Genomic DNA, 144179 nt, shown 5'->3' on the forward strand with positions numbered 1-144179 from the left:
AATAATGAAGCCATTTACCAGAAAATCCCCCAGAGGTTAATCGGCTCTGGGAGGAACCCATTAGGAGACCCTCCTTTGAAGGCAGAGATGGAGATGTTTGAGTTGATGTTGAAAAATTTGCATAGGCCATTTGAAGATAATTTCTTTTTCAGAGTCCCTGTTGATTACAAATGAGACATCAATTTCTGGACCAGACTTTTGATGATGGATTGTTTGGAGGGTGTAACAGAGGAGGCTTTGGTATTGTTTTGAGGTGCCTGGCCTTGAAGCTGCTGTAGCTGCAAGGCTAATTGGCAGACTTTGATTTTGATCTTGTGTCTTTAAACTGTCATTAACATTTTTCAATAAGTTTTTTAATAAAGCCATTTTGGAATTTTTGAGACTTTTGGAAGTTCCTGTGTATCAATAAAAATAGGTATCCCATTCTGCTTGTGTGATACCTAATTTCAAGTGCACTTAAATGAATGATATTGTCTAAAAGGTTTCTCACAATGGCTATTGTAATTCTTGATTGTATAAGAATTTTGTCATCTTTGTATAGAGCTACAGCTTTTGGAATTACAGTTCTCAGACAGAAAATAGGCAGGTTTGCCAGAAGGTGGCACTTCACTCTTTGAATTTTAAGGATCTCATTTATTATTATTATTATTGTTATTATTGATTGATCGATTTTAGCTAAGCCTTTGGGTCTCTCAAAGCCAAACTAATACATAAAAGGGACGTGCTGCTAGATTGAAAATGGTATGATGTAACCTCACTGCATGAAAATTTTCTTGAGGTTGGTGGTGACATACTGTTTGCAGTATTGTTTGTATTCTTCTCATGATAATGGATTCTGCAGTAATGACCTCTTTTTAACTTACAATATTGGTAATTTGTGTCTTTTTCTGTTGGTTTATCTGGCTAGAGCTTTATCAAATTTATTGATCTTTCAGTTTCATTGATCTTCCTCTATTTTCCCATGTTTATTTCCATTGATTTCTGTTCTAATTTTTATTATTTCTTTTAGTCTGCTTGCTTTAGACTTAAAATGCTTTTTTTTTTTAAGTTTAGATTATTGACTTTAGATTTTTCCTGTTTTCAGTTATATATATTTAATGTCATAGTTTTTCCTCTAAGCACTGCTTTCTCTGTATTGTGCAAGGTTTGTTATGTTCTAATTTAATTTTAACTCAGTTCAAAATGTTTTTTTTTTTTTTTCAAAAAACTTAAAATTTATTTATTGACACGTGTTATTTAGAATTTTGAAGTTTGATATCCAGCTATCTTTTTGTTATTGATTTATGTTTAATTTCATAATGATTTGGCAACACACAATATGATTTGTCAAATGGGAAACACATCTGGACTTAGGTAAGGGGACATTTTATTTGAAAGTATTGGAAAAGACCCTGATGCTGGGAAAGATTGAGGGCAGAAGAAGAAGGGGACAACAGAGGATGAGATGATTGGATGGCATCACCGACTCAATGGACATGGGTTTGGGTAAACTCCAGGAGTTGGTGATGGACAGGGAGGCCTGGCATGCTGCAGTTCATGGGGTCGCAGAGTCAGACATGCTTGAGTGACTGAACTGAACGGAACTGATTATTGTAAAAAAGGAAAACCAAGAGAAATGTAATAGGGATAATGGGATAACTGCAGTAGGATGATTCAGACTGAAATATGTAAAAGTTTCAAAGGTCAGGTAGGAAATTCTCCTATATAGTGAGTCAGTAAACAAGGCTAGAAAGAGTCCCATGTGAGGAAGTGGTATGACCAAGGATGTAAGATCAGAGAGAGGTCAGCTGCTTAGGAGTCATTAGGAATGTCTTGTATGCTGGCTCAGCTTGACAGTAGATCAAAGTTTAGGAGCCTGGTGAGTGGAGAAAAACAACCAAATTGTGGTTAAGAAGCATTTTGTTCAGATTGATCGGTGGATATAATAGGTCCAGGTAATTATGTGGCAAAGATGAAAATTTGAAGGGTCATTTTCTGGCTTTGTCATAAATAAATAAAAGGGACAAGGGGCATCCATCAATCTTATCTGAGTCATACGGGTAATGCTATTTTTTATAATAAGGGATATTTCCAATAAGCTATTTCCCGCAAGAGAAAATGACAGAAGTAGTGGGGGGATTTATTAATTGTCACTATTTTCTGATAGCACAGGGCTTAGAAGAATTCAGCCTTGTCAACTTCTACTCTTTTAATTTGGTCAAGTGTGTATATCTTATGGCCCACAAGATGGTCTGTCTTGCAGAAAACCCCATGTAAGCTTCAGACAAATGTGCTTTAAGTTGTCATCGTGTGGAGCATTCTATAAATTTCTATTAGATTAACCTGACTGATAGTGTTATTCAAATCAACTAAATTCTTATTAATTCACTGAGTGTTAATTTGTCAGTTATGTGTAGAGGGGTCTCCAACTGTAATAGTAGTTTTTTTAATTTGTATTTTCAGTTTTACCCATTTTTGTCCCACACATTTTATACTGTCATGTGCATATAACTCAACTGTTACATCTTCTTAAAGAATTGACTCCTACATCTTCATGTAATGTCTTCTTTGTCTTTGAAAATTTTTCCTTTTCCTGAAGCTAGCTTTGTGTGAATTTAATATATATTTCCAGATCTCTTTTCATAAGCATTAGCATGGTGTATGTTCCTCTGTCTCTTACTTATATCTTGTTTGTGCCTTTATATTTGAAATATTATAGAAAATATTTATTAGTGTCTTTATCTTTTCTAAAAATTGCTATATTTTATTGATGTATGTAGATATTAACATATGAAAGGATTTAAAATACATTTTGATTAATATCTACCATGTTTTAAAATCTTTTCTAATCATTGCAGTTATTTATTTTCTCTTGTCTTTCTTCTTTGGATTTAAATGAACCTTTATTTGATCTCCTTTTTTGTCCACTCTTAGGATATCAATTATACATTTAAAAAATAGTGGTTATCTTTGAGTGTGAAATCTACATTTATAACTAATCTAAGTCTACATTTCAATAATACTAAACCACTTTATGTTTAGCCCAGATCCTTGTAGCAGAATATACCTAACACCTTCCTCCTGTCCTTTGTCATCCATTAAAAATAAGGGAAATAAAATGTTCTATTTTACCTTCATTTTTTCCTTCTCCATTGTTCTTTCTTTCCCTATGTAGATTCAAGTTTCTGACCTGGATTATATTTCTTTTCCCTAAAGAATTTCTTTTAACATTTTTGCAAGTAGGTCTGTTGGTTATTTCTGTTTTTTGTTTTTTTTTTTAATGTCTTAGAGATTATTTTTCCTTCCCTTTCATAGGGTGATTTCTCTGCATTCAGGTTCTATAAGCAGTAATATTTTGCTGCCACATTATTCTGACTCATTACCTGGCATTAGCCAAACTACTAAGTCTATTCAAGACTTTTCATAGCAAAAAAAGAATTCAGAGGTTTCTCAAAACCACATTCAGATTTCACAATTTGTTATAAAGATTCATAGTACTTACTGAAACACTATTTTTATGCATGCATTCATTACAGAGAAAGGGTACAAATTAGAATGTGCCAAAAAAAAAAGAAAAAGAAATGGAAAGGGAAGAGATTACAAAAGGACCAAACACGGAGTTTCTGGTCATCCTCTTCCATGGAGTCATGGACAGCATTATTTACCTCTAGACATACAATGGGACTACATACACAGATTATTGCCAACCAGGGAAGCTCATCCAGTCTTTGAGGTTCAGAGTTTTTACTGAATTTTCTGTACAAAGCCATGGTTAATTGGTTGATTTGCCATGTGATTGAACTCAGTCTCCCCAACTATAGAAACGACTATACATACCTGGGGAATCTACCTTGAGCTACCTCCTGTCACTATCAGGTGTGATCCATAAATGAGAGACACCCATATCAGTGGGGAAATTCTAAGGGTTTAGAGATTACCTCCCAGGAGCTGGGACCAAGGATAAACCTTTCCTTTTTGGTTGAGACCAAATTCTTCACAACAAAAAGTCTTCACAGGCTTCTCAATTTGGTTAATTTGATTATTGACAAATAAGTGTAGAGTATAGAAAGATGAATGTATCTGCTTAATAAGCTAGTTAACTAGTAATAACTTTCAACTTGGAAATCCTATTTTTCAGCTATATTTCCAAACAGTGGCACAGGGAAATAGTGAAAAAGCAGAAGACAGCACTCTCTGGGTGGAGGAGAATATAGTTGTGGTTTGAATTGCTGAGGGGAAATTTCTAGAGAGCATATAGAGCAAAAAAATACCTCAAAATCTACACTATTATTTCTATTAGTTCCATACATGTTCAGTGCTCCAAAAACTATTTCAGAATACTTGTTTGTGAAGCTAGAGATCTAATAAGAGATTACAGAACCCTCATGGTGACTGAGAGACAAAACTGGACTTTGAGCTCAACCAACATGAAGTGTACAAAGTGACAGCAATGTATCTTTAGTTTAGGCACTAAAATGACATGTCTGGGATATAAATTCTCTATTAGTCTGTGTTCTCCAAATAAACAGGACTGGTAGGATAGATAATAAGTATTAAGAGATTTAATGTAAGAAATTGGCTCATGTGATTATGCAGGGTAAGATGTCTCAGCATCTACAGTCAGTAAGTTGTAAATCCAGAGGAGACTTCAGTTTAGTTACAGTCTGAATCAAACACCTGAGATACAGGAAAACAAATGATATAAAATTTCAGTCTAAGTCAGAGGCCAGGAGAATACAGACACCCAGGTTGAAGACACACAGAGAGAAAGAATCCTTGTTTAATCAGCCTGTAATATTCAGGCCTTCTGTAGATTGGTTGAGACTCATTCACATAGGAGAAAGCACTCTGCTTCACCCAATATGCTGATGCAAATATTGATCTTATCCAGAAACATCCTGAAGGACACACCCAGAAATGATGTTTAACCAAATCCAGATACCCCAGTTCAGTTCAGTCGCTCAGTCGTGTCCGACTCTCTGCAACCCCATAAATTGCAGCACGCCAGGCCTTCCTGTCCATCACCAACTCCAGGAGTTCACTGAAACTCACGTCCATCGAGCTGGTGATGCCATCCAGCCATCTCATCCTCTGTCATCCCTTCTCCTCCTGCCCCTAATCCTTCCTAGCATCAGAGTCTTTTCCAATGAGTCAACTCTTCCCATGAGGTGGTGAAAGGATTGGAGTTTCAGCTTTAGCATCAGTCCTTCCAATGAAAACCCAGGGCTGATCTCCTTTAGAATGGACTGGTTGGATCTCCTTGCAGTCCAAGGGGCTCTCAAGAGTCTTCTCCAACACCACAGTTCAAAAGCATCAATTCTTCGGTGCTCAGCTTTCTTCACAGTCCAACTCTCACATCCATACATGACCACTGGAAAAACCATAGCCTTGACTAGACGGACCTTTGTTGGCAAAGTAATGTTTCTGCTTTTGAATATGCTATCTAGGTTGGTCATAACTTTGCTTCCAAGGAGTAAGCGTCTTTTAATTTCATGGCTGCAGTCACCATCTGCAGTGATTTTGGAGCCCAGAAAAATAAAGGCAGCCACTGTTTCCACTGTTTCCCCATCTATTTGCCATGAAGTGATGGGACCAGATGCCATGATCTTCGTTTTTTGAATGTTGAGCTTTAAGCCAACTTTTTCACTCTCCTCTTTCACTTTCATCAAGAGGCTTTTTAGTTCCTCTTCACTTTCTGCCATAACGGTGGTGTTATCTGCACATCTGAGGTTATTAATATTTCTCCCATCAATCTTGATTCCAGCTTGTGCTTCTTCCAGCCCAGTGTTTCTCATGATGTACTCTGCATATAAGTTAAATAAGCAGGGTGACAATATACAGCTTTGGCATACTCCTTTCCCAATTTGGAACCAGTCTGTTTTTCCATGTCCAGTTCTAACTGTTTCTTCCTTACCTGCATATAGGTTCCTCAAGAGGCAGGTCAGGTGGTCTGGTATTCCTATCTCTTTCAGAATTTTCCACAGTTTATTGTGATCCATACAGTCAAAGGCTTTGGCATAGTCAATAAAGCAGAAATAGATGTTTTTCTGGAACTCTCTTCCTTTCCCCATGATCCAGCGGATGTTGGCAATTCGATCTCTGGTTCCTCTGCCTACTTTGGATGGAGGTTCATGATATTGTACAGGAGACAGGGATCAAGACCATCCCCATGGAAAAGAAATGCAAAAAAGCAAAATGGCTGTCTGGGGAGGCCTTACAAATAGCTGTGAAAAGAAGAGAAGTGAAAAGCAAAGGAGAAAAGGAAAGATATAAGCATCTGAATGCAGAGTTTCAAAGAATAGCAAGGAGAGATAAGAAAGGTTTCCTCAGTGATCAATGCAAAGAAATAGAGGAAAACAAAAGAATGAGAAAGACTAGGGATCTCTTCAAGAAAATTAGAGATACCAAGGGAATATTTCATGCAAAGATGGGCTCGATAAAGGACAGAAATGGTATGGACCTAACAGAAGCAGAAGATATTAATAAGAGATGGCAAGAATACACAGAAGAACTGTACAAAAAAGGTCTTCATGACCAAGATAATCACGATGGTGTGGTCACTACCTTAGAGCCAGTAATCCTGGAATGTGAAGTCAAGTGGGCCTTAGAAAGCATCACTATGAACAAAGCTAGTGGAGGTGATGGAATTTCAGTTGAGCTATTTCAAATTCTGGAAGATGATGCTGTGAAAGTGCTGCACTCAATATGCCAGCAAATTTGGAAAACTCAGCAGTGGCCACAGGACTGGAAAAGGTCAGTTTTCATTCCAATCCCAGAGAAAGGCCATGCCAAAGAATGCTCAAACTACCACACAATTGCACTCATCTCACATGCTAGTAAATTAATGCTCAAAATTCTCCCAGCCAGGCTTCAGCAATATGTGAACCATGAACTTCCAGATGTTCAAGCTGGTTTTAGAAAAGGCAGATGAACCAGAGATACCCCAAGGCTTAATCAAATTGACACATAGATTAACCAACACAGGAAGCATATTTCAGGAACAAGGACTGCATCCTGTGCATGAGGGCAAAACTAAAATAGACCTACATTAACCAAGACTAACACCACTTGAGAACCCCATGAACAGTATGAAAAGGCAGAAAGATATGACATTGAAAGATGAACTCCCCAGATTGGTAGGTGCCCAATATGCTACTGGAGATCGGTGAATACTGGGAAGAAAGACCCTGATGCTGTGAATGATTGAAGGCAGGATGAGAAGGCAATGATGAAGGATGAGATGGTTGGATAATATCACCAACCTGATGGGCATGAGTTTGAGCAAGCTCCCACTGTTGGTGATGGACAGGGAACCCTGCCATGCTGCAGTCCATGGGGTCACAAAGAGTTCGACACAACTGAGCAACTGAACTGAACGCCACCAAAACTTGACAGTGTCAAGGTAATCTATAAGCAACTTCCCTACTTGCTAAAGAACAAGTTTTATGGTAATGTGATGTAATTTAAAAAAGAAAAACTACAATGATCATCTACAAAAGCCAAGATACAATAACAACCTAATGTGAAAAAAAGGTAGATCTGACCTTAGTATAAAAACACTCAGCAATAAAAGCATACTCAGACATCATCAAAGTCAACAGCATAATTATGATTAATATTTTAAAAAGATAAAGAAAATATTAGAGGTAAAAATGTAGAATTTTAACACAATTTGAATCTTTAAAATATAAAATGAGCATTGTATATCTGAAGGGCAGTTTTACCAATTAATTAGATGAACAACACTCAGAATAAAACAGAAAACCAAATTTGAGACACTCAAGGCAGAGAACAGAGTACAAGAGAAAAAGAATAGCAGGGGGAGGAAAAAACACTGAAGGAGACAGGCAGTATCTGGTCAAAATATCTAATATGTGAGAAATTTTAGTACCACAAGAGGATGGAGAGAAGTGATCAGAAGGAATATTCGAAGTAATGGTGACGGAGCATTTCCAAGCTGAAGAGACTCAACGAGCTAGCTAAATGCCTTCAGTGCACAATAAGAAGAAACATTGGAAGAACTGCTTGGGCTGTCTACTAAATTGTAATAAATTACAACATATTGCTGTTTTGAGCCATCAGGTATTGGGTAACTTATTACACAACAAGCTGCCATTAGAAATAGATAAATAATCAAACTGATGTTGGCACCAAGGAGTTACGTGAAGCTGAAAGGGTGGTGAGGGCACAATTAAGGAATAAAAAAATTGCAACCGGAGACTGAAAAATCTAATGAGTATTCTGCAGTGGCAGAACCAAATTGCCTGGTAATTTGAAATATAGAGTTTATCCTGATGAAGTTGTGAATCTGATTAAGATGATTTCCAGGTAGAATATGGAAAACACCCACTGTTTTTTTCTTTTGTTTTGTTTTTTGTTTTTCATTTACTTGCATGTGGTAAAATATGGAAAGATTTGAACCAAGAAAGGCAGGAGTCTTGGTCAGGCAACTAGATCCCACGTGCTGCAACTAACGGTCTAACCAATGGCAGTGAAGATCCCATGTGTTGCACCTAAGACCATATGGAACCAAATTTTTAAAAGAGAAAATGTGTTTTGTCAACAAGCAGAATTTGGAAAATATGTTGAGAGACTAGAGCATGATCTGCTGTAAAATCAAGCTATCCTAATGCCCAAGTTCTGGAGCCAGAAAAATATTCAGGGCTTCCCTGGTGACTCAGACAGTAAAGAATCTACCTGCAGTATAGGAGACCTGGGTTCGATCCCTGGGTCAGGAAGACCCCCTGGAGGAAGTCATGGCCACCCACTCCAGTATTCTTGCCTGGAGAATCCCATGGACAGAGGAGCCTGGCAGGCTATAGTCCATGGGGTCACAAAGAGTCAGACACAACTGAGTGACTAACACACTTAACAGGGCATAATCTGCTGTAAAATCAAGCTATTCTAATTCCCTGGCTCTCAAGCTAGCAAAAGATTCAAGTATTAAAACACATTAAAGTTCAGGTCAAATTAAGGTTATGGTTGTAACACGTTTGTTAATATCTCATAAAAATTTAAGATGATGCCTAGGACCCTCTCTCAGTTAGACACAAATGATTTCAAGACTCATAAGGGCATTTTGTAACAATCTGACACTCCACCCAAAGCAGCCAGTCTGTGCTGAGAAGAATTATAAATGTGACTTTACTATTTCATGCCAGTCAGAATAGATGGTAACAATAACCTGGTGTACGAGACAGCAAAAGAGACACTGATGTATAGAACAGTCTTATGGACTCTGTGGAAGAGGGAGAGGGTGGGAAGATTTGGGAGAATGGCATTGAAACATGTAAAATATCATGTAAGAAACGAGTTGCCAGTCCAGGTTCGATGCACGATACTGGATGCTTGGGGCTAGTGCAGTGGGACGACCCAGAGGGATGGTATGGGGAGGGAGGAGGGAGGAGGGTTCAGGATGGGGAACACATGTATACCTGTGGTGGATTCATTTTGATATTTGGCAAAACTAATACAATTATGTAAAGTTTAAAAATAAAATAAAATTAGGAAAAAAAAAAAAACAAAAGTCTACAAGCAATAAATGCTGGAGAGGGTGTGGAGAAAAGGGAACCCTCTTACACTGTTGGTGGGAATGCAAACTAGTACAGCCACTATGGAGAACAGTGTGGAGATTCCTTAAAAAACTGGAAATAGAACTGCCTTATGACCCAGAAATCCCACTACTGGGCATACACACCGAGGAAACCAGAATTGAAAGAGACACGTGTACCCCAATGTTCATCGCAGCACTGTTTATAATAGCCGGGACATGGAAGCAACCTAGATGCCCATCAGCGGATGAATGGATAAGAAAGCTGTGGTACATATACACAATGGAGTATTACTCAGCCATTAAAAATAATACATTTGAATCAGTTCTGATGAGGTGGATGAAACTGGAGCCTATTATACAGAGTGAAGTAAGCCAGAAAGAAAAACACCAATACAGTATACTAACACATATATATGGAATTTAGAAAGATGGTAATGATAACCCTGTAAGCGAGACAGCAAAAGAGACACAGATGTATAGAACAGTCTTTTGGACTCTGTGGAAGAGGGAGAGGGTGGTATGATTTGGGAGAATGGCATTAAAACATGTATAATATCATATAAGAAACGAATCACCAGTCCAGGTTCGATGCAGGATACAGGATGCTTGGGGCTGGTGCACTGTGATGACCCAGAGGGATGGTACAGAGAGGGAGGTGGGAGGGGGGTTCAGGATGGGGAGCAGGTGTACATCTGTGGCAGATTCATGTTGATGTATGGCAGAACCAATACAATATTGTAAAGTAATTAGCCTCCAATTAAAATAAGTAAATTTATATTAAAAAATAAATAAGTGTGACTTTAAGGGTCATGCAGTAAATAGTCACATTTCTAAGAAAAACACATCTTATTAAGAGACTTGAATCAGGTTTAACTTAAAGATTTCCTATTTTCTATAGACAGGAAGCAGTCTTAGTTAGATTTTCAAATGCAAACCTGGGTCATTTTTCATGATATAGGAAAGACGTTTCCAAGGTGGAATTGAGAGCAGAGAAAAAAATTGTTACTAAACCACACTCAGAGAACAGAATTGAACCCAATGACAGGATAGTTGTTACACCCAGAATGAGAGGTCTGGTGGCATTTGACTGATTGGATTCCAGGGCTGCTTATTAATATCATCCAGTGGGTGTTGTATGCTTTCTTTTCTTCTCATCATGCAAATGACTATGGGGAAGAAAGAGGGATATACATTATTTTTCTACTATGTTTTTTAAGACTAGGAATCAAGATGAACCATTAAGACTAGGAGTCAAGATGAGCCATTAAGAGGGTCTTATCTATATTCCATGCAGTGCTTAGCTGTTCAGTTGTGTCTGATTCTTTGTGACCCTTTAGACTATGGCTCCTGAGTTTCCCCTGCCCATGGGAATTTTTAGGCAAGAATAGTGGAATGGGTTGCCATTTTTATCCTCCAGGGGATCTTCCCAACCCATGGATCAAACCCATGAGTCTCCTGAAATGCAAGAAGATTCTTTACCCACTGAACCATCAGAGAAGCTCAGTGCAAATCATAAGATCCTAGCTTTGAGCCAGACACCATAATGAATAAAGTCTTGTGTGAGTCTTGGTAAAATTTGAATGAATTTTACATGTAAATTAAAAATTGTGATCAAAGAGGAGACAGTAATAAACATAAATACAGCCACTTTCCTGGTGGCTCAGATGGTAAAGAATCTGCCTGCAATGCAGGAGACCTAGGTTTAATCCCTGGGTCAGGAAGATCCCTTGGAGAAGGAAATGGCAATCCATTCCAGAATTCTTGCCTGGAAAATTCCATGAACACAGGACCCTGGTGGACAACAGTCCATGGGGTCACAAAAAGTCGGACAGGACTGAATAGACTGAGTACTTACTTTGCAGAATCCCCTTACCCACCATCAAGGTGGAGAGTCTATTTTTCCTCTCCTTAAATGTGGTTAGGTCTTGTGCATGCTTTTCCCCTGTTGAATGCACAGATACGGGTTTGTATGACTTGATTCTAAACATCAAAAAACTTGAAAGCTTTTGCTATTGAAACCCTGAGATCATTATTCTGTGAAGAAACCCTAGATGACAGACCGCTTGAAGAGACAGCCCAGTCTTTTCAAACACACAGCCATAGCTGTATGGCCACAAATATGTGAGTGAGGTATAATACATCAATCAGTCCTAACTAAGCCTCCAGCTGAAGACAGCTGTTAGGAAATTTGAATAGTCCTAAATATACTAAAGAAATAGAATTTTAAATGTTCCCCAAAGAAAACTGTAGGTGAAGGTATCTTCAGTGTTGAAGATGTTGAAAATGTTCTGACAAACATTTAAAGATGTATTTTCAATGCTACATACATTCTTTTGGATGTAAAGGAGAAAGGACTTCCATATTTATTTCATGTGCCCAGCATTTTCTAGCTTCCAAAAACAAAGAATGATATTAAAAGAAAAATAAAATTTATGTCACTGTGCCTCATTAACATAGTCACAAAAGTGACATACAATGCTGTCACATTGATTGCAGCAGTAAATAAACTAGCAATACCTCAAAGACCAATACACTTATGCAAAAATACAAGCTTGTTTTCACATTTAAAAGTCAATCAAAATAATTCAACGTGTCATTTCAGTTCAGTTCAGTTGCTCAGTCATGTCCGACTCTTTGCAACCCCATGAATCACAGCACACCAGGCCTCCCTGTCCATCACCAACTCCTGGAGTTCACTCAAACTCATGTCCATGAAGTTGGTGATGCCATACAGCCATCTCATCCTCTGTCGTCCCCTTCTCCTCCTGCCCCCAATCCCTCCCAGCATCAGAGACTTTTCCTTTTTTTTTTTTAAATATAAACAACAACTTTATTTTTCTGCTTCTCCTGAATTGGCAAGCCGACTTTTTAAAAATTTATTTTTAATTGAAGGATAATGGCTTTACAACATGACTTTTGTTTCTGCTATACATCAATATGAATTAGCCATAGGTATACACATGTCTCCTCCCTCTTGAACCTCCCTCCCTCCTCCTGCCCCTCTAGGTTGTTACAGGAGGCCCAGTTTGAGCTCCCTAAGTCATACAGCAAATGTCCATTGGCTATCTATCTGTTTGGTAGCGCATATGCTTTCATGCCCCTATCTCTATTCGTCGTACCCTCTCCTTCCTCCCCACCCCCAACCCCACGCCCATAAGTCTATTCTCTATGTCTGCATCTCTGCTCCTGACCTGCAAATAGGTTCATCAGTACCATCACAACTACTTTTTTTTTTCTTTTAAATTTTATTTTATTTTTAAACTTTACATAATTGTATTAGTTTTGCCAAATATCAAAATGAATCCGCCACAGGCATACATGTGTTCCCCATCCTGAACCCTCCTCCCTCCTCCCTCCCCACACCATCCCTCTGGGTCGTCCCAGTGCACCAGCCCCAAGCATCCAGTATCGCGCATCGAACCTGGATTGGCAACTCATTTCTTACATGATATTCTACATGTTTCAATGTCACTCTCCCAAATCTTCCCACCCTCTCCCTCTCCCACAGAGTCCATAAGACTGTTCTATACATCAGTGTCTCTTTTGCTATCTCGTACACCAGGTTATTGTTACCATCTTTCTAAATTCCATATATATGCGTTAGTATACTGTATTTATGTTTTTCCTTCTGGCTTACTTCACTCTGTATAATAGGCTCCAGTTTCATCCACCTCATTAGAACTGATTCAAATGTATTCTTTTTAATGGCTGAGTAATACTCCATTGTGTATATGTACCACTGCTTTCTTATCCATTCATCTGCTGATGGACATCTAGGTTGCTTCCATGTCCTGGCTATTATAAATAGTGCTGCGATGAACATTGGGGTACACGTGTCTCTTTCCCTTCTGGTTTCCTCAGTGTGTATGCCCAGCAGTGGGATTGCTGGATCATAAGGCAGTTCTATTTCCAGTTTTTTAAGGAATCTCCACACTGTTCTCCATAGTGGCTGTACTAGTTTGCATTCCCACCAACAGTGTAAGAGGGTTCCCTTTTCTCCACACCCTCTCCAGCATTTATTATTTGTAGACTTTTGGATCGCAGCCATTCTGACTGGTGTGAAATGGTACCTCATAGTGGTTTTGATTTGCATTTCTCTGATAATGAGTGATGTTGAGCATCTTTTCATGTGTTTGTTAGCCATCTGTATGTCTTCTTTGGAGAAATGTCTATTTAGTTCTTTGGCCCATTTTTTGATTGGGTCATTTATTTTTCTGGAGTTGAGCTGTAGGAGTTGCTTGTATATTTTTGAGATTAGTTGTTTGTCAGCTGCTTCATTTGCAATTATTTTCTCCCATTCTGAAGGCTTTTCCAATGAGTCAACTCTTCGCATGAGGTGGCCAAAGTATTGGAGTTTCCTTCCAATGAACACCCAGGACTGATCTCCTTTAGAATGGACTGGTTGGATCTCTTTGCAGTCCAAGGGACTCTCAAGAGTCTTCTCCAACACCACAGTTCAAAAACATCAATTCTTCAGTGCTCAGCTTTCTTCACAGTCCAACTCTCACATACATATATGACCACTGGAAAAACCATAGCCTTGACTAGACGGACCTCTGTTGGCAAAGTAATATCTCTGCTTTTCAATATACTATCTAGGTTGGTCATAACTTTCCTTCCAAGGAGTAAGTGTCTTTTAATTTCATGGCTGCAATCACCATCTGCCGTGATTTTGGAGCCCCCAAAAATAAAGTCTGACACTGTTTCCACTGTTTCCCCATCTATTTCCCATGAAGTGATGTGACCAGATGCCATGATCTTAGTTTTCTGAATGTTGAGCTTTAAGCCAACTTTTTCACTCTCCTCTTTCACTTTCATCAAGAGGCTTTTTAGTTCCTATTCACTTTCTGCCATAAGAGTGGCTTCATCTGCATATCTGAGGTTATTGATATTTCTCCCAGCAATCTTGATTCTAGCTTGTGCTTCTTCTAGCCTAGCGTTTCTCATGATGTACTCTGCATATAAGTTAAATAAGCAGGGTGACAATATACAGCCTTGACGAACTCCTTTTCCTATTTGGAACCAGTCTGTTGTTCCATGTCCAGTTCTAACTGTTGCTTTCTGACCTGCATACAGATTTCTCAAGAGGCAGGTCAGGTGGTCTGGTATTCCTATCTCTTTCAAAATTTTCCACAGTTTATTGTGATCCACACAGTCAAAGGTTTTGGCATAGTCAATAAAGCAGAAATAGATGTTTTTCTGGAACTCTCTTGCTTTTTCCATTATCCAGCAGATGTTGGCATTTGATCTCTGGTTCCTCAGCCTTTTCTAAAAACAGCTTGAATATCTGGAAGTTCATGGTTCACGTATTGCTGAAGCCTGGCTTGGAGAATTTTTAGCATTACTTTACTAGCGTGTGAGATGAGTGCAATTCAATGTGTAATATACTAAAAATAACTGTATAACCATGTTAATTGATGAAGAAAATCATTTAAAAATTCTACACATTTTCATGTTTAAAAACCCAACCATTTTTAAAAATAGAATAGAATGGAGTTTCTTCAACCAAAAAAAATGTTTATCTGTGCAAGTCCTACAACCCAACTCCTTCTTAATGATGAGAAAGTGTAATTATCTCCCTTAGTGCAAAAGAAAGACAAAAATGTCTCCTCTCTTCATTTCTATTCAACAGTTTTCAAAAGGATCCAGGTAATACAATAACTCAAAAAAAAAAAAAAAAAAGGCATATGTGTTTGAGAGAAATACTCACAGATGAAACAAACACATTTGTAGAAATCCTAAGAAGTCAACAAAATATCTATTAAAACTAGCATTTGTAACAAGGTTATATAATCTGTGGTCTATTTTTTTGGCTGCACCATGGGGCATGAGAGATCTTCGTTCCTCAACTTGTAATCAACTTGTACCCCTTACAGTGGGAGCATGGAGTCTTAACCATGGCCTGGCAGGGATGTCCTGTGGTCTGTTTTTAAAAAGCAGCCTTATTTCTATATTCTGACATCAAAAATTGGAAAATGAGATTAAATACAGAAGAAAAAATTGATTATTTAACATCTGTTTGAAAATGTATTTAATCCACATGAGCAAAAAAAGAGCTACTACCTCTTTAGATTCTAAATAGAAGACCTAAACTCTTTTCTCTGAAAGGGAGAAGATTAACTCAATTGTCAACTATTTGATGAAATAACTTGTATTTGTAAATTACTGCATTAGTTCCTGAGAGGCACAAAACTTAATTGCTTGTAATTTCATGCCCTAGGGAACTTGCTTAAGTGAGCTAAGACACATGTAATGATCTATGACATGTAGGAAGTGGCATCATTGTGCCATTAATTTCCTGAGGCAGCGGAAGCTGTAGGGCTCTATGTAAGGTTATTGGTGGCCCTTGCTAAGAAGATTAAATCTTAGGGGTCACGATGGTGTGAGACCAGTTAATCAGAGCAGGCTGGAGGGAGAGTGGGGAGAAGTGGTGGAGCATTAGATGAGGTACATTCTATAAAACAAGTTAAGTTATTGTTAAGTTATAAGTTATTGTCCCACTAGGTAAAAGTTACTTGGTTTTATGAACCAGTTTGATTAAATGGCCACCTATAACCTTATTAAAAGACACTTGCTCCTTGGAAGAAAAAGTATAACAAACCTAGACAGCATATTAAAAAGCAGAGACATCACTTTGCCAACAAAGATCCACATAGTCAAATCTATGGGTTTTCTAATAGTCATGTACCTATGTGAGTTGGACCACAAGGAAGGCTGAGTGTCGAAGAATTGATACTTTTAAACTGTGGTGCTGGAAAAGAGTCTTGAGAGTCCCTTAGACATCAGGGAGATCAAACCAGTCAATCCTAAAGGAAATCAACCCTGACTATTCATTGGAAGGACTTATGCTGAAGCTAAAACTCCAGTACTTTGGCCACCTGATGTGAAGAGCCAACTCATTGGAAAAGACCCTGATGTTGGGAAAGGTTGAAGACAGGAGGAAAAGGGGATGACAGAAGGTAAGATGATTGAATGGCATCACCAACTCAGTGGACATGAGTTTGAGCAAACTCCAGGAGATAGTAAAGGGTAGGGAAGCCTGGAGTGCTACAGTCCATGAGGTTGCAAAGTCAGACACAACCGAGTGACTAAACAACAATAACAACATAATCTTATGTGATTTTGCTTTCTCAGCAAAATCTCTTTCTTTCTCTTCAGTGGTTTGTTCTTCTTTGTGAAGTTAAATTATCCTCCCTTGACTTAGTCTTAGATATTTGAACTTGATAGCTCAGCTACTTGAGGTAACTGATGATCTTTGTGGCCTATACTCGTGCTAAAATTTAATGTATATCCTCCCATTTCCATAAAAGAAAAAAAATGTTGTGAACAGGGAAAGCAAACTGGATGGATTATGTATCCAATTGAGGATATTTTATCAAAAGTAAGCACCCACTCTAATTTATCTACATTACCTGTTACTAACTTTAAAATAATTGGTGAGGTTTCTTGTACTGTCAAGCTATCTTTACATCTGATTTGTCCTTTTAAATGGCAAGATTGATATGTCTCTCACAGAAGAAATTATGCCCCACAATCATTCCTATTCTTTCTTGTATTCCTGAAGTAGTGAGAACTATATTTAGAAGGCAATTTAAAACACACACACACACACACACACACACACACACACACTTATCCTGAGAGTTAAGAAGTCCATTTTTACATTTAATTGATTAGACAAAAGAACAGAAAGGATGAAATAAATCCAGTGACTGCTTATTTAATGTCTAAAATAATTGCACTAACCAGGGAAAATATTACTCAGTTAACTCATTTTTCATCTTTAACAAATAATGGTGTGTAAATAATACCCATTTATTTAAACTATTACTGAAGGTAATCTTTAATTATACGAATGTTGGTTAATTTTGATAAACTTAAACCATAGTAATAAATTTTATAAATAATTTTAACAAACACAAATCACAGTAATCCATTGCTAATATTGAAATCAAGTATTATGTCAGAAATGAAAAAGTGAATTAAATGTAAGGGCTGGGGAAATACACGTGATGTATGCCTTGGAATTTGATAAACTTTTTTATTTTATTGAATCAAGGCAACATGCAAAACAACTACCTGTGCCTCTGAAACTGCATATAAAAGACAGAAAATGGTGACATGTTGATGATGAAGTACTGAACAGTCTCTCCTCAACTGCTGAGAATCATAACCTGAAAGAGAACCATGCACATCTTGCTATACTCCAGATTCTGGAAAAAGTGCCCGCATTTATAATAGCAAGGTGGTAAAGACTGGAATCAGAGATTTCAGTAAGGTCATAGTAAAACCAACTGCCAAATAAGAAGTCTTTCACAAACCAAGCATGATTAAGGAATCCATACAATATAAACTATGATATAAATTACACATATATAAGTATACAGAAAAAAAAAAGTTGGCATTTGTTGAAGAACAATTTAGTTCAGTTCAGTCACTCAGTCATGTCCAATTCTTTGTGACCCTATGAACCTCAACACACCAGGCCTCCCTGTCCATCACCAATTCCCAGAGTTCACTCAGACTCACGTCCATCGAGTCAGTGATGCCATCCAACCATTTCATCATCTGTCATCCCCTTCTCCTCCTGCCCCCAATCCCTCCCAGCATCAGGGTCTTTTCCAATGAGTCAGCTCTTTGCATGAGGTGGCCAAAGTATTGGAGTTTCAGCTTCAGCATCAGTTCTTCCAATGAACACCCAGGACTAATCTCCTTTAGGATGGACTGGTTGGATCTCTATGCAGTTCAAGAGACTCTCAAGAGTCTTCTTCAACACCACAGTTCAAAAGCATCAATTCTTCAGTGTTCAGCTTTCTTTACAGTCCAACTCTCACATCCGTACATGACCACTGGAAAAACCATAGCCTTAGCTAGATGGACCTTTGTTGGCAAAGTAATGTCTCTGCTTTTGAACATGCTACCTAGGTTGGTCATAACTTTCCTTCCATGGAGTAAGTGTCTTTTAATTTCATGGCTGCAATTACCATATTCAGTGATTTTGGAGCCCAAAAAAAGTAAAGTCAGCCACTGTTTCCACTGTTTCCCCATCTATTTGCCATGAAGTGATGGGACCAGATGCCATGATCTTTGTTTTCTGAATGTTGAGCTTTAAGCCAACTTTTTCACTCTCCTCTTTCACTTTCATGAAGAGGCTTTTTAGTTCCTCTTCACTTTCTGCCATAAGGGTGGTGTCATCTGCATATCTAAGGTTATTGATATTTCTCCCGGCAATCTTGATTCCAGCTTGTGCTTCTTCCAGCCTAGCGTTTCTCATGATGTACTCTTCATAGAAGTTAAATAAGCAGGGTAACAACATGTAGCCTTGACATACTCCTTTTCTTATTTGGAACCAGTCTGTTGTTCCATGTCCAGTTATAACTGTTGCTTCCTGACCTGCATACAAGTTTCTTAAAAGGTAGGTCAGGTGGTCTGGTATTCCCAACTCTTTCAGAATTTTCCACAGTTTATTGTGATCCACACAGTCAAAGGCTTTGGCATAGTCAATAAAGAAGAAAGAGATATTTTCCTGAAACTCTCTTGCTTTTTTGAAGATCCAGCAGACGTTGGCAATTTGATCTCTGATTCCTCTGCCTTTTCTAAAACCAGCTTGAAGTACAATTCAGGAAAAGAAATGAAGCCTCCTCAGTGAAAGAGAAAATATACTAATGAACATATAGAAAAATGGAGCAAATTTGTTCTTAAAATAAGAGGTATATGTGAAAAAATACTGAAAATAAAATTATAATTTAAATAAAATATATTTATTATAATAACTGCATATTTTAGCATGGAAGTAAAATAGTATGGTAGAGATTTCAAATCTTACTAAAAACTATGGTCATTGATATGTGTTGCAGAACACCTTGGGAGTTTAAAAATAAATTCTCACATTTTTGGTTGTTGAATTTTGACAGTGCTGACCATACAGTCCAGTTGGAAGAGAGAAGGTGTTTTCACAAATTGTTCTGTGACAACCAGATACTCATTTTATATGCATACACAACCTGCAAAACAGATCATAGACACAAATTTAAAACACCAAACTTTAAAACTCTTGGGCACAACATAGGAGTAAATCTTTGTGACCCAAAGTTAGGTAGTGGTTTCTTAGACAAGACCAAAAAGCCTAGGTGAAAATATTAAAAAAAAAAAAAATAGGTTTCATCAAATTTAAAGCTTTTGTGCTGCAAACAATTTCAACCTAGAGAATAGGAGAATATATATCCATATTTCTAAGAAGAGAAACATATCTGTAGTATGTAAAGAATACTTTCAAATAAATAGTAAAACAACTCAATTGAAAATGAGCAAAAAATTTGAATTATTTCACCCAAAGTTTATTTATACAAATGCTCAGTAAAAACTTATAAAAAGATCTCAACATTATTTGCTATTAAGGCAACGCAAAGCAAAAAAAAAAAAAAAAATGAAATACCACTTCGCACTCACATTTTTAAAAAAATTTTCCTATAATTTTTTAAAACAAGTATTGGTGTGTATGCAGGAAAACTGAAACCCTAATTCATTGCTGGTGGAAATGTAAAAAGATACAGCCACTTAGGAAGATACATTAAGCATAAATTAATCACATGAGTCAGCCTTTCCATTTCCTAGGAACATACTCAAGAGAAATGAGAATATGTCCACACAAAATCAAGAACATAAATATGTATATCAGCATTATTCATAGTAGTCTATATGTCAATCAACTGGTGAATGGGTAGGAAAATATATATTTATACAAGGAAATGTTATTTGGCAATAAAAAAAAAGAATGCTGGAACATGCTACAATATGAAAGAATCTTGAGCACAGTATGTAAAAGAAGGAAGACCACACAATATATTATTTACATGAAATTTAAACGCTAGATACATCTAAAGAGACAGTAGGTAGTTTAGTTGCTTAAGGTTAGTGGTTGTGATACAAAGTGAACTCTGGTGGACATGTGGTTTCATTTTTATGGAGATGTAAATGTTTTAGCATTAGGTCATGGTGATGGTTACAGAACTCTGCAAATATATTAAAAAACATTGAACTGTATTCTTTAAAGAAGTTAATTTTATATGTAAATTATAACTAGATAAACTTTAAAAATATGGTATACACAACTGGAGACAGATTTAGTGAATGGACAGTTAGGTCAGAGAAAATCACTTAGAATTAACTATAATGAGATAAAATTATGGAACAGAAGTTAATATACATGAAGCATAGTTTTTAAAAACCAATAATACACATAAGTATTGTCATAGTCAATGAATAAGTAAAAACTAAGATCAACTAATTAATATTTTAAGTGGTGAGAAATTTCCAAAATTGAAGAATGACATGAGATTTTAGCTCCAGTCTAAAAAATTATCAAATTCACATCCATATATAACCTGTGTGTGTGTGTTCAGTCACTCAGTAGTGTCAGACTCTGCAAACCCATGGACTGTGGCCAGTCTTATTTGTCTTGTCCATGGGATTGCCAGTCAAGATTACTGGAGTGTGTTGCCATGCCCCCTTCCAGGGGATCTTCCTGACCCAGGTATCAAACCCATAGCTCCTGCATTGGCAGGCAGACTTTAACAGTGAGACACCTAGAAAGTCTCACTATATAGCCTAGAAATATTTAAAGTAAATTCTTAAAATAACAGATAAAAATGGTAAAATCTCAGAAAACAATACAGACAAGTGAGCAGACCACTTTTCATTCTCCCCACTGCTAAAAAGATATAACAGAAAAAATAGAACAATATAAATCTGTATTGTTAAGAATATATACCTACTAGATAATTCCTTCCATGGAAAGTAATAGTCTGGGACGTTTTTATGTCTAATGTCTTTACCTGTAAGCATTTATTACAATGACCTGGCTTTTATATCAAAATTATGTTATGAATTATTTTTCAATTTGTTGTTCTGTTGCTAACTCGTTATCAACTCTTTGTGACCCCATAGACTGTAGTATGCTAGGTTTCCCTATCCTTCACTGTCTCCCAGAGTTTGCTCAAACTCATGTCCACTGAGTCAGTGATGCTGTCTAACAATCTCATCCTCTGCTGACCCCTTCTCCTTTTGCCTTCAAGCTTTCCCCGTGAGTCAGCTGTTGGAATCATGTAGTAGTAGCAGTAGTTAAGTCGCTACGTCGTGTCTGACTCTTGCGACCCCATGGACTGTAGCCTGCCAGGCTCTTCTGTCCATGGGATTCTCCAGGCAAGAATACCGGAGTGGGTTGCCATTTCCTTCTCCAGAGGATTCCTGGGTTCAACCCAGGAATCGAACCCAGGTCTCCTGCGTTGCAGGCAGATTCTTTACCGATTGAGCTATGAGGGAAGTGGCCTAAGTATTGTAGCTTCAGTTTCAGTATCAGACCATCCAAAGAATATTCAGGGTTGATTTCTTTAGAACTGACTGGCTTGATTTCCTTGCCATCCAAGGAACTCTCAAGAGTCTTCTCCAGCACCACAGTTAAAAAGCATAAATTCTTCCATGCTCAGCCTTCCTTATGGTCCAATTCTCACATCCATACATGACTACTGCAAAAACCATGCTTTGACTATATGAACCTGTATAGGCAAAGTGGTGTCTCTGCTTTTTAATATGCAGTCTGTTGTTCAGTTGTTAAGTCATGTCCAATTCTTTGCCCCCCACCCAGAGACTGCAGCAAGCAGGCTTCCCTGTCCTTTGCTATCTCCCAGAGTTTGCTCAAACTCATGTCCATGGAGGCAGTGATTCCATCCAACCATCTCATCTTCTGGCACCCCCTTTTCTTCCTGCCCTCAATGTTTCCCAGCATCAGGATCTTTTCCAATGAGTCAGCTCTCTGCATCAGGTGGCCATAAGAGCTTCAGTGCCAGCATCAGTCCTTCCAATTAATATTCAGGGTTGATTTCTTTTAGGATTGATTGGTTTGATCTCCTTGATGTCAGAGGGACTCTCAAGAGTCTTCTCCAGCACCACAATTCAAAAGAATCAATTATTTGGTGCTCAGTCTTCTTTATGGTTCACTTCTCACACCTGTACATGACTACTGCAGAAACCACAGCTTTGACTGTAGAGACTTCTGTAAGCAAGTGATGTCTCTGCTTTTTAACAGGCAGAACTGTTTAGGTTTATCATAGCTTCCCTTCCAAGAAGCAAGTGTCCTTTAATTTCATGACTGCAGTCACAGTCCACAGTAATTTTGGAGTACAAGAAAATAAAATCTGTCACTGCTTCCACTTTCCCCTCTTCTATTTGTCATGAATGATGGAACTGGATGCATGATATTAGTTTTTTGAATGTTGTTTTAAGCCAGCCTATTCACTCTCCTCTTTCACCATCAAGATGCTCTTTGGTTTTTCTTTACTTTCTGCCATCAGAGTGGTATCATCTGCATATCTGAGGTTGTTGATATTTTTCCTGGCAATCTTGATTCTAACTTGTGATTCATCCAGCCTGGCATTTCTCATGATGTATTCTGCATAAAATTACATACGCAGGGCAATGATATATAGCCTTGTCATACTCCTTTCCCAATTTTGAAGCAGTTTGTAGTTTCATATCTGGTTCTAACTGTTGTTTCTTGTCTTACATACAGGTTTCTCAGGAGATAGGTAAGGCAGTCTGGTATTCCCATCTCTTTAAGCATTTTCAACATTTTGTTCTGATCCAAATACTCAAAGGCTTTAGTGTAGTCAATGAAGCATAAGTAGATGTTTTCTTGAAATTCCCTTGCTTTCTCTATTACCATATAATATGAAAATAAAGAAAGTGAAGTCACTCAGTAATGTCCAACTTTTTGCGACCCCATGGACTGTAGCCTAGGAGGCTCCTTGGTCCTTGGGATTTTCCAGGCAATAGTACTGAAGTGGATTGTCATTTACTTCTCCAGGGGATCTTCCTAACCCAGGGATCAAACCCAGGTCTCTCACGTTGCAGGCAGATGCTTTACCTACCAAGCCACCAGGGAAGTTATGCAATATAGTACGCCACAATTTAGTGTCTTAAAACAATAAATATTTTTACAATCTCAGTTTCTGTGGGTCAGAAATTTAGGTAATGCTCAGCTTAATCTTTAGGCTTGCTATCCCCCACAAGTATGCAGTTTGGGTGTTGACTGTGAATGTACATATTTCAGGATTCAAGTAAGGGAAAATTTGCTTCCCAAATCAAACATATTATTGTTGGAAGAATTCAATTCTTCACTCTTTTCAGAAGCTAAATGTGGAAGGTGGATTCCATCACAGCAAGTGAGAGCAAAAGAGAAAGAGGATAACAGAAGTTCATCTTTTTATTATGATTATTTCATATAATTTATTCCTTCAAGTGAGTCAGTTTTCACATGCAAGGGGGAGATTATACAATGACATGAACAGGAAGTAGTGATCACTGAAAGGCATTTTAGAGGCTGCCTACCACTTGATCATTTGCTGTCTGCTTTCCTATTGTCTATCTACCTTCTCAGCCTATAAAGTAGCTGAGGCCATTCAGTTTCTAGTCTCATGTCCATGTAATTCCGAATTATCAAGTGGGAATATTGGATGATATTCCTGGGAGTGATGAGAACTTGACCACACTCTTGCTGTGTACACTCTCTTGTGCATCTTGTCTTCTAGTTGATGTTAGATGACGCTTAGTTTCATTTAATGAAACTAAGGAGATGAAGTGTCTCCTTAGTTTCATTTTGATCTGAATTTGAATTACTGTCAAGCGGAGCAGACCTTTATATCACATCAGGTTCCATTTCCTTTTTTCCCACTGCTTTTGGAATTCATTGTTTATTTATTCCTCAATATGTCACTTCCATAAAAACATACAATTTCAAATCTTAATTAAATTGGAAGTTTAAAAAATTTCTTCTTTTTCATGGAGAAAGATAATTTTTCATGATAAGGAATGCATAGAAATCAGAGATGCTTTTCTAAAATAAAAATTTTTTGAGCATTCCTGAAAAGAAAATTTGAGAAAAAAGAAAACAAACCAATAAATCAAAACTAACTTGAACCTTATATATTTGTCTTCATGGTGTATGGCTACATGACATTTCATTGCCAATTTCACATGTCTTCCTAAATATGCACACTTTTAAAATAAGTTATTAGGTATATGATTATTGAGAGGACCCTCCTGATCAGATGCATATGTGTCTCTTGTGTTCCTGTTTTCTTTGTGCTGGTTGTATATCTGCACACTACATCAAAACCACACTAGATTTTTAAGTCTTTTTATGAAATCTTAAAGTTACTTGTCTTACCCACACCAGCGCCCATCTGGAACTTAATTTATGCTTCCCTTTCTGTTGTAAATGAATTTTCTCCTTCTCCTGTCACTAACCATAGATCCACAGACCTTGTGAAACTAACTGCTACTAATAATTCATATCTTTTTTTTTTTTTGATTTTATTTTATTTTTTTTATTTTTATTTTTTTTTTACATGTGTTCCCCATCCTGAACCCTCCTCCCTCCTCCCTCCCCATAACATCCCTCTGGGTCATCTCAGTGCACCAGCCCCAAGCATCCAGCATCGTGCATTGAACCTGGACTGGCATCTCGTTTCATACATGACATTTCACATGTTTCAATGCCATTCTCCCAAATCTTCCCACCCTCTCCCTTTCCCACAGAGTCCATAAGACTGTTCTATACATCAGTGTCTCTTTTGCTGTCTTCCAATAATTCATATCTTAAATTAAATGTTTCCTTGCCAAGGAAATTACTCTTTGACATCCTTAGACCAGAAAATTACCTTTAATAATAAAAGCTAATAATATTATATACATATACATGTATATATATGTCCTTTTTGTTGAAGTAAGTTAATTTACAATATTGTATTAGTCTCACATGTACAGCAAAGTGATTAGTTATATATATATATATATATATCAGATTATTTTCCAGTATAGGTTATTGAAAGATACTGAATATAGTTCTCTGTGTTATACAGCAAATCCTTGTTGTTTGCCTATTTTATATATAGTATATTTTATCTATTAACCCCATACTCCTAATTTATCCCTCTCTCCAACATCTTATATTTTTGATAGCTCATCTGGTGGTCTCTAATTAAATTTCTGTAATTTTGTGATTTATTTTATCTACTTATTAACCTGTGCAGCCCTTGAAGACAAAAGATGTGCTTCTTCTTTTTTTCTTTCTCAATCATGGCAAACAGAGTGTTAGGTCAGTGTCTACAAAAAGTAGATTGTCCACAAGATTGGTGGAGTGTATGAATAAACAAATGGAGAAGATATAACTGAAATTTAGTAGAAATACATATAAATGTACACCTGTGTTATTGCCGTTCTGCAAAGGTGAGAGAGACCTCCACCCAAAATTTAATTTGAAGTTTGAGGCTGATGGAGCCACACACACAATAGGGTATGAATAATTTATTAGTTACATAAGGAAGTTTCCAAGGAGAGCTGGCATACTTCCCAAGCTGTCCTGAAATGACTTGAGAAAGAAAGGAGACTGGCTTGTGGTTAGAGTGTAGGACTGGGGGACAGGATTTTGTATCTGAGCAAGAGATTGTGTTCTTTGGTACTTAGGCTAGAGCCCAAACGGGCAGCATCCTGCTTTCTTATAAACTGAGCCAGATAATAAGCAAAAGGGGATGAAGGAAGGGTGAAGCATAAAAGCTGTCAGCAAACATCTAAAAAATAGGTTCTGTGTATTTACTAATTTATTTGTCACTGTGTTGTGTTCTTTTTATTCATTTAATCCTCATAACAAACTTAAATTGCCAATAATACTACTGTATTATACAGATGAATAAACAAGACAGGAAAGTCAATTCAATGGATCACACTTAATCTCAGCAGAACTAAAAGAAAAGGAAAGGTATATTTGATTCAAAAACCTATTATCTTAAACATAATTTAATCTTCTTTCTCCTGACCTGGATATTTTACCCTCTTCCTTATTTTTTTACGGGTTTCTCTCGTAGCTTAGTCAGTAAGGAATCTGCCTGTAGTGCAGGAATCCTGGAGAAGGAAATGGCAACCCACTTCAGTATTCTTTCCTGGAAAATCCCATAGACAGAGGAACCTGGTGGGCTACAGTCCATGGGGTCCCAAGAGTTGGACATGACTTAGCGGCTAAACCAACATAATTACATATCTGATGCCTTATTTTTCAAAGACATACATAAATATGAATATAGAAAAGAAAAGGTTACTAGGATTGGGTATGTTCATGCATAAATCACACTGAGATTGAAAAAGTCACATTAAGATAATTACACTTTTAATGACTTTTTCAATTTCAGTGTGATTTAGCTCCTGTATAATGTCTATAGGATATGTCAATCAAAAAAAATTTGTAAAATGATTTAAAGCTAATATACCCATGGTCCTATGACATTGGTGTTGGGATTTAGTATTTGTAATATATTTTTGATCTCTCACAAGTTACTTTTTCTTTTTATTATTCAAATACCATGTATACATGTCTACCAGCACATAACATATAGAAAAAATAATAATCCCTACCTTTACCCATCATTTCTATTTTTTTGCATAAGTTGTGGAATCAGAGATAACTGAATTTAAATGTTGGCTCTGTCATTTACAACTTGTGTTACAAAACCAATTTGAATAATGCTTCCTACCTGACATATTTTGAGGATTGAGAAAAAGTTTAAAAAAATACTTAGCAACTGTCAAAACCATATAATCAATAGTTCTCTTTCTTTTCTTTCTTTTTAAGCTTTCTCTTTAATTGTCTCCATTGAATTTTTAATTTCTTTATTTAGATTTCAGAGCTTTTTAAATAGATTAAAAACAATATATAAAAAATTATTCTGGCAACATATTTTTAGACAAAATCATATTATGTTGATACATTTGAATCAGTAAATATTATCAGACTAATAGCCTGTTAGTTATTATTTAGTTCTTTAACAATTTAAAATGCATCTTTATTGTATGGAAGATGAATTGTTTTAATTTTATTTTAATAACACCTCTAACAACTTATCTTTTGGTTTCTATTTGAATAACCTCTATAACAAGTGCATGAATTTAGATGCTGTGTAGTATTTATGGTGGGAAAGTTCATGACATCTGACATAAAAAGGATTTTGTCTAATGTTCCATAATAAACTCTTCCTAAATTTCTCCTTGCATGCATGCATACTGTCACTTCATTCGTGTCTGACTCTTTACGACCCCATGGACTATAGCCAGCCAAGCTCCTCTGCCCATGAGATTCTCCAATAAGAATACTGGAATGGGTTGCGATGCCCTCTTCCCAGGATCTCCCCACCTCGGGGATTGAACCCACATGTCTTAAGTCTCCTGCATTGGCAGACGGATTCTTTACCACTAGCACCACCAGGGAAGCCCCAAGTTTCACATGAAGCCCTAGGAAAAGAGTAATTATAACTTCAGCATTTCTAAAATTTACTGATAGCAACCACTAGGATTTAGAGAGGCATTTCAAGTACTTTGGGGCTTTCCTGATAGCTCAGAGGGTTAAAATTTGGCCTGCAATACAGGAGACCTGGGTTGGGAAGATACTCTGGAAGAGCACATGGCAATCCACTCCAGTAGTCCTGTCTGGACAATCCCATGAACAGAGGAGCTTGCCAGGTGATAGTCCATGAGGTTGAAAAGAGTCCAATGGGACTGAGCGAATAACACTTTCAATTAATTTGGGGGAGATTTCAATTAATGACAGTGAAGCTATACAGGATACAGGAACATAATGTTGAGTAATAACAAATTTACCTTCTGACACTGTGTAATAATACAGAATTCTCTCAACTTTTTTTTTTTTTTAACTAAGAGGTGCATGCTATGTACTACGAAGAATACCAAGCAGCCTCACTTTAAACACAGATCTTGCTTTTGGAGAAAATCAACTTTATCCCCATTACATCTATATGCCTCTTCTTCTTCTTCTTCTTCTTCTTTTTTAATCATTACTCTTCTCTGTTTATGTACTTCTGTTTCTCACTGGTCTAATTGATATTCTCAATATCATCAATTCTCAAATATCTCAAAGTGATCTTAAAATGTAAATTTGTTTACTGTTTCAACCACTTGAATAAATGATTATAATTTCCTATTTCCTTGAGTAAGAAACAACAAAAAAATGTCTTCAGTGGTATATTACTATCAAATGTGTGTGAATTTATTAATGACATTTTATTATATTGTTTCTATATGTTTTTAAATGCAATTACTTTATCAAGTCCTTCCCATGTGACAGGAACATTGCTAAACACTTTAATATTTTAATTGCATTATCTCACTGAACATCACAATAGCCAACGAAGTACATATTGTTATTATAGTTGCCATTATAAAGATGGTGGAATTAAAGCTTATAGAAGCTTTTAGAAGTTAAACAAATTGCCCAAAGATATATATACTCTTTAGCAATAAAGCAATAAAGTTGGTGTTCAAACCAACTGATGGATATAGAGATACATACAGACTGATTTCCTATATAGCCCTAGTATGAAATACTTGTTGAAAAAAGTGAAAATGACATATGTGTATAATTATGGTTAGTAGAGTTAGATAATTGCTCAGAATTATGGGTAGGTAATCAACAGAACAAACTTAAATACATGGGTAACTCTTTCAAGGTAGGATTTGCTGCCTTTTGAGTGGAATGAGCACTTTAATACAGATAATAATATCTGGAAATTAGAAATAAGTATAGAATGTTGACAAAATTTACCAAGCTAATGTGAATTTGTCTCTTAATGAAAGTGAGCTAATGTACCAGTGCCTATGCTGCATTCTATGGGCAGACGGTTTTGTTATAATCCATTATCAGCTCTACTAGTATTGGATTTCATAGTGCGATAAGAGCTTATCTCTTTTCACCTTGAGGAATATAGGCATCCTCACTTCAGGATAGTTTAAATGAGTCTGCACTAGCAAGTTCTGCCATCTGTATATCCCCCTCCCAGAAAAAATGAAAATTGTCTTAAAAAATAGTAATAACCAGCAGGCTGCACATCTGCACATGTAAGGAACTCAGAAGTCACTACCAGAAAATCACTACAAGTGAAAATCTGAACAGCTTGTTGGCTCCTTGAGACTGAGATTACAGGGAAAACCACTGCCCCCAAGACTGCAGAGACTGACAATTTGGAGAAACTAATGGGTGAATACAGGGAGCCCCAGTTTATTTGAACAGAGATTCACGAGCAGAAACCACCAGGAGAATAAGCCTTGTGTGAGGACAGCAAACCCTGAACTTGACTTGATGAATGGCTGGAGGCCCAGTGTGGACAACTTGGACAGCAAATGCTAGAGGGAGGCTGAGGCATGGGGTGGGGACCCTTAGTATTGTAATATTTATCTCCAGAACCTCAGCCACACTCCCACAGTATCACAGGGGAAAAAAAGAGAAAACATACCTTCAGGCTTCTGGTAGGGAGAGGGAAAAGAGGTAAGCATTTTGAAATACACGCGTGCCCTCTTCTTCTTCTTCTTCTTTTTTGTCCTGCTCTTAGCAAGACCTGTCTTATAAAAAGTTAACTTGAGTCTGAAATGGATGGAGTATTTTCAAACCTAACAGACCTGGGGAAGGGAAATAACCAACTTCAGGACCAGTCTAGCCATCCTGTCTCACCTAAAGGAAAGAGAAAAAAAAAAAGAGAGAGAGAGAGAGAGAAATTCTCATGAAATTCAGTCCAGAGGCACAAGCTTACTAAGAGTGAGACCTAATTAAAGATGATAGAACACTTCCCTTTCCCCTATACCTCACTACTACACCACCAAGACCTGTTTACAGCTCCTGCTGCTGCTGTTAAGTTTATAGCAGTTCCTTTACTCAATACATTATGTAGTCCTGTCAAAAATAAATAAATAAATAAAATGCCTACCAAAAAGCAAAAACACAATTTGAATAGAAAGAATAAACATCAGACCGGAAACTGTAGGGATGTTGGAAGTATTGAGTATTGATTATACCAAGAATATAAAGCAGCTATGATTAAAATACTAAAGCTGTGATTAAATACTTGATCTCTAAATGCTGAGGATGCTAAAGGATGAGGTGACAGCATTCAAGAACAGACAGGCAATGTAAGCAGACAGGTGGAAGTTCTAAGAACTAAAAAGAAATGCTAGATTTCCAAACTGTTGCAACAGAAATGAAGAATGTCTTGAATGCGCTTATTAGTGGACTGGACGTGGTTGAGGAAAGGATCTTTGAGGCAGTGAATATAATTGATAGAAACCTGGAAAAACGAAATGGAAAGAAACAGGCTGAAAAAAGCAAAACAATATTCAAGGACTGTGGGACAACTACAAAAGATATAACAGACGTGTAATGGGAGTAGCAGAAGAAAAAGAAGAGAGAGGAAATAAAAAAGGAACAGAAGAAATATTTGAAACAATAATGACTGAGAACTTACCCAAATTCATGTCAGACACCAAACAACATATCCAGCAAACTCAGAATATAACCCCTCTCCCAAAAAAGAACTCCACACCTAGGTATATCATTTTAAAACTACAGAAAAATCAAAGATAAAATATAATATAAAATATAAAAATCAAAGAAAAGATATTCTGAAAGAAGCCAGAGGAAAATAAAGCACCTTATCTGTAGAGGAAAAAAGATAAAATTATATCCAGCTTCTCAGAAACCATGCAAGCAAGAAGAGAGTAAAGTGAAATAGTGTTGGGAGAAAAAACTACTAACCTAGAAAATTCTGTTCCCAGTGAAATTATCCTAACAAATGAATAATAAATAATATTTCTTCTCGTAATGTTTCTCAGGAAGAAATATTCAGATAATTTTTTGCCAGTATACCCGCCTTTGTAAAAATGTCAAAATAAGTTCTTAAGGTAAAAAGGAAATAATAAAGGCAGAATAAAGTGAGTAAGAGCACGGAAGAAAGAATTATACCTTATAAATTATACCTCATTTGCTATATTTCGTAAGTTTAAAATTGTTTTGAAAGAAAAATTTTAAATGTCAAGTTTTTAATCCTTGTTTCTTTTTCTCAATCCAACCCTTCTCCCAGGGTGATCTCAACCAGTTTCATGGTAGAAAGTACACTGATACTTTTTAAAAATTTTATCTTTGGCACTGCCCTCATTCTGCTGGTATATTTAAATAAAAAATAGATATCTTAGGGTAAATAATCATAATAAACACTATTTTCAACTCTTAAATTTATCCTTCCACAATTATTTTCTTCTCAATAAATAGCACTGCTACATACCCAATAGTTCAATACTAAACACTTTGGTTCCTGCTGCCCTCATCACCCAGTTTACCCTGTTGCTACCACCTTGCAATGCTTCTCAACGTTCTTCCCCATTTCGACTCCTATTTCTCTAACTTTCCTCTGTCATCTCTGGGCTGTTTTAACACAGTAGCCTCTTGTCTCCTACTTTCGGTCTTGTTCACCTAAAATTATCTCCACACACAGCAATCACAAATCGTAGTTTGGATCATAGCCTTACCGCACTTGTATGCTTTTGAAGTGTAACATCCACGGGCAAGTTTCAATTCGGTCTAGCTCTTGCCCAGCTCTTCATCACGATTCCCTTTAATTCTCCCTTCCTTGCAGTCTACATCAGCTCTCCTAGCTTCCCTTCTGTTCTATTGTGCCAAATGCTGACTAAGTCTAATCCTTCATTTTAGGTAGCAACTCCCCATTCCTTAGTTAAAATTATCATGTCACAATAATTTATTTTACAGATTGTGACCCAACTAGAAATGATCTTATTTACTTTTTGACAGCTTATTTTTTGTTCATCTCTACCCACTCAAATTTGAAGACCCCTGGTAGCTCAGATGGTAAAGAATCTGCTTGCAGTGCAGCAGACCTGGGTTCAGTCCCTGGGTTGGGAAAATCTCCTGGAGAAGGGAATGGCAACCTACTCTAGTATTCTTGCCTGGAGATTCCATGGACAGAGGAGCCTGGCGGGCTACAGTCCATGGGATTGCAAAGAGTCAGACATGACTGAGTGACTAACACCCACTCAAATTAAGCTCCATGATGGCAACAAATTGTTTGCCACCTCTCCATTCAAAATAATTAACTAACTCCAAAATGATCGTAGGAAAATATAAATTAGGATGGATATATGAACCTGTATCACTCTGAAATTAATTCCAGCTTTCTCTTGTAATGTTTTTGTACATCAGTTGGTGAATTATTTAAATGACAGACACATTGTTACATTTCCTTGTGAAGAATGTGAGGCTATTATTGATATATACAGAAGAGAGAGAAAATGGAAATTAGCTGGTTGTCTAGTTGACTGACTCCAATTACCTGGCATAAGTCAGAACACAGCAAAGGGGTCCTGCCAAGAAAAGAGAGAAAGGCTCAGTCTTATCATTTCTTTGCAGGTGGCCATCATTCAGAGCTCACCGTGACTTTCTTGTGCATTCAGTGAAGATAGTTTCAGAGTAGTAGATATTGATGCACTGTAGAAAAAATTCATTGTTTTTGGTTAAAGAAAAAAAAATCAACCTTAAGCATTCAGTTGCAATCACAAGTAAATGTTATTGTCCTTTAATGTAAAAGAGAGAGAGAAAAAAAAAAAAACTCATCTGCCAAGAACAAGAGAAATATTATTACTAAGACTGGTAATAATAGTGGCAGACACATTTAAAGATATTTAACTTACACTTCTCTTTTTTAAGCACACTTTCTTTTGGATGCCAAGGACAGACTGCTTGAAACAGCAGACCCAAGTAAATACTTCAACACCTTCTGTCAGGGCAAGTGTAGCAACACAGAGCTGCCTTTCAGCTGCTATTTTGTAACTAGCCTCTTTCCTCAACAAACTATGCTGATTTGTAGCTTATGTTTTACCTTAGGAATATAGCACTTGAATACTCCTGGAACTGTTGTTTGCTGGGCTAGACAATATTTGTTCCTTAGTTTATTTCAAAACAAGTGCACCTACCGTTTTATTCCTGTTGAAAGGGAGATCACATTTTTTATTTTTCTATTTGTTGGAAAGCTCTCATAGCACTTTGTAATAAGTTAACTTCATTTATTCATTGTTAAAGTCGATCATTGAGTCACATATAAGCTATTTACTGATGTTCTCATACTCTCCCATTCTCTAAAGACGCCGAGAATAAAACTGTGAGTAAAGTTGTGTTACCCTCATGATGCATAGAGTTTAGTGTGGAGACACATTGATCAGATGATCACTGAAACTGAAATGCTTGGAAATGTTGAAGAGCACATAACTGCTGTAATTGACCTAGACAATTTTATCATGATGGCCATAGTTAGAAAAATTTATGCTGCCATAAAATGTACCAGTAGGGAATCAGGCTGAAGAATGAGGTTTATGATTGCTTCTAGTTTTTTAAATGCACCAAACAAGACTCTAATATTTTAATACAGTAAGAGGTAGACAATGTGTAGCTAAGAGGACATGGAATAAGGACAAATTCGTGGTTCTTGCCAGGTCATCACTGTTATGTCTTATAATGCAAAATCATAAGAAAATCAAACTACCTTAAGTGGCTCACTTTGCTTTTCATGTTTGCTTCATTGTATCTAGCATTATTTCATTCATTAATTTTACTGCAAGCCAGGAAATATTTCACCTTTGAGGATGTCATAAACAAGTAAAAGCTAATAGCCTCTGTCCTCAGAGATCTTACGGGTTATATCCGTATATATTAAAGGAGAAATTTTATATTTATACTAATACCTTACTTGTTCTTTTCCTTTAAAGGGAAGAAATAACAAATATCCATGCAAAAATTTAGGGAGGAGATGCTAAAGCTGAAACTCCAGTACTTTGGCCATGTCATGTGAAGAGCTGACTCATTAGAAAAGACTCTGATGCTGGGAGGGATTTGGTGCAGGAGGAGAAGGGGACGACAGAGGATAAGGTGACTGGATGGCATCACTGACTCGATGGACGTGAGTCTCAGTGAACTCCGGGAGTTGGTGTTGGACAGGGAGGCCTGGTGTGCTGCGATTCATGGGGTCACAAAGAGTCGGACACAACTGAGCGGCTGATCTGATCTGATCTCTATTATATTTTCTCATAAATTAGTTTTAAGTAAAGCAGAGCATAATACCCTATTTTATTTTGTTTCTCTTGTTCTTCCATTAAGTAACTTTAAAAGTCAAAAAAAAAAGGAGAATCTTGTAAAAATACATATCTTTTGATTAACCAAGTTAAATAATTTTATTGGCCAAATTAAAATTGATTTCAGAGGCATCCAAAATTGTAAACTGCTTTCTTTATTATTGGAGTTAATGATGAGGACATTGCTGCTGATACTACAAATATTTCTTCTATAAGTTTGTTAGGGAGTTTATAGGTTTTGGCAAGGAGCATTTATCTATTTTTAAAATAATTTTACTTATGTTTGGTTCTGCTGGATCTTTGTACTCTTCGTTGTGTTACACGGGCTTCTCATTGCAGTGGCTTCTCCTGGTGTGGATCATGGGCTGTAGGGTGTGCAGGCTTCGTAGTTGTGTCATATGAGCTCAACAGTTGCAGCCCCCAGCCCAGTGCACAGGCTCAGTTGCTGCAGGGCATGGGTCAGTTGCTCTACTGCATGTGGGATTTTCCCAGACCAGAGATTGAACTCCTGTGTGTCTCCTGCATTACAGGCAGGTTCTTTACTGCTGAACCACCAGAGAATCCCCCTGTTTACTTCTTTTTGACTGAAGAATAGTTTTTTTTTTTTTTTAATTTGGTTTTGTTGACTGGGTAGAAGGGAATGGTTATAGAGTAGTGAAAGACAGTGCCTAGACAGCCAAATTACTTCAATCTGGAAACAAATTGGGTAACAGATGTTATAGCCTCATATCCTACATTTCTATACATGCTTATATCCTCCATTTGACTATTTACAAAGACATTTTTTTTGTTTGACATTTTTCATCCAAAACAACAAAGCTATTACAATGCATATATGTGTCCACATTTTACAGATGAAAAACCTAAGACTGAGAGTTTCCTTTCCTTGCCCAAGTTCACAGTGCTTACAAATAACGGAGGTAATAAAAAAGCCGAGTTTTATGAATTCAAGTCTGAGGCTGTATGGATTAAGTCACTCTGCAAGATACGAAATCCAATGTGATCACTGCTAATTTAAATCTTTTAAAACTGTGACAATTATAGTAGAGATGGAAAAAGCTCTTAAGCCAATAAACCTTTTTGAAATGTATGCAGTACAAAGTGCTTATATTTGTTACTTTGGGGAAGATATGATTATGTCGATAAGTCTGAGGGAAATATAAAACGAAGTGAAAGGTCCCCTTCATAATTGTTATGATGTATGCACACTTATGTGGATTCAGATTTTCCACTTTCCTGTGGAGTTACTCATAAAAGCATTACAGTGTACTCTGAAAGATTACTTTTCAGTTTCTCTCTGTGATACCTGTGGTCATATAGTACTTAAATCCCTGCTGCTATTCTGAAAACTCGCATTTTCTGAGGTAGTTAGTAGATTATCCACTCCATGGAATGATTTGTGCCAACAGATAGATTGACACATACCTAATTTACTCTCAGCTACGTGAAACCTCTCATTTTCTTCAGCGTGCGCTTCAAATCAAGTGCGCTCTGACCATCTCGTCTGCTCATTACTTCTGAGTAAGTGTTGTGGTGGAACTTGCCATAGAAATGACAGTGGTGCTCTGACCTCGCTCAGATGGTAGTTCATGGAGTCCGTCAGTGAACTGGAATGTTTTCAGAGTTGGAAGTCTTGTTTCTGTTGATGTGTTTCAGCGTGGTGCCTCGGATACACAGCATTCACCAGTTCGCCGTTTTAGAGATGACTGCCTCTGAGGAGCAAAAGTAATGATTCAACTCCTCAGATGAAAGTTGGAAACCCACTTTAAATGAAGTAGATTGTGCATCTCTTGGTGATGTATTAAATAAGTCATCTAAAGTGAACCGAGAAAATATGCCCAATTGTGAACAACTAACTTCACTTTATGGTCTTCCGATGTGGCCCAGCAGTGAAGAACCTGTCTGCCAAAGCAGGAGACATGGGATCCATCCCTGGGTAGGGAAGATCCTCTAGAGGATGAAATGGCAACTCCACTATTCTTGCTGCAGAATCCAATAGACAGAGGAGCCTGGAGGGTTACAGTTCATAGTGTTTCAGAGTAGGACATGACTAAGCACGCAGGCACACACTTTCCTGTATAATAGGAATCGTATAGAAATCCTCTGAGCTTGAAGCAAGAAGCACTAAGGATGGTGTTACATGTAAAAATTGTAAAGATATTCTGTAAGGCATTAAGACAGCATTCGTCAAACTAGTTAAAATCTGGAGATTTAAAGTTATTTTCTCTTTTTATTTCTTGATATATTTAAATGTACCCTCCCTCCCTCCCTCCCTCCCTCTCTCTCTCTCTCTCTCACTCTGCACATTTGTAAACCAACAAGCATTATTAAATAACTTGAAGCTGTCTCTGCCACGTGATTTAGAACTTTATGGAAATCTTATTGTTACTGTTGTGGTTTCTGTGTTTTTCCCTTTAAACATATAAAACTGTTTATAAGTGATTGGGTTTTCTCTATCCCTTTTATCCATAATAATGAAAAAAATTTTTCTTTAAATCTTCATTTTCTTACTGATTGAATGAACTACTTTTCAAAATTCACCATGTGATTAAATTTGGAGTGGGAAGAAATTCTCAAATTGCCTGGAAGACTCTGTTATGGTAAATATAAAATGATATTTATAATAACTGTTGTAGAAACTGATATATTCTATCGAGTTTCATTCAGCATGTCATTCATTTCATTGTATGTCACCAATGACACTCAACATGTCATAATTGTACATAGGAAAAATAATTTTCTATTAGGCTTCTTTCTAAAATAACATAAGACCATATATTCCATATCATAGAACCAAGAAAGGCCTTAGACTTAAAATAGTCCTATTCCCTTTATTCTATGAGAAAGAAAATGAAAAAATAGACACTATTGCAACATTTGTTCGAGTCACATCTTATTAACAGGAAATGGAGTAAAAATAATTTTATATTTATTTTTCTATTGAAGTATAACTGATTTACAATGTTGAGTTACATTCTGCTGTACAGCAAAGTGGTTCAGTTTATATATATATAAATTATATATAGTGTATATATAGTTTATGATTGTTCAGTCACTTTGTTGTGTCTGACTTTATATATATATATAATTTATATGTTATATAAATTGTTTATATATGTATAATTATTTTAAAATATTTTTCCATTGTGGTTTATCACAGAATATTGACTCGAGCTCCCTACCTATACCTTGTTATCTGTTCTATATATAATAGTTTGCATCTGCTGAACCCAAACTCCCATTCCATCCCTCCCTCCACCTACTTAGCAACCACAAGTCTGTTTTCTATATCTGAGAGCCTGTTTCTGTTTTGAAGATAAAGTCATTTATGTCATATTTTATAATCCACATATAGCTGAAGTCTAATTATAATCTATTATATGGTGTTTGTCTTTCTCTTCCTGACTTCACCTAGTATGGTAATCTAGATCCATCCATGTTGCTGCAAATGACATTATTTTGTTCCTTTTTATGGCTGAGTAGTATTCCATTGTATATATGCACCACATCTTTATCCATTGATCTATTGATGGACATTTAGGTGGTTTCCATGTCTTGGCTATTGTGAATAGTGCTCCTATGAACATAGGGGTGCATATATCTTTTTGAATTATAGTTTTGTCCTGATATATGCCCAGGAGTGGAATTGCTGGATCATATGGCAACTCTATTTTTAGTTTTTTGAGGAACCTCCATACTGTTTTCCATAGTGGCTGCACCCGTTTATATTTACACCAACAATGCCAGAAAGTGCCCCTTTTCTCCACACCCTCTCCAGCATTTGTTATTTGTACAGTTTTTAATGATTGTCATCATGATCAGGGTCAGGCAGTGGCTCATTGTAGTTTTGACTTGGATTTCTCTAATAATTAGCAACAATGAGCATTTTTTCATGTGCCTATTGGCCATCTGTATGTCTTTTTTGGAGAGATGTCTATTTCATTCTGCCCCATTATTCAGTTGGTTTATTGTTATTGAGTTGTGTGAGCTGTTTGGTTATTTTTGAAATTAAGCTTTTGTTGCTCACGTTGTTTGCAAATGTTTTGTTTCAATCCTTATATTGTCTATTTTGTTTGTTTATTTGTTTGTTTATTATTTCCTTTGCTATGCAAAAGCTTATAAGTTTGATTTTGCCTCAGGAGGCTAACCTAAGAAAATATATTGGTATTATATATGTCAGAGATTGTTTTGCCTATTTTCTCTTTAGGAGTGTTATGATGTTATGTCTTATATTTGTCTTTAAGCCATTTTGAGTTTATTTGTGTGTGTGTGTGTGTTGTGAGAGTGCGTTCTAACTTCATTGACTTACATGTGACTGTCCAGTTTTCCCAACATCATTTGCTGAAGTGATTGGCTTTATGGAAGATTAATTGACCATAGGTGTATGGGTTTATTTCTATGCTCCTTATTCTGCTACATTGATCATGTTTGTTTCTGTGCCAATACCTCACTATTTTGATTATTGTAGCTTTGTAGTATTGTTTGAAATCAGTGTGGAGGGGTTATGCTTCCTGCTTTGCTTTTCGTTCATTTTGTCCTTTTTCTGGAAATTCTGCATCTTTTATTGTTTCATACAATTTTAGGATTGTTTGTTCTAGTTCAGTTAAAAAATGTAATGGGTGATTTGATAGGGACTACTTAAATCTATAGATTGCTTTGAGTAAATATAAATATTGACTTATTTTATATGCTTTTTCAACTCTTCCAAACAGTCCTATTTAGGGAAATTTATGAAAACTATGTGGAGAAGGCAATGGCAACCCACTCCAGTACTCTTGCCTGGAAAATCCCATGGATGGAGGAGCCTGGTAGGCTGCAGTCCATGGGGTCGCACAGAATCAGACACGACTGAGCAACTTCACTTTCACTTTTCACCTTCATGCATTGGAGACGGAAATGGCAACCCACTCCAGTGTTCTTGCCTGGAGAATCCCAGGGATGGAGGAGCCTGTTGGGCTGCCATCTGTGGGGTAGCACAGAGTCGGACACGACTGAAGCGACTTAGCAGCAGCAGCAGCATGAAAACTATGTAACCTAGTTGAAATAATTGTGAACACCAGAAGGCTTAGAGGTGCTGTTTTGCTCAGACTGAGAGTTTTTCAGTGGCTAGGTGTTATATGTGGCTATTTAATTCATTTTGCCTATATATTTAGTGAATATTAGTGAGAATGGACTTTTGGCCAGAGCATAAATTTCTGTAGCAAAGGAAATACAGGGAAAAGAAGCCATATTCCTAATACCAATTGATAAAACTAATTAAAAACTAAAGTATAGAGACCAAAAGCATATGTGTATCATTTCATCCCAATTTTTTTTTACTTCAGTTAATTTTCCCATAGTTCTTAAATGTCATCACTAAAGAAAATGAACGATGGTCTTACTAAATTTCTTTTACTATATCTCATTCGCCTATATCATTTAAAACTCAGTTTTCATCAACCAACCAACAAATAAATAATCTAAAATAAAAATCTACTTAGAGCTTTCTCCTTTTGGATAATGTCAATCTCTTATTTCTCGTTGTTATAAACAGATAATAAAATCTGCCTCTCAACTTTGCCATGATAATTAAATGGCTTATAACAAGAACTCAGGGTATCTCCCTCCCCTCTTCTCTTTGTTTCTCTCTCTCTCACCACTTCCACCTTCAAAGAGTTTTTTTTTTTTTTTACTTCAGAAAACATTTCACCTAATACAGCATACTTGGAGTGAGGTATTTTCATTAATTCCAATTATATACCAGAAATTGTAAATGTAATTCTTATTTATCTCTGGACTATGTGCAACACAAGCCTGTGTTGTTCTGTTTCTTCACCATATTCCTCTATCTGTCCTGCTTTGCTCTTCCCCACCAAAACCATCTGAGCACTGATTTTCAAGCCATCCCATTATACTTTCTGAAATGTAGTTTCCTTTACTGTAAATTTTTTGTAGTATGTAAACCATCAGAGATTTTAAGCATTCTGGTGGTTTTGTTGTAACCTGAAGTGAGAACTTATTCTTTCACATCTATCTAAATCCTTTGCATGTTAAAAGCATTACTAGATATTCCATCTCCTTGTGTAAAATGTGTCAATTACAAATGCCAGACAAAGCAGTCTGTATATATATTATCCTTGATTTGCCATTTGTCAATATCTTTGACATTTCCTCAAATTGTAGTTAATTTCATAATCCACTGATATTGGGTCATTCCTCCTCATTTCAAAAGTATTATGGCTTACAGTTCATTTTAACTCTAATACTAATCCATCTTAATTTTTTTGTCATTTCAATGTAGATGCATATAAAGGATTTTCCCTTTCCTTGAATCAACTTTTTGTCTCATTAATTATTTTCATCAGTGTAATTTCATGCTGGTGTTTCTCTCATCTTAAAACCAACCAACAAACAAATAAGCAACTAGCCAATGCCTCATTTTTCCCCCGCTTTGGCTATTCTTTTCAAAAGCAAAAGCAAAAGGATTATTTATAGCCTTTCTCCAGTTCTTCTTCTCTTTTATGATCTCTTTCCAAATCAAGATTCATACACTTCACCAGTTAATGTCATTGTTCTTACAAAGTTTGACAGTGATCTTCATTTTGCTAATCCCAGCAACCAGTTATCAGTTTTCATTTCAGCTAATGTATATCCTTCCTCCTTGATGTGTTTTGTCCTGTCTGGTTTCTAATCTCTCACATTTGTGCTTTTGCTCTCAGTGCTCTTCAGTCTCTATCAAGTCCTCTGCCTCTTCCTGCTCCATTAACATGAACACTTCAACCCTCCTCCACCCCAGTGGACACTCCTAGGTCTTAATTGTTGATTTTCTTCTTTATACCCTTGCCTTTTGTGATCCCACTTAGTCTGTGAGATTAAATATCATCTATATGCCAATAATTAACAATTTCCGCACAGGTATCTCACCCTAATACCAGACCTTTGCTTTAACTTGTACAGTGGACGGTTGACATTTTACACTTGATAGATATCTCAAAATCTATATTTCAAGGATAACTTAATCTGAGCCATCAAACATATATTTCCTCCTGCTCCCTACAAGCACATACACATACATCTCTCATTTTGATGGCAGCTTTTTTTTGGGGCAGATTATTGAGTTCATCACTGACATCTTGCTTTATTTCACATTCTGTATTTAATGTGGGCTTCTGTGGTGGCTCAGTGATAAAGAATCCATCTGCCAATGGAGGAGATGTGAGTTTCAATCCCTGGGTGGGGAAGATCCCCTGGAGAAGGAAATGGCAACCCACTCCAGTATTCTTGCTTGATAAATGCCATGGACAGAGGAGCCTGGTGGGCTATCATCCATAGGATCTCAAAAGAGTCAAAGACAGCTTAGCTACTAAACAACAACAACATCTAATGTACCAGAAAATCTGTCTCTATCTTCATATATTAGAATTTTGCCACATCTCAATTCCTATTCTCATCATCACATTTTCCACTTTGGTACTATAATTTGCAGACTTGAAGTTTAAAGGTTATATTAAAAAAGTTGTGTAGGGTAGCTCTGTGTATGTGTGTGTGTTTAATGGTGTCTTGACTCAGGTCTAAGGCCTTGATTAGAAACTGACCAGTTCCCTTTTTGAGTAGTAAGTGAAGGTCACAGTCCAACCACAATGCCTGGTTGGGTTCTCCCACTCTGGGCCACTATGCAGTTGCCTTCATTGCCATGGGGCCCAGTACCAGATAGCTGGGGACAGTTCTTTGTCCTGATTCTAGGGAAATTATTCAAATTAGGTAATCAACAGGGAGCCCAGGAAACAGCCAACTGTACCCCAGTTACCATAGAGAAGCTTCCCCCCAAACTCCAGCTTGTTATCTTCTCCCCACTATAGCCATCTCTGTAGCTCTGCTTGACATCCTTCTTTTGTTCAGAGGTGTAACCAAGAGTTCAGCTTTTCATCTATTCAGGTGACATATATTGTGTCCTACATCAAAGAATCTTTAAATCGCAAAAAGCACTTTGCCTTCTGAATTCTTCTTACCTTCTTCAAAATGGAGAAACTTACAGAACAGCAGATGAGAAAAGAAATTGGTTGGAGCATCCATTCCCTAGTTTCTTCTCTGGTGAAAGTGATTTTGGAGGGAGAGCAGTGATCAGTCCTGAAGAGAGATCTTAGTTCCCAGTCCAGGAATTAAACCAGGGTAACCTGGATGAAAATCAAGTGTCTTAGCCACTAGAATGCCAGGGGCTAGAGGCAAGAAGCAAAGTGGCCCTGGCTTTTGCCCCTGTTTGAAAGCAAGAATGTTTCAAGGAGGCAAAAATGGTAAAAACAGGTACAAAGTTTATTATTAGAGACACAGAACAATGCATGGGAGAGCACAGAGGAAAACAGTTTGTTTATCCAACTCAGAAGCAGGGCAGAGATGCACACCCAGAGAGAAAGGGTATAGGCATCCTCTCGAATGAAGGGGAGGGCAGTAAGTCAGGCACTAGGCAGACAAACACCCAGAGAGAAGTGTGAGCATCCTGAGTGATGAGGAGCACAGTGCAGAGGTGATGTCAATCACTTATATAGGATGGTCCTTCTGGACGTTGTTCAGTTCAGTCACTCAGTTGTGTCCGACTCTTTGTGACCCCATGGAACACAGCATGCCAGGCCTCCCTGTCCATCACCAACTCCTGGAGTCCACCCAACCTCATGTCCATTGAGTCGATGAAGCCATCTAACCACCTCATCCTCTGTCGTCCCCTTCTCCTCCCACCTTCAGTCTTTCCCAGCATCAGGGTCTTTTCAAATGAGTCACTTCTTTGCATCAGGTGGCCAAAGTATTGGAGTTTTAGCTTCAGCATCAGTCCTTCCAATGAACACTCAGGACTGATCTCCTTTAGGATGGACTGGTTGGATCTCCTTGCAGTCCAAGGGACTCTCAAGAGTCTTCTCCAATGCCACAGCTCAAAAGCATCAATTCTTCGGCACTCAGGATCTTCGTTTACCTTTGGCCAATTATCTTTCTTCTTTCTTTACATCTGTTTGGTCCATGGATCCTCCCCAAGATGAATGAGCAAATTTTTGCTAAGGTAGATCCCACCACAGAAGCCTATGGGTGTATGTCCACGTTTATTATGGGATGTGTTCCCTCTCTTTTTGACCCCCAAGAAGCCTTCCTGTGCATGTGCAGATAAAGAAGTCTTCCTTGACCTCAGAAGTGGACACCTTATCTCTTTGTTCTAGTAGAGCTCAGCTTTTACCACTAACTTTGTCCTTGGAGAATCTTGGGGAGAACGAAGCTTAAATTTTACTTCCCTTGATAAATACAGGGTGTCTGGCTTAGAGACCACCTGTCTTGTACCTCAGAAGTTCAAAAGTGATTATGTTTCTCTACCAAAGGGCACAGCTCATAAGGTGACTTTTTCTACAGCTAAAAGTTTCACCAAGTTCTGTTCACTACTCATTCTCCTGATCTTTTAGGTGTGTGGTAGGTGTTTTCTTCTTGATTCATCATGCCTTGTTTCTTTTTATTTTTTCCTTTAAACAAGGAAGCAATTTTGTAAAAGTTTTCTTTATTATATTACATTTAATTATTTATAAATTAATATTTATTACTTTAAGAGTGCGATTTGTTTCCTCCTTGGACCCTGACTGATACTATTACTGCCATGCAAAATTGAACCATTGTCATATGTGCCTGGATTATAGTCTCCCAACAGGCATTCTTGCTTCCGCCATTGTCCCTTTATAAGTTCTTCTCTGCAAAACAGCCATAGGTTCAAAAACATATCCTTTTATCTATTACTCCTCTGCTCAAAGCCTTCCAGCAGATCTCCATTCTGCTCAAAGTAAAAGCCAAATTTTAAAAAGTAACCTTAAATAAAATGGACCATATTATCACTCTGATATTAGCTCCTATTGTCCTTTCTCTTTACTTAACCCAGAAATACAATCCAGATTGATTCCTCAGTGGTATAAGCATCTTCTAATGCTGGGCTTCCCTGGTAGCTCAGTGGTAAAGAATCCCCTGATCCCTGATTAGGGAAGATCCCCTGGAGAAGGAAATGGCAAACTACTCCAGGGTTCTTGCCTGGGAAATCCCACAGACAGAAGAGCGCTGTGGACCACAATCCATGGGGTTGCAAAAGAGTCGGACAAGACTTAACAACTAAAACAAAAAACAACAAATCTTCTGACTCTAGACAATTTCAGTATTAATTATATAAATATTTAAGACAATAAAATTACCTTCAATAAGTTTTCCTTAAAGAATCAAAAAATATATGTGATTTCAATTATTTGTCATTTTTGTGATTAAGAGAATTTAAACTATTGGATAATAGTTCAGTCTTTTAATTCCATTTATGATATCATATTGTGCAACTGAATTATATGTGTTTAAAGTGATATTTTGCTGATATAATTATATAATTTTAGGTATATTTCTACAAATATATCCCTTCTGCATTCTCATGTTCATATAATTAAGAAATATCTTGTTAAAATTTTAATTTATTATAACCTATCAATTATATTTTTTAAAGTTATGATAAGTCATTAAAACAGAAACATATTTGTTAAGGAAATTATCTATAGCAACTTTCAGTGCACTTAAAGTAATTAACAGTATAAACCAATTCAATAAATAGATTGAACACTAATTCAAATACTCCTAAAAGGAGTTGCAAATATTTACTAGACTTATAAATAGAAAAATAATATTTAGAAACTGAGCTTAAAAGACTTAGGAAGGACATGGATTTTGAACATATATCCTGACTGAACTGATGGTACATTTATAAGACTCTAGTAACTTCTAAAAATTTTTTATTTGTACATAGAAACCGCCCTGAGGTTTCAGCTTTTGCTTGAATTGTATAAATCTACAAAGAGCAGTGCCCACCTTTAAGCAAAAGCAGACAATCTAAAAAAGTCACTTCCTTCCTTGATCCCATCAGAGAGGGAAGGGTGAGAGACAGGGGAAAGCTTCCACAGTCATGCAGGCATGGGGAGGGGAAAGAGAAGACATAGCAGGAGATGCACAAACCAGAATCATTCTTCTCATTTTCCCTGTGGAACAAAAGCCTTCGGCCATTGGAGAAAGGGAAGATTTAGTGTCACCTTATGGGGATAGGTGAAGGCTCATTAGATCTAAAGAAGGATAATAACTTCAAAAAAAAAGACCAATATAAGGGGCAACAAATACAAGTATTTCCTTCAATCGCTCTTCTGTTTTCCCCTGGAAATAAAAACATGCACACATGCTCCTTCTTAAAACCTGAACAAACAAAAAATATGTACTTTTTTTTTAAAGTGCTGCTCCTTTTCTCTTTTATCTCTGTGTGTATTTTCTTATTCTTCATCCACTCCTCAATTCGGTACAATCTGGCATCACTCCCCTAGCCCTCTATTGAGAACGCCAGTCCTAATTGCAGCAGCAGCCTCTGATTTGTCAGTCCTTAGCTTTTATACCCTACACTTTCTGTAGCACTTTGCTTTATGAAAATATGTCAACATTTCTATTTTTAAATGTCCAGTCCTTTAACTTCATTAATTGTACATTGTTTCTTGGTTTTCTGCTTATTCTATGAGAGGTTCACCTGCCTTCATTTGCAAGGGATTCTTTTCTTACACCTGTCCTTTCTCAGTTAAAATCTTATCTACTGTTCTCAGACCAACCCCTTTGTGATCTTTTTCTTGCATTAATGTCACTTCATGGGTACATTAATTCAAGACCCATCTTTCATGTTTCCTTGATTAGTGCATTAACTTTTTCAACCATTTTCTATTCAATACCTGTTATAAATGAAGCAGTGTGTTAGGCAGAGAAGGTAGAAAGATGAGTTAAGATATAGTTCCTTCTTCCACTAAGCTTATTGTTTATAGAAAGAAATGTTTTAATATAAAATAATACAGTTGCAATGATAGATATCTGTATAATAAATGCAAAAGGTTAGATTACTTCTTCAAAAAGGAAGAGCAATCACCATTGGTTTTTAAAAGGTGTTGATGATGGACTTGACTTGTAAATGATGAATATCTTTGGTTTCTGGGTGGTCTAACTGGGTAGGTACATTCTCTAACTGATCTTGCCTTCATTCTGAATATTCCTAACATCATTATCCACAAAGTAATAAGATATCTTTTCAAGAATTAAATTCTGATCATATCATTCCCCAGTTTACAATCTGTCAATGATGCCTATTGCTTTCTGAAAACATAACAGGAAGTGCAGTGACCACTTGGTTTGTCCCAGCCATCATCCCTTTCTACCCTTCCCCATTTCAGGATAATTTCACTACCCTGAAATGTGGCATGTTCTTTTTCCTAGTGACCAGAATGCTCTCCTCGGACTTTGTCACCTAACCAACTGCAATACATCCTTCAGATTACAGCTTTAATGTTGGTTCCTCAGAGAAGTCTTCTATAGCTCCTTAGGTAATGTCACCCCTGTTTATGCTCTCAGGAGCATAATGCATTTTCTCTTGAAAGAAATTGTGTCTACTACAATTCAGTACTTGTAGTGATGATTTTATTTTTCAGTCTTTTTTCCCCCATTCTATGTTCAACAAAGGCATAGGTGATTTAGCTCAACACACAACTTTCTATATGGTATGTACCAGACATTCGATAAATGCTAAATGAATCATGAAAGACCACAAATTACCAACACTTTAGGCCCACATTTCATGAGCCCTTTATATACTTTAGCTGGAATATTAATGAAACAGGCATTTTAGTAATAGTCTTCAAAAGAAATAAAATGATCCAAATAATTATATATGTACACAGAGCATAAGCACATGCACATTCACCAGCGTTTAGTTGAGTGATATGATATAGAAGGGAAACTTATCAACTTGAAACCATGGATCACATTTAATTCCAACTTATAGTCACTTTGCTAAAGAGAAAATACCTCAAGGGCAGGGTAAAAAGTAAAAAAAAAACAAGGATATGTAAATTTTTTGATATTAAAATTGGAGAAGTAAAATTAATTCACATTTATTGTGTTAGAATACATACAGACAGATGTAGTAAATTATTATATTGATAGGAAAAACATTAAAAGAGCTGTCTTAATTTTTACATTAGTTATGCTATTATTGGTTACCAATGGATCATAAAAATCAGAGAATGAGAAAATGAGATACCATTTATGTCATAAAACCAATGCCAATCAATTAATTAGGTCTTTACTGCTTGTTGAGAATACTTCTAAAAGGTGGAAATATGAATGTGAATTCAGTTAGAAATAAGTTTGTACTTGAAGTAATAATGATCCTCTGCCAAATATATGTGTACAGAAAAGTGCATACTATAGAGCAGAACAGAATTTTTATGACAGGTACAAAATTTGGAATCATATGCCCTGTTAATCCACTAGCTCCCTTACTTACTAACGATGTGACCTTTGCTGAATTAATCTCTCATGTTCTAGATTCCTTATCTACAAAATATAGATATTAAAATAACATTTCATATAGTTGATTTGCTCTCCTAATAAATTTACCAATGATAAGAACTTACTAAAACTCCTAACACATAGTAAGTACTAAAATGTTAGCTAGTATTATTGTTATCACTATCTATCCAGTATTGTATGCACTAAAATACAGTCTTTAATTATTCAGATTTCATGTAATACAATTGTTTTGTTATTTCACTCAATTTTTACAAACAGGCAAGAGAAGAGAAGAAAGGATATTTTTCAAGAATGGGCTGGTGTGAAGTTTGAATTACTAAAAGAAAGCTTATAGATTTTAGATTTTAGAACATAACATAGTAGAAAACCTAGATGACTTTGGGAATGGCAGTTACACTTTAGCTACAACACCAAGGATAGGCTCTATGAAAGAAAAAATTGATAAGCTGGCCATCATCAAAATGAAAAGTTTCTTCTCTGTGAAAGCTTATCTCAAGGAAATAAGAAAACAAGCCACAGACTCGGAGAACTACTTGCAATAACATACGAGAATAAGGACTCTAAAAACACAAAGAACTCTTAAAAAATATATACAAAATATACAGAAGCTCTTAAAACACAGTACGAATTTAAACAACCTGATTTTTAAAAATAAGCTAAAGTGCTTAAGAGACATTTTACCAAAGAAAATATACAGATAATTGAAAAGATGCTCCGCGTTGTCATCAGGAAAATGCAAATTAAACCAAGATATCACTACACACTGATAAGAAGGGAAACAACTTGTAACTATGATGACAACAAATTTTGGCAGAGATATGAAACAATAAGAATTCTTATTCATATTCGTAGGAATGCAAAATGGTACAGCTAGACTGAAAGATTGTTTCAAGATTTCTTACAAAGCTGAACATTCTTTCGACATATGATTCAGCAATTATGCTCCTGTAGTCTATGCAAAGTATTTTAAAACTTGTATGTATGAAAACCCGCACATGTATTTTGTAACAGTCTTATTCATAGTCACCATGACTTGGAAGCAACCATATTATATATTTCAGTAGGTGAATGGATACATAAACTTTGGTAAATCTAAACAATGGAATATTCAGTTCAGTTCAGTTGCTCAGTCGTGTCCGACTCTTTGTGACCCCATGAATTGCAGCACACCAGGCCTCCCTGTCCATCACCAACCCCTGAAGTTCACCCAGACTCATGTCCATCGAGTCAGTGATGCCATCCAGCCATCTCATCCTCTGTCATCCCCTTCTCCTCCTGCCCCCAATCCCTCCTAGCATCAGAGTCTCTTCCAATGAGTCAACTCTTCTCATGAGGTGGCCAAAGTACTGGAGTTTCAGCTTCAGCATCATTCCTTCCAAAGAAATCCCAGGGCTGACTCCTTTAGAATGGACTGGTTGGATCTCCTTGCAGTCCAAGGGACTCTCAAGAGTCTTCTCCAACACCACAGTTCAAAAGCATCAATTCTCCAGTGCTCAGCCTTCTTCACAGTCCAACTCTCACATCCATACATGACCACAGGAAAAACCATAGCCTTGACTAGATGGACCTTTGTTGACAACAAATGTCTCTGCTTTTAAATATGCTATCAAGGTTGGTCATAACTTTCCTTCCAAGGAGGAAGCGTCTTTTAATTTCATGGCTGCAGTCACCATCTGCAGTGATTTTGAGCCCAAAAAAATAAAGTCTGACATTGTTTCCACTGTTTCCCCATCTATTTCCCATGAAGTGATGGGGCCGGATGCCATGATCTTCGTTTTCTGAATGTTGAGGTTTAAGCCAACTTTTTCACTCTCCTCTTTCACTTTCATCAAGAGGCTTTTTAGTTCCTCTTCACTTTCTGCCATAAGGGTGGTGTTATCTGCGTATCTGAGGTTATTGATATTTCTCCCAGCAATCTTGATTCCAGCTTGTGTTTCTTCCAGTCCAGAGTTTATCAAGATGTACTCTGAATATAAGTTAAATAAGCAGGGTGACAATATACAGTCTTGATGTACTCCTTTTCCTATTTGAAACCAGTATGTTGTTCCATGTCCAGTTCTAACTCTTGCTTCCTGACCTGCATGCAGAATTTTGAAGAATTTTCCACAGTTTATTGTGATCCACACAGCCAAAGGCTTTGGCATAGTCAATAAAGCAGAAATAGATGTTTTCCTAGAACTCTCTTCTTTTTCCATGATCCAGCAGATGTTGGCAGTTTGATCTCTGGTTCCTCTGCCTTTTCTAAAACCAGCTTGAACATCAGGAAGTTCACAGTTCACATATTGCTGAAGCCTGGCTTGGAGAATTTTGAACATTACTTTACTAGCATGTGAGATGAGTGCAATCGTGCAGTAGTTTGAGCATTCTTTGGCATTGCCTTTCTTTGCAACTGGAATGGAAACTGACCTTTTCCAGTCCTGTGGCCACTGCTGGCATATTGTGTGCAGCACTTTCACAGCATCATCTTTCAGGATTTGAAATAGCTCAACTGGAATTCCATCACCTCCACTAGCTTTGTTCGCAATGATGTTTTCTAAGGCCCACTTGACTTCACATTTCAGGATATCTGGCTCTAGATGAGTGATCACACCATCATGATTATCTGTTTCATGAATATTTTTTTTGTACAGTTCTTCTGTGTATTCTTGCCACCTCTTCTTAATATCTTCTGCTTCTGTTAGGTCCCTACCATTTCTATCCTTTATTGAGCCCATCTTTGCATGAAACATTCCCTTGGTATCTCTAATTTTCTTAAAGAGATCTCTAGTCTTTCCCATTCTGATGTTTTCCTCTATTTATTGGCATTGATTGCTGAGGAAGGCTTTCTTCTCTCTTCTTGCTATTCTTTGGAACTCTGCATTCAGATGTTTATATCTTTCCTTTTCTCCTTTGCTTTTTGCTTCTCTTCTTTTCACAGCTATTTGTAAGTCCTCCCCAGACAGCCATTTTGCTTTTTTGCATTTCTTTTCCATGAGGGTGGTCTTGATCCCTGTCTCCTGGACAATGTCATGAACCTCATTCCATAGTTTATCAGGCACTCTATCTACAGATGTAGGCCCTTAAATCTATTTCTCACTTCTACTGTATAATCATAAGGGATTTGATTTAGGTCATACCTGAATGGTCTAGTGGTTTTCCCTACTTTCTTCAATTTAATTCTGAATTTGGTAATAAGGAGTTCATGATCTGAACCACAGTCTGCTCCTTGCTGACTGTATAGAGCTTCTCCATCTTTGGCTGCAAAGAATATAATCAATCTGATTTCAGTGTTGACCATCTGGTGATGTCCAAGTGTAGAGTCTTCTCTTGTGTTGTTGGAAGAGGGTGTTTGCTATGACCAGTGCATTTTCTTGACAAAACTCTATTAGTCTTTGCCATGCTTCATTCTGTATTCCAAGGCCAAATTTGCCTGTTACTCCAGGTGTTTCTTGACTTCCTACTTTTTCATTCCAGTCCCCTATAATGAAAAGGACATCTTTTTGGGGTGTTAATTCTAAAAGGTCTTGTACGTCTTTGTAGAACTGTCAACTTCAGCTTCTTCAGCATTACTGGTTGCGGCATAGACTTGGATTACTGTGATATTGAATGGTTTGCCTTGGAAACGAAGAGAGATCATTCTGTAGTTTTTGAGATTGCATCCAAGTACTGCATTTCGGACTCTTTTGTTGACCATGATGGCTACTCCATTTCTTCCGAGGTATTCCTGCCTGCAGTAGTAGATATAATGGTCATCTGAGTTAAATTCGCCCATTCCAGTCCATTTTAGTTCGCTGATTGCTAGAATGTCGACATTCACTCTTGCCATCTCTTGTTTGACCACTTCCAATTTGCCTTGATTCATGGACCTGACATTCCAGGTTCCTATGGCATCTGGTCCCATCACTTCATGGGAAACAGATGGGGAAACAGTGGAAACAGTGTCAGACTTTATTTTTCTGGGCTCCAAAATCACTGCAGATGGTGACTGCAGCCATGAAACTTAGATGCTTACTCCTTGGAAGGAAAGTTATGACCAACCTAGATAGCATATTGAAAAGCAGAGACATTACTTTGCCAACAAAGGTCCGTCTAGTCAAGGCTATGGTTTTTCCTGTGGTCATGTATAGATGTGAGAGTTGGACTGTGAAGAAGGCTGAGAGCTGAAGAATTGATGCTTTTGAACTGTGGTGTTGGAGAAGACTCTTGAGAGTCCCTTGGACTGCAAGGAGATCCAACCAGTCCATTCTGAAGGAGATCAGCCCTGGGATTTCTTTGGAAGGAATGATGCTGAAGCTGAAACTCCAGTACTTTTGCCACCTCATGCGAAGAGTTGAGTCATTGGAAAATACTCTATTGCTGGAAGGGTTGGGGGCAGGAGGAGAAGGGGACGACAGAGGATGAGATGGCTGGATGGCATCACTGACTCAATGGACGTGAGTCTGAGTGAACTCTCAGAGTTGGTGATGGACAGGGAGGCCTGGCATGCTGCAATTCATGGGGTCGCAAAGAGTCAGACATGACTGAGTGACTGATCTGATCTGACCTGATCTGATGCAATATTGCTCTTTACAGCGTCGGACCTTGCTTCTATTACCAGTCACATCCACAGCTGGGTATTGTCTGTGCTTTGGCTCCATCTCTTCATTCTTTCTGGAGTTATTTCTCCACGATCTCCAGTAGCATATTGGGCACCTACTGACCTGGGGAGTTCCTCTTTCAGTTTCCATCCTATCATTTTGCCTTTTCATACTGTTTGTGGGGTTCTCAAGGCAAGAATACTGAAGTGGTTTGCCATTCCCTTCTCAGTGGACCACATTCTGTCAGACCTCTCCACCATGACCTGCCTGTCTTGGGTTGCCCCAGGGGCATGGCTTAGTTTCACTGAGTTAGACAAGGCTGTGGTCCTAGTGTGATTAGATTGGCTAGTTTTCTGTGAGTATGGTTTCAGTGTGTCTGTCCTCTGATGCTCTCTTGCAACACCTACTGTCTTACTTGGGTTTCTCTTATCTTGGGCTTGGGGTATCTCTTCACGGCTGCTCCAGCAAAGCGCAGCGCTGCTCCTTACCTTGGACGAGGGGTATCTACTCACCGCCACCCTTCCTGACCTTCATCATGGGATAGTTCCTCTAGGCCCTCCTGCACCGGCGCAGCCACCGCTCCTTGGATGTGGGGTTGGTCCTCTCAGCCGCCGCCCCTGGCATCGGGCATGGGGTAGCTCCTCCTGGCCGTCGCCCCTGACCTTGAACATCAGGTAGCTCTTCTCAGCCGTTCCTGCGCCACTGCAGCCTGGCACTCTCGGCCGCTGCCCCTGACCTCGGACGTGGGGTAACTCCTCTTGGCTGCTGCCCTTCGGGTATGGGGTCCTCCCAGCTTCTGCCCCTGACCTCGGATGTGGGGTAGCTCCTCTCAGCCACGCTTAGTGCAGCCACCCGCACTTAGTGCGGAATATTATTTAGCATTAAAAAGTGGGTAGTGTTCTATTGTATGTGTGTGTGTGTGTGTGTGTATCTGTCACACCTTCTTTATCCATTCATCTGTAGATGGATATTCGGGTTACTTCAATGTCTTAACTATAGAAAATAATGCTGCTTTAAACACTGGGGTGCATGTATCTTTTTGAATTAGAGTTTTCTCTGGATCATGATGCATATAACCATGATGGTGTGATTACTCACCTAGAGCCAGACATCCTAGAGTACAAAGTTAAGTGGACCTTAGGAAGCATCACTCTGAACAAAGCTAGCAGAGGTGATGGAATTCCAGCAGAATTATTTCAAATCCTAAAAGATAATGCTGTTAAAGTGATGCACTCAATATGCCATCAAATTTGGAAAATTCAGCAGTGGCATTTTCACAGGACTGGAAAATGTCTGTTTTCATTTCAATCACAAAGAAAGGCAATGCCATAGAATGTTCAAACTACCGCAGAATTGCACTCATCTAACATGCTAGCATGGAGAAGGAAATGGCAACCCACTCCAGTGTCCTTGCCTGGAGAATCCCAGGGACAGGGGAGCCTGGTGGGCTGCTGTCTATGGGGTCGCACAGAGTCAGACACAACTGAAGTGACTTAGCAGCAGCAGCAACATACTAGCAAATAAATACTCAAAATTCTCCAAGCAAGATTTCAACAATATTTGAACCAAGAACCTCCAGAGATTCAAGCTGGATTTAAAAAGGCAGAGGAACCAGAGATCAAATCGCTAACATCCATTGGAATATAGAAAAGCAAGAGTTCCAGAAAAACATCTATTTCTGCTTTTTTGACTATGTCAAAGCCTTTGACTGTATGGATGACAACAATCTGTGGAAAATTCTGAAAGAGATGGAAATACCAGACTGCCTGACCTGCCTCCTGAGAAATCTGTTTGCAGGTCAAGAAGCAAGAGTTAGAACTGGACATGGAACAACAGACTTGTTTCAAACTAGGAAAGGAGTATGTCAAGGGTGCATATTGTCACCCTGTTTATTTAGTTTACATGCAGAGTACATCATGTGAAATGCCGGGCTGGATGAAGCACAAGCTGGAATTAAGATTGCTGGAAGAAATATCAATAACTTCACGTATGCAGATGAAACCACCCTAATGGTAGAGAGTGAATAGGAACTAAAGAGCCTCCTGATGAAAGGAAAGAGGAGAGTAAAAAAGTTGACTTAAAACTCAACATTCAAAAAACTAAGATCATGGCATCTGGTCCCATTACTTCATGGCAAAGAGATGGGGAAACAATGGAAACATTAACACACTATTTTCTTGAGCTACAAAATCGCAGCAGATGGAGATTGCAGCCATGAAATTAAAAGAGGCTTGCTCCATGAAAGAAAAGCTATGAACAACCTGCTGCTGCTAAGTCGCTTCAGTGTGTCCAACTCTGTGCAACCCCATAGACGGCAGCCCACCAGGCTCCCCTGTCCCTGGGATTCTCCAGGCAAGAACACTGGAGTAGGTTGCCATTTCCTTCTCCAATGCATGAAAGTGAAAAGTGAAAGTGAAGTCGCTCAGTCAGGTCTGACCCTCAGTGACCCCATGGACTGCAGCCTTCCAAGCTCCTCTGTCCATGGGATTTTCCAGGCAAGAGTACTGGAGTGGGGTGCCATCGCCTTCTCCAATGAACAACCTAGACAGCATATTAAAAAAAAGTCCATCTAGTCAAAGCTATGGTTTTTCCAATTGTCACATATGGATGTGAAATTTGGGCCATAAAGAAATCTAAGCACTGGAGAATTGATGCTCTTGAACTGTGGTGTTAGAAAAGACTCTTGAGTGTCCCTTGGGCTGCAAGGAAATCAAACCAGTCTATCCTAAAGGAAATCAGTCCTGAATGTTCATTCGAAGGACTAATGCTGAAGCTGAAGCTTCAATACTTTGGCTACCTGATATGAAGAGCTGAGTCATTAGAAAAGACCCTCATACTGGGAAAGATTGAAGGCAGGAGGAAATGGAAATAACAGAGGATCAGATGGTTGGATAGCATCACCGATTCAATGGACATGAGTTTGAGCAAGCTGCAGGAGGTGGTGAAGGACAGGGAAGCTTGTTGCAGTCCATGGGGTTGCAAAGAGTCAGACATGACTAAGGGACTGAAGAACAACAACAATGCCCAGCAGTGTGATTGTTGGATCATATGGCAGCACTATTTTTATTTTTTTTAAGGAACCTCCATTTTTTTTTTCAGTAATGGCTATACCAATTTACATTGCCACCAATGGTGTAGTAGGATTCTCCTCTCTCCACATCCTTTCAAGCTTTTGTTATTTATAAACTTTTTAACTTTGATAGGGATCACATTAAATATATAGATTTCTTTGGGTATTGTGAACATTTTAACAATATTAATTCTTTGAATTCAAGATTATGGGATATTTTTCCATTTCCTTGATTACCTTTAATTTAATCGATGTGTTATAGCTGTCAGCTTATGTCTTTCATCTCTTTGGTCAGGTATATTCCCAAGTAGTCAATACTTTATTTTTAATGCAATTTTAAAAGGGATTGTCTTTTACTTTCCTTTCCTGATATCTCATTGCAACTGATTTCTGTAAGCTAATCTTAGATCCTGCTACCTTGCTGAATTCATTTATCAGTTCCAGTAGTTTTTGTGTTGAGTCTTTAGAGTTTTCTATATATAGTCATGTGATTTGCATATAATGACAATTTTACCTCTTCTCTTTCAAGTTGGTTACTTTGGGTTTTTTTTCCCTCATCAATTCTCTGGATAAGATGTCCAATACAATATTGAATATAAATGGTGAGAGTGGGCATCTTTGTCTCATCACAGATTTTAGTAGGAAGAATTTCAGCTTTGCACCATTGAGTATTATGTTGTCTGTTGGTTTGTCACAAAATGCCATTTGCAGCAATATGGGTGGATCTAAAGATTATTATGGAGAAGGCAATGGCACCCCACTCCAGTACTCTTGCCTGGAAAATCCCATGGACAGAGGAGCCTGGTAGGCTGCAGTCCATGGGGTCGCAAAGAGTCAGACATGACTGAACGACTTCACTTTCACTTTTCACTTTCATGCATTGGAGAAGGAAATGGCAACCCACTCCAGTGTTCTTGCCTGGAGAATCCCAGGGACAGGGGAGCCTGGTGGGCTGCCGTCTATGGGGTCACACAGAGTCGGACACGACTGAAGGACTTAGCAGTAGCAGCAAAGATTATCATACTGAGTGAAGAAAGAATAATCCAAATACCATGTTATCACTTATATGTAGAATCTAAAATATGATACAAATGAACATATTTACAAAATAGAAGTAGACTTACAGAAAACAAATATATGGTTACCAAAGGAGAAAGGGGGTGTTGTTGTTGTTGGGTAGGTATCTAAGTCATGTCTGACTCTGCCATCCCATGGGCTGCAGCACCCCAAAGGAGAGATAAGTTAGGAGTTTAGGATTAGCAGATACAAACTACTATATATGAAATAAACAGTGCCTTACTGTATAGTATTGGGAAGTGTCTTTTTCTGACTTTTTTCACTTAGCATAATGTCATCATAGTCTATCTGTGTTGTCACAAATGACAAAATGTCCTTCTCTTTTATGGCTGAGTAATATTTCTGTGTGTGTCATATTTTTAAAATCTATTCATTCATCACTAGTCACTTAGGTTTTTAACATATCTTGGCTATTATAAATAATGCTGCAATGAATATGGGAGTGCAGATAACTTTTCAAGTTACTGTTTTTGTATTCTTTGAATGAATACCCAGAAGTGGAATGCTGCATTTTATTGCAGTTCTATTTTTAACTTTTTTGAGGAACCTCCGTATTGTTTCCTATGGTGGCTTCACCAATTACTTTTACTAATGTACTAAATTCATCAGAGTATGTTAAAATTCTTATGTTCCTTATCATGAAAAAACTTATAAATGTGAATAAAAAAACACATGAGGTAGAAAACTAGCCTTGGAAAATCATCTGGAAATGAAACCTATTTGTGAATAACAAATTATCTTGGTTACAAACATAATTATTTTATTAGTTTGTAAAATGTGGAACTCATTTAAGCATCAATTGTTAACAAAATTGGTATTATTTGATACCAAAGATAAAAACTTATAAGACCATAAGCCTTCAGTATAAAGTTTATAATTTTTCCATACCAAATTAAATAATTCATATAGCAGAGCAAAAATTCCATGTATTCAAATGAAATAGAAATATAATAGAGTATGACTTACATTTCTTATTTTCTTAGTATCTTACTTTTAAATAAGAAATTAGGAAGGACACATTTTGATGAGGGTCATTATCACATATTATAAAATCAAAATTGCTGGAAGATTATAAGACATAACATTATTTTCTGTACCACTGTTTTTTTTAAAACTCCTCATTAAAGTTATTTCAATAATTATAAGATGCATCATGATTCAAAGATGTTGAAGTCTGGGGCATAAGTGCATCTTAGAGTCTTTAATTTATATGGTAATTTAGTAGGTATAAAGAAACGATTGAGTTTGGGTCCTGATTCACAAAATGAAGCTTTTCCCCTCTACCAAAAATCTTATGCTGAAATAGTGAATTAGAATCCTTTCTATAATTCTGTGCTTTTTTACCCTTTAATTTTTATTTTATATTAGAATATAATTGATTTACAATGCTGTGCTAGTTTCATGTGTACAGCAAAATTAGTTATATGTATGTCTTTTTTTTTTTCAGATTCCTTTCCCTTCTAGGTTATTACAGAATATTGAGTAGAGTTCTCTGTGCTGTACAGTAGCTACTTACTGATTATTTTATTTTATATATAATAGCATGTGTATGGTAATCCCAAGCTTTTCATTTATCTCTCTCTACCTGCACCTTTCATCTTTGATGAGTATAAGTTTGTTTTCTTTGTCTGTGAGTCTATTTTTGTTTTGTAAATAAGTTATTTGTATCATTTTTCAAAATTCCACATACAAGTGATATTGTGATATTTTTCTTACTCTGTCTGACTTACTTCACTTAATATAATAATCTCTAGATCATCCTTGTTGCTGCAAATGGTATTTTTTCATCCTTTTCATGGCTGAGTAATGTTCCATTGTATTTATGTACCACATCTTCTTTATCTATTCCTCTCTAAATTGATGTTTAGGTTTCTTTTATGTATTGACAATTGTAAATAGTACTGCAATGAACATTGGGGTGCATGTATCTTTTCATTATGGTTTTATGTAGATATACACCATGTAGTGGGATTCCTGGATCATAGTGTAGCTATATTTTTAGTTTTATAAGGAACCTCCATACTGTTCTCCATAGTGGTTGCACTAATCCCCATCATCTCACTGGCTAGTACAGTAATGCTCAAAATTCTCCAAGCCAGGCTTCAGCAATACATGAACCGTGAACTTCCAAATTTCAAGCTGGTTTTAGAAAAGGCAGAGGAACCAGAGACCAAATTGCCAACATCTGCTGGATTATCGAAAAGGCAAGAGAGGTCCAGAAAAACATCTATTTCTGCTTTATTGACTATGTCAAAACCTTTGACTGTGTGGATCACAAGAAACTGTGGAAAATTCTGAAAGAGATGGGAATACCAGACCACCTGACCTGCCTTTTGAGAAATTTGTATGCAAGTCAGGAAGCAACAGTTAGAACTGGACATGGAACAACAGACTGGTTCCAAATAGGAAAAGGAGTACGTCAAGGCTGTATATTGTCACCCTGCTTATTTAACTTCTATACAAAGTACATCATGAGAAACGCTAGGCTGGAAGAAACACAAGCTGGAATCAAGATTGCCAGGAGAAATATCAATAACCTCAGATATGCAGATGACACCACCCTTATGGCAGAAAGTGAAGAGGAACTAAAAAGCCTCTTGATGAAAGTGAAAGAAGAGAGTGAAAAAGTTGGCTTAAAACTCAACATTCAGAAAATGAAGATCATGGCATCCGGTCCCATCACTTCATGGGAAATAGATGGGGAAACAGTGGAAACAGTGTCAGACTATTTTTGGGGGCTCCAAAATCACTGCAGATGGTGACTGCAGCCATGAAATTAAAAGATGCTTACTCCTTGGAAGAAAAGTTATTTCCAACCTAGATAGCATATTGAAAAGCAGAGACATTACTTTGCCAGCAAAGGTCCATCTAGTCAAGGCTATGGTTTTTCCATGGTCATGTATGGCTGTGAGACTTGGACTGTGAAGAAAGCTGAGCGCTGAAGAATTGATGCTTTTGAACTGTGGTGTTGGAGAAGACTCTTGAGAGTCCCTTGGACTGCAAGGAGATCCAGCCAGTCCATTCTAAAGGAGATCAGCCCTGGGATTTCTTTGGAAAAATGATGCTAAAGCTGAAACTCCAGTACTTTGGCCACCTCATGGGAAGAGTTGACTCATTGGAAAAGACCCTGATGCTGGGAGGGATTGGGGGCAGGAGGAGAAGGGGACGACAGAGGATGAGATGGCTGGATGGCATCACAGACTCGATGGACGTGAGTCTGTGTGAACTCCGGGAGTTGGTGATGGACAGGGAGGCCTGGCCTGCTGCGATTCATGGGGTAGCAAAGAGTTGGACACGACTGAGTGACTGAACTGAACTGAACTGAACTGAATCCCCATCAACAGTGTAGGAGGGTTCCCTTTTCTTCACACCCTGTTCAGCATTTATTTTTCATACACCTTTTGATGATAGTCATTCTGACTGGTGTGAAGTGACACCTCACTGTAGTTTTGACTTGCTTTTCTCTAATAATTAATGATGTTGAGCATCTTTTCATGTGTTTGTTGGCCCCCTGTATATCCAAAGTATGATCTCTCCTAGTGGAGATCACTGAATACATCTTGTAATTTTTGTATGTTACAAACTGCCCACATACAACACTTTTCTTTGTATTTTGTGAAACAGTTTGTGAAATGCTAATTGACTTAGTCTACACTTTATGAAACAACATATATATTACACAGATTGTGGTAGGCACAATAATGCCCACCCCCAATTTCCACATTCTAATCCTTGAAACCTATTAATATGCTAGGTGACATGTCAGGGGGAATGAAAGTTGCAGATGAAATTAAAGTTTGCTAATCATCTATCCTTAAAATAGGAATTACTCTGGATTATCCAGGTAGACTCAGTGCAATCACAAGGATTCTTAGAAGTAAAAGAGGTATACAAAACCAAGAAAATGCCTGAGTGATACTGGGTGAGAAAGACTCTACCAGCGTTAAGGGCTGTGAAGATAGATGGGGGCCGCTAGCTAGAAAAGGCAAGGAAATAAATTCCACTCCAGAACCTCCACAAAGAAGTCAGCCCTGATGACAGCTTGCTTTTAGCCCAGTCAGAATTGTATCAGATTTCTGACCTACAAAAATTTAAGATAATATTTGTATGTGTTGTAACCCCTTGTGTGTGGTCATTTGCTATTGCAGCAATAGGAATCTAATACACAGATTCCTGTGTATTTTTTCCCCTCAAAATAGTCCCTCAAAATCTCATACTCCTTAGAGTGTGGTATAATAATAATAATGTATTGAGAAAATATAGGTTAAACCCTAGATTCTTTATATGATTTCATAAATCCTCATAGTAATCCTTCAAGTTAAATGTTTTTATTCTTCATCTTTCAGTTGAGGAAACTTTTTCAAAGATACTAAATAAATTTCCCAGCATTATAGCAGTAATTGGCTGAGCCAAGATTTGCAATTGGGCATTTGACTCCAGATCTCATAAATATATCTTTCTTGATTGACTTTTATTTAAAAACATTATTTAACATTTTAGGACCTTCCACTCATTCCCAACAGAAACTACATTGTCCAAAAGAGCAGAGCAGGTATAAATTCTATCACCTTTGTTTATATTCTTAGACACAATGACCTCGAGATACACTTTCAGAAATCTAATTCCATTTCCTTTAAAAAGTAGAATGTTATGTAACTATTATAGTTACCATAAATATAATTTACTTTTTAATAAGTTCTAAAATTGACAGTACTAGTAACTGAAACCCAATCTTGTAATTTTTTCTCTCTTCAGTGGTATATGTTAATTAATCCTAAAATTCCATATTGCAGTTTTTGTTACCAAATATCAGATTAAGTTAATAGAGTCATATATACATATATATGGGCTTCTCAGGTGGCACTAGTGGTGAAAAACCCACGTGCAAATTCAGGAGACATAAGAGATGTGGGTTCCATCCCTGGGTTGGGAAGATCCCCTGAAGGAGGGCATGGCAACCTACTGCAGTATCCTTGCCTGGAGAATCCCATGGACAGAGAAGAATGGTGGGCTATAGTCCATGAGGTCATGAAGAGTCAGACAGGACTAGAGCAACTTAGCATGCATATATATATATATATATATATATATATATATATATATATATACACACACACACACACACATATATACACACATATATATGTGTGTCTGTGTATGAAAGTGAAAGTGTTAGTCACTCAGTCGTGTCTGACTCTTTGTGACCCCATGAATGGTAGACCGCCAGACTCCTCTGTCCATGGAATGTCCATGTGAGAATCCTGGAGTGGATTGCCATTCCCTTCTCCAGGGGATCTTCTTGACCCAGAGGTGGGACCTGGGCCTCCCTCATGGCAGGCAGATTCTTTACAATCTGAGCCACCAGGGAAGCCCATGTCTGTGTGTGTGTGTGTGTGTGTGTGTGTGTGTGTGTGTGTGTGTGTGTAATATATGTATATATGTATGTGTATGTATGAAGTGAAAGAAAGTGAAAGTGAAAATCACTCAGTCGTATCCAACTCTTTGCAACCCCATGAACTATACAGTCCATAGAATTCTCCATGCCAGAACACTGGAGTGGGTAGCCTTTCCCTTCTCCAGGGGATCTTCCCAACCCAGGGATCAAACCCAGGTCTCCCACATTGCAGGCGGATTCTTTACCAGCTGAGCCACAAGGGAAGCCTGAATTTCAATCAAAGAGTCACAAATTTCCTAGAAATCAGAAAGCAATGAAAATACTCAGTTTTGCAAGTAAGAAGATAATCCAACCCCTGCTTATTAATATTGCAGTCAAATATCTAGAGTTTAACTTCACTTCATGCTGCTGCTGCTGCTGCTAAGTCTCTTCAGTCATGTCTGACTCTGTGCAACCCCATAGATGGCAGCCCACCACGCTGCCCCGTCCCTGGGATTCTCCAGGCAAGAACACTGGAGTGGGTTGCCATTTCCTTCTCCAATGCATGAAAGTGAAAAGTGAAAGGGAAGTCGCTCAGTTGTGTCCGACTCTAGCGACCCCATGGACTGCAGCCTACCAGTCTCCTCCATCCATGGGATTTTCCAGGCAAGAGTATTGGAGTGGGGTGCCATTGCCTTCTCCGTCACTTCATGCACCACACAGTATATTTTCTGAAATTATAAGTATTATTGGAGAAGTTAATTTTTATAATATAAACAGCAATATCAAATTAAGCTTTGACATGAGAATAGCTGTTTTAAGTTTCCTAAAAATAACATGGTCATTTTGTTAAATGTTAGCTAGCAAAGACAATAAAAGATCAAAAGACAAGGGTATACAGATATCTAATTATAGCAACAAGAGAGGATGCAGGAGAATCTGTGTTGAAAATGTGTAACAACAATGACTAACACGTTCATGAAAATGAACTCTCCCCCAAATAGCTAGAAGGGATATTTATTTATAATATTTGATACTGAAATCACATTTGAGAGGAAGAAGAAATTATTTCTTCCTGATACATGTGACACAAATCAAAAGAGTTTAAAGACCTTCAACTATTTCTGGATCTTAACTCTACTCATCCTACGATCAAATATTTCTATAACAACACAAATTCACTGTTTTCTAATGCATACTATTGATCATGAATGTCAAAGGAAGATAAATATATGCCTCAGTTTAAAGTTTCATCAACCACCACTAAACAAAGAAATGGATGCTGCTATTGTATGTATTTCAAGAACATATTTGCATATGTAGAAATAATGTGGAGGGCCTGCTGCTTGTCACAATGAAAGAGTTTTTCATTAAAAGCAGTAATTGTTGGTGATAATACAATATGGCATGGTAAATGGGTGTTTCAGATGTATAACTAAAAATTATTCTAGGAATTATTCTTTGATTGTCCAAAATTTTTATCTAGAATATCCTAGCAAAATAAAAATCAAGGAAAATAGAAAAGGAAAAAGCTTGTCTTTCAAAATATGAGAGAAAAATGATGCTTTAACATGTTTCTCTGTTACTTGGTATGATACTCCACTAAACATTTTCACAACATTCATAAGGGATCAGTGTTTACAAAAGCTCTTGTATATGGGGAAATGTCAAGTTATTTTAGGGATCTTTATCAAATTAGCTTTCAAGATAATAAATAATGCATATTTGTATTTAATTAGAAGATCATCTATTCCTTTACAATAATATAAATCACTGTCTCTATTTCCTCTGTTGTCTGATATCTTGACTGGGACTTTTTTTTGCTATGCTGCACATTACATGGGATCTTAGTTGCCTAACCAAGGATCAAACCTGCACCCATTGCATTGGCAACATGGTCTTTACCACTGGAATGCCAGGGAAGTCCAGGACATACTTCTTACCTTTAAAGAACTGCATCTTAAATATATTCCAATTATTTCTTATGCTATCTGGTTAATCAGAGATTTATTTTAAGTATTCTTACACAGTATGCAGTATTCTTTAAAAGTTTCATGGAGATATTTAAAATATTATAGAATCTAAATGAACTCATTCTCATTTAGGTAGATTTAAAGAAAAGATCACAATGAAGAATGGTATTTAGAAAGAAAATCTCAGTATTGGCATGAATTTATTGAGTTATTTTATTTGCCCCTGAGCAATAAGCAACCAAAAGCAATATACACAGTCTTGGGAAATGTCATTACATTAGTATTACTCAATTAATAATATTGTAATATTCTTTGTAATTTCTATACTAAAAATAAACTCTTTAATTGGCTACCATGGATAAATAAAGGAGAAGGCGATAGCACCCCACTCCAGTACTCTTGCCTGGAAAACCCCATGGATGGAGGAGACTAGTAGGCTGCAGTCCATGGGGTCGTGAAGAGTCGGACACAACTGAGCAACTTCACTTTCACTTTTCACTTTCATGCATTGGAGAAAGAAATGGCAACCCACTCCAGTGTTCTTGCCTGGAGAATCCCAGGGATGGGGGAGCCTGGTGGGCTGCCATCTATGGGGTCTCATGGAGTTGGACACGACTGAAGCGACTTAGCAGCAGCAGCATTGATTAAGAAAGGGGCAGATATGAGGTAAATATTCCAAAATATTTTCGTATCAAGCTTTATGTTTGCAATGTTTATCTTTTAGTGATGAAATGTAGGTTCCTTTTTTTAATTTTTCATGGAATACCGGGCCCTACAGCTACTATATTTTTCATTTTATCAAATGTTACCAAGTTTTCTCTATTCTGTGAATAGCTAATTTGTCAAATCCAGTATCTGTAGAAAATGCTAATGAGATTATTACATGGTATGAGTGAGTAAGTGATAGTCACTCAGTTGTTTCTGACTCTTTGTGACCCCATGGACTGTAGCCTGCCAGGGTCCTCTGTCCATGGGATTCCCAGGCAAGAATACTGTAGTGGGTTCCCATTTCCTTCTCCAGGGATCTTCGCTATCCAGGGATTAAACCCAGATCTTCTGTATTGCAGGCAGATTCTTTACTGTTTGAGCCATCAGGGAAGCCCATGAATCATTAAGTAACTCAACTCTGTACGGTACTTTCTTCTCCCCATTCATTTTGTTTTTCTGTATGTTCATAGGGAACTTTTGTTTTAGGTCGACTAAAGATCACACATAATATGGACATATGTGCTAAGTCGCTTCAGTTGTGTCCGACTCTCCAACCCCATGGACTGTAGTCCGCCAGTCTCCTCCATCTATGGGATTTTCCAAGCAAGAATACTGGAGTGGGTTGCCATGCTCTCCTCCAGGGGACCTTCCCAACCCAGGGATCAAAGCTGTGTCTCTTGCATCTCTTGCATTGATCTCCAACTAGTTCCATCTCCTTGCTGCCAAAGGGACTCTGAAGAGTCTTCTCCAGAACCACAGTTCAAAAGCATTAATTATTTGGTACTCAGTCTTATTTCTGGTCCAACTCTTACATCCATACATGGCTACTGGAAAAACCATAGCTTTGACAAAATGGATCTTTGACAGCAAAGTGATGTCTCTACATTTTAATATACTCTCCAGGTTTGACATAGCTTTTCTTCCAAATAGAAATATCTTCTAATTTCATGTCTGCAGTCACTGTCCACACTGATTTTGGAGCTCAAGAAAATAAAGTTTATCACAGTTGCCATTGTTTTCCCATCTATTTGCCGTGAAGTGATGGGACCAGATGCCAGATCTTTTTTTTTTTTTTTTTAATTTTATTTTATTTTTAAACTTTACAATATTGTATTAGTTTTGCCAAATATCAAAATGAATCCGCCACAGGTATACATGTGTTCCCCATCCTGAACCCTCCTCCCTCCTCCCTCCCCATACCATCCCTCTGGGTCGTCCCAGTGCACCAGCCCCAAGCATCCAGTATCATGCATTGAACCTGGACTGGTGACTTGTTTCATACATGATATTATACATGTTTCAATGCCATTCTCCCAAATCTTCCCACCCTCTCCCTCTCCCACAGAGTCCATAAGACTGATCTATACATCAGTGTCTCTTTTGCTGTCTCATACACAGGGTTATTGTTACCATCTTTCTAAATTCCATATATATGCGTTAGTATACTGTATTGGTGTTTTTCTTTCTGGCTTACTTCACTCTGTATAATAGGCTCCAGTTTCATCCACCTCATTAGAACTGATTCAAATGTATTCTTTTTAATGGCTGAGTAATACTCCATTGTGTATATGTACCACTGCTTTCTTATCCATTCATCTGCTGATGGACATCTAGGTTGCTTCCATGTCCTGGCTATTATAAACAGTGCTGCGATGAACATTGGAGTACACGTGTCTCTTTCCCTTTTGGTTTCCTCGGTGTGTATGCCCAGCAGTGGGATTGCTGGATCATAAGGCAGTTCTATTTCCAGTTTTTTAAGGAATCTCCACACTGTTCTCCATAGTGGCTGTACTAGTTTGCATTCCCACCAACAATGTAAGAGGGTTCCCTTTTCTCCATACCCTCTCCAGCATTTATTGCTTGTAGACTTTTGGATCACAGCTATTCTGACTGGGGTGAAATGGTATCTCATAGTGGTTTTGATTTGCATTTCTCTGATAATGAGTGATGTTGAGCACCTTTTCATGTGTTTGTTAGCCATCTGTATGTCTTCGTTGGAGAAATGTCTATTTAGTTCTTTGGTCCATTTTTTGATTGGGTCATTTATTTTTCTGGAGTTGAGCTGTAGGAGTTGCTTATATATTTTTGAGATTAGTTGTTTGTCAGTTGCTTCATTTGCTATTATTTTCTCCCATTCTGAAGGCTGCCTTTTCACCTTGCTAACAGTTTCCTTTGTTGTGTAGAAGCTTTTAAGTTTAATTAAGTCCCATTTGTTTATTTTTGCTTTTATTTCCAATATTCTGGGAGGTGGGTCATAGAGGATCCTCCTGTGATGTATGTCGGAGAGTGTTTTGCCTATGTTCTCCTCTAGGAGTTTTATAGTTTCTGGTCTTACGTTGAGATCTTTAATCCATTTTGAGTTTATTTTTGTATATGGTGTTAGAAAGTGTTTTAGTTTCATTCTTTTACAAGTAGTTGACCAGTTTTCCCAGCACCACTTGTTAAAGAGATTGTCTTTAATCCATTATATATTCTTGCCTCCTTTGTCAAAGATAAGTTGTCCATATGTGCGTGGATTTATTTCTGGGCTTTCTATTTTGTTCCATTCATCTATATTTCTGTCTTTGTGCCAGTACCATACTGTCTTGATAACTGTGGCTTTGTAGTAGAGCCTGAAGTCAGGTAGGTTGATTCTTCCAGTTCCATTCTTCTTTCTCAAGATAGCTTTGGCTATTCGAGGTTTTTTGTATTTCCATACAAAATGTGAAATTATTTGTTCTAGCTCTGTGAAGAATACCGTTGGTAGCTTGATAGGGATTGCATTGAATCTATAAATTGCTTTGGGTAGTATACTCATTTTCACTATATTGATTCTTCCAATCCATGAACATGGTATATTTCTCCATCTATTAGTGTCCTCTTTGATTTCTTTCACCAGTGTTTTATAGTTTTCTATATATAGGTCTTTAGTTTCTTTAGGTAGATATATTCCTAAGTATTTTATTCTTTCCGTTGCAATGGTGAATGGAATTGTTTCCTTAATTTCTCTTTCTGTTTTCTCATTATTAGTGTATAGGAATGCAAGGGATTTCTGTATGTTGATTTTATATCCTGCAACTTTACTATAATCATTGATTAGTTCTAGTAATTTTCTGGTGGAGTCTTTAGGGTTTTCTATGTAAAGGATCATGTCATCAGATCTTAGTTTTTTGAATGTTTTAAGCCAACTTTTTCACTCTCCTCTTTCACTTTCATCAAGAGGCTCTTTAGTTCTTCTTCACTTTGTGCAATTAGGGTGGTGTCATCTGCATATCTGAGGTTATTGATATTTCTCCTGGCAATTTTGATTCCAGCTTGAGCATCATTCAGCCTGGCATTTCTCCTGATGTGCTCTGCATATAAGTTAAATGAGCAGAGTGACAATGTACAGCCTGGACATACTCCTTTCCCAATTTGGAACCAGTCCATTGTTCCATGTCCGATTCTAACTGTTGCTTCTTGATCTGCATACAGGTGACTCAGGAAACAGGTAAGGTTGTCTGGTATTCCTATATCTTTAAGAATTTTCCACAGTATTTTGTGATCCACACAGTCAAAGGCTATGAAGCAGAAGTAGGTGTTTTTCTGGAATTCCCTTGCTTTTTCTATGATCCAGTTAATGTTGGCAATTTAACCTAGTACTACTCATTTACTTTACCTTGTAGACTGATATGCTGTATTCAAATTCTAAGTTTTTGGGGATAATTTTATAACGAGGCAACTGAGAAATGGAATCTTTTCCTGCTGGATCCATATACAAGGATGTTACAGTCAGCAGCAATTGCAGCCACCATGGATGGTGAGCTGGTCAGCCCTGAGGTAACTCAAGAAGGAAAGAATATCTGATATCTCCAGTATTAAATACTGATAGTAAATGCCTATCTATCTCCAGACTGCAGCCACTCCCTACAATGAGCCCTGAGGAAAATTTAGAATGTGAAAACTCAGGATTCTGGCCCAACATAGCTGAGATGCATATCTCAGGAATGATTTCAATGAGCCTAGACACTTGCATCTTCCCATACACTGAAAAGGGCATTCCAAGTGGTGCATTGGTAAAGAATCTGCTGCCAATGCTGGAAACACAAGAGATGTGGGTTCTATTCCTGGGTCCAGATATCACCTGGAGTAGTTGCCTGGAAAATCCCTTGGATGGAGGAGCCTGGTAGGGCTCCAGTCCATGGGTTACCAAAGAGTCAGACACGACTGAGTGAATTCTCTTCACTTCACTACTTGAACTTACTAGGTGGAAAATTTTCCAGTCTGAGATGTACATTATGTGATAGATTCTTCTATTGTAGTCATGATACACACTTTTAATTCAGTCCATATTATTTGCTATATTCAAGTACTTAGAATATGGGATACTGGCTCTTTCAAAGAAGGAAGTTTATAAGTTGGAGAAGACCCATTATCAATGAGGTTGTTGTTGTTAAGTCTCTAAGTCTTATTTGACCCTTTGTGACCCCATGGGCTGCAGCACATCATGCTTCCCTGTCCTTCATAATCACCCAGATTAATCAAACTCATGTCCATTGAGTCAGTGATGCCATCCAACCATCTCATCTTTGTTCTCCTTCTCCTCCTGCCCTCAGTCTTTCCAGCATAGGGTCTTTCCTCATGAGTCAGCTCTTAGGATCAGATGGCCTAAGTATTAGAGCTTCAGCTTCAGCATCAGTCCTTCCAGTGAATATTCAGGACTAATTCCCTTTAGGAGTGACTGGTTTGATCTTCCTGTAGTCCAAAAGACTCTCGAGACTTTTTCAGTACCACAGTTTGAAAACATCAATTCTTTTTTATTGCCAAATGCAGACTTTAATTGAAGAAAGTAGGGAAACAACTCAATCATTCAGGCATGACCTAGATCAAATTCCTTGTGAATATACAGGGGAAATGCCAAATAGATTCAAGGGATTAGATCTGATAGACAGAGTGCCTGAAGAACTATGGATGGAGGCTCGTGAAATTGTACAGGAGGCAGTGATAAAGAACACCACCAAGAAAAATACGTGCAAAAAGGGAAAATGGTTGTCTGAAGAGGCCTTACAAATAGCTGAGAAAAGAGAAGTGAAAGGCAAAGGAGAAAAGAAAATATATACTCATTTGAATGCAGAGTTCCAAAGAATAGCAAGGAGAGATAAGAAAGCATTCCTCGGAAATCAATGCAAAGAAATAGAGGAAAACAATAGAATGGGAAAGACTAGAGATCTCTTCAAGAAAATTCAAGATACCAAGGGAACATTTCATGCAAAAATGGGCACAATAAAGGACAGAAATTGTACAGACCTAACAGAAGCAGAAGATATTAAGAAGAGGTGGCAAGAACACACAGAAAAGCTATACAAAAAAGATCTTCATGACCCAGATAACCAAGATGGTGTGATCACTTGCCTAGAGTCAGACATCCTTGAATGTGAAGTCAAGTGGGCCTTAGGAAGCATCACTACAAACAAAGGTAATGGAGGTGATGGAATTCCAGTTGAGCTATTTCAAACCCTAAAAGAGGATGCTATGAAAGTGTTGCACTCAATATGCCAGCAAATTTGGAAAACTCAGCAAGGCAATGCCAAAGAATGTTCAAACTACTGCACAATTGCACTCATCCCAGGGTCAGGGAGCCTGGTGGGCTGCCATCTATAGGATCCCACAGAGTCAGACATGGCTGAAGCAGCAGCAGCAGCAGCAGCAGAACACTCTGGTAAAGTAATGTTCAAATTTCTCCAAGGAGGCTTCAACAGTATGTGAACCAAGAACTTGCAGATGTTCAAGCTGGATTTTAAAAGGCAGAGGAAACAGAGATCAACTTGCCAACATCTGTTGGATCATTGAGAAAGCAAGAGAGTTCCAGAAAAAAAAAAAAAAAAATTTTACTTCTGTTTTATTGACCTCGCCAAAGCCTTTGACTGTGGGGATCACAATAAATTGTGGAAAATTCTTAAAGAGATGAGTATACAAGATCACCTTATCTGCCTCCTGAGAAATCTGTAGGCAGGTCAAAAAGCAGCAGTTAGAATTGGAAATCGGAAAACAGACTGGTTCAAAATTGGAAAAGGAATACATCAAGGCTGTATATTGTCACCCTGCTTATTTAAGTTATATGCAGAGTACATCATGAGAAACTTTGGGCTGGGTGAAGCACAAGCTGGAATCAAGATTGCTGGGAGAAATATCAATAACCTTAGATATGCAGATGACACCACCTTTATGGTAGAAAGCAAAGAAGAATTAAAGAGCTTCTTGATGAGAGTGAACGAGGAGATGAAAAGTTGGCTTAAAACTCAACATTCAGAAAATTAAGATCTTAGCATCTGGTCCCATCACTTCATGGCAAATATTAGGGGAAACAATGAAAACACTGAAAGATTATTCTCTTGTGCTCCAAAATCACTGCAGATGATGACTGCATCAGTGAAACTAAAAGACACTTGCTCCTTGGAAGAAAAGCTATGACAAACCGAGACAAAGTATTAAAAGCAGAGACTTTACTTTGCCCACAGAGATCTGTCTAGTCAAAGCTATGTTTTTTCCAGTAGTCCTGTATGGATGTGAGAGTTGGACTATAAAGAAAACTGGGTGCTGAAGAATTGATGTTTTTGAACTGTGGTGTTGGACAAGACTCTTGAGAGTCCCTTGGACTGCAAGGAGATCAAACCAGTCCATCCTAAAGGAAATCAGTCCTGAATATTCATTGACAGGACTGATGCTGAAGCTGAAACTCCAATACTTTAGCCAACTTGGGAAGAACTGACTCATTGGAAAAGACCCTGATGCTGGAAAAGATTGAAGGTGGGAGAAGGGTACGACAGAGGATGAGATGGTTGGACTGCATCACCAACTCAATGGACATGAGTTTGAGCAAGGTTTGGGGGTTTTTGAAGGACACGGAAGACTGGTGTGCTGCAGAGTAGGACACAACTGAGTAACTGAACTGAACTGAAATGCCTTTTAATTTCATGACTGTAGTCACTGTCTTCAGTGATTTTGGAGCCCAAGAAATTTAAATCCTCTACTATTTCTATTTTTTCCTCATCTATCTGCCATGAAGTGATCTATGAGGAAAGTTATGTTAGTAACTGAAAGAATGAATAAAAGAGCCTAAGTTGAAAAGCCTAACTACTTGAGAAATAGGGGTTGGAATTATAGAGATATTAAAGGGGTTTCCAAGGGCTCAGATTTCTGGACAATTGTTCAAGAGTAGCTTTGTCAGAAAGTAATGGAAAGCTATTAATTCTACTATATACTGTTGATTCTAGGATAAAAATACGATGTCTATATTTAATACTATATCATTTAAAACGTACTTAGAGTGATATTATTAGGCAAATTTTTTTCAGTGATAAACTTCCAGACAAGTATATTTCAGGCTTAAGAAGGGATACATTCACTTGCAAGGTAATACAACAAGATCCATGGCAATAGTGAGTGTGTGCTTGTGTGTGTATGTATACACATTGAGTGGGAATATGGGCTTCCCTGGTGGCTTAGACAGTAAAGAATCTGTCTGCAATGCAGGAGAGCCAGGTTCAGTCCCTGGATCTGGAAGATTCCCCTGGAAAAGGGAATGGCTATCCACTCCAGTATTCTTGCCTGGAGAATCCCATTAACAGAGGAGCCTTGGTAGGCTTCAGTCCATGGTGTTGCAGAATTGAACACGACTGAACAACTAACACTTTTACTTTTCTTTTCATGGCAAGAGTATCTAATATCTTTTGCCTTACAGCCATTTTTATAGAAAAAATTATAGAAACATATCTTTATATTCAATTTTTCAGATATATAAAATTTCACTTTTTTTTATGCAGTCTTTCAAATTTGCAGTTGATAGTTGTAAATATCTCTCATCACTACTATCTTTTCCTTGTTTGTTTCATTTATAGCATTATCATAATCTGATCCCATAAAAAATGTGTCTGCACTTGCTGTATAGAAAATTAGATAATAAAGTTCTTGAGGGCAGTTAGTTTAGCTCTTTACCCACTGATAGACACTCATTGCTGGAAAAGTGTTATATGATAATGATTTATGAAATATGTAAATAAATGACTTAATTATACCATATCTTAATAGTTAATACTTAGTAATATTTAAATTTTTCAAATAACGTTTTGAATTTACAAGGGACAACTTAATAGGAATTTTTTGTTAATAGGAATTGCTTGCAATATAGTTTCTAACATAAAATTGCTTTAACAATGCATGAAATACTTGAGTTTCCATAGTGTTATTAAGCAATGTTATGATTTTAAAAAAATGGAATATAATGTCATGTAAAAATACCCAATAAAGAGGAATGTTAACATTGTGTCTCTGTATATACTCAGTTGTGTCTTACTCTCTGCGACCCCATGGACTGTAGCGTGCCAGGCTCATCTGTCCATGGCATTTCTCAGGCAAGAATACGGCAGTGGGTTACCATTTCCTCCTCCAGGGAATCTTTCAGGCTCAGGGGTTGAATACATGTCTCTTGTATCTCCTGCACTGGCAGGCAGATTCTTTACCACTGGAACCACCTGAGAAGCCTATGTTAAGATTAAAAATATATAATTGAACTTTGGTAAAAACTTTTCAGCTTTGTGTTAACTGACTTGTGTTAATGGCTAGAAATTGAAATGCATGGCAGTTTCTTATTCCCATGAAAATTTAGTAATCACTAATAAAATTTATTGTCCTAAATATATTGATAATAAAATTGATTAACATTATGTTTGTTATCACATGAGTATTAAATTAATCATCATTGTTGATTTGCCCATATTCTAAGTAAACTGTATTAACTATTTTATCTCTGTTCCAAAATGTCTTCTATTGTTTCACAGCCAGGAATCTTAGGAAAATTCTCTTCAAGATTAAACTTTAGCTCTTGTCCTATAAACTCTCAACAAAATACAAGCATGCTGTTTCAATGTTTATTTAAATTTTGGGCTTTCTGCCTACTAAAGAAATGAATATTACTAATGTTTATTATAAAATTCAACAAAAGAATATTCAATTTATTATAACACTTAACTGACACACAGTAATTGCCTTTTCTTCTAACATTCTGATTACTTTGAGAGGTCACTATTTAGAAACTTATCTGTAGCCAGTATGCAAAAATCAGTAAACAGCATGCAGTAAAATAAAATGCAGTAAGAATGGCAGTTCTTACAATCTACATTCTAATTTGCTGTGTTGAACAACCTAAAATGATCAGGTGAAACAATCATATTTGCATGTAGCAGTACTTGATTCTTAATATTGCTGCTGCTGCTGCTGCTAAGTCACTTCAGTCGTGTCCAACTCTGTGTGACCCCATAGACGGCAGCCCACCAGGCTCCCCCATCCCTGGGATTCTCCAGGCAAGAACACTGGAGTGGGTTGCCATTTCCTTCTCCAATGCATGAAAGTGGAAAGTGAGAGTGAAGTCGCTCAGTCATGTCCGACCCCTAGCAACCCCATGGACTGCAGCCCACCAGGCTCCTCCGTCCATGGGGTTTTCCAGGCAAGAGTACTGGAGTGGGGTGCCATTGCCTTCTCCAGATTCTTAATATTAGAGGTCATTTTAACAACTCTTAATTCTCCTTTTTCATTTTCAATAATAACCATCTTAACTTGTTCCTTTTTCTTTTTAATTATTTTAAACAAAGGACTTATACCGACAGGATTTCCAGCAGTTTTTGATAATTTGTGCTCAATGAAGTTTATTGATTTAAAGAAATAGGGAGGGGACAAATATCCCAGTCCATTTTTTTCATATTGTAATACTATTTTCAAGTGAATAATAAACAAATTCAGAGCTCACAGTGTGTTATTCTTAACTGGAATGATATAATCGAGTACCTTATTGGAAACATTTTCTACCATTTGGTTTAAGAAAACATTGGTCAGGAATATATTTTTGAATGATGTGCTTGTGTGTCTGTGCATGTGTGTGTGTGAGTGCATGCTTGCTCAGTCATATCCAGTTCTTTGTGATCTCATGGACTCTAGCCCACCAGTCTCCTCTGTCCATGGAATTTTCAAGGAAAAAATACTGGAATGGGTTGCCATCTTCTATGTTAGGGGATCTTCCCTACCCAGGGGTGGAACCTGCATCTCTTGTATTTGCTGCACTGGCAGGAGGATTCTTTTACGACTGGTGCCACCTGGGAAGCCTTTTATAATAATATATCAGCTAAAGTTTTTGGAATTATATTTGTCTAAAATGTGATTTTTAGTTTATATATCCATTGCCTTCTCTGTTAGCAGCTAGAATCTAACTGGGAAATATGTGTCACATAGGTGTTAATATTATTAATTTCTATTATCTTCCAAATTCATTTTGACCATTAGAAAATGCACCTTTTAAAAATTAAACTTTTAATGTCACACAGACTCAAATACACTTGTAAAAGACTCTAAAATGTCTTCTTGTTTCTATTCCAAATAATATCTCAAATCTCTCAACTTTTACAAATTCTACTGCCTCTATATTAGTCTCTATTATCATTTCTTCCCAGATGAGAGAATTTTGCCCCTCCTCTTTTTTCTCATATGTCCTGCACCCAGATTTATGAATCATTAAAAAATTTTAATTGATTATCTTAAGCATTATAATGTCTTTCAGTTGTACTTAAAATCACATCTGTAATGCTGGAAGTGATGAATCATTCTCCTGCCTTCCTCCCTGATTTCATCATGTGCCATGCTTCCCCTAGGTCAGAATGCTTCCAGGAGCTCTCCTCTTCTTATAATTCCTCTAGCACTGAAGACCTCCCCAATTCAAGTTTGTGCTCACAGATTTCATTACCTAGAAATTCCTTCACCTTGACTGTTCTCCTCCAGCAATGACTGCCCTCCAGTTTTGCCTAAACCATTATTCTCTCACAGTACTATCTACATTATAGCTCCTATTAAAATAAGTAATCATATATCTAGGTATCTTTTATGGTTTTACATCTTTTTCTACCAATGCTTCATGGAAGTAAGTTATGTCTTTTGTGCACACCCATGTGCCCTGAAAACTAATGCAAAGTTTGGCAGATATGCTTGTTGAATGCCAAGAAGTATGAATAAGGAAATCAGTGGCAACTACTGTGACCCTTTCTTCTGTTGTATCTGTTCACTGGGACTATTAATTTCTTTTCTTAAGTGAATTCTCTATCTCTCTCACTCACATTTTTGAAGTTTCAATATCTCCCTCTCAAATGAACTTTTCTTTAACCTTCTATCTACTTTTTAAAATAAAAGAAATAAAGTAAAAGCACTGCCTTTTCACTAAATCATGAACAAATATCATATATCTTATGACATCTAAATTTATGAAAATGCCAAGGTCAACTAAAACTTTTATTGAGTTCTACTCTCAAAACAAATTTTCTAGGTTTTGTGTATTTCCTCTGAGCATTTTCTATGTTGAAGATGGTTTTCTTCCATCTGTCTGCATAAATCTGACCTATTCTCGTGTGCCAATCCCAAATACAATGTATATTATAAAGTTATTTATCATTATTACAGATAAGTTTTTTTCTCATTTGTTTTCTCATAATATTTTTGTCTATGCAGTTATATTTACATCTTCTATTACCCAATAAAATATGTCTTCTTATTCTTGTAACAAAAGGGAAAAAAAGAATCTAAAAAATCTTAAAATAATTGAAAACCCCTTGACACACTAGAACTACAACAGAACTCGCTAATTATCTTCTTCAATTATTTCTCCCTGAAACTAAAGTTTAAAAAATTTAATGAAAATACATCTTACCCCTTGGTCAATTTGCTTATTTATTCTTCTCTGTTTTACTAAGATATAATTAATATATACCATTATATTAATTGTAGGTGTACAACATAATAATTCAGTATTTGTGTGTATTGCAAAATGATCATGGCAATGTCCAGATTACATTCACCACCACATATAGTTGCAATTTTTTTCTTGTGATAAGAACTTTTAAGATCTACTCTCTTTAATAGTTTTCAAATATATAATACAATGTAATTACCTATAGTCACTATGATGTACATCTCCAGAATTTTTAAAAATTTTATTTTTCTTTGGGACTTTATTTCAAAATCCAACTGTATTGGTGTGTTTTGTCATCTGTTGAATACCTTGGGAAGTATAGGCAATCATTTCATCTAAGGATTCTTATAATTGCCACATAGATACGTATCAGATCAGATCAGATCAGTTGCTCAGTCGTGTCCGACTCTTTGCGACCCCATGAATCACAGCATGCCAGGCCTCCCTGTCCATCATCAACTCCCAGAGTTCACTCAGACTCATGTCCATCGAGTCAGTGATGCCATCCAGCCATCTCATCCTCTGTCGTCCCCTTCTCCTCCTGCCCCCAATCCCTCCCAGCATCAGGGTCTTTTCCAATGAGTCAACTCTTCACATGAGGTGGCCAAAGTACTGGAGTTTCAGCTTTAGCATCATTCCTTCCAAAGAAATCCCAGGGCTGATCTCCTTCAGAATGGACTGGTTGGATCTCCTTGTAGTCCAAGGGACTCTCAAGAGTCTTCTCCAACACCACAATTCAAAAGCATCAATTCTTTGGCGCTCAGCCTTCTTCACAGTCCAACTCTCACATCCATACATGACCACAGGAAAAACCATAGCCTTGACTAGACGAAACTTTGTTGGCAAAGTAATGTCTCTGCTTTTCAATATGCTATCTAGGTTGGAAATAACTTTCCTTCCAAGGAGTAAGCGTCTTTTAATTTCATGGCTACAGTCACCATCTGCAGTGATTTTGGAGCCCAGAAAAATAAAGTGTGACACTGTTTCCACTGTTTCCCCATCTATTTCCCATGAAGTGGTGGGACCAGATGCCATGATCTTTGTTTTCTGAATGTTGAGCTTTAAGCCAACTTTTTCACTCTCCACTTTCACCTTCATCAAGAGGCTTTTGAGTTCCTCTTCACTTTCTGCCATAAGGGCGGTATCGTCTGAATATCTGAGGTTATTGATATTTCTGCTGGAAATCTTGATTCCAGCTTGTGTTTCTTCCAGTCCAACATTTCTCATGATGTTCTCTGCATATAAGTTAAATAAACAGGGTGACAATAAACAGCCTTGATGAACTCCTTTTCCTATTTGGAACCAGTCTGTTGTTCCATGTCCAGTTCTAACTGTTGCTTCCTGACCTGCATACAAATTTCTCAAGAGGCAGATCAGGTGGTCTGGTATTCCCATCTCTTTCAGAATTTTCCACAATTTATTGTGATCCTCGTGTCTGACTCTTTGCGACCCTATCAACTGAAGCCAACGGGGCTCCTCCATCCATGGGATTTTCCAGGCAAGAATACTGGAGTGGGTTGACATTTCCTTCTCCAGGGGAACTTCCCAACCCAGGGATCGAACCCGGGTCTCTCACATTGTAGGCAGACGCTTTACCGTCTGAGCCACAAGGGAAGTCCCATGGATATGTGTAGAAAAGTCCTATATCTTTTAACATACCGTTAGCTAACCAGAACAAAATGTGATCTTATCAGTGTTCCTGAAGCTCTCTATCTAATATCACTTCCAAAGCTGAAGAAGTAAAATAGTACAATAATGTCTTAATGAATGGTTAGTATTTAGTTTTCCAAAAACTGTTAATACTTATATACTTAAAGAGTTAAAACTTATAAACTTTCCTGAAATGATATATTTTTGCAAAAGAGGAAATTCTGATGTAATATCATGAAATTTATAAAGAAAATATAAGAGCATTAATTTCAGTGTCCATACATTAGAAAAATTAAATTTTCCAAGGGAATATTCAATTCAAAAAGCTTATTAAATTCTTCTCACACAATACTCTCCATGCATACAAGAATAGATATACTCAAACCTCCAGAAAAAGATGACAATTTTGGAAAGTACTTGTGGTACTTATTCCTGCTTAAATTATTTTGGAAATTAATGTTCTTGTTATTCATGTGTTATGTGATGAAATTTTGTAATCTGACTGGACATGGAACAACAGACTTGTTGCAAATCAGGAATGGAGTACGTCAAGTCTATATATTGTCACCCTGCTTAGTTAGCTTATATAAAGAGTACATCATGAGAAATGCAGGGCTGGATGAAGCACAAGCTGGAATCAAGATTGCCAGGAGAAATATCAGTAACCTCAGATACACAGATGACACTACCCTTATGGCAGAAAGTGAAGAAGAACTAAAGAGCCTCTTGATGAAAGTGAAAGAGGAGAGTGAAAAAGTTGGCTTAAAACTCAACATTCAGAAAACTAAGATCATGGCATCTGGTCCCATCACTTCATGGCAAATAGATGGGGAAACAATGGAAACAGTGAGAGACGTTATTTTGGGGCTCCAAAATCACTGTAGATGTGACTGCAGCCATGAAATTAAAAGATGCTTGCTTCTTGGAAGAAAAGTTATGACCAACCTAGACAGTATATTAAGAAGCAGAGACATTACTTGTCAGCAAAGGTCTGTGTGGTCAAAGCTATTTTCCAGTAGCCACGTATGGATGTGAGAGTTGGACTGTACAGAAAGCTGAGCGCTGAAGAATTGATGCTTTTGAACTGTGGTGTTGAAGAAGACTCTTAAAAGTCCCTTGGACTGCAAGGAGACCCAGAGAGTTAGTCCTAAAAGAGACCACTCCTTGGTGTTCATTGGAAGGACTGATGTTGAAGCTGGAACTTCAATATTTTGGTCACCTGATGTGAAGAGCTGACTCCTTGGAAAAGACCCTGATGCTGGGGAAGATTGAAAGCAGGAAAAGGGGACGACAGAGGATGAGATGGATGAATGGCCTCACCAACATGATGGCCATGAGTCTGAATAAGCTCCAGGAGTTGGTGATGGATAGGGAAAGCCTGGCATGCTGCAGTCCATGAGGTCGCAAAGAGTCGGACACGACAGAGCGAGTGAACTAAACTGAACTGACCTTAAAAAAGTAGTGATATATAAGTAACAGACTTAAGAATAGGGTTTCCTACTCATAAGGTTAAAGATGGATGAGACAATATTATCTGTTTCCCACTAAATTACAATTTTCTATCAATACTAGTGCGACTAGCACACAGATACTCCTATAATTTAGCACTCACAGTGTCTATTCTAAAAGTTACCTAGTGTTAATTCTTTTAGGGTCAGATTTTTCTCTTTTCCCATCAATTCCACACACTAGAACCAGATCTTTCTCCAGAGAGGCAGGCTTTGGTCATAGTGATGATCTCATTCAAAACATTTCTTTGAATTTCAAATCCCTGTAGGAAAGAAATGTGACATGAGATAGAAAGCTTTCCTAATTCTGCCATCCTCACCTGCACATAAAATCCATTTCATGTACCACTGCTGCCTTTTATTTATGCTTCAGAACTTCATATACCTCTTCTGCCTTAACATATTTTGTTAATTATTCTCCTTTCAAATGAATATCCTCCTGCATCATATCTTTCTATACAAATTTCACCCAACTTTCAAAGAAAAATATGTCAGTCTCTTCATAATATTTGCATTGATGCTGTAAGAAAACAAGGCTTGTTCTTTTAAACTCCTTGGAAATTTATTCATTGTCTCTCTCAACGACACTTGCCACCTTATACCCAGTTTTCTGCATTTGTGCCCCAAATAACTTTTCTCATTACACAAATGTGGTGCTCATTGTCAGCATCATTTTTCATGTTTTCATACTTTTTAGTTTCCAGTACATTGTATATGAAATCTCTTCATAAATGTTTGTTGAATAAAGGCCTAGGAATATAAACACTTTCAAATAATAAGTCATATGAGCCATAATTTCTTCTCAATTACCTTTTAATTGTACTAGCATGTCTCTGTTGAACTAAAACCTTGAGCATATCTAAATTTAGGCAAATATTTCTTAGCTCATGGAAGGCTCATCATCTTAGGAATGTCTCAGTTTCAAGTACCATAATACCTACCACCTTAAAACTGCTCATAAAAATCCACGTAATCCCTTTGTGACTTCTGACCAAAGCAAGAATCGAAAAAGGCATTTCAATGCGCCTTCCCACATTCTCAGGAAAATTATGTCTTCTCCTCTTTCTAAAGAGCTAAGACAGAAGTACAACGTTCGATCCATGCCCATCTGAAAGGATGATGAAGTTCAGGTTGTACGAGGGCACTACAAAGGGCAGCAAATTGGCAAAGTAGTCCAGGTTTACAGAAAGAAATACGTCATCGCATTGAACGAGTGCAGCGGGAGAAGGCTAATGGCACAACTGTCCATGTGGGCATTCACCCCAGCAAGGTGGTTATCACCAGACTAAACCTGGACAAAGACCACAAAAAGATCCTGGAACGTAAAGCCAAATCTCGCCAAGTAGGAAAGGAAAAGGGCAAATATAAGGAAGAAACAGTTGAGAAGATGCAAGAATAAAGTCATCTTGTCTACAGCTTTCATTAAAAACTGTTAAAATGAAGACTCCCCTGGCAGTCCAGTGATTAAGATTCCATGCTTCCCATGCAGAGGGTGTGGGTTTGATTCATAGTCAGGCAAGTAAGATCCCACAAGCTGCACAGGCCAAAAGAAAGAAAAGAAAATCCACTTAAGAAGAGACCTGAAAGTGAAGTCACTCAGTCGTGTCTGACTCTTTGCAATCCCATGGACTGTAGCCTGCCGGGCTCCTCCGTCCATGGGATTTCTCAGGCGAGAATACTGGAAGGGGTTGCCATTTCCTTCTCCAGGGGATCTTTCCTACCCAGGGATCAAACCCTGGTGTCCCACATTGCAGGAAGACTCTTTACCATTTAAAGAGAGCTGGAGTTAGGCATTTTAGTGTTGGGTGAGACAGCTTATCAATACCCTGGCTTTGACTGGACTGCCTTGTGACTCCTTAGCCTTCTCATTGTCTGAGAGTGCATAGGGAAACCATGCAGGGGCCAAAGGCTCACATCCTCAGGCTACAGTGACCAGAACAAAAGAGTTCAGAAGATCAAAGGAAAGAAAAGAATCCTATTTATTCTTCCAAAACGAGACTAAAGTCTTTCTTGAAAATGCTTGAGCCAAATTTCCCAGGCATATTATTGGCCAGAGTTAGTTCAAACGCCCAACTGGTAAAGGAAAACAGAATCTTTTAAAACCTATTTAAAGCCATGATTTCTTACCTCCAAGTGCATATTGCTGTCAAAACAAAATTGTAAGTAAGAATAAGAAATGTCTGGTAGATAGAAAATTAACCATACTGTCATTGTGTAAAACCCATGATTAAAACTGAAACTCCTGTGTTATTACTTCAGCTTTATATTTATTTGCATATTCAACCTAGCAAAAATTGCAAACAACAGAAAAAAAAAAAATCAACCAACCATAATACCCAACCAAAGGAGCCAAATAAAATATTGCACTGAATTATTTCTCTACAATGCTTGCATCCTATTTTTCATGTGAGTTGAAATACAGAAACATACACCAGTACTGCATATGGTTGTTTATCTGTACTGAACGCATTATATCTGTTCCTTCTCAGATAATAATACTATACTTAGGGTACACTTCCTGTTATAGTTTTCCTCACATTGCTTTGTGATATATTAAAATGCCTTGCTTCTTCACTTAAATATCAGTTTTTAAATGGCAGGCAAATCTTTATATTTTTGTAGCCTTGCAGATTTGGATACTACTAGTTTATAGGAAATAAATAAATATTTATCATATGAATAGATGTTGAGGAATAATGAAGCTGAGGAATATGGATGGATGAATGAATAACAGTCTTGTCATATTGAGGTTTAATCATTGTTTTCTGTAGGGAAAGTCAATATCATTCTTTCCAGTTTATTCTTAATCACTAACTAGCTACACACTCAGTTGGATTTCTATTCATGATTGCAAGTTCTTTACAATTTTAATTGGCTCACCAGACAGACTTCTTGTTTTTGAGTTTTAAAATGAGATAAAATAGATTATCTATCTTATTCAAAAATGAGCTTTAGATTGCAAAGTATAAATCTTTTGGACTGCTATGCTTTTGTGTGTTTATAAAGAATAGTGTAGTGTTTTTCTAATATGTCACCTTAACTAAACTGGATCTATATATATTTCCCAGAATTTCATTTTCTTTTGGTTCCAGGTTAGTGTTGGCCTAAGAAATTCACATTTCATTTGTTAAACAGAAGTGAGTTAGCATTTCCCCACTGTGAAGGTGCTTGTAGTCAATGTACACTTTGAATCTCATGTATATTTTTACTAAACAGCTGGCTCACATGGCTGGTATCTTCCAGCAATCAGTTCCTTCATTCTTTCCACTTTCATCTGATCCTCCACCTTTTCCAAATGCGGGACCGGATGCAAATACACGTCTGAACTAAAAGGCTGCATCCTACAGGTTACTGACATTACCAATGGTGTTGTTTACGAGAGATGGAGTGGGGTTCAGTTTTAATTTGTGAGTTTCATTTTATTCTTGTGGGTTCCAGTTTGGGCTTACTCTCCCTCATTTCTTGCCAACCTTCTGCTCCCAAGTGCTGGCCCTAATGACCCTGTTCACAATACTATATGCAGAAGCAACAAGGTTACACGATTCTGCAAAGTTTAATCCCTACAACAAATTCCTTAATGGATATTGCATATAGTAAATTTACTGATCAAACTGATACAACTAATACATGATGTATTATAGGTTCATGAATTTGAGCAATTAAAATTTTTCCTGGTTGTATTAAAATGAAGAGTCAATTTTTGTCTTAAAATGGAAGAATTAAGAAATAAACCTTTTGAAAAACTCAGCAGAGCTGCTGAGAGAGACCCAGAGCTGTCATGCCAAGATCCAACTCCAAGCAGAATGACAGGCACCTTTCTAAGCAAAGCGCTTCCACACAGAAGCTTTTCTTAGAGAATAAGCAAACACAACTTTCATTTTCTTCTGGTATATATTACTTCATATGATTATTATTTCAGCTAATAATTGACGGCACCACTTTTCTGTCTTTAACACTCTGTTGTAAGCTTCTTAAGAGTCTGTGTTTGTAGATCTTGGACACGTGGTTGGTTCTCAAAAACATAAGTTGATAAATGAATACTCTAGCAGAATACACTGAAGGAAAATGCAGCTTCACAAATGTCACTGTACATAGGTCTGACTAGTAGCTGGAGTTTAGAAACAGAGTGGTTGAAAGAAAAAAAAAAAACACAGTTCATGGGAACAGCAAGCCCAGTATAAAAAGTAAGAGGTAAAAGAAATCATTAGTTAAGAACACACAAGAAAATCCCATATGAGGTTGCGAAAAGAAAGAAGGTGATAGAGAGTAAGAGACAGAGAGAGGGACAGGAAGAAAGAGGGAGAGGGCCAAACAATTTCAAAACCCATATAGTTTTCTTAATTTGACATGGATAAGGGCTTTAATAATTCCTGTTGAAGACTTAGTTTATTATTTGAAGGAACTGTATAGTATACACAGTTGTTAGGAAAATTGAATGATAATTGACTATTAACTAAATGTAAATCAAGCAGTTTTTATTTTGATTTAACGATTCTTCCAGGAATTTTTGTGAACAGATTTCCAACAAAGGTGGACTATACATGATGTTTGGTAAAATTTTGCTACCTTATATTACAGTCTTCTTTCACAAGGTTCATTGTTTCTTTATGTGACGTAAATTATTTTCTTTCCTAATTAGAACATTTTTATTGTTTGAGACTTGACCTGAATGTCCATAAATCTTCACCATTTAGAACTTCTGCTTTATAAATGTTTAAACTATCCATATATCTCTGATCTTATGTTTGGCGTTTACTGAACATTAATTAATTCGTCAGCTAATTAAAATTAAATCCAAGGGAAACTGAAGTGTGGCATTATGAAAATCAGCATGCACAATTAATTCATTGTCTCCTTGGCTTACAAACTTCACCAAAAATAACTTTTATTTTCTGGTCTTCAATAGTCTAGGAGGCATGTTCTGTTTCATTGCCACACAGCTACATTATTAGGATTTAGAATTCAAGGGTATTTCTGTTAATTCTATAAAGAAGGCCCATTAAATTTATAAATATGCTAATATTTGAGCTCAAAACTAAATGCATAAGATTCACAGTAAATAGCTCAAGGAGATGGAGAATAAAAGTGGTTTCTTATGATTAAAGGAAGTAAGCACTCTATTCAATAGTATGAAAAATGAAAGTTGAATGGTCAACAACACATAAGGAGATGAATAAGTGCCACATATAAACTTACATATGGAGCTTAGTGTATCACCTAGAAGTTCTTTAATCTGCAAAAATCATTAACTTGCCTGTTTAATCATCAGTGAAATAAACAGGAGTGTTGTTTATTTTTGAGTAACAGAAAACTGTGGATATGCTGTTTTTGCCAGTGGTTTAAAATTGTGAAAACCAACTTTTCTATGATTCTCTTATCTTCTCTTTATGATAGTAAATAGATGCTAAAGCTCCAAGTATTATAAGCATGTTCAGTGCAGGAGAAAGTATTAAGGTGCAGAGCCAGCTGTGACCCCTCCTATGAGGTAAAAAGTTTTAAGCAGCCTTTCACAAACCCAATAATCAGAGTTGAATGTCTTAGTAATGGTTCTGGGGAAAATGTGTCTAAATATGATTCAAATTCACATGTAATGAAAGAAAATATTGACACATTTGAGAATATTAAAACATTAAATAAACTTTTCCATGAGGAATAAAAGGAAAGATAAAAGATGAACAGGGGGAAAATATTTGTAATACACGCTACAGAAAATTCTAAAATCTGTAATAGGACTTTAAAAACATCAAGGGAAAAGATCAAACCTCAGTGAAAATGGAGCAGAATATATACACAGACAAATCACCAAAGCTCTTAAACATAAGACAAACTGCTAATGTCACTAATGAGAAAAAATGCAGTTTCAAATTATTCCAAAATAACCATTTCTCATCGGTCAGTATTGTCAATATTCAGAAGTTTGACAACACACTCTTTCAGTCAGTCTGTGGAGAAACAGGCAATCTCCTATATTTCTTGTAGAATTAAAAATGATATAACCTACATGCCAATGCAGGAGATGCGAGTTCGATTCCTGGGTTAGGAAGATTCCCTGGAGAAGCAAATGACAACCCACTCCAATAATCTTGCCTGGAAAATCCCATAGACAGGGAATCCTGGTGGGCTAGAGTCCATGGGGTCACAAAAGAGTTGGACATGACTTAGCGACTAAACAACAGCAACCACCCTAGTGTAAATGTATTTCACAGTAACTATAAAAATATAGATTGCCCAGGAAATTCCATGGAAAGAGGAGCCTGGTGGGCTACAGTCCATAGAGTCACAAAGATTTGGACATGACTGAGCACGCTTGCAAAAAAAAAAAAAAAAAAAAAAATATATATATATATATACACACATATGTGCATTAATCCATTGGATGAAAAATCACACTTTGATACAGTAACTCTAAATATTCATCTCTAAAAATATTCCCAACATGCAAATATGTACTCTTCTGGTATTATTCCTAATAACAAGCTATAAAGTGAAATCGCTCAGTCGTGTCCGATTCTTTGTGACCCCATAGACTGTAGCCTACCAGGCTCCTCTGTCCATGGGATTTTCCAGGCAATAGTACTGGATTGCTATTTCCTTTCTAGGCGATCTTCCCAACCCAGGACTGAACCCGGGTCTCCCTCATTCTAGACAGATGCTTTACCATCTGAGCCACCAGGGAAGTCCTATAACAAGCTATAGGACACACCTAAATGGGCATATCTTGTTGTTGTCTGGTTGCTCAATGGTGTCCGACTCTTTGCAACCACATGAACTGTAACACACCAGGCTTCCCTGTCCTTCACTGTCTCCCAGAGTTTGCTCAGATTCATGTGCATGGAGTCAGTGATGCCATCCAACCATCTCATCCTCTGTCAGCCCCTTCTCCTCCTGCCTTCAATCTTCCCTAGCATTAGAGTCTTTTCCCGTGAGTCAGCTCTTTGCATCAGGTGGCCAAAGTATTGGAGCTTCAGCTTCAGCATCAGGCCTTCCAATGAATATTTAGTCTTGACTTCCTTTAGGATGGACTGGTTTGATCTCCTTGCAGTCCAAGGAACCCTCAAGAGTCTTCTGCAGCACCACAGCTTGAAAGCTTCAGTTCTTCAGTGCTCTGCCTTCTTCATGGTCTAACTCTCACATCCACACGTGACTACTGAAAAAACCATAGCTTTGACTAGAGGGACCTTTGTTGAAAAAGTGATATCTCTTCTTTCTAATACACTGTCTGGGTTTGTCATACCTTTTCTCCTATGGACCAAGAGTCCTTTAATTTCATCACTGAAGTCACCATCTGCAGTGATTTTGGAGCCCAAGAAAATAAATTCTTTCACTGTTCCCCATCTATTTTCCAAGAAGTGATAGGACCAGATGCCATGATCTTTGTTTCTTGAGTGTTGAGTTTTAAGCCTGCTTTTTAACTCTCCTCTTTCACTTTCATCGAGAGGCTCTTTATTTATTGCTTAAATTATTTTTTATCTATACATTAAACTACAATATTAAAAAATTAAGAGATTGGATTCTGGCATGACATTTTAAGGGGCTCCATGTACCCAATTCTCAGTGAAAAGAATAAAAGTCATTTAAGAATAAAAACATATGAAGTCTTTGGGAATAGACCTAAAAGCACAGCAAATGATGGAACATTTAGTCAAGAATGTCTACTGAAATTCCATAAGAACAGAGAGAAGCTGTGGTGTTTGCTTTATGACCTGCCTCTTTCATTCTCCTAGCCCAGAGTAATGGAACCCCCAATTTCCAGATGGGTGCAGCTAAGGATGCAGGCTTCCTTTCTCCCAAGGTCCCAGTTTAGGGACAATGACACCTAATCTGGATGGGCAGAACATAAGGCGTTTTCATCCTTTCCTCAGCTACATTTGCAGACATTAATTTTGATACAATTGGGGATAAGAAATTGAAAATTCCTTCTTTCTCTCAGCCACCACTTGTGGCAAGGTGTCTCTATGTGAGGGCACAGCAGACTGTAATTCTAAATGCCTACATTAAAAAAGAAGAGATAGCTCATAGATCACATCAGATCAGATCAGTTCAGTTCAGTCGCTCAGTTGTGTCTGACTCTTTGAGACCCCGTGAATTGCAGCACACCAGGCCTCACTGTCCATCAGCAACTCCCAGAGTTCACTCAGACTCACGTCCATAGAGTCAGTGTTGCCATCCAGCCATCTCATCCTTTGCTGTCCCTTTTCCTCCTGCCCCCAATCCCTTCCAGCATCAGAGTCTTTTCCAATGAGTCAACTACTCACATGAGGTGGCCAAAGTACTGGAGTTGCAGATTCAGCATCATTCCTTCCAAAGAACACCCAGGGCTGATCTCCTTTAGAATGGACTGGTTGGATCTCCTTGCAGTCCAAGGGACTCTCAAGAGTCTTCTCCAACACCACAGTTCAAAAGCATCAGTTCTTCGGCACTCGGTTTTCTTCACGGTCGAACTCTCACATCCATACATGACCACAGGAAAAACCATAGCCTTGACTAGATGGACCTTTCTTGGCAAAGTAATGTCTCTGCTTTTGAATATGCTATCTAGGTTGGTCATAACTTTCCTTCCAAGGAGTAAGCGTCTTTTAATTTCATGGCTGCAGTCACCATCTGCAGTGATTTTGGAGCCCAGAAAAATAAAGGCAGCCACTGTTTCCCCATCTATTTGCCATGAAGTGATGGGACCAGATGCCATGATCTTCGTTTTCTGAATGTTGAGCTTTAAGCCAACTTTTTCACTCTCCACTTTCACTTTCATCAAGAGGCTTTTTAGTTCCTCTTCACTTTCTGCCATAAGGGTGGTGTCATCTGCATATCTGAGGTTATTGATATTTCTCCCAGCAATCTTGATTCCTTCTTGTGCTTCTTCCAGCCCAGCATTTCTCATGATGTACTCTGCATATAAGTTAAATAAGCAGGGTGACAATATACAGCCTTGACGTACTCCTTTTCCTATTTGGAACCAGTCTGTTGTTCCATGTCAAATTCTAACTGTTGCTTCCTGACCTGCATATAGGTTTCTCAAGAGGCAGGTCAGGTGGTCTGGTATTCCCATCTCTTTCAGAATTTTCCTGTTTATTGTTATCCACACAGTCAAAGGCTTTGGTATAGTCAATAAAGCAGAAATAGATGTTTTTCTGGAACTCTCTTGCTTTTTCCATGATCCAGCAGATGTTGGCAATTTGATCTCTGGTTCCTCTGCTTTTTCTAAAACCAGCTTGAACATCTGGAATTTCTTGGAAAATTTTGAGCATTCCTTTACTAGCGTGTGAGATGAATGCAATTGTGTGGTAGGTTGAGTATTCTTTGACATTGCCTTTCTTTGGGATTGGAATGAAAACTGACCTTTCCAGTCCTGTGGCCACTGCTGAGTTTTCCAAATTTGCTGGCCTATTGAGTGCAGCACTTTCACAGCATCCTCTTTCAGAATTTGAAATAGCTCCAGTGGAATTCCATCACCTCCACTAGCTTTGTTCATAGTGATGCTTTCTAAGGCCCACTTGACTTCACAATCCAGGATGTCTGGTTCTAGGTGAGTGATCACACCATCGTGATTATCTTGGTCATGAAGATCTTTTTTGTACAGTTCTTCTGTGTATTCTTGCCACCTCTTCTTAATATCTTCTGATTCTGTTAGGTCCATATCATTTCATTGACTTGCTATTCCACCTTTGGAAACAACAGCAACAAAAAATATCAAATTAAAGCAAGCAGAAAGAAGAGAATAAAGGCTAGAGTGTATATAAATGATATAGAGACTAGAAAATCAAAACCTCAAGATAACAATTTAATTGTACTAGAATATGTTATAATTAAAGTTCAGATAATATTTTTTTAATGTGGATGGATAGAAGTTGACATCCTCATGTATTGTTGGTAAGAATGTAAAATTTTACAGATTCTTTGTAAATCATTCTGTTATATTTTCTAAAAGTTAAACATAAAGTTGCCATTTAATGCAGCAATTCCACACATACATGTATACATAAATGAAATGAAGGATGGACAACTGAATATCTATCAAGTAATGAACAGACAAATATAATATAGATAACACAAGCAAACTATGTACACATACATACAATGAAACATTATTTGACCATAAAAAAGAATGAAGAACACCACCACATATGATGAACTTTGAAGATACTGTGCTAAGTGAAAAGAGTCATAAAAACACACATATATTATTCTACTTATGTGAAAGTTCCAGGATAGCAGTACATAGAGATAGAAGATTAGTGGTTCTCTAAGGCTGAGGGTCATTGTGGATTGACTGGTTATATCTAAAAGTTATGGAATTTCTTCTTGAGGTGATGAAAATGTTCTGTAATAGATAGTAGTGTAGGTAGCAAAACTCTGTGGCTATGCTAAAAGTTATTGCACTATACATTTTTAGATGGGTGAATTCTATGGCATGTGAATTCAATAGATCTCTTATAAAAATAATAAAGAACTCTATGCACTGTTATATAAATATTTTCATACTGTATCAAGAGAACAAAAAAGGCACACTTTTTTGCTTTATGTATATTATGTACTATATCTGATTAAGAAATATGAAGAGATAAGAATGCACAGATTTTTGAAACCCACAAATATATAACAGAATTTAAGGAAAGCAGAGACCTATAGGAGTTGAGAGGGGATTAGGTATAAAAATAGGAAAGGAATGGGCGTATTCTGAGTAAACATATTAATTTTAAATATTTAATTTTTAATTGAAGGATAATTGCTTTACAAAAGTCAGAATAGGAAAAACAAATATTGTACATTAACATATATATGGAATCAAGAGAAATGGAACTGATGAACATACTCATAGATTTTAAAAGCAATTAATATAACCCAGATAAGAAATATAATGCCAGTGAAAAGAAATGGAGATTAGGGAACCTAATATTATCTTATTGATACCATTATCCACATACAAATGAATTTTACCACAGTCCTCTTATAACTGAAAGGTTATATTGAGTTTTATTAATAGTTTTATGTGTGGGAGTGATGTCATTTTTATCTGCAAAGTAAGATTTAGTATATGAGTAATTATCAGGATGCTATTGTTGTTGAGAACAGTCTTCTAACTGTGAATTAATATAAATGATAATACTGGATGGAAAGATACCCAGTGATGCTTGATTGGATCTCGTGATTTAAAGTACTTTCTGAGATATTTTCCATGAGTATCAATGGCATGCCAGTTTCTCTAGTGGCAATATGGACATTTAGTGCATGTACCATATTCCACAGAAAAGGAATCATGTATTCTTAGAACATAGATGATATCGGGACTGAGACTAAGAAATCTCAAGGTAATCTTGGAGTCAGAAAATGATAAAGTGCTAAAAATATGTCGAAACATAGAAGACAGCTGGAGGAGTGGTCACTAGCCAAATCTGGAACAGCTCGGAGATTGTCACGAATAGAATGGATTATAAAGCTCTGGCTAAAAAACAGTTTCTGAGTTCCTAAAGTATTCTTGTAGAAGCCCTTTCCGAGCAGTTTCAGGTTCACAGCAAAATTGAGTGCAAAGTACAAAGAGCTCCCACACGCCCCCTATTCAGTCCTCACTCCCCTCACCTCATAACCTCTTCATCATACCCCACACCAGAGCAGAACATTTGTTATATCAATGAGCAAATATTGACAGATTATTATCATCCAGAGTCCATAGTTCATCTTGGTGTCATCCATTATGCAATTTTGACAAATGTATAATGACATATACCCTGCATCATGTGGAATAGTTTCACTGCTGAAAGTCTTCTGTGCTCCACCTATTCACCAACTCCCAACCCCTGGCAAACACTGATTTTATTTTGTTTTACTCTCTTCATAGTTTCAGCTTTCCCAAAATATCCTGTAGATGAAATCATATAGTATGTAGCCTTTTAGATTGCTTTTTTCCCCACTTACTAATACACAGTTAAGTTTCACTCATGTATGTTTGTATCTTGATAATGTAATATCTGTATGTACCGAAATTTGTTTACCCATTCACCTACAGAAGGGCATTTTGATTGCTTCTATGTATTGGAAGTTACAAATACAGTTTTGGCTGCTTTAAATATCTCTGTGCAGGTTTTTGTATAGACATAAGTTTTCAATTTATTTACTTGGGTAAATACCAAGGATTGCAGTTGGTGGATTACATGGTGAGAGTAAGTTTCCTTTTGTAAGAAATCACCAAATGGTCTTCTAAAGTGACTATACTATTTTGCATTCCCATCAGCAATGAATGAACCTTCCTGTTGCTTCACATCATCAGCATTTGATGTTGGGAGTGTTCTAGATTTAAGATATTTCAGTAAAAAGTATCTCATTGTTATAATTTGAAAGTGTACAGTGACAGAGGATGACTCACTTTTTTATATGCTTCTTGTACATCTGGGTATCTTCTTTGGTGAGATGGTTGTTCAGGTCTCATAATCTTCTAACTAGGTTTTTATTTGTTTTTATCTATTGAGTTATAAGAGATTTTTTTTTAATTAACTTTAGCTGAGAGACCTTTTTCATATAGACATTTTGCAAATATTTTCTTCTAGTCTGTGGTTTGTCTTGTTTTCCTGATGATGTCTTTGCAGAGCAGAAACTTTTTTTTTTTTTTTTTGAGGAATTTCAGTTTATCAGTGCTTTCTTTCATGAAATGGTTCAAAGATCAGTTTACTATATTTGTGTGGAACTACTTCTGGGCTCTCTATTTTGTTCCATTGATTTATCTATTCTTTCATCAATACCATACTCCCTTATTTTGGAAGAAAAGTTATGACCAACCTAGATAGCATATTGAAAAGCAGAGACATTACTTTGCCAACAAAGGTCCGTCTAGTTAAGGCTATCATTTTTCCTGTGGTCATGTATGGATGTGAGAGTTGGACTGTGAAGAAGGCTGAGTGCCGAAGAATTGATGCTTTTGAACTGTGGTGTTGAAGAAGACTCTTGAGAGTCCCTTGGACTGCAAGGAGATCCAACCAGTCCATTCTGAAGGAGATCAGCCCTAGGATTTCTTTGGAAGGAATGATGCTAAAGCTGAAACTCCAGTACTTTGACCTCATGTGAAGAGAGTTGACTCATTGGAAAAGATTGATGATGGGAGGGATTGGGGGGGAGGAGGAGAAGGGGACAACAGAGGATGAGATGGCTGGATGGCATCACTAACTCAATGGAGGTGAGTCTGAGTGAACTCCGGGAGTTGGTGATGGACAGGGAGGCCTGGTGTGCTGCGATTTATGGGGTCACAAAGAGTCGGACACAACTGAGCACCTGAACTGAACTGAACTGAAGTCCTAAAGTCAGGCATATTAATTATTTACCTTTGTTGTGTTGAATTGTTGCCTCTTTTTAGTTAGAGATTTATTCTTTTCCTAATATTGTAAGGAGATTGCAAGCCAGCAAGACATGGGACAACAAAACCTGTTTTCAGTCTACCTTCTCAGGTAAATATTATGATATAAAATGTCATCCAGCTGATTTCTGTAACAAACATTTGTGATTTTTCTTGTCCTCTTCCACTGCTTATGCCAAATAGCACATTTTCTTTAGGAGAAATGACTATTCCCCATTTACGTCTTAGTGGTACTGTCACAGGCTAGAGGAGTGATTGAAACTAGAATAATCTAAATATTTTTTTCTATTAATAGAGCCAGAAAAGAGTGAATAAAGGCAACTCAAACAAAAACATGTTGAAAACCTTGTATTCCAGTGATGATATGCAAGAAAATGTAGGTCTACTGTCTGCTCAACTAAGATGCTTTTGTTCTCATTCTGTCTCCTGGCCTACTTTTCCTGACCCTTGACCATTTTAATAATTGTTAGCTTTATTTGCTCAAGTAGAGTCATTTACTGTTACTTTTCTTTAGAAATTCCTGTTAGAACAAATATAAAAACATTTTATGAATTTGATTAACTTAAAAACAAAACTGAACATTTAAAAATATTTGTAATTGCCTTTATGCTAATTGACAATCCATGCCTTAGGATTTTTCAAATTTTTTTCTTATATGTTTCTCAAAATTTAAGCTCATTGAAAGTAATTGCTTTCAATTCTTTTTTTTTTTTTTAATAATGGGGTTGTGGGAATTACAGCGTAACGGCTAATATATATCATTCAAAGAAAAGTACACTTAGGAATACAAATTCTGATTTTTCTGATTTTCAATTAACAGAAATGAATTTGCTATTGCTAAGGTTTTAAAATACAGTTAAATATAGTAAATGTTCCATATGAATTGAATCCTCAGAATTTGTCAGAGTTGAATAGTCACAGCCCAGATGATAAATGACTAAGAACTTTTTGAAAGGACAAAGATAAAAGGACAACTTTAAAGTGTTAGCAAAACAATGAGCCATTTTTAACATTTTCCTGGCCTATATTTGTTAATGGACTAAGGAAAATGCCTAAATATATCAAGTAAATGCTCTGCTGTTGCTGCTAAGTCACATCAGTCGTGTCCGACTCCCTGCGACCCCATAGACGGCAGCCCATCAGGCTCCCCGTCCCTGGGATTCTCCAGGAAGGAACACTGGAGTCGGTTGACATTTCCTTCTCCAATCCATGAAAGTGAAAAGTGAAAGTGAAGTTGCTCAGTCGTGTCTGACTCTTCGTGACCCCATGGACTGCAGCCTACCAGGCTCCTCTGCCCATGGGATTTTCCAGGCAAAAGTACTGGAGTGGGGTGCCATTGCCTTCTCCAGTAAATGCTCTAATTGTCTAAAATTTGTGTTATTAGCATTTGGGAACATTTATTTCTGGGTAATAGAAGATGTTATCAAGACCTAAATTTGATACTATGTGTTCTTTCATCACAACATTGAATGTAAAAGACTATTTCATTTAAATTTATTTAAATATAAATATGGAGATTCTCCACAACAATAAAGAATTATAGGCCCACCATCTAGAAGAGACAGAAAGTATAAACACGAAGCTATTTTTGGGTCCTCCTCATCTCTTCTATTGAAGATTTCTCTGAATCTATCATATGCTGCTGAGAAGCTGAGGAATTTTGATAGACTCATAAGGCTATAGAGGACAAGATTTGTTCAGGACTTGCAAAGGAGAAGTATTTCTGACCAACAAGGCAGATTTTAGAGTGGGATCCCAAAGAGACACACCTTAAAATAATCTCAAACCTTGATTAGACACATCTCAAACCTTCTTGGATGCCTTGTACTTCTTCCATGCCAGATTATTTTTGTCTTGTTCAGTACGGTAGCCACCAGCCATACATGGCCATTTAAAATAAATGAGTATCCCTTTCTGAAACTTAAGAATTTGAAAATGTAGACTCTAAACTTATTGCTTTTTTTTTTTTTTTTTCTGCCATTAGAAATCTCAGATCTTATTAAGCAAAGCTCAGTAGTTGATTTTCACAGCTTGGGGTTTGCTTCCCTAAAATTATGTCATGTCCTCAGAATGTCACAGAATATCTCAATTATTTTTCCCTGAAAAAGCCTGGTGTTATGTCTATTAGGCTGCCCTACTTTAACAATAGGAATGAATGGTTGCTTCACAAAACATTGTTTTTACTGACTGTCCTTTTGCTGTTCCGGGATGTTATCCATGATAGCATAATAACATTTGGATGTTGTGTCTCCCCGGACTCCTCTTAGCTGTGACAATTCCATCTGACTTTTGCAGAAGCCATGGAGGTAAGTTGAAAAGGGATTTGATAAAAGTCTAGGTCTTCATTCTTTAAATCTTTTATAGTGACACTAAACTCTACAAATCTTCCCAGGGTATGCTACAGCTTTGGATTTATTATCTTGATCAAGGATTTGAGGATATTTAAGAGATTTCCACTCGAGGCTTCCTGTCATATGGTACATGCTTGCTTTAAGTTAAACCCTTAGAGAACTGTTCCTGCCCTTTCTTTATCTGATCAATAGCCACACATGTTCCTCACATTTTTTTCCTGTTTAAAAATGGGTTAGAAAATTGTTGATGATTTCATATTGTTTTTGGAAACATAAAAATTGTAATTACATATTGAATCAAGGGAAATAATACTGTAAAATAGACATTCTTTTTTTTTAATTTATTCTCTATATTTTGTTCCTATATTATAGTAGATTATGTTGAAGCATAAACCTTTCATAAAGACTAAGCCAATGGAAAACATCTACTTCTGCTTTACTGACTACACCAAAGCCTTTGACTATCTGGATCACAACAAACCATGGAAAATTCTTCAAGAGATGGGAATACCAGGCCACCTGACCTGCCTCCCGAGAAATCTGTATGCAGGTCAAGAAGCAACAGTTAGAACTAGACTTGGAACAACAGACTGGTTCCAAATAGGAAAAGAAGTACGTCAAGGCTGTGTATTGTCACCCTGCCTATTTAACTTATATGCAGAGTATATCATGCAAAATGCCAGGCTGGATGAAGAACAAGCTGCAATCAAGACTTCTGGGTGAAATATCAATAACCTCAGATACGCAGATCATACTACCCTATGGCAGAAAGTGAAGAAGAACGAAAGAGCCTCTTGATGAACGTCAAAGAGGGGAGTGAAAAAGGTGGCTTAAAACTCAACATTCAGAAAACAAAGATCATAGAATCTGGTCCCATCACTTCATGGCAAATAGGGAAACAGTGGAAACAGTGAGAGATGTTATTTTTTGGCTCCAAAATCACTGCAGATGGTGACTGCAGCCATGGAATTAAAAGACCTTTGCTCTTTGGAAGAAAAGCTATGATCAACCTAGACAGCATATTAAAAAGCAGAGACATTACTTTGCCCACAAAGGTCCGGTCTAGTCAAAGCTATGGTTTTTCCAGTGGTCATGTATGGATGTGAGAGTTAAGACTATAAAGAAAGCTGAGCACCAAAGAATTGATGCTTTTGAACTGTGGTGTTGGAGAAGACTCTTGAGAGTCCCTTGGACAGCAAGATCAAACCAGTCCATCCTAAAGGAAATCAGTCCTGAATATTCATTGGAAGGACTGATGCTGAAGCTGAAACTCCAATACTTTGGCCACCTGATAGGAAGAACTGACTCACTGGAAAAGTCCCCGATGCTGGGAAAGATTAAAGTCAGGAGGAGAAAGGGACAATGGTGGATGCAGTGGTTGGATGGCATAACTGACTAGATGGACATGAGTTTGAGCAGGATTTGCAAGTTGGTGATGGACATGGAAGCCTGGTGTCCTGCAGTCTATGGGGTCACAAAGAGTCAAGCATGACTGAGCGACTTAATTGAACTGAACTGAATGGTGCACGCAAAACAATTGTGATTAGATCATCATTTAACAAACTTCACTTTCACTTTTCATTTTCATGCATTGGAGAAGGAAATGGCAACCCACTCCAGTATTCTTGCCTGGAGAATCCCAGGGACAGAGGAGCCTGGTGGGCTGCCATCTATGGGGTCGCACAGAGTCGGACATGACTGAAGTGACTTAGCAGCAGCAGCAGCAGTACATGTAGTAATATTACTAAAGATTTTAGGAAAAATGGGTATTTTGTGTTCTAATTTTAAGTCAACTTAAAGTGATTGGTTTATCTAGGAAATTACAAAGAATGTAATATAATAATTATCCTACATAGGTGTTTGTGTGTCTGTCCAAGTTGGGTATATGTTCAGCAAAATATTTTTTAAATTTCTTGAAAAAATATTATTTGTTTTCATTTTAATTCACAAACATAATATTTTATAAACATTTAGTTTAAAAATATCTTGGAGTTTTGGGCTTATTTTTAGGTATGCTCATCTAATTAGGTCTCTGAACAGGTATTAACACCTTCAAATAGTCCTGAGAACTGGTCTAAACTTTTCCATTGTATTTTAAGTTTCTGTATATGATGGAATCTAGTTTAGTTTTGTTGTACTTAATATAAATAATAACAATATATTTGATAATTGTTATCACTTTATTAAAGTTACTTTTAATCAGAAGTCATTGAAATAATCAACTATGATATATCTCAAGGTTAAGAATGAGTCTGTACATATTAATGGTCCAAAATCTTTAGAGTAATTTATAAATAAGGACATTTATTATTTAATAATAGATAACGAATATTTAGTAAATTTACTAAGAGACAAGTCTGCCTACAGAGGCCAAAGAATGTAAAGAATAAATTCTAAGCACCATCATTATATTGTTATTAATCCTTATTGGTGTTTTACTTATTATCAATGTTGGTAACTATGTTAGGAAAACGTCTTTGACAATCTAATAACTGGTTAGATTAAACAAATTAGAAAATGAACTCATTTAATATTCTCTCCCTCAAAATAATTACATAAAAATAAGATTATATTTTATCACACATACAGAATTTAGCACTTGATTTCAAGGTGTTGCACATTTCTCTGAAGACTAATTTGGATTTTGGTTTAATTTTGAAAATATATCAAGAGAATAGCTTAGACATACAAAAACAAGAATTTTTGGACACAAAATAGACAAATGTTAGTACTTCATGTTATACACATACTTTTCTCATTTAGATTATTAGAAACCTCAGTGTATGCTGTGAATAAAGTCTCATTTAGAAGTCCATTCAAAATTAATTATTGAATAAATGATCCCAAATATTCAGAGGATAAGGACTTCTTAGTAAAGTATAAAGACATGCTATGTGTCAACAGAGTTTATAATCTAATGGCTCATGAAACCAGCTAAAGTATACATTTTAACTGTGATTTCAATTAAGTATTAGGCATTTTTCTTATAGTCTTATAATAGTGATCACAAAGTAATATCCACAAATTTCATATGAATTATTTAACTCATAAATATTTTTAAAGAGGGTTTTTAGTTCATTTCAACACAAACATACCTGTTATTAACTCTCCTTCTTTTCTTCCCTGTTAGTTTTGTGTTCTCAAGTGCCAAAATTACAAGTATTAAAATATAAATAGTAGAATGATGTAATAATCAGTTAAGCTTACCAATTTCTGTGCCACCACAGATTGCCAGGTATAAAACAGACCTGGATTTATTAAAGACTAAATGTACACTTCGAATTTTGCATCAAACAGATTCACTCACTCACGAAGTTAGAATGAAGCAAAAAGACAAGACAGTGTTAAAATAAACATCTGAACCTGAAAAATAATATAGAAAAAAATGAAAGAATATGTTTACAAGAACAAACCAAGCAAGACTGTAATCAAAACAAAAAGCATAAAGGAAATTGTTAATAAACACATTAAACACTAGTGAGAGTTTTTTCTTGAAATATATATTATATAAAATTAAACTTATTTAAATTAGTAAGAAAACTATTCATCACACTAAATTATAAAAAAGAAATAATGCATATATTCTCTTTACTGAAGAAATGTATATGGGTTATACCAAAAGAAAAAACAAAACAAAACAAACCCTAATATAAAGGAAATGGGAGTTATAGCAGAATAATATGTTTTTGCGCATCAGACTGGCAGATATGATAAAGAGTAACATCAAAGCTTACTGAAATGTTAAGGAGAGAGGCACTTTATATAAACTATTACAGACATAAACGAATGTAGTAGAGTTTTCAAAATCAGTTTAAATTACAAGTGTACTCACTGACTCAGCAAGCCTATGTCTCTGTATAACCACTAGCCATATGTCAATGATCATTCCAATACCACTTGTAAAAGAAAACTGTTGGAAATAATAACTGTTTATCAATACGGATAATCTTAAATAAATTATGACATATTCACATTATGCAATGATATTTAATCATTAAAATATGAGAAAGTGAAATGGCAAGGCTAAATCTCAAAAATATATTGTGAAATGAAAATGCGTACAGAAGGACAGATACAGGATCTTTTACTTTATGAAAAAACAGATACAAAGATAGCAATGAAAAGTGAAAATGAAGTCGCTCAGTCGTGTCCGACTCTTAGCGACCCCATGGACTGCAGTGTACCAGGCTCCTCCGCCCATGGGATTTTCCAGGAAGAGTACTGGAGTGGGGTGCCATTGCCTTCTCTGAATATATATGTATATATGCATTAAGAGTTAAGTGAAGTCGCTCAGTCGCGTCCATGTTTGCGATTCCATGGACTGTAGCCCACAAGCCTCCTCCATCCACGGGCTTTTCCAGGCAAGAAAACTGGAGTAGTGGGTTGTCATTTCCTTCTCCAGGGAGGCGAGCACAAGGAGCCGGACGCTGGGCGCTGGGCGCGGCGGCAAGCCTGAAACCCACGAGGTGAGAAATGGGGCAGGAAGGCGCACACCGAGGGCCGGACCGACCCGCCGCGCCCCGCCCCGCTCGAGGCGAGGACGGCCCGACCGCCCAGGGTCACCCCACGAGGGACGCAGCGCACCACGGCGGCGGCGCGGAGGAACGAGAGGGCGCCCGGCGTCGGGGACACAGGCCCGACGTCTACCCGCCCGAGGGGACTGGAGCGGGTAGCGGCGAGGGGACACGGGCGCTCCCGCCTCCTCCTGCACGCAACGACGTCGGCGGACAGACGGCGATGCGGGGCAGCGAAACGGGGCCGCGGCGACAGGGCAAGCTAGACGCACCAGGGCAGAGCCCCGGGGATCCGCCAGGAGGGCCGCACGTAGCGGACGGAGACGGGACACCGACGGCGTGCGGCCACGTAGGCCGGCGTAGCGGAAGACGCAGCGGCAGCACAGAACCAGCGGTGGAGGTGGGGTGGCCGCGCGCCATTGCGAGGGGCCCCGGGGCAGCTTCAAAACGACCCGGAAGCGAGTGGGCCGCCGGGGCGCTCCTCGGGGTCTCACCTCTGAGGCCTCCCGCACAAGGGCCCTCTCGCGGCACCCAGGACGCCGACTGGCCTCCCCGGCCCCCGGCTGGCCGCCCTCGCTGGGCTCGCGCCCATCTCCGCCAACGCCCAGAGCCACAGCCGGCCCGGGAGAACGCTCTCTCGCCGCGGCCCGGCGCCCCCACTGCCCTCACGTTCACCTCGCCGTGCCCAGCCAGCCTCCCCACTTCTCGGGGACCGAGGGCGCCACCGGCCAGCGGAGTTCGCGTGACGACACCCGCATGAGGCGAGACCGGCTCGGTCCCAGACAGGGGAAGAGGGCGCAGATGGTCACCGGCGCGGGCCAGGGGGAAAGCTGACAGCGCCGGGGAGGGGCGGCAAGCAAACACAGCGAGGGGCGCGGGCGCAGTCCAGGGACCAGAGAAAACCGGGGCACAGCCAGACCACCAGGAAAACAAGCTCGAGGTCCCACCGCCACACACTCGAGGGCAGTCCCGTGACGCCTGGGATGCCGGCTTGCCCCGGCCACGCCCGGAGCCTCCCACGACCCAGTCCCACCGCGTGCCGCAGAGGAGCCGAGTCCACTCATCCCATCCGTCCGACCTCGGCAGATCCGGCTTCCATCCAGTCCGACCCCGAAGCTCAACGTTCTGGGGACGCGCTCAGGATCTAGCTGGCAAGCTGGTGCCCGCACACCGCGCCACTGGCTGCAGCTCTGGGCGGGGGAGGGCAGGCAGGGCAAGCTCCTCACGGGTGGGGGACTGGGGAAGGACCGGGCGACCCCATCCCAGTGGGCCCACCACGGGGTTTGGCCGCCTGCACACAGGGCGCACGCACGGCCCCACTTGTTGGTTGCCCTGCGGGTCCTGCCTGACCCTCTCCTGACTCGGAGGGAGGAGGCGCAGCCCGTGATGCTGAGTCTGTATCCCATCAGGGTGAAATGTAAGTCGTAATCATTTCAAGTGAATAACTTCAGAATAAACATAGAGATATGCTCAATATTCTTATTATGTAAGGCAAGCATTTATATTAACTATATAAACATTTATATATATACATATACAAACATGTTTATATGTATACATAAACATTTACAAGTATACAAAAAATTATACAAAAATTTATATTAACTATATAATTTATATTTTGTACGTGTATACTTATACAAAAATTTATGTATTTATAATTCATAAATTTATAATTTATATATGTATATAAATTTTTATATACAGTTAATGTACGTTTTTGCCATACATGATAAGAATATTTAGAGTATCTCTATGTTTATTCTGAAGTTATTCATTTCAAATGATTATGACTTACATTTCACCTTGATGACATATAGAGTCAGTCATTTAAATGACTATGATCATAGGATCAGAAGACTATTCAGCTACTATTTAACCATGTGTTGTTCTTCAGTCACTAAGTGATCTTTGATTCATTGCAACCCCATGGAATAAAGCGTGCCAGACTTTCCTGTCCTTCACTATCTTCTGGCGTTTGCTCTGACACAGGTCTATTGAGTCGGTGATGTCATCCAACCATCTCATCCCCTATGACCCGCTTCTTCTCCTGCCCTCAATCTTTCCTAGCATCGGGGTCTTTTCCAATGATCTGGCTCTTCCATCCAGTGACTAAAATATTGCTAAAGTATTTAGTCTTGTAAACTGTGGATATTAGTTAGTCTTTTGGTACTACAGTTTCTGTGGAAAATTCTGAAACAGATGGGAATACCAGATCACCTGACCTGCCTCTTGAGAAACCTATAGGCAGGTCAGGAAGCAATCATTAGAACTGGACATGTTGGAGAACACTCTTGAGAGTCCCTTGGACTGCAAAGAGATCCAACCAGTCCATTCTGAAGGAGATCAGCCCTGGGATTTCTTTGGAAGGAATGATGCTAAGGCTGAAACTCCAGTACTTTGGCCACCTGATGTGAAGAGTTGACTCACTGGAAAAGACTCTGCTGCTGGGAGGGATTGGGAGTAAGAGGAGAAGGGGACGACAGAGGATGAGATGGCTGGATGGCATCACTGACTCGATGGACGTGAGTCTGAGTGAACTCCGGGAGTTGGTGATGGACAGGGAGGCCTGGTGTGCTGTGATTCATGGGGTCGCAAAGAGTCGGAGACGACTGAGCGACTGATCTGATCTGATCTAATGGAACAACAGGCTGGTTCCAAATAGGAAAAGGAGTACGTCAAGGCTGTGTAATTGTCACCCTGCTTATTTAACTTATATGCAGAGTTCAGTTCAGTTCAGTCGCTCAGTGGTGTGCGACTCTTTGCGACCCCATGAATCGAAGCACGCCAGGCCTCCCTGTCCATCACCAACTCCCGGAGTTCACTCAGACTCACGTCCATCGAGTCAGTGATGCCATCCAGCCATCTCATCCTCTGTCGTCCCCTTCTCCTCCTGCCCCCAATCTCTCCCAGCATCAGAGGCTTTTCCAATGAGTCAACTCTTCGCATGAGGTGGCCAAAGTACTGGAGTTTCAGCTTTAGCATCATTCCTTCCAAAGAAATCCCAGGGCTGATCTCCTTCAGAATGGACTGGTTGGATCTCTTTGCAGTCCAAGGGACTCTCAAGAGTCTTCTCACATCATGAGAAATGCTGGGCTGGAGGAAGCACAAGCTGGAATCAAGATTGCCAGGAGAAATATCAATAACCTCAGATATGCAGATGACACCACTGTTATGGCACAAAGTTAAGAAGAACTAAAGAGCCCCTTGATGAAAGTGAAAGAGGAGAGTGAAAAAGGTGGTTTAAAGCTCAGCATTCAGAAAACTAAGATCATGGCATCTGGTCCCATCACTTCATGGGAAATTGCTGGGGTCCAGCCCCAGCTGATCCAGGGTATTCGAAGGAGAGACGGCATTGGCGACATATTTATTCAAATATTCATCAAAGATATAAAGAGTAATAGAATGAGGATAGCTAAGTGAAGAAATTCAGTGGAGAAAAGAGGCTGAAATAAGGATAGCTCAGTGAGGAAATTCAATGGAGAAAAGAGGCTGAATAATTCAGCCAGAAGGTGAGAGAAAGAACGACATGGGGAGACCAAGTTTCGGTGAACAAGGCGCGCACTTTATTTTTCAAAGTTGTTTTTATACCTTAAGTTATGCATAGAGGATAATGGGGGAAGGGGTAGAGTCATGCAGTAAGCCAGGCTTTCTTCCTGCAAACTTATCATATGCAAAAGTTTAAGTGATTTGCATCATCTTCTGGCCCGGAGGCCTGTTAACATTTTAAGACCCTTTCTTCAGAAAACTTATTTTTCTCTAAAGGTGATTTAGGCAGGCGCCACCCTCCAGTTGCATTCCTATAGGGCAAAGGTGTGATGGGCTACAACAAAAAAGAATTAACTCAAGGGCCCAAGGTTACAAACATTAAAGCTACTACTTACACCAATTATATTAATCAATACACTGCCAGGGACACAGCAGGTAAGGGATATGGAGACTTAGCAGCAAACATTGGCCCAACAAGTGAAAAACCCTTCACCAATACAATTTCTAATCAATCTTTTAACTACTCAAAGCAATCTGTGTTTAGACAATTTAGAACATCTCCTGCCTCTCACAGTTGGGAGGCTCTGAACAATCACATGTGGCTGGAAAAACCTATTCAGGCAGGCTAGAGGATTTCCAAAGGAGTTTGTAGGTTGAAACACTGTCACACCCAGGAATTATTAACTGGAGCTGTAAGCTAACTCTTTTTTTCAGAGAGAGATAGTGGGGGACAGCCCCCCGTAAAGTCAGAGGTGTAGGTGAAAGCACAAAGCAGAAAGTAGGCAGACTCTGGTTTTGGGGGCAGATGCTCGAGAATTTCCAGGGGGACTTCTGAGGCTCGGTCCCACCTTTGCGTATGCCGAGCCTCCTTCCTCATGACCTTTGCCATGGGCGGAGTTCCTCACGCTGGCTCCCGGCAGTGATAGAATTCCAGTTGAGCTATTCCAGATCCTGAAAGATTATGCTGTGAAAGTGCTGCCCTCAATATGCAATATGCACTCAATATGCAATATGCCAACTCCCGGCAGGAAATAGATGGGGAAACACTGGAAACAGTGTCAGACTTTATTTTTCTGTGCTCCAAAATCACTGCGGATGGTGATTGCAGCCATGAAATTAAAAGACACTCCTTGGAAGGAAAGTTTTGACCAACCTAGACAGCATATTAAAAAGCAGAGACATTACTTTGCCCACAAAGGTCTGGTCTAGTCAAAGCTGTGGTTTTTCCAGTAGTCATGTATGGATGTGAGAGTTGGACTATGAAGAATGCTGAGGGCCGAAAAATTGATGCTTTTGAACTGTGCTAATGGAGAAGACTCTTGAGAGTTTCTTGGACTACAAGGAGATCCAACCAGTTCATCCTAAAGGAGATCAGTCCTGGGTGTTCATTGGACGGACTGATGTTGAAGCTGAAAGTCCAATACTTCAGCCACCTGATGCAAAGAGCTGACTCATTTGAAAAGACCCTGATGCTGGAAAAGATTGAGGGCAGGAGGAGAAGGTAACAGAGGATGAGAAGGTAGAATGGCATCACCACTTGATGGACATGGGTTTGGGTGGGCACCGGGAGTTGGTGATGGACAGAGAGGCCCGGCGTGCTGCAGTTCATGGGGTCACAAAGAGTCAGACATGACTGAGTGACTGAACTGAACTGACTATAGTTTCTAACTTATAGGCAAAATTACAGTTGTGAGGGTTTGACAATATTATATTAACATGTAATTAACATCAAGAGAATTTATTAGGATATATTCAAATATATTGTTTTTGCCATTATTACTGTTACTGACATTTTTTATATTAATATGTTTAGAATTTTCTCCTTTCATTCAGTCCAAACAATAAAATATTCACTCAAGTTTTAATGTGGAAAGAATCTAACCAATCTGGTTCCTATCGAGGTGATTACTAAGACTGCATAGTCCTTTGAAGTCCAGTAATTCTTTTATTTCCATCCCCTGTTTCATGGGTCCACAACCCTTGAAAAGTTTGAGAACCCACTTCCTAAGTTTTAGGCTCTCTAACAAATCGTATGTGGCTATTCCCTCTAATGGAGAAGGCAATGGCACCCCCACTCCAATACTTTTGCCTGGAAAATCCCATGGACGGAGGAACCCGGTAGGCTGCAGTCCATGGGGTTGCTAGAGTCGGACACGACTGAGCAACGTCACTTTCACTTTTCACTTTCATTCATTGGAGAAGGAAATGGCAACCCACTCCAGTGTTCTTGCCTGGAGAATCCCAGGGATGGGGAACCCTGGTGGGTTGCCGTCTCTGGGGTCGCATAGAGTTGGACACGACTAAAGCAACTTAGCAGCAGCAGTAGCAGCTCTAAGGCATTACTTCTCTCCAGGGGTACTGGTATAGAAAGGGCTGCAGGTCACAACTTTTCTGTGAACAATGGACTTCAGTACACTTTGAAGCCTTACATCATCACTTGCTTCTCCTTGGAAGTCCTTCAATACATTTTCACTTCAATCTCTCTTATTTTTTTCTTAAAAGTTTTTGTTAACAAAACTGGATCACTTTTATAATATAATTTCTCATAATGTGGATATTTCAGCTTGCATTTCTATAGTTTAATACATTCTTTAATATGTGTATTAATTGTAATTTGATACTTTGACTCAGAGGTCTTTTGGCCAGTTTGTCAGTAGAAACAATTTGAATTGCTAAATTTAGGTTAATTAACACTCTGTTATTGTTGTTGTTCATTCTCTAAGTCTTATCCAACTCTTTGAGACCCCATGAACTACATTGCCAGGCTTCTCTGTCCATCACTATCTTCCTGAGTTTGCTCAAACTCATGTCCATTGAGTCAGTGATGTCTTCCAACTGTCTCATCTTCTGTACCCCCCTTCCCCTCTCACCCTCAATTATTCCCAGCACCGAGGTCTTTTCTAATGAGTCAGCTCTTCATATAAGGTCGCCAAGTTATTGGAGCTTCAGCTTCAACACGTCTTTCCCAATCAATATTCAGAGTTAATTTCCCTCAAGATTGACTGATTTGATATCCTTGCTGTCCAAGAGACTCTCAAGAGTCTTCTCCAGCACCACAGTTTGAAAGCATCAATTCTTTAGCACTCAACCTTATTTATGGTCCAACTCTCACATCCATACATGACTACACGAAAAACCATAGCTTTGACTACATGGACCATTGTCGGCAAAGTGATGTCTCTGGTTTTTAATACACGGTCTAGGTTTGACATAGGTTTTCTTCCAAGGAGCAAGCGTCTTTTAATTTTGTGGCTCAGTCACCATCCACATTGATTTTGGAACTCAAGAAAGTGAAATCTGATACTGTTTCCACATTTTTCCCATCTATTTGCCATGAAGTGATAGGATCAGATGCAACAATCTTAGTCTTTTGACTGCTGAATTTTAAGCCAGCTCTCCTCTTTCACCTTTTACAATTAAAATTGTAAAAGGTTACACTAGCTGTGCTCATTAGTAGCCTCATGTGACTAACGTCTTCTCTAGTGGATAGTGCACATACAGAATATTTCCTGCTACACAAAAATTTTTATTGTGCATCCCTATTCTGAAGGCTTAATATGCTTCATATTGACTCCCTTTATTTAGTAAATTACTTCCTAGGTTATATTGCAAACTTCCATTGTTGGAGTGATATGTAATCTGTATATACTTACTTTTTGTGTTATTATTAGCCATTGGTGACCATAGTCTGGATGAATTAAGTCATTAGGTTTAGAAAAATGAAATTGTAATAGCATTCTTACTTATTATATGGAAGTGTTCTGTAAATAAAAGCTTCTATTTGCCTTTAGCTCAGTTACAGATAATTGGGGAAGAGGCAGGTATAAATGTTTTATTTTTTCCTTTTCTTACCATTTGCAAAATACTATTTTATTTTTTAGCATTCCTCAAAGTCACCAATGAAATGCTTTCTGTATTATTATTAAACAAGTATTTAAATATATGTGATACTTTTGAATAAAATGCAGTTAGTGCCTTTTATGGATGCTCTAAAATTTTCATCTTTGACTGATGGGAGCCTCCTCAAGTTGACTCCTGAGTCTTTTCACATGAGGTGAAAGTTTTTGATAATTCTTTTTACAGTAAAATATTCTAAAAGTATCTTATGTGGATGCCCTGCCCTAGACCTGATATATGATCGTATTTCTATAAACTCTGGCTCTTTTTAATAGGACTGGATTTTAGAAATGACAGTCATAGTAAAGTTTGCTGTTGGTCTTATAAAAAAAATCGCTGAGGCAAAATGAATATATACAAATCCACTTATTTTATTGTAATCTGAGTGGTCTAGGAGTATAGAAAAAACAAAAATGTATACACAGCTAAGTTGAATTCATAGCAGTAGTTACATCTGAGGACTGGAATTACAAAGGTCAAGGAGGAATACTGCTTTACCTATAATGTTTAAATTTTCACAGAAAGTTTAAATAAGCTTCTCTTACCAAATATTTGATTAACCTTATATGTAATAGAACTATAAAAAATTTGTTATGATCAGTTTAATTTTAAGTTTATTGTTCATTAAATTGTCTGTACAAATACCATTTTAAAAATACTAGTGAATTATACAACTAACTGATGTATGCCATATTACAAAATTTGGGAATGAAAAAATAAAAAGAAAAAGTTAACAGAAATTTGCTACCAAGAGGCACGATTAGGTTAAAGGCTTCTCATGTCTGACAGAATTTGCAATAGTCATCAACTTTGTCATGCCCTTGTTGTGTAAGAATTACTTTTCTCATGACTCATATGTTAATGATGAGAGCCATCTCATAGAATTAAGATGGGCGAAGGCAATGGCAACTCATTCCAGTACTCTTGCCTGGAAAATCTCATGGACAGAGGAGCCTGGTAGGCTGCAGTCCATGGGGTCGCAAAGAGTCAGACACGACTGATTGACTTCCCTTTCATTTTCACTTTCATGAATTGGAGAAGGAAATGGCAACCCACTCCAGTGTTCTTGCCTGGAGAATCCCAGGGATGAGGGAGCCTGGTGGGCTGCTGTCTATGGGGTCGCACAGAGTCAGACACAACTGAAGTGACTTAGCAGCAGCAGCAGCAGCATTACAAATCTAAAACACTTAGCACAGTAACACTTTCACATAGTAAGTGTAAAAAAATTATTAGTATTGCTATTGATACTGAGAAATACTGAAGGCCATTAATATGTTATTATATACCCTATGATAAATTTCCTGTAACTTAAATTTAAAATGACAAAATTAAAAAGAATATGTACATGAAAAATAAGCATACTTTTGGTTAAATGGTATAATTTTTATAGCTTTTAAAAATGTATGTAATCTTTTCATATTGGTTTTAATTAAGAATATCTAATTCTTAATCAAAAGGGAAAGGACAAAGAATAGGAATTGTGATGATTCCAATGACCACCTTAATATACCTCAAAATTGCACATGCCAAACAGGGTTTGTCTTCATATAGTATTCTATTATAAGAAATTTCTGTGAAGTTAGCTGTGTCAGATGAAATAAATGTCTGCATTATCCCTAGGACAGGACTCATCCCTATCTTGTTTGTAATTCTGTATTTCAGAAATGAAGCAGATTCTTCTGTTTTTCTTCATTTGTGTGTCACAGGAATGAACATAACTCTGACATAATAGAAAATATCATGAATAGGAGTAGTACTACAGGCTGCAAATATACAATTAGAATTTAAGTAGCCTATTTTTAGAAATTTTGTTGGTGTCTGGCAGATTTAAGTACAAGGGGATTTTGCTATTCAGCAGTTCTCCTTTATGTACTTTAGGGCAAGTGGTAATGTGCAATTTATGGTAAATTGAGCATATCTCAAACTCTAGTTGCAAGGTAGACAGTTAATAATACCAAACTGATTGGTGTTAAAGTAAATGGGTAAGAGAAGAGGATTGGGGTTCAGTAATTGGTTAATGGCCACAGTACTAAGGCATAGGACCAAATTCATTAGGTCTCACGAAGAGAAATGTTTTGATGGACACTAACAGTCATCCAGTCTCAATATAAGAGACACTTAATCTCTTGTATCATAAGTTTTAGAGTCTAAAGAAATGCATTAAACTGAGAGCTCTCCAGTAAAGTGATGTAATGTGTAATTGACATCAAAAGCATATGCCCCTATCACCAAAAGCCATTAGCGTCTTTAAATTCAGACAGATTGTCTGAAAGCAGTGGTTCCTAACCATTTAAACTAGAGCTTAAAACCCAGAAATATGAAGTGTAAAAAAATCTATTTCTTCAAATAGACAAACTATGGAAATTATTTACTTATAATTTTTAATATAAATTATTTATTTTAATTGGAGGCGAATTACTTTACAATGTTGTAGTGGTTTTGCCATACATTGATATGAATCCAACACAGGTGTACATGTGTTCCCCATTTTGAACCCCCCTCCCACCTCCCTCCCCATCCCATCCCTCTGGATCATCCTAGTGCACCAGTCCTGAGCACCCTGTCTCATGCATTGAACATATGCACATATGATAATATACATATTTCAATGCCATTCTCCCATATCATCCCACCCTTGCCCTCTCCCACATCGTCCAAAAGACTATGCTATACATTTGTGTATCTTTTGCTGCCTCACATATAAGGTTATCGTTACCATCTTTCTAAATTCCATATATATGTGTTAGTATACTGTATTGCTGTTTATCTTTCTGGCTTACTTCACTCTGTATAATAGGCTCCAGTTTCATCCACCTCATTAGAACTGATTCAAATGTATTCTTTTTAATGGCTGAGTAATACTCCATTGTGTAAATGTAGCTCAATTTTCTTACCCATTCATCTGCTGATGGACATCTAGGTTGCTTCCATGTCCTGGCTATTATAAACAGTGCTGCAATGAACATTGGGGTACATGTGTCTCTTTCAATTCTGGTTTCCTCGGTGTGTATTCCCAGTAGGGGGATTGCTGGGTTATATAGAAGTTCTATTTCCAGTTTTTTAAGGAATCTCCACACTGTTCTCCATAGTGGCTGTACTAGTTTGCATTCCCACCAACAGTGTAAGAGGGTTCCCTTTTCTCCACACCCTCTCCAGCATTTATTGCTTGTAGACTTGGATAGCAGCCATTCTCACTGGTGTGAAAGGACTATTTTTACACCATTCTGTCATACTCAGTACCAGAAATGGAGCCTGTCCTTTCACAATGACACTGTTCATTTTGAGAAAAGAATTACCAATGTTTTCAAGAGTTTGCTTCTTAGCATCTCCCATAGTTTTAGACTGTTAGTAAGGAGGCTACTAATAATGTGACTCAGTAGTAACCACCTGCCAGTGCAGGAGACACGGGTTTGAACCTGGGTCAGGAAGATCCCCTTGAGAAGGAAATGACAACCCATTCCAGTATTCTTGCCTGGAGGATTCCCATGGATAGAGTAGCCTGGCAGGCTACAGTCCATGGGGTTGTAAAGAGTCAGACACAGGTGAACAATTGAGCACGTTAATAAGAGGACAGGTTGACCAGAGGAGTTTGGGATGCAGATGATAACAAGAAAACCATGGTCTGTGGTACTTGGTTGTGGCAACCCTAATAGATAAATACTGACTCTGATTCCTTTCTCTCATGATGATCTTCCCAAATCAGAAGTCTTATTCTTGAGCCTCTGACATTCTTCAAACTCAAAACCTCAAAAATTCTTTTCTTACTTCTAATCCATAAATACTGTCTAGTCCTTTGAGGAGAGGGTCATCTTCTTCGCCCCACTATCCTGATTTTTTAAGCCAGGAACTCCTCTTCTGCTCTTTAAAACCTCTTGTTTTGATTCTCAGCGTGTTTTGAAAGCAAGGGAAAAGCCTGGACTTTAGAAAGTCTAATTCTCATTGAGAATTTATGTATGCTTCAAACTGATGAAAAAGGAGAGAGAAAATATTGGGGGAGAGGGACAAAATTAGTATTTAAAGACCTTAAAACTTTTTAAAAATAGCTCTTTAGAATTATTTCTTTATTTTGTTAAAATTCTTTAATTTTTGCTTTAATGTACCATGGCAGTTTTTACATGGACATTATAGACAGATGATTTTGGTGGATATGATTTGGCATTAAGTGATAGGAAATGACCAGAGATGTTTAGAGTAGCTGCAATATCACCTAGAAAAAGAGGACACTTTGCTTTTTTTTTTTTTTTTCCTCTCTTGAAAATGGCACTGCTCTAGAAATAATACTATATAACCCCCCAAGTTTGTGATTGACAGCCAGCCTGGTTTTATGAACAGGACATGCTGAACCTCAATGTAGGGCATTGTCATTGTTCAGTTGCCCAGTCGTGGCTGACTCCTTATGGACTGCAGCATGCCAGGCCTAGTGCATTCCCAATAGCAATTATTCTCCACTGTCTGTAGAGACTGTTTCGAATGGTAACATTTCTCTTATACTTCAGTATATGTCTGGTCAGGCCAGTATATGTGATATTTTTTTTCCTAGAAATATTATTTGGTGGTGTTGCACTTTTCCTATGGGTCCTTGAATAAAAGCCATATATTTAAATGTTTCATTGATGTAGATGCTAAGTTATGTCTTACTTCATTAAAACAATATTCTAAATAGGAAACTTATTTTTCATGTAGAATAATGATACTAAAAATGTACATTTGAAATGCTAGTGCAAAAAGGAATTTAATGTTTACTCTGAATGTAGATTCTTATAATACTTACTCCAGTGTCTGCCATGAAGCTAGGAATACTGGGTTACCTCTCAAACATGAAGTAATTCCTAGGGGTCAAGCCACAGTGCAAAAGCCTGAGGAAAATGCATAATTATTTTCGAATATAAAAGTTTTCTTCACAACACAGAGACACATGTTCCCTTGAGACAAAGAAAAACCAAGAGCAATATTAGAGTAATATTGAATGCTTTGTAATATTTAAAATGTTAAAATTGTTAGTCTATCATAACTGAATTTTAGGCAATGGGGTGATTTTGTTTTTTCTAAAGATCTAGTATACACACTTCTATTATAGCTTGGAAAATTTGTATAACGAATTTGAAATGCAATCTGAATTATATCTGAAATATAGTTATTTAATATAGTTATTAAATTTTCTATTTATACTCACTTATACATTTTCCCCCATCCTCATTGATTTAACTTTATTATTTTAAATACATGCGACACTAATATATTTCTGAAAGTCAAAGTTATGACAAAGAGTGGATAGTGATACAGATCAGTGAAACAATTAGAGGGTTTAGCAACAGAACCCCTAGACATTTTCAATATAAATTTGGCAAAAGTGCCAGGACATTTTATAAAGTAAAGGAGGGAATTCTCAACATATATTCTTGGATAGACTGAATATATGTATAATAAAACACTAATTACAATGCTAATCCCATACTGCCTGAGAAAATGAATTTGAGATAAAACATAAAAATGTGTGTATAAGAAATACACTAAAAAGAGACATAGAATATCTTTGTGAACTTGAAGTAGACAGAATTTTCTTAGGACACAAAAAGCACTAATTATAAGATATTCAATGAATAACTTTTCAAAATTATATACATAATTATATACAAAACTGTACAAACATATACAGAATCATGTATATTTAATTATATAAGATTATATACAATATTATATACATACATATATGTAGCAAAACACTAAGATCCAGAGTGTGTAAGTGACTTCTTGAAATCACTTACAAGCAAGTAAAAAATAACAGTAGTCAAGTATGGGTGTGAAAAAAAATTTGGAAAAAATTTTTTTTCCAGTAGTCATGTATGGATGTGAGAGTTGAACTATAAAGAAAGTTGGGCACCAAAGAATTGATGCTTTTGAACTGTGGTGTTGGAGAAGACTCTTGAGAGTCCCTTGGACTGCAAGGAGATCCAACTGGTCCATCCTAAAAGAGATCAGTCCTGGGTGTTTATTGGCAGGACCGATGCTGAAGCTGAAAGTCCAATACTTTGGCCAACTCATGTGAAGAGTTGACTCATTGGAAAAGACCCTGATGCTGGGAAAGATTGACGGCAGGAGGAGAAGGGAATGACAGACAATGAGATGGTTGGCTGGCATCACCAACACAATGGACATGGGTTTGGGTTGACTCCAGGAGTTGGTGATGGACAGGGAGGCCTGGCATGCTGCGGTTCATGGGGTCTCAAAGAGTCGGACATGAATGAGCGACTGATGTGAACTGAACTGAAAAAATATCAATAAAATAGGCAAGAGACATGGACATATATTTCTTAACATAAGATTCATCATTGTTCAGTTGCTCAGTCATGTCTGACCATTTGCAACCCCATGGACTGCAGCACACCAGGCTTCCCAGTCCACCAACTCCCAGAGTTTGCTCAAACTCATGTCCATTGAGAAGGTGATTCCATCCAACCATCTCATCCTTTGTCGTCCCCTTCTCCTCCTGCCTTCAATCTTTCCCAGCATTAGGGTGTTTTCCAATGAGTCAGTTCTTCACATCAGGTGACCAAAGTATTGGAGCTTCAGCTTCAGCATCAGTCCTTCCAATACATATTTAGGTTTGACTTCCTTTAGGTTTTACTGGTTTGATCTTCTTGCGGTCCAAGGGACTCTCACGAATCTTCTCTAACACCACAGTTAAAATGCATCAATTCTTCTGTGGTCAGCCTTCTTTATGGTCCAACTCTCACATTCATACATGACTACTGGAAAAACCATAGCATTGACTAAATGGACCTTTGTTGGCAAAGTAATGTCTCTACTTTTTAATACGTTGTCTAGGTTTGACATAGGTTTTCTTCCAAGGAGCAAGTATCTTTTAATTTCATGGCTGCAGCCACCATCTGCAGAGATTTTGGAGCCCCCCAAAATTAAGTCTGTCACTGTTTCCATTGTTTCCCCATCTATTTGCCATAAAGTGATGGGACTGGATTCCACGGTCTTTGTTTTTTTGAATGTTGAGTAACATAGGATTCAGTTCAGTTCAATCTCTCAGTCGTGTCTGATAATTTGCAACCCAATGAATCTCAGCACGCCAGACCTCCCTGTCCATCACCAAATCCCAGAGTTTACTCAAACTCATGTCCATCAAGTTGGTGATGCCATCCAGCTATCTCATCCTCTGTCATCCCCTTCTCCTCCTGTCCCCAATCCCTCCCAGCATCAGGGTCTTTTCCAATGAGTCAACTCTTCGCATGAGGTGGCCAAAGTATTGGATTTTCAGCTTTAGTATCAGTCCTTCCAATGAACACCCAGGACTGATCTCCTTTAGGATGGATGACTGGTTGTATCTCCTTGCAGTCCAAGGGACTCTCAAGAGTCTTCTCCAACACCACAGTTCAAAAGCATCAATTCTTTGGCGCTCAGCTTTCTTCACAGTCCAACTCTCACATCCATACATGACTACTGGAAAAACCATAGCCTTGATTAGACGGACCTTTGTTGGCAAAGTAATGTCTCTGTAGGAATGGTCAGAAAAATGTAGAAATGTGATAATTATCACTAATCAGCAAGGTAATGCAAATTAGAATCACATTGAGATATACTTCCTATCCATTGAAATAGCTGAAATTTTAAAAGGCCAATATACTGTGTTTATGAGGTTGTGGAACAATTGTAACCATAACTCATTGTGGGTGCATAAGTGTAATTTTTCAACTAATTTTGTAAATATGTTGGCAGTTTCTACTACATTGAAACATACAGCTGCCTGTGAAGGGAGGAGATAAAGCAACAGGGTTTCGAAGGATGCCTGCAGGTGTAGAAGAGAAGGAAACTAACCCCAGTCAAATTCCTTTCAATATTATAACTGGGCCCACAGGCCTTGAAACAAAATTTTTCTAGATAGATAGTATTAATCCGTGGATTGTTTTTAAAAGGATATTCCCATTTATGCAAATATATCCAGAATCTGTGGATTCTTAAAATTTGGCTCCTTAAAGATGTCATGTGAATGAAAGTATAAAACAGAGGATTAAAATCTCTCCTCCAAAGCCTACAGAAAAATCACTTGGTGTCTGCATCTGTTTTGGGGGGACAGGGGTGCCTGTTCAGAAAGAAAGGGCTTGGGGGAGTTGCCACTGATGTTTCAGACCCCTTCTTCCTGATTTATTTGTGTTTTTGAAATTATTAGTGTCACTTGATCGTAGGTATGAAATCTGATTTACTTGAGTCTGATCTATCATTTGATCCTTGCAGTGAATCAGTAACCTAGACCAGCAGTTCCATTCCAAGGTATTTAGACAAGAGGAATTAAAACATTGTGTTATGACTGTTAAGCTAGAGGTATTATGCCCTCTGCTTGGGTTGTTGAATGTAAGGCTCCTAACCATTCAGGCAGTCTTCACCCTTCCTTCTGTGTTCTTTCTTCTGCTGATCCTTCTCTTAACCTTCAGTATCCTTTCCCCTATTGCCATATTTTGAGAAATATATGTTTAAGTACCTTATTTTAGTATGTATTTGTATTTGAAATTTCTCAGACTTCATTTTGTGTGACTTTACTGGAAAATGTCATCCTGTAAAATGTCTTACTGTTTATATTTAGCATGATAACAATAAAAAAAAAAACTTTCTTCTTTGTGTTTAACTCTATTTTTTTTTCTAGCCTATTTGTGTCCTGATCATTGTTTATTGCTGAATGTATATATAGAAACAAATTATAATCTCCTTTTGGAGGATGAATTAATCACTCTAAAAAAGATTCCTTCATATTGCCATGCTATTTCAACTCTATTTTAAATTTCTATCATCCAAAGTCCTAGACACTTATTTTCAAGTGAATCTATGATAATGTTCCTGGTGGCTCAGAAGTTAAAGCGTCTGCCTGCAAGGCGGGAGACCCAGGTTCAGTCCCTGGGTCAGGAAGATCCCCTGGAGAAGGAAATGGCAACCCATTCCAGTATTCTTGTCTGGAGAATCCCATAGATGGAGGAGTCTGATTGATTACAGTCCACGGGGTCACAAAGAGTGGGACACGACTGAGCAAATTCACTCATGATAATATTACATAAGACATACAATAACTTACTAAGTTTTAGTTGTGCATTTACTCTGCTGTCTTTCCAATATAAAACCATGAAAGACAGGGATAATGCTTCATTAATTCCCCCCCCCCAGGGTCCATAAATCATAGTAGATATAGAACAGATGCCCCCTATATCTTTTCAATTTTTCTATAATGATAATTTTCCCTTTGGAAATCACTTCTCTCTAACTCTCATCCTGTGCTATCCTAGTTACTTCTTCCTAACTTAACTCAGGCCAACCAGAACATTTCACTTCCCTAGGTAAAGTCACTGACTCAGTATTGATTACTTGATTCAGTTCAGACCATTAAGGTTTATTATGTAAATATACTCTTTTCCAAAAAGAATGCATGATATGGCTTTACAGTTTTACAAACCAATCAATTTATTTTCTTTTGGCTTAATTTAATTTTAGTTGTTTTTCTGCAATTTAGAGTAAAAGAGTCCTATCTAATCTAGGATTATACATTATCATAAATAATATGACTTCTTCATTTTCAATTATAATGTTTAAATAAAAACATTTAATAAATAAATAATTTTAAATAAATAAATAATTTTAATAAATAAATAAATTTAAATAAAAACATTTAATAAAAACAATATAATAAACATTATAATGTTTAAATAAAAAAATACATTACTTGTAGTGAATCAACACAGTTGCCTTTGAAAAGTATTGGGTTAGCCAAAATGTTTGTTTGGTTTTTCTGTAAGATGTTACAGAAACATCCTTTGGAAACCCAATATTTACCTTTCTTCCAATATGTTGATAGAAACTTTCTACTGAAAAGTACATGAATCTTGATTGTGCATTAAAATAACTTAATAGAAAAAAAATAAAATAATAGTTGACTTTGCTAGAAAAAAGACTCAAAGTTGATTTCATTTTCTTAATAATTTAAAATTTTATCTAAGTGAAAGCATCTATGGGTAGACATATATTTTATAGTTTAGAATCTGTAAACAGAATGAAAGTATTGTGCTAAATTTCATTTACATTTAAATATAAATAATTTATAGAAATTGAAGAAGCATTTTGGAAAAAAATTTGTGTATTCATAAATGTCACCAATTAATCTAATACATGATAAAAGATTATTTACTAATGCTTACACAGAATGCATTTAGATTGTATTATACCTGATTTTCTCCCTTCTTCAGTAGTGGGAATTGTGCAGAGAACTTTTGTTGTATGTCATATAGATAGTCATACAGAGAGAAACAAATCTGTTTCAATGATCTGCTATTTATTTAAAGATGAAAATTCTAATAATGCTGAATGCATATTTTCCCCACATGGTCTATAGCTTTCTTTTTAAATAACTTAGAAACATACATGACTATTAAAGGTTTTCTTTATTGAAATAATTCATTGATATTGAGTCAATCAAGTTTGTGTTTGCATATTTAAATCATGTTTGAATCATGTTTCTTAGCTAAATATACATAAGGAATTAAGGGGAAATTTTAGTTATTTGGAAGATTGACAGTCAAGTATTTTTCCTGTATTTTATAGGAAAATATGAAGGTTTCAAACATAGCAAAATATTATTATGAATATTCAGCTACATGCTAAATAAAGAAACACTCAAAAATATTTAAATATGATTTTGTGTACATACGTTTTCTTTTTCCATTAATGGCAAAGTGGCTTAATTCTTGTGGAAGATTTGTACTGTATTTGATTAAATAGAAAGTGTAGTATAAAGTGTATACTCTTAAAAAATGGGTCAAGTGAGAGAAAAGTCAGAGATTTGTGATTTTTAACACAGTACATATCAGGCAAAGAGGCTTACAGATTAATCCTTTCAAAGATGTGATTATTGCTTTTGGAAGCTCTGAATCAAAGGTACTAGCGAAGTCAGTAAGAGATGACATACATGAGAGACTACATCCTTATCAGACTGATGAACTGAAAGATTCTCTGACTCATTTTTCAATTTTACAGCTCTTAAAAGTACTCTTGTAAGGAGTACAGTACTTTTTGTCAGTAAGTAATTAACCTTAAAGTATAGGTGGTCTCATTCAAGACAGAAAACCTAATCTTGTACCTGAAAGCCCTGAATGCTATTACAAACACAGGAAGAATGCAGGTTTTTATGTGATTTCATTCCAAATGAACAATCTTAAAAACATTTCTTACCAAAACACAATTCACATCTATCTAAAGAAAGAAAGTAGCCTAATGAAACATATGCTACCTATGTGTGATTAAATTGAAAGAAAAAAAAATGATGACCTGTGTGACAGAATGGAGAGTATTTTAAAATTAGTAGTACGCAAAAAGAATCTATAAGAAAAGAGTACTTGGGCACCAATAAGAGTTTTAGTAAATGTGTAGTGGAAATTAATCATGGAATTACTATGAGATGGCTGGAGAGATTTTCTGTTTTTCAAAGTTTTAGAGTAGAAACCCATAAAGCATCAGTAATAAGGCAAGATGTCTAAAATAGTAGAGAGTATTCTTTTTACACATTGTATGAAGTACTAGATCAGATCAGTCGCTCAGTCGTGTCCAGCTATTTGCGACCCCATGAATTGCAGCACACCAGGCCTCCCTGTCCATCACCAACTCCCGGAGTTCACTCAGACTCATCGAGTCAGTGATACCATCCACCATCTCATCCTCTGTCGTCCCCTTCTCCTCCTGCCCCCAATCCCTCCCAGCATCAGAGTCTTTTACAATGAGTCAACTCTTCCCATGAGGTGGCCAAAGTACTGGAGTTTCAGCTTTAGCATCATTCCTTCCAAAGAAATCCCAGGGCTGATCTCCTTCACAATGGACAGGTTGGATCTCCTTGCAGTCCAAGGGACTCTCAAGAGTCTTCTTCAACACCACAGTTAAAAAGCATCAATTCTTCGGTGCTGAGCCTTCTTCACAGTCCAACTCTCACATCCATACATGACCACAGGAAAAACCATAGCCTTGACTAGACGAAACTTTGCTGGCAAAGTAATGTCTCTGCTTCTGAATATGCTATCTAGGTTGGTCATAACTTTCCTTCCAAGGAGTAAGCGTCTTTTAATTTCATGGCTGCAGTCACCATCTGTAGTGATTTTGGAGCCCAGAAAAATAAAGTCTGACACTGTTTCCACTGTTTCCCCATCTATTTCCCATGAAGTGATGGGACCGGATGCCATGATCTTCGTTTTCTGAATGTTGAGCTTTAAGCCAACTTTTTCACTCTCCACTTTCACTTTCATCAAGAGGCTTTTGAGTTCCTCTTTACTTTCTGCCATAAGGGTGGTGTCATCTGCATATCTGAGGTTATTGATATTTCTCCCGGCAATCTTGATTCCAGCTTGTGTTTCTACCAGTCCAGCGTTTCTCATGATGTCCTCTGCATATAAGTTAAATAAACAGGGTGACAATATACAGCCTTGACGAACTCCTTTTCCTATTTGGAACCAGTCTGTTGTTCCATGTCCAGTTCTAACTGTTGCTTCCTGATATGCATACAAATTTCTCAAGAGGCAGATCAGGTGGTCTGGTATTCCCATATCTCGAAGAATTTTCCACAGTTTATTGTGATCCACACAGCCAAAGGCTTTGGCATAGTCAATAAAGCAGAAATAGATGTTTTTCTGGAACTCTCTTGCTTTTTCTCTGATCCAGCGGATGTTGGTAATTTGATCTCTGGTTCCTCTGCCTTTTCTAAAACCAGCTTGAACATCAGGAAGTTCACGGTTCACATATTGCTGAAGCCTGGCTTGGAGAATTTTGAGCATTACTTTACTAGCGTGTGAGATGAGTGCAATTGCGCGGTAGTTTGAACATTCTTTGGCATTTCCTTTCTTTGGGATTGGAATGAAAACTGACCTTTTCCAGTCCTGTGGCCACTGCTGAGTTTTCCAAATTAGCTGGCATATTGAGTGCAGCACTTTCACAGCATCATCATTCAGGATTTGGAATAGCTCAACTGGAATTCCATCACCTCCACTAGCTTTGTTCGTAGTGATGCCTTCTAAGGCCCACTTGACTTCACATTCCCGGATGTCTGGTTCCAGGTCAGTGATCACACCTTCGTGATTATCTGGGTCATAAGATCTTTTTTGTACAGTTCTTCTGTGTATTCTTGCCATCTCTACTTAATATCTTCTGCTTCTGTTAGGTCCATGCCATTTCTGTCCTTTATTGAGCTCATCTTTGCATGAAATGTTCCTTTGGTATCTCTGATTTTCTTGAAGAGATCCCTAGTCTTTCCCATTCTGTTGTTTTCCTCTGTTTCTTTGCATTGATCGCTGAGAAAGGCTTTCTTATCTCCCCTTGCTATTCTTTGGAACTCTGCATTCAGATGTTTATATCTTTCCTTTTCTCCTTTGCTTTTCACTTCTCTTCTTTTCACAGCTATCTGTAAGTCCTCCCCACACAGCCATTTTGCATTTTTGCATTTCTTTTCCATGGGGATGGTTTTGATCCATCTCCTATACAATGTCCTGAACCTCATTCCATAGTTCATCAGGCATTCTATCTATCAGATCTAGGTCCTTAAATCTATTTCTCACTTCCACTGTATAATCATAAGGGATTTGATTTAGGTCATACCTGAATGGCCTAGTGGTTTTCCCTACTTTCTTCAATTTAAGTCTGAATTTGGCAATAAGAAGTTCATGGTCTGAGCCATAGTCAGCTCCTGGTCTTGTTTTTGCTGATTGTATAGAGCTTCTCCATCTTTGGCTGCAAAGAATGTAATCAGTCTGATTTCAGTGTTGACCATCTGGTGATGTCCATGTATAGAGTCTTCTCTTGTGTTGTTGGAAGAGGGTGTTTGTTATGACCAGTGCATTTTCTTGACAAAACTCTATTAGTCTTTGCCCTGCTTCATTCCGTATTCCAAGCCAAATTTGCCTGTTACTCCAGGTGATTCTTGACTTCCTACTTTTGCATTCCAGTCCCCTATAATGAAAAGGACATCTTTTTTGGGTGTTAGTTCTAAAAGGTCTTGTACGTCTTCATAGAACTGTTCAACTTCAGCTTCTTCAGCATTACTGGTTGGGGCATAGACTTGGGTTACTGTGATATTGAATGGTTTGCCTTGGAAACGAACAGAGATAATTCTGTCGTTTTTGAGATTGCATCCAAGTACTGCATTTAGGACTCTTTTGTTGACCATGATGGCCACTCCATTTCTTCTGAGGGATTCCTGCCCGCAGTAGTAGATAAAATGGTCATCTGAGTTAAATTCACCCATTCCAGTCCACTTCAGTTCACTGATTCCTAGAATGTCAATGTTCACTCTTGCCATCTCTTGTTTGACCACTTCCAATTTGCCTTGATTCATGGACCTGACATTCCAGGTTCCTATGCAATATTGCTCTTTACAGCATCGGACCTTGCTTCTATAACCAGTCATATCCACAGCTGGGTATTCTTTTTGCTTTGGCTCCATCCCTTCATTCTTTCTGGAGTTATTTCTCCACTGATTTCCAGTAGCATATTGGGCACCCACCGACCTGGGGAGTTTCTCTTTCAGTATCCTATCATTTTGCCTTTTCATACCGTTCATGGGGTTCTCAAGGCAAAAATTCTGAAGTGGTTTGCCATTCCTTTCTCCAGTGGACCACATTCTGTCAAATCTCTCCACCATGACCCGCCCATCTTGGGTTGCCCCACAGGCATGGCTTAGTTTCATTGAGTTAGACAAGGCTGTGGTCCTAGTGTGATTAGATTGACTAGTTTTATATTAGTTTCATGTGTACAACATAGTGATTCAAAATTATATACATTATGAAATGATCACTACAATAAGTTTAGTTACCATCTGTCACCATACAAAGTTAATGTATTACTGACTACTACCTCATCCTGTACATTACATCCATGGCTTATTTAATTTATAACTAGAACTTTGTTCCTGTTGATCTTGTTCATGCATTGTGCCCCCTGACCCAACCATCATCTTGCACTGTATCTATGAGTATGGGTTTTATTTTGTTTTACTTTTTAGATTCCGCATACAAGTAAAATCATGTAGTAATTGTCTTTCTCTGTCTGACTTATTTTACTTAGCATAATACTCTCAAGGTCCATCCATGTTTCTGCAAACAGTAAGATTTCTCTCTTTTTAATGGACTGAGTAGTATTTCATTGTATTTGTATACACCACATCTTCTTTGTTCATCCATCAATAGGTACCATTTTTTTCCCATATCTTGTCTATTGTAAAAATAATACTGTAATGGCCATCCGGGATATATATATCTTCTTCAAAACATGTTTTTCTTTTCCTCACATAGATACCTACAGGTAGAATTGCTAGATCATATAAAGCTCTATTTTTTTTTTTCCAGAGAGTATGGAGATTTATATTACCACCAATAGAGCATGAGTGTTCCCTTTTCTTTCCCAAACAACATCTGCTGTTTCTTGTCTTCTTAATACTAGCGATTCTTGTCAGCATCTATGGGGTCACAAAGACTCAGACATAGGACTGAGTGACTGAACAGCAGTTCTGTCAGCTGTGATATAATGCCCTTGTGGTTTTGGTTGGTATATCCTTGGTGATTATGATGTTGTGATCATTTATTATACCTAATGACCATATGAATATCTTCATTGGAAATATGTCTATTCATATCTTCTGCCCATTTTTAAATTTGTTTCTTTGCCCTTAAACTGTATGAGTACTTTATATTAATATAGCCCTTAATGGGATATATGGTTTGGAAGCATCTTCTCCTATTCAGTAGGTTAACTTTTATTGATTTTTTTTTTTTTTTTTTGGCTGTGCATAAGATTTTTAGTGGGATGAAGTCCAATGTGCTTATTTTTCTTTTCTTGTCCTTGTCTTTGGAATCAGATTCATAAAACATCACTATGACCACTGTCAAGGAGCTTACTGTCTGTGCTAGGGTTAGGGTTTATTTTGATTAATCCATTATGGCTGGCTGGAAAATCCAATTGAGAAAAATTCTGAGACACAGCAAGAGAAATAGAGATCAAAATTTCTGGTCAATTCACTGCCTTCAGATTTTGATCTCAATTGGTTCCCATATCAGGCTCAAGTGTGGAACTGATAGAGAAAAACAGTAAATTGAAGGAGTTGGAGGAGTTTTCATTGAGAAAATAATGTTCTATGTTTTACTAACTGGATCATTTAAGATATCAGTACTTTTAACATTTCTTCTACAACTAAAAATAAATCTACTTACCAATCTGAAAACATTGTCTTTTGAAATAGGTTGAGTCATAAAAATAGCTGAATGAATTTGAATAAGCAACATATAAAGCATATGTAAAATTATTTATGTCTAATATTTCTGTGGTAGCATAAGTGATATATATATATAGGCCTTCCATGGTGGCTAAGATGGTAAACAATCTGTCTGCAATGCAGGAGACACAGATTCAATCCTTGGGTTGGGAAGATCCACTGGATAAGGGCATGGCAACCCACTCCAGTATTCTTGCCTGGAAAATTTCATGGACAGAGGAGCCTGATGGGTTACAGTCATGGGCTTGCAAACAGTCGGACATATCTGAGTGGCTAACACTTTCACATACATGCTGTTGCTGCTCAGTTACTCAGTTGTGTCCAACTTTGTGAGACCCCATGGACTATAGCCTGTTAATCTCTTCAGTCCATGGAATTATCCTGACAAAAATACTGGAGTGGGTTGCCATGTACTCTTCCAGGGGATCTTCCCAATTCAGTATATGAACTCATGTCTCCTGTGTCTCCTACATTGGCAGGGGAATACTTCAACACTGGTTATTTGGAGTAAGAAGATAGTAGGATAAACTTCTTGACCTCAGGGAGTTTATGAATTAATTTAAAGGGATATTTTTAACCTCAACAAAAAAAAAAGTCACTTGAGTGAAAAACAAAAATGACATATAAATAGGTGCAAAATAAAAATACTTAGTTAAAGCAGTAAATTCAGATTCCTCATTCATTGTGTTCAATCAGGAAATGAATAAAATGAGAGTTAGAAAGTGATTAAAATTTTATGTGAAATTTTTTATTACTTTTAATACTGGAAAAACTTGAACATAAATATGAGAGAAGGGAAGGCGATTAAAGATAAAGATGAAATGTGATTCATTGTTGCAACAAAGTCCTAAGATAATATGTAAAGCTTGTGTATGCTGTTGCTTCAGTTGTGTCCCACTCTTTGCAACCCCATAGACAGTAGCCCGCCAGGTTCCTCTGTGCATGAGATTTTCCAGGCAAGAATACTGGAGTGAGTTGCCATGCCCTCTTTCAGGGGATCTTCCCCACCCAGGGATGAACCCTCGTCTCTTGCCTCACAGGCTGATTCTTTATTCCTGAGCCACCAGTGAATGCCAAAATTTATAAAGCAGTACAAGATAATATCTGCCTGCAAAGCAGGAGATCCTGGTTCTATTCCTGGGTTGGAAAGATCCCTTGAAGAAGGGACAGGCTACCTACTCCAATATTCTTGGGTTTGCCTGGTGACACAGATGGTAAAGAATCTGCCTTCAATGAGGGAAACCTGGGTTCAATCCTTGGGTTGGAAAGATCCCCTGGAAGAGGGCATGGTAACCTTTCCATGGGGTCTCAAAGAGTTGACACAACTGAGTTACTAAGCAAAGACCACCCACATGAGATAATATATATAACATATATTTTTTCCTTAGAAAACAGATCTTTTAGAGGACAGTTGAAATGTGTTTCAATTTGTAATAAACTATAATGGAAAATGTAATAACCTAAATGGGTACAATAAAGGACAGAAATGGTGTGGACCTAACAGAAGCAGAAGATAGTAAGAAGGGGTGGCAAGAATACACAGAAGAACTGTACAAAAAAGATCTTCATGGCCCAGATAAACATGGTGGTGTGATAGCTCACCTAGAGCCAGACATCCTGGAATATGAAGTCAAGTGGCCTTAGGAAGCATCACAATGTACAAAGCTACTGGAGGTGATGCAATTCCAGTTGAGGTGATGCAATTCCAGTTGAGCTATTTAAAATCTTAAAATATGAGGCTGTTAAAGTGCTGCACTCAATATGCCATCAAATTTGGAAAACTCAGCAGTGGTCACAGGACTAGAAAAGGTCAGTTTTCATTCCAATCCCAAAGAAAGGAAATGCAAAGACTGTTCAAACTATCACACAATTGCACTCATCTCACACACTAGTAAAGTAATGCTCAAAATTCTCCAAGCTGGGCTCCAACAGTACATGAACTGTGAAATTCCAGATATTCAAGCTGGATTTAGAAATGGCAGAGGAACCAGAGATCAAGTTGCCAACATCCACTGATCATGGAAAAAGCAAAAGTTCCAGACAAAGATCTACTTCCACATTATTGACTACATCAAAGCCTTTGACTGTATGGATCATAACAAACTGTGGAATATTCTGAAAGAGATGGGAATACCAGACTACCTGACCTGCTTCCTGAGAAATCTGTATGAAGGTCAGGAAGCAACATATAGAACTGGACATGGAACAACAGATTGGTTCCAAATGGGGAAAGGAGTACATCAAGGCTGTATATTGTCACCCTGCTTATTTAATTTATAACGTAGAGTACATCGTGAAAAATGCCATGCTGGATGAAGCACAAGGTGGAATCAAGATTGCCAGGAGAAATTTCAAAAACATCGGATATGAAGATGACACCACCTTTATGGCAGAAAGCAAAGAACTAAAGAGCCTCTTAATCAAAGTGAAAGAGGAGAGTGAAAAGTTGGCTTAAAACTCAACATTCAACATTGGGAGAATGGCATTGAAACATGTATAATATCATATATGAAATGAGTCGCCAGTCCTGGTTCGATGCACGATACTGGATGCTTGGGGCTTGTGCACTGGGACGACCCAGAGGGATGGTATGGGGAGGGAGGAGGGAGGAGGGTTCAGGATGGGGAAAACATGTATACCTGTGGTGGATTCATTTTGATATATGGCAAAACCAATACAATATTGTAAAGTTAAAAAATAAAAAAATAAAAAAAAGAAATTACAAACCAGTGCAAAAAAAAAAAAAAAAAAAAAAAAACAACATTCAGAAAACTCAGATCATGGCATCTGGTCCCATCACTTCATGGCAAATAGATAAGAAACAGTGGAAGCAGTGACAGACTCTATTTATTTTGTTTATTTTATCTTATTTGGCTCCAAAGTCACTGCAGATGGTGACTGCAGCCATGAAGTTAAAAGATGCTTGCTCCTTGGAAGAAAAGCTAAGACCAACCTATACAGCATATTAAAAAGCAGAGACATTGCTTTGCCAACAAAGGTCTGTCTAGTCAAAGCTATGGTTTTCTCAGTAGTCATGTATGGATGTGAGAGTTGGACTATAATATAAAGAAACCTGAGCGCCAAAGAATTGATGCTTTTGAACTGTGATGTTGGAGAACACTCTTGAGAGTCCCTTGGACTGCAAAGAGATCAAACCAGTCAGTCCTAAAGGAAATCAGTCCTGAATATTCATTGGAAGGACTGATGCTAAAGCAAAAACTCCAATCCTTTGGCCACCTGATGGGAAGAACTGACTCATTGGAAAAGACCCTGATGCTGGGAAAGATTCAAGGCAGGAGGAGAAGCGGACAATGGAGGATGAGATGGTTGGATGTCATCACCAACTCAATGGACATGAGTTTGAGCAGGCTTTGCGATTTGTTGATGGACAAGGAAGCCTGGTATGTTGGAGTCCATGGGGTCACAAAGAGTTGGACATGACTGAGCAACTGAACTGAATGGATAATAGAAAAGATTCTGAAAGAGAATATATATAAACTGAATCACTTTGCTGTGTACCTGAAACATTGTAAATTAACTAAACTTCAATAAAAAATAAAATAAAAAGAGTACCTAACTCATAGAAGAAAAAAGAAAAATAATAAAAAATAAAAGTGAAGAAAAGGTGTATGTATAGTACAGAAAAATATGAGTTATCATAGGACCAATATAACTTTGCAAAGAAGTGACTGATAGTATTTTCTATGAAAGACCAGGGGTAAGATTATGGAGCACTTTATAAAATTTGAAGATTTGCGAAAGTTGTTCTGACATTACAGAAAGAAAACTATCCAAAGTTGTATAAGGGCATTGTCAAGAAGTAGCAGAGAGCCAGTTAAACAAGACATCAATCTTTTTATTTTCAAGATTATTTTCATACATGTAATATATCATAGTAATATAATTTTACATTCGAAGTACAATAATAACTACATTATTGAGAATAAATATGTATATTGGGGAATGAGGAGCTAATAAGAGGAAGTTCGATTCTGTTCAGTTCAGTCACTCAGACATGTCCAACTCTTTGTGACCCCAGGCCTCCCTGAGGATGGATTGCAGCATTCCAGGCCTCCCTGTCCATCACCAGTTCCCAGAGCTTGCTCAAACTCACGTCCATTGAGTCGGTGATGACATCCAACCAGCTCATCCTCTGTCATCCCCTTCTCCTCTCACCTTCAATCTTTCCCAGCATCAGGGTCCTTTCCAATGAGTCACCTTCACATCAGGTGGCCAAAGTATTAGAGTTTTAGCTTCAGTATCAGTCCTTCCAATGAATATTCAAGACTGATATCCTTTAGGATTGAATGGTTTGATCTCCTTGCAGTCCAAGGGACTCCCAAGAGTCTTCTCCAGCACCACAGTTCAAAAGCATCAATTCTTTGTCGCTCAGCTTTCTTTATAGTCCAACTCTCACATCCATACATGACAATTGGAAAAACCATAGTTTTGATTAGGCAGACCTTTGTTGGCAAAGTAATGTCTCTGCTTTTTAATATGCTGTCTAGGTTGGTCATAGTTTTTCTTTCAAGGGGCAAGCATCTTTTCATTTAATGGCTGCAGTTATTATCTGCACTGATTTTGAAGCCCAAGGAAAAAAAAATCTGTCACTGTTTCTTTTGTTTCTCCATCTATTTGCTATGGAGTGATGGGACTAGATGCCATGATCTTAGTTTTTTGAATGTTGAGTTTTAAGCCAGCTTTTCCACTCTCCTCTTTCACTTTCATCAAGAGGTTCTTTAGTTCCTTTCCTCTTTGCTTTCTGCCATAAGGGTGGTTTAATTTGCTTATCTGAGTTTATTGACATTTCTCCCGGCAGTCTTGATTCCAGTTTGTGCTTCATCCAGCCCTGCATTTTTCATGATGTACCCTACATAGAAGTTAAATAAGCAGGGTGAAAATATACAGCCTTGATGTACTCCTTTCCCAATTTGGAACCAAAGCAAAAACATGTGAATTTGTATATAAAAAGTTACAATAAAAACTGAATGATAAAAGTATTTTGAAAATAATGTGAGTGCTCATGGGTTTGTGTTTGTAGACAGAAGCATACACACACACACACACACACACATGTTTAATAAGAGAGATTGGGGAAATGTATTTACAAGACATATGACAGAAAATCAAGCAACAATAAATGTTAATAATACTGTGTCTAGGAAAGTTCTGACTGTGTGGATCACAATAAACCATGGAAAATTCTGAAAGAGATGGGAATACCAGACCACCTGATCTTCCTCTTGAGAAACCTGTATGCAGGTCAGGATGCAACAGTCAGAAATGACAGGGAACAACAGACTGGTTCCAAATAGAAAGAGAAGTACGTCAAGGCTATATATTGTCACTCTGTTTATTTAACTTACATGCAGAGTATATCATGACAAATGCTGGGCTGGAGGAAGCACAAGCTGGAATCAAGATTGTTGGGAGAAATATCAATAACCTCAGATATGCAGATGACACCACCCGTATGGCAGAAAGTGAAGAATAAAGGAAGTAAAGAGCCTCTTGATGAAAGTGAAAGAGAAGAATGGAAAAGCTGGCTTAAAACTCAACATTCAAAAAACCAAGATCATGGCATCTAGTCCCATCACTTCATGGCAAATGGATGGCGAAACAGTGGAAACAGTGGCTGACTTTATTTTTCTGGGCTCCAAAATCACTGCAGATGGTGATTGTAGCCATGAAATTAAAAGATGCTTACTCCTTGGAAAGAAAGTTATGACCAACCTAGACAGCATATTCAAAAGCAGAGACATTACTTTGTCCACAAAATCCATCTAGTCAAGGCTATGGTTTTACCAGTGGTCATATATGGATGTGAGAGTTGGACTATAAAGAAAGCTGAGCACTGAAGAATTGATGCTTTTGAAATGTGGTGTTGGAGAAGACTCTTGAGAGTCCCTTGGACTGCAAAGAGATCTAACCAGTCCATCCAAAAGGAGATCAGTCCTGGGTGTTCATTGGTAGGACTGATGTTGAAGCTGCAACTCTAGTACTTTGGCCACCTAATGGGAAGAGCTGACTCTTTGGAAAAGACCCTGATGCTGGGAAAGATTCAAGGCAGGAGAAGAAGGGGACAATGGAGGATGAGATGGTTGGATGGCATCACTGACTCAATGGACATGGGTTTGGGTGGACTCCGGGGGTTGGTGACAGACAGGGAGGCCTGGCATTCTGTGGTTCATGGGGTCACAAAGAGTTAGACATGTCTGAGTGACTGAACTGAACTGAGGAAAGTTCTAAACATTTTAAAATTTATTCTCTATTCAGTGCTAATGAGACACGCCTGGGATAGTTACTAATTTTACTGTAAGTGTATAATTGAGGAACCAGCCCACAGCCACAGTTAGTATGAGGTAGTGCTCAGAATTGAACTCTGAAATATATTTAAGCACACTACAATACTCTAGTTGTTCATTTTAGTATTCATTATCTCTCATCTCTAGAAATTGAAAAGACAATTAATTACATATAAACAAATGTGCAAAAGATACATAAATGAAACTAACAGAAAAAAAAATTCAAATATTAGTCCAGGAATAAACATTTTATCCTACTATTTCTTAAGAAATACAAAGGATTAAAATGTTGTTTTTGACTATCAGACATGGAAAAACAAAGAAGAAGATGATATTTGGTGATAATAAGGATAGAAAAAAATGGATCTACATGGTTTATGAGAAAATAAAGTGTTAGGACTCGATTTAAAAACAATTAGGCAATGGTTTTTAAGATAATGTTATATTTTTAGATGAATATATATACAGAAATAATAGATGCAGTATTATTTTTTATAGCTAAATTTGAAAATGATTGGAATATAAGTCTTTGGCGAGTTGATTGAATTAACTGTGAAAATTCAAGAATTTAAAATATTGTTTTAAATGTTAATAAGGTTTGCTATTTAAAGAATTCTCTTGATTTTTAAAAATCATGTAAAACATTATAAAACAGCAAAGGTGAAAGAATCTAATCTGTGTAGCAAAATAAAAGCTTGTGTGCCTGCTTATGTGCTCAGTCATGTCCAACTCTTTGTTACCCCACTGACCGTAGCCTGCCAGGCTCCTCTGTTCGTGGGATTTCCCAGGCAATAATACTGAAGCAGATTACCATTTCCTTCTCCAGGAGATCTTCCTAACTCAGGGATTGAATCTGCTTCTTTTGCATCTCCTACAATGGCAGGCAGACTCTTTACCAATGTGCCACCTGGAAACATAAGATGCATTATTCTTCCATATAAATAACCAAAGTAAAATGATGCCACAGCTGTGTGAAACAGTAGGATCTTGCAAGTGAATTTAAGCTTTTTCTTATAGGCTCTTGGGAATCCATTAAAGTACCTGACCAGAGAAATGACATAATAAGTGCAGTTATTTAAGAATATCACCCTACAGTTATTTAGGGAAATAATTTTGGCCACAGAGATGAAATAATGAATATAGTTAAAAATCATTTGAAGATATATATAATAAATTGGGAAATAGACCCTAGAGAGACCAAGTAGGAAGCCAGAACTGTTGTTCTGACACATGCAGTGACAAAGATTACTCCTTTCAGTAATATTTAGTGTCTGATATTAACTGAACTTATTTACTTTGCCAAATTATAAATAGCTTTATAATTTCTTCAAAATATACTTTTAGTAATCACACAGTTAATGACATGCTGATATATGTTTTATTCAAGTCTTTGAATTCAACTATTTCCTGAATTTTTATACTCTGTTTGGCAGGGACAATCATCATCTTAACTTTGTAAAATAATGCTCAAAAGAAAAACTTCAAAACCTAGTTACATTTGTCTTTGTAGTTTGTCTACACTGTTCTGTGGTCATTCTGTGCAAGGAGATAAACTCAGTTTATAAGAATTCATAAGAAAGAAGGGAACTGAGCCATTTAATCTTCTTATATTCTTGATAATTGCAAACTATGACAGTTCTTTACACTCTGTGCACCTCGTACTTTCACAGGGCTTGGCTTAGACATCCTTGAGTATTTCAGTAAAAATGAATGTACACTGTCATGAGTGCCTGTTTTGTGACAAAAATTGTACTTTCATGTTGCTTTTCAGTGCATATTACATATCATCCATATTTAGGTTATCAGATGGTTATTTTAGCATAATACATACTTGTAATATTCATATATCCATTTTTTCATATTTTGTGCCTATATTGCATTCAGAGCCCAATATTTTAATAGCAAAAGCTGAAAAAGACTTTCCATTCATGGATTTTCATGAGTAAGGATGAAAAAAAATCAAAGTTCTTTTAAGGATTATGCAAAGAATTCAGTATATTTTGTATTAGAAAATCTCACTGATTTGCATATAAAGTATAGGGCTTAGTTTGGTATTAAAATATATATTTTATAAGGAATAACAGAAAATGTTTTCATACTTACAAATGCAAAAATGGAGACAAAATCTCGTATAAAGAGTAATTATATCTATATTCATTTACATTATAATATCTACATTAAAGTAAAATATGTATTCTAATTTTTTTTTTTCTCAAAAGCAACACTTGTTAGTGACAGGAGTAATGAAGGAAGCAAATTAACACATTTTAGAAAGGGAGTTTTATCTCTGACTTTGAGGACTTGAAGGACACTTTTTGTGATTCACCACAGACCTTTTGGAGGAACAGGGGTCTTAAGTTTATGCCTCTCCAAATCTTCTTTTCTTGCAGGACAAGACAAATACCTACCTAATATCCCAGACTCAAAATTGAGACCCTTTTCCATGAAAATGTGCATAATTCTTGCATATTTCTCTTCATATACTTGGAAACCATGAAAGCAGAATCAACATCCCTGTCCTTTGTGATTGGATTGTGTTGACTTAAAAATATTGTTGGTGTCTTTTCTTCAGTAAGATGTCAATAAGTGAATAAAGCCAGTATCCAGTGCGTCTTTCAATGGCTCAGCGATAAGTAGACCAGAATACACACAATCTGTAGTTCCACATATGCCAAGGCCAAGACCACTTTATTGTAATTTTTTGTAAAGGGTTGATTTTATTGTTGCTGTTTAGTCACTCAGTCGTGTCCTACTCTTTTGTGATCCCATGAACTGTGGCCTGGCAGTCTCCTCTGTCCATGGGATTTTCTAAGCAAGAATACTGGAGTGGGTTGTCATTTTCTTCAGGGGATCTTCTCAACCCAGGGATCAAGCCCTCAACTCCTACTTTGGCAGGTGGATTTTTTGCCACTGAGTTACCAGGGAAGCCCCAAAAATGATTGTCTAATGGGCTGAAAGAAGCACAAGCTGGAATCAAGATTTCCGGGACAAATATCAATAACCTCAGATATGCAGATGACACCATCCTTATGGCAGAAAGTGAAGAGGAACTAAAAAGCCTCTTGATGAAAGTGGAGAGTGAAAAACTTGGCTTAAAGCTCAACATTCATAAAATGAAAATCATGGCATCTGGTGTGATGAGTTGACTCATTGGAAAAGATTCTGATGCTGGGAGGGATTGGGGGCAGGAGGAGAAGGGGATGACAGAGCATGAGATGGCTGAATGGCATCACCAACTTGATGGACATGAGTTTGAGTGAACTCCAGGAGTTGGTGATGCACAGGGAGGCCTGGTGTGCTGTGATTCATGGGGTTGCAAAGAGTCAGACATGACTGAGCAACTGAACTGAACTGAACTGAACTGAGTGATTCACATTGGAAAGGATCCTGATGCTGGCAAGGATTGAGGGCAGAAGGAGAAGAGGGGGTCAGAGGATGAGATGGCTGGATGACTTCATTGATGCAATGGTCACAGAGTCAGACAGCGCTGAATGACTGAACAACAGTGATTCACAAATCCACATGAATATTGTCCTAATTAATTCAGGATAGCTACATCCATGAGATTTATTTTTTCAAAACCTGATATGGTTTTCACTTACTTATATGTATTTTGTATGAGGAAAAGCATAGTATGTATTTTATGAATAGCTATTTTGAGAAACTTTATACTGAAGAAGAATTCACTTATAATAACTGAGAGTAAGTCACATTCAGAGTTGACCTAAGAGTAAATAGAAATATATTTACTTAAATGCAAAATACTGAAAAATATCTGTCAGTCTGTTTGAATTCTCTTAACTCTTATACCAGATTCTCACACTGTGTCTATTCACATTAAATGAACACTATATATGGTGGTTCAGTCCCTGGGTTGGGAAGATCCCCTAGAGGAGGGCATGGAACTCACTACAGTATCCTTGCCTGGAGAATCCCATGGACAGAAGAGCCTGGCAGGATATAGTCCATAGGGTTGCAAAGAGTTGGACATGATTGAAGTGACTTAGCATGCATGCATAGACTACATTTATACAGAAATTTTTACATATCAGATAAGTAACATTTGAAAATTGCATTGCTTTTTTCTATAATATTTCAGCAGATATGAACAGATTTAGCTTCTGCCTATAATAGCTTCAAAAATGAATGGAAATTGGAATATTTTCTTAGGCCTATATGTTTCATTTTTTTGTGTGTGTGATTTTTTAGTTTATTTTTTTTTAATTAAACAAATTTTAAATGTCATACTCCATTGACTGTATATATTATATTGTATCCTTATAGCCTATCTCACGCCCAATTATTTGTGCCTTTCATCCTCCTAACCCCCATAATATCACTCCTCACATTGGTAACCACTAGTTTGTTCTCTATGTCTGTGGGTCTGCTTATATTCTTTGTTATATAATTTGTTGTATTTTTATATTCCATGTATAAGTGATGTCATAAAGTATTCGCTTTTTTCTGATGTATTTCATTCAGTATAATGCCTTAGAAGTCCATCCATGTTGTTGGAAATAGGAAATTTTCATTTTATTTATATGGTCGAGTAGTATTCAGATGCCCATTATATCTACTACTCTGGACAGAATCCCTTAGGAGTGGAATAGCCCTCATAGTCAACAAGAGTCTAAAATGCAGTACTTGGTTGCAATCTCAAAAATGACAGAGTGACCTTGGTTCATTTCCAAGGCAAGCCATTCAACATCACAGTAATCCAAGTCTATGCCCCAGCCAGTAATGCTAAAGAAGCTGAAGTTGAACAATTCTATGAAGAGCAGCAAGACCTCTTAGAACTAAAACCAAAAGAAAAAAATATTTCATTTTCATCATAGGGGGCTGGAATGCAAAAGTAGGAAGTTAAGAGATACCTGGAGTAATAGATAAGTTTGACCTTGGAGTAAAAAATGAAACAGTGCAAAGGCTAACAGAGTTTTGCCAAGAGAACACACTGTCATAACAAACACCCTCTTCCAACAACACAAGAGATGACTCTACATATGGAAATCACTAGATGATCCGTACTGAAATCAGATTGATTTTATTCTTTGCAGCCAAAGATGGAGAAGCTCTGTACAATCAGCAAAAACAATAGCTGAAGTTGACTATAGCCCAGATCATCAGCTCTTTATTGCAAAATTCATGCTCAAATTGAAGAAAGTAGGGAAAAACCACTAGGCCATTCAGGTATGACCTAGATCAAATCCCTTATGATTATACAGTGGAAGTGACAAATAGATTCAAGGGACTACATCTGGTAAACAGAGTGTTTGAAGAACTGTGAACAGAGGTTCATAACATTGTACAGGAGGTGATGAACAAAACCATCCCCAAGAAAAAGAAATGCGATAAGGCAAAGTGGTTGCCTGAGGAGGCCTTACACACCTGAGAAAGAAGAGAAGCAAAAGGCAAAGAAGAAAGGGTAAGATATAGCCAACTGAATGCAGAGTTTCAGAGAATAGCAAGGAGAAACATGAAAGCCTTCTTAAGTGAACAACGCAAAGAAATAGAGGAAAACAACAGAATGTGAAAGAATAAAGATCACTTTAAGAAAATCAGAGATACCAAGGGAGCATTTCATGCAAAGATAGGCACCATAAAGGACAAAAACAGCAGGGACCTAAAAGAAGCACAAGGTATTAAGTAGAGGTGGCAAATATACACAGAGAAACTGCAAAAAAGGTTGTAATGACCAGGATAACCACAATGGTATGGTCACTCATCAAGAGCCAAACATCCTGGAGGGTGTAGTCAACTGGGCCTTAGGAAGCATTATTATGAACAAAGCTAGTGAAGGCAGTGGAATTCCAGCTGAGCTATTTCAAATCTTAAAAGATGATGCTGTTAAAGTGTTACACTCATTATCCCAGCAAATTTTGAAAACACAGAAGTGCTCACAGGGCTAGAAAAGTTCAGTTTTCATCCCAATTCCAAAGAAAGGCAATGCCAAAGAATGTTCAAATTACCCTACAATTGCAGCCAATTCACATCTAGCAAGTTTATACTCAAAATCCTTCAAAGTAGGCATCAGCAGTATATGAACCGAGAACTTCCAGATGTAGAAACTGGATTTAGAAAAGGCAGAGGAACCAGAAATCAAATTGCAAACATATGCTGGATCATAGAAAAAGCAAGGGGGATCCAATAAAGAATCTGCTTCATTTACTATACTAAAGCCTTTGACAGTGTGAATAACAGCAAATTGTGGAATATTCTTAAAGAGGTGAGAATACTAGACAACATTACCTCCTCCGGAGAAATCTGTATGCAGGTCAAGAAGCAACAGTTAGAACTGGACATGGAATAAGGGAATACTTCAAAATTGGAGAAGAAGTATGCCTAAGCTGTATATTGTCGCCCTGCTTATTTGCAGAGTACATGCAGAGTACACTCTTATATGCAGAGTACATCATACAAAATGCTGAGCTAGATGACTCACAAGTTGGGATCAACACTGCCAAGAGAATTGTCAGCAACCTCAGATATGCAGATGATACAATCTTAATGGCAGAAAGTGGAGATGAACGAGCCTCTTGATGAAGTCGAAAGAGGAGAGTGAAAAAGCTGGCTTAAAACTCAACATTCAGAAAATGAAGATCATGGCACCTGGCCCTATCACTCCATAGGAAATAGATGGAGAATCAAAGGAAACAGATTTCACTTTCTTGGGCTTCAAATTCAATGCAGATGGTGACTGCATCCATGAAATTAAAAAATGCTTGCTCATTGGCAGAAAAGCTACAACAAACCTAGATAGCGTGTTAAAAAGCAGAGACATCACTTTGCTGACAAACGTACTTATAGTCAAAGCTATGGTTTTTTCAGTAGTCCTGTAAAAATGTAAGAATTAGACCATAAAGAAGGCTGAGTGCTGAAGAATTAATGCTTTCAAACTGTGGTGCTGGAGAAGACTCCTGAGAGTCCCTTGGACAGCAAGGAAATCAAGCCAATCAATCCTAAAGGAAATCAACCCTGATTATTCATTGGAAGGACTGGTGCTGAAGCTGAAACTCCAATACTTTGACCACGTAATGTGAAGAGTTGATTCATTCAAAAGACCGTGATGCTGGGAAAGATTGAAAACAAGAGGAAGAGGGGAGCGACAGAGTATGAGATGATTGGACGGCATCACTGACTCGATGGACGTGAGTTTGAGCAAACTTAGGAAGTTAGTGAAGAATAGGAAAGCCTGGTGTGCTGTAGTTTATGGCATCACAAATGTCAGATACAAGTTAGTGACTGAACAACAAGTATTCTTTATCAATTCATCTATTGATAGACCTTTAAGGTGCTTCCATGTCTTGACAATTATAAGCAATGCTACTATGAACACTGGAGCATAGCTTTTTGAATTGATGTTTTAATTTTTTTCCATATAGACATCCAGTAGTGGAATTGCCATGCCATATGGTAGTTCTATTTTTAGTTTTTGAAGAAACTTCCTACTGTTTTCCTCAGTGGTTACGCTTATCTACATTCCCACCAACAGTGTACGAGTGCTCCCTTTTCTCCACATTCACACCAACATTTGTTATTTGTGTTCTTTTTGATGATGACCACTCTGATAGGTGTGAATTGATATCTCATTGTGGTTTTGATTTGCTTCTCCCTGATGATTAGCAGCGTTGAGCCCCTTGGCCATCTGCATTTCCCCTTTGGAAAAATGTCTGTTCGGTTTTTCTTTCCACTTTTAATCAGGTGGTTTATTTTCTTGATGTGGAGTTGTATACGCTATTTATATATGTTGTATATTAATCCCTATTGATCACATCATTTGAAACTATCTTCTCCCATTCAGTAGGAGAAATTTTCTTTTCATTTGTTAATGGTTTTCTTTGCTGTGCCAAAACTTTTAGTTTAATTAGATCCTATTTCTTTATTTTCGCTTTTATTTTCTTACTTTAGGAAATGGATGTGACAAGATATTACTGCAGTTTGTCAGAGTGTTCTTCCTCTGTTTTTCTCTAGGAATTTTACAGTATCTAGTCTTACATTTAGGTCTTTATCTATCTTGAGTTTACTTCTGTATATGGTGTTAGAGAATATTGCAATTTCAGTCTTTTACATGTAGTTGTCCAGATTTTCCAGCACCATTTATTGAAGAGACTGTCTTTTCTGTCATATATTCTTGCCTCCTTTGTTGTAGAGTAATTGACCATAAGCATGTGTATTTATCTGTGGATTCTGTATCCTGTTCCATTAATCTATGTATCATTTTTATGCCAGTGTCATATTGATGTGATTACTGTAGCATTGTAGTATAGTCTGAAGTCAGGGAGTCTTATTATAAAACATCTATAGTTACCTACATTACACATTCTGATATAATGACAGTTTCACAGAGGAGGAATTTTCAAACTTTATTTATTAATACCATAACTCTTCAAACTAGATTTTCAAATACCTTTGCAACACAAGTAAATAGCATTAGGTATAAGAGTATTCATCCAATAAATATTAACTGGATACTACTTATGTATTTCTCAAGTCTTCTGGTAGGTTTTGGAAAAACATTGATGTTGGTACCTTTCATCTGGAATTTTACCTTCGAAATTCTGTGAGAAATTGGTTGGAAATTCCATACTCAGGAAATAGTGGTCAGTTGTAGAGCACTACCCAATAAAAGTTCTGCTCAAGTTTCAAAATAAATACCATAATGTATTGTGAGAGCAGCAGAACACCTAAAAGGAACTTCTATTACTGAATGCCATTGTTGAGGACATGGGGAAGAGTCTCAAATTTGTGACCTTCTAGGAAAACATAAAATTCATAAAAAGCCCTATGGGAATTGTTTGTGAATCAAATAACCAGTGGAATCTCATTATTCTAAAACATCTCTGTTTAGTATGCTTATTTGTTCTTCTCCTCAGTGTATTTTCTGTTAGATTTCTGTTGCAAAAATCTCATACTGATTATTTGCCTTTAGAGCAAAATATTGAACTGGAAACATTCTCACATCCACTCTTGTTCGAAACTGCTATTGACATTTATGTACTTGGCATGCAAAATTGGCCTAACGTCTTTCTAGACTCCCTAAAAGGCCTGCTGGACTAAAGTGAATTTAAAATACATTGACTTCAAATGCTGCTGTACTTCCTAACAAGTGTATCTTGACACCATTAGTCCCTGCTACAAAATTTTTGATAAGCTATTTATTTTATCATATATTTGACAGTCTTATTTTTGTGACACCACAGAACTATATTGAAAAGAATATTTATCTCCATTAAATTAGAAATAGCATATATTGAGGTCTGCAATATAACTTTTTTTCTTTTGGTAGTAGTCTAATAGCATTTATAGTCTCATTCTAGGATAATTTTTAATTTAATTGATAATGAAATCGACATTAAGTTTTTTCCATCTTTGTACATATAATTGCTATGTACCAATAAACAGCTTTGATGATTTTAAGAGTTACCTTTTGTTTTCAAATACTTTTAATGTGATCTGCTATTGAAGGCAATGGCACCCCACTCCAGTACTCTTGCCTGGAAAATCCCATGGATGGAGAAGTCAGGTGGGCTGCAGTCCATGGGGTCGCCAAGAGTTGGATATGACTGAGCGACTTCCCTTTCACATTTCACTTTCATGCATTGGAGAAGGAAATGGCAACCCACTCCAGTGTTCTTGCCTGGAGAATCCCAGGGACAGCAGAGCCTGGTGCTGTCTCTGGGGTCGCATAGAGTCGGACATGACTGAAGCGACTTAGCAGCAGTAGCGGCAGCAGCTATTGATTCTGTTTTTATGATGCCTATCATTTCTAATTACTTTTATAAAATTCAAATAATGACGTTTTATTTTATTTATTTTATTTTTTTAGATTATTAAATATTTTATTTATTTATTGCCATATTGGTTTCCCAGAATTCTTTTTTTTTTTTAACTTTACAATATTGTATTGGTTTTGCCATATATCAAAATGAATCCACCACAGGTATACATGTGTTCCCCATCCTGAACCCTCCTCCCTCCTCTCTCCCCATACCATCCCTCTGGGTCATCCCATTGCACCAGCCCCAAGCATCCTAAGTTATATGATTTCATTTATAAACTAAAATTCTCTTGAGTAAAGAAATTTGAAAACATAAATTATCTTGCCATAACCAGAAATATTTACTTATAGTAGAGAAGGAATGTAGAACAGAAGAATATAGTAGAGTGGATAACCAGTAGTGTGGTACCTAAAAAGAAGAAAGAATTTGGGATGTGTTTTGCAAAAGAAACTGATTGGGAAACATTTAAACTTTGTTATAAATTTCAGAGTGATTCCCCTGCTTACTAGATTCGCTATGTAGCCCGTCACCTATTTTTGTATGATGCACATATTACAATGTTTTTTCTTAATTTTTTACATTTTTTTAAATTATCTATTTTTTAATTGAAGGATAATTGCTTTACAGAATTTTGTTGCTTTCTGTCAAACATCAGCATAAATCAGCCATATGTGTACATATATCCCCTCCCTCTAAAAACTGAAAGAATAGTGTTTTATGACAGGTAAAATTTTAAATTCATATGCCAATACCCATAAGTTAAGTTTCACTGAAACACAGCCACATTTATCTTCCAGTTATAACCAATGGCTATGTTGTGCTCCAATGGCAAGGCCGTGTAGTTGTGATAGAGAATCTCTGCCTGCAAATTCTAGTTGTTTACTTCCCCATTTATATGAAAAGTGTGTTGACTCCTACTTCGGCATATAGAGACGACTGTTCCTCTTGCACTTTCCTTTGGTTTGAGGAAAAAACAAAAACAGAATCAAACTTCACCAAACTAAAATGAGAATACGTTACAAGGGTACAGGGATGATTCATAAAATAAAAGAATGGAGTTGTACTTCAAAAAGGTACTCTGATCTCAGTTTAAACAGCCATCTTAATACTTTATATTTCTAACTTCCTGTTCATCTCTTCCATTTCTTTTTCTCTGTGTAGAAAAGACTCTCTGCTTCTTCAGTAAACATAGATGTTTCTTACATCTATAGACATTTACATCATGTTCCACACCCCACATATATCTGTACTTCTTATATCAAGCTCCTAAAAACTTTCATTACTGGTCAAACTATTGAAAGGTAGGTTGATTCTTTGTCCCAATCCTAAATCCTGAGAATGTTATTGATTGGGCCAAATTTAGTCAAGTTACCTCCTAAAACTCATGTTTAAGGAAGGTAGTCATTTTGCAGAAGCATGGCTGGCCTTAACTTTCCCACCTGGCCTATCACTGTCCATATGGAAGGAGGCATTCCAGTATACTAAGGTAACAATGAACATAATGTCAGAAACCACATATATGTAAAAGTAATAGATACGATAAAGATATGAGATTATTTTTGAAATACCTTGAACACTTTTTCTCTCATAAAATCGAGCAGACAAGATTATAACCAAAGCACACTTGGTCAAAGCAGAAGCGCACTTTTTTTTTTTTTCAATCTATGAGTAACTATAAAAAATAATCATGGCAGAAATAGTAATGGTATATAATACGTATTAGTCTTATTTTGTTTCAAATACTTCTCTTGCATAAATCTTCCAATCTTATGGGGTAAATAATATTGTAACCAGCATTTTACCCAGAAGAATCATCAGAGTTGGTTAAGTTCAGTAGCTTGAATGAGGTCACACAACTTTAAATGGCATTGTATGAAAATAATAGCCTGCTTCTGTCCCTACTAATCTACCTCACAGGATGAAAACTAGGAAGAATGAAAATCCATCAAATACATATTTGAAGTTACTTATGATAAGCATTTGTTTCTAAAATATTTATGTAATATTATTATAATATACATTTCCCCAAAATATAATATTCTATTAAAAGTGATTAGGGGCCAGACTTTAATTTCCACATGCAATAGTATAATAAAAATTATTATTGGATATGTGAAGAGAAGAGTAATGGATTTAGTTTGACATTTTTGTTTCTTCAGTCTGATTTAATTCAGAATGAATGGGCAACATTGCAAAGTTCTGAATAATATTAAAATTGACATCCAGTATGGATAACAGTCAAAGGTCCTCCTAAAATCATGCTTTTTTGAAACTCTGTACACGTAGCATGACAAATTAATAAAGTGTTATAAAAATTTAAATTAGGCATCTAGTTTGCAAACCAAGTATATTTAACCTTGATTTTGTTACTATTCCAAAGTTTTTTTTTTTCCCACTTTTAGAATCAAATTCATCTCTTTCTCATATTTACATTAGCTTGAATGATTTCTTTCAATTCTAGAACTGCATGCAATTCTGTCAGTTTCATTCCTGTGGGTTTAACACTTCCCTTAGCAAACTTCATTCCAGGGACAGTTTGGAGTTTGACTTATTTTGACAGAAAGATGTGTGAGCATTGTGGAGGAATCATCTGCCTTTCTGGATAGCATGATTACCTGTTAAGAAGGTGTGTATTGAAAGATGTTTACAACATAACCATCATGATGCTTACTTTTAATAAATTGTGCATACATACATATACAAATGTAATAAAATATATATTTTTTAAAATTTTATGTAGTGTAATTCAATATTGTTATTTTAAATATCTGAAGAATTTCCTATGCAACAAGCAAGAGGAGACATAGTTCCCTAGGCAGTTTTATACTTTCTAATTCAGACAGATAAATATACTTTCATGGGACATTATACAAATGAAAAAACTTTATTTGTGATACTTCGTGCTATTCATGCAAGTGTTTTTAAACTGTGGGTATTATCATTTTATTTTTTTTTCTCTCACTATATTAAACAGAAGGAGTTCTCAGAAAACAAACTTGATGAAGATATTGGGACTTGTATATATTGTTTTAACATATCTAATCTGATACAGAGTGTCCTTTCTGATTCATTTTAAGCCTAATGGATGGACAAAGGTTCTAATCATAGCACAATACATAAAGCAATGACTTTAATTTTTTTTTTTCTTGTACAGTTCATACAATTCATGATAAGAACAGGGTTCTGCATTAGGTCACAGAGTTTGCATGAGTGGTTGGTCACTTCAGTCATATCCAACCCTTTGCGATTCTATGGAGTATAGCCTGCCAGGCTCCTCTGTCCATAGGATTCTCCAGGCAAGAATATTGGAGTGGGTTGTCATGGACTCCTACATGGGGTTTTAATGGCCCAGGGATCAAACCTGCATTTCTTGTATTGCAGGTGGATTATTTACCCACTGAGCCACCAGGGAAGCCTCAGGACACAGAGTATATACAGCATTATAAATATGTGTGCATGTATAAACAAAGAGTTTTTAAGAGGTACTGATACATGTGAACACACTATTTAAATTTTATTCTATTACATGCAGTTCTTTTCTATCACTTTTTATTTTTCATTTTCTAATGCTGGTTGAGGCATACCAACCAGATTCACAGGAACCAGTTTAAAAAAAGCAAAAATCTAGAACCATTGATCAAGAGGTCTAGTTATTGAAACATCACTGCCATCACTGCCTCTAGTGTCAATTATGATTATTTTTAAAATGTATATTCTAATATATACTTAAGAAAACAGGAAGTACAAATACCTTATTATTTGTAGGGAAGACTATCAATCATACAATAGTCCAGACTGTGGTGACTATGGCATTTGAAAGGCAATTTATTTAACCATTAGAGACTTGACCCAGCCTCCTGGAAATATTGAAAGCTCTATGCTACTCCAAGAGAAAGACCAGTGACATTTTTCAGCTGTAGGATTTTGAGCCTAGCTCATCTTTAAAGCAGATAAAACTCAGAGAACTCCCATTCAACTTTGAAGAATACAAATTTTAATAAGAAGTGAAATTTCAAGCAAAAATGAGGGAGAGTGTAGTGAGCAGGATATTGCTAATTTATTAGACCTGTCACTTATATTTCTACTCCCACCATGACACTGTTTTAAGTGTCAGTGAAGCATGAGGATGAAAGACTTTTGAAGCCGTATCAAAGAAAAATAAGTTCTTTGACATAGAGTACAGGTACCTGAATTTAATATTTTCTCAGCTTTCACTTTCGATGCTCATTCATAATATACCATCATTTGTTAATTAAACTAATGCATTGGGGAAAATAATTTTAATTACTGGACCATTTCTGATTCAGCCATTGAAAAACACATAGATGTAAAAATGATCTAACACATGAAACAAATTATGTAAGTTAGACAGTTAAAAATCATTGAAATGCTCATATTAAATTGAAAGTAAAGTTTTAATATTAATACTCAAGTAAATTTGTTAAATCTAGGCACATTAAATTTTTATAAATTTGTTATGTTGTTTAGAAATAAATTATTTTTGTTGTTATTCAGTTGGTTGTATCTGACTCTTTGTGACCCCATGGACTGTTGCAAGCCAGGCTTCCTTGTCCTTCACTAGCTCCTGGAGTTTGCTCAAACTCATGTTCATTGAGTCAGGGATGCCCTCGAACCATCTCATCCTCT

General features: G+C 37.4%; 1 pseudogene; it reads left to right on the forward strand.

The window, feature by feature from the left end:
* Window positions 1-30621: 30621 nt before the first annotated feature.
* On the forward strand, window positions 30622-81018 carry LOC113907051 (annotated as a pseudogene).
* The last annotated feature ends 63161 nt before the right edge of the window (window positions 81019-144179 follow it).

The sequence above is a fragment of the Bos indicus x Bos taurus genome, chromosome 16, assembly GCF_003369695.1.
Source record: "Bos indicus x Bos taurus breed Angus x Brahman F1 hybrid chromosome 16, Bos_hybrid_MaternalHap_v2.0, whole genome shotgun sequence".
NCBI lineage: Eukaryota > Metazoa > Chordata > Mammalia > Artiodactyla > Bovidae > Bos > Bos indicus x Bos taurus.